Source organism: Pomacea canaliculata, linkage group LG13 (assembly GCF_003073045.1).
Source record: "Pomacea canaliculata isolate SZHN2017 linkage group LG13, ASM307304v1, whole genome shotgun sequence".
NCBI classification, from domain to species: Eukaryota; Metazoa; Mollusca; class Gastropoda; order Architaenioglossa; family Ampullariidae; genus Pomacea; species Pomacea canaliculata.
The window spans coordinates 14,184,919-14,311,817 of NC_037602.1; the positions used below are offsets into that span (position 1 = coordinate 14,184,919).

The 126,899-nt window shown below is 44.1% G+C and overlaps 2 protein-coding genes across 4 annotated transcripts in view; one reads left to right on the top strand and one right to left on the bottom strand.

Moving 5' to 3' along the window:
* LOC112554073 (lachesin-like) overlaps positions 1–2,086 on the bottom strand; it is a 105,735-nt gene extending 103,649 nt beyond the window's left edge. Inside the window, exon 1 of the mRNA XM_025221664.1 lies at positions 523–2,086. Within this exon, the coding sequence (XP_025077449.1) occupies positions 523–613 (91 nt within the window). The 5' untranslated portion in view covers positions 614–2,086. The remainder of the gene's footprint in view (positions 1–522) is intronic.
* A 15,418-nt stretch (positions 2,087–17,504) lies between these two features.
* LOC112554071 (thrombospondin type-1 domain-containing protein 4-like) lies at positions 17,505–120,168 on the top strand. 3 transcript variants are annotated; one of them, XM_025221661.1, is made up of 17 exons: positions 17,505–18,516; positions 68,326–68,410; positions 80,775–80,878; positions 81,419–81,482; positions 82,046–82,148; positions 82,628–82,758; positions 111,701–111,908; positions 112,110–112,279; positions 112,429–112,980; positions 113,118–113,412; positions 114,336–114,465; positions 115,264–115,465; positions 115,643–115,813; positions 116,012–116,185; positions 116,524–116,709; positions 116,905–117,241; positions 117,603–120,168. In XM_025221661.1, exons 2-17 carry the CDS (start codon positions 68,333–68,335, stop codon positions 117,944–117,946), a joined length of 3,249 nt encoding a protein of 1,082 aa, XP_025077446.1. In that variant the 5' UTR covers positions 17,505–18,516; positions 68,326–68,332; the 3' UTR covers positions 117,947–120,168. The 3 variants fall into 3 exon arrangements, with proteins under 3 accessions (XP_025077446.1, XP_025077445.1, XP_025077447.1); XM_025221660.1 differs by having other exon boundaries at positions 17,506–18,508; XM_025221662.1 differs by lacking the exons at positions 17,505–18,516; positions 68,326–68,410; positions 80,775–80,878; ... (1 more) ...; positions 82,046–82,148; positions 82,628–82,758 and adding an exon at positions 95,917–97,056.
* Positions 120,169–126,899: the final 6,731 nt, after the last annotated feature.

The window sequence follows — 126,899 nt, forward strand, 5'->3', positions numbered from 1 at the left end:
AAGATGTCGAATTTTCTACCCGTGCGTGTGATGTTTTGATACTTTAGAAACAGCGGAGACACAAAAACTTCATCATGGGACTGCAGACTAAGCAAATGACAGCGGTAACCTACTCACCCACTTTTTTCGTTCTTTTTCCCCTCTGAACACTGACCATCAGCAACTTAGTCCCCAAAGAGTCAATTCAATTTCAAGTTTAAATTTTTTTTTTTTTTACTCTTTTTCCCTTCGATAGTGATTTCTATTAATTAAAAACATTTTATCGTTTGTCTCTTCTAGTTTTTCCGGAATCGCTTTTTAAACTTTGTCTAGACATGCATGAACACACGCATATACACATATAGACATTGATGCTCACACACACACACATAAAATTATGGCTGTGTGTGTATATATATATAGTGGGACTAATAATTAAACACCATAACAAAGACAGACAACAGAAGACTAACCTACAAAAGTCAACCACGGAAAAGTCAGACTGACAAAAGGGAGGACCACACGCGCCTGTTGCCCACTGACCTGTTACCATGGAGACCAGAATGACGTGTGTGAAGAGGAAGACCTCGCGGCGCAGGTGCTGCAACGTGTTCCCAAGGGACGCCACTCTCATTCTCGCAACTGCCCTCGTAGGGGCTGTTGGGATACGTATCCGCCTGGCTCTGTCACATGCTGCAACCGGAGAAAGATGTCTTGCTGTACCATCCAAGCAGTCAGCCACCCCGAGTCCTCACAGTCCCAAGACGATGATCCTCCCTGACTCAAGCCTCTCCTTCAACAGCCATTGTGAGGAAGCGATCGTCCCTCCTGGTTCCACACCTCAGCTTGGTCGTTACTCAGGTGATGCCAAGGTTCTCCTGCAAATCTCATACCATGTCTGATGGCCACACCATGATGAAGCTTCGCACACCTTTGCTATAACTTTATCCAAAAAGTCTTAGTTTCACAGACTCTCCATCGTCTCGCCCCTCGCAGTGGGGGACCAGGAAACCGTTTTGGTGATCCGCAGCAAACGATGTTTTCACCCAGAATCTCGTCAGTTGCGTAAACAAAGCCGTGTTTTCTTCACATGCGGTTCAAAAGATTCCACTTCTAACTTAACCAGCCCTCGCCTGCACGAGAATCCTCTTATCCTGTCGCAAAATGTCCAAACCAAAAAACAAAAAAGCACGCATTGTCCAAAAAACATTTCGCGATGGAACCGCACTAAAAGTCTGCTTCTCTACTGCACGTGCTTTGCTCATAAACACGTGAATTCCCTTTCACAAGCTGCGGTAAATATCTGTGTTTATGTACTGCCTCGGCAATAAAAGTATTGCGGTTGCCAGCGTTGCCGGCAATGGTTGCTTGAAGTAGGTACGCCAGGCCCGAGCGCTGTACAAATTGCCAATAATATTTTGCCAGCTATTTTGCCAAATAGTTTGCAGCTCCAGGTTGTGAAGGATGTTGGCTCTAGCGACGATTCCAGTGCCACATGTTGGTGAGAAGTGTACAAAGTCAGTCAGCAGACTCTCCTTCCTTTGTGATGGCGGCTCGGCAACTAAATTGACTGTCAATCAATCAGCCGCAACTTTCTTTTTTATTCCTCTCTCGCGGTATGTCTGGCGCAAGAAAAAAAATCCACTCTGGTAAATAATGAATAAATCGAATGCCAAGCCGATCCTAAATGTTTGAATGAAAACAAAAGTTTGAAAAAAAAAGAGTTTAATCATGCGATTCGTTGTTGAAGAATTAACACCTCTGCACGTGGCAATCGGCGATGAAAGTAAAATCCGTTGTATAACTAAACCGACATCTGTGAAGGTGTCGCTATTCAGGAGTACTTAAATGTTTAGGTTTCTGCGCCAGACAAGAGAGAAAAAAAGAGTTCTGTGTTATCAGGAGCATAGCTGGCAGCACCTGCAAGGCGGGACACCAACCTCGTCAGTCTGCTGGATGTTTGTGAAAGGCGAGTATTGCGAGACCTCGTGTCGAAAAACTAGATTATCTCGGGTGTGGAGGTGTGTTTACTGTCCAAGCAGCCCTGCTGTCTGTCAAAGCGCCTGCGAGCGGTGCCGGAGTCTGCTGTACACTGTGTGAGCTGTGGCTGTGGGAGCTGTGGCTGTGGGGCTGTGGCTGTGGGCTGTGAGCTTGGGCTGTGGGCTGTGTTCTTGAGCGATCGCTCACCCACAACAGCAGTCAGTCAGGAGATGATGTCGAGGCTTTCGTTCCGCTTCCAGTCCAGTTGTATTCAGGCTGTCAATGAAGGATCCTGAACTCTTTCTTAATTTCTCTCTCGTTGTTGTCTTTCTTACCAGGGAACACCAGTGAGATATGTCGATGGAAGGTAAATCGTTCAAGGCGCCGGGGTAAGATTTGAAAATGATCCTGGCTGTCCTTTCTTCAGAACTATTTGCTAGAGCAAGTCACGGGTCGCAACACAGTGTTGTAAAGTTCAAGTAGCCATGCACACAATCTTAGTGACATGCACACTCCTGTAACAAAGTGATTACATCACAGACAACTCCACAAGTGTCTTCCCTAACAAACCAGTCACCATCGTGGATTTAAATCCGATGAGCTACTTCAAACTGTAATTAACCTCAGGACATTCCTCTCGCCATCAGAGGCAAGTCACATCATTGAACTTCATTGATTTGTTGCTAAATTGATATAATTAAATCGTTATACTCACTTTTTAAGTCATATACCGAAGGTTATAAAAAAACAACTTTAAATGACAGAAAAGTGCGTGGCTGCAGTCTGGAGTTGTCTCCCCACAGTGCGGAAGGCTGAAGACGCTGGAGTTGCCTCCTCTATCTGCTAGACAAGGTTATGGATCAAGACAGCAGCAGCCAGTACTTTCCCTGATTGTGAGTGACTTTCCGGGGGCCGTTAGGCGACGTGTCTGCGGCGAGCAGCGGTGTCCAGCGGGTGGCCACTTCTCCATCAATAGCCACACAGAGCTACACCATCGCACACTCAGCCAACGACACCCGCTTCTTCATCTGCAAGGTGCTTCCTTTCTCATTAAGGATTGTCTGGCCTCACAAAAAGCTTTCTTTAATTTCTCTGAGTCACGTAGAATCTCAAGAGGCTTGGGACGAGATCAGAACGGGAGCGCGACTATTGTTGTGTCTCTTTCTCTGCCTTAGTCTTTCTCTCTCTCTCTCACTCTTTCACATGCACACACGGAGAGAGAGCTGGAAGATATACACTACCTTGGAAGATACCCGATAAGAAAAAATATTAAAAAGCTGAAGGAGGCATAACTCCAAGATGGCAACGATGTCTTCACCACAAATGTCAAAGCGCAAAGGGAGAGCAGCCAACTACAGCACAACTTAGAGTGAGACAGAAAACTTGCTGAAAGCACTTGCTTATCTCACTTCCGGGTATAGAAGTTTTCCTAAAAGTTATTTTTAAACTTTTTTAGCGACTGGCCACCCCGCTCAATCTTCTCAACATCTTTACATTCATCTATTATCACAAGATGTTCTGGATTCATTTGTATTCACACTGTCATTGAACTGAAGATTCATTTCCCGAATCAGTTTTGTGCAGGTATATTTCTCAGCTTCAGAACTTTTTCTTTCCTTTCTTCACTTAAATCCTCTTTTCACCGAGTCGTCTCTTCTACATTTGAAGAAGAGGGAGGGCAAAGCTCAGTCACAGAAAGTCCTTTGAGAAGGTGGCACCGCGGCGGACAAGGTTCAACTCTCTCCTCCGCCTGAACTTGTTTTCACAGAATCGTTTAGCAAGTCTCCTCAACTAACTCCCAGTGAAGTCAGGGGGTGCTCTCCAGATTACAACATCAGATGCCGGAGGGCACAGGAGACGAGCAGGAGACACAGGCAAAGTGCACACGGAGGAAAAGCTGTGTGACCCCAACTGGCCAAACAAACGCTGTGTTTCCAGCAGTAACCGACTGGCGGCCAATTAACGACGACCACGCAGCTGCCAGCGCCGACCGTGGTGATGCTGGAGTGACGGCGGAGGAGAGGACTCGGCCCGTCCCTGACTAACTTTCTCGCCACCGGGTGGGCAGCGGGCTGGGGCGGGGAGGAGAGAGGAGGAGGTAGGTCCATGTCCGTGAGATGATAGTTTGTGGCGAGGGAAGGAAGTTTTCTTGAAAGTTGTAGCGTCGGCGGTGGTCTGGGGGCCACTCGGCGGCTCCCCGTCGAGTTCGCTGCGTGAGCCTTGTGATCACAAAAAGAATATGAGTTTTTCGGGGCAATCGATGGTTGCGGCCCCCTGCCACACTCATTGATTATTTTCTACTTTTCTCTGTGGCTCTCTCTCCATCCTCTGTCCCCCTCCGTCCCTCTCGTCTCACTCACGATGCGGAGTATGAATATACTATAGAGTATACCAGAGGATGCAAAACACACACACACTAACACATGAACATAAACACATACAAAAACACAGACACCCAGATAAACAACACACACACAAACAAGCACATATGCACACACCCACAAACGAACACACAGACAAACATACACACAAAGACAAAACAGCCACATACACACAGCCATTCAACCATACCTACAGACGACAAGCACACACGCACGCACACACACACTTTTTTTTTGGACTTCGTTTACTATGAAATATCACCACTGGAGGTGGTACACTGAGCCTAATCTCTGAGAACACGAGGCATCAACCAACTGACAAATAGTGACATTAAAAATTAGCGGCGTGTCGTGCATACCAACGAATGCAAATGCACAATCCCAGCGGGAGGCCGACAGAAACAAAAGACAGAGAGAAAGAGAGAAAACACTGACAGAAGGGAGGACATGAATTATTTACATTATTTATTACTACATTTTTTACTTTTAGTGGGGAGGATGTTTCGTTCTTCTGATTGACATCTCTTTCTCGAGGTCAGTTTGCTCTCGACAAAATTCTCGACGATAGTCTCGTGACGAATAGAAAAACTTGTTTACTTTGATGTAGTCAGTAAATAAGCCGAAGTAAAAATAAATGGTTTTGGTAGAAGCTGTCACAATCTGCCCTCTTGTCGTCGTGAAAGTTATTACCGATCTGTATGTGAGTGAATGCACATGCACGTAGCGGATGGTAACAGTGTTTTGATGCGATGATGGCGAGAAGCTGAACTTGTGTCCATTGATGATGCTGCTCTTCCTATGGTTATGATTGATCAGATGATTCGATGATGATGATATTATTTGTTAAACCCGTGAGACTATGTCATGATGTGATGATTGTTGTTTATTCTTGATGATGATGATGATGATGATGATGATGATGATGATGTAATCCTAAAAGTTCGCAAAAAATATTAAAAAATCATTCAGGTCATCGATTGTTCTGTTCCGGCCTTCACATCCAGTCATTGCCCGTAAGCAACGAAACAAAAAGCTGTCAGACAGAAATATTTACGACCTCATTATAGAAATTATCTCACTGGCAACGTCCAGCTCTACAGATGTCCAGCGTTCACAACTGACAGCCTTTCATGGAAAAAAGAAAAATTCAGGAACCCAAATTGTGGGCCTGTACACATATAATGTCATGCAACAGAAGATAACTCGCAATCATGTGTTTTAGCCAAATCCGCGATATGTCAGTGCAGCGGAAGTTCTCCGCTTGTTGAGGCCTCAACAGCCGCTTGTTTACTCTTGAGTTTCTACAGACACGCTGCGCTGCTTCCGTGTTTGCTCTCGTCTGAGGAAAGCAGAAGACGTGGGACAACAACGGAACTAGCGGAACTGTACCGGTGAATAAAGCTCACCCCTTGTTTTTATAGAGTAGGTGTCAGCGGATGCAGTTTGCAAAGTTCGTGAAGTCATCCGTCTCAATCATCGCAGCCTTGCTCAGCAAAATGTCTGATAAACAAACATCATTGAGAATGTTTACAACTCTGCTGTCTTGTTTACGCTAAATACTTCACTTTCTAAAATTATTAGAAATCAAGGTTAGTGAGTATTAGGACGAAAAATTATGAGAGAAGAGTTATCTCCTCAACTGGGAATCAGCTTCCAAGATGGCGTCTTGCTGTCTCGGCTACAGTGTATCCGTAGTCTCGGTAATCACACACTCTAGGAACTAAGCTCCTCTGTAATCGTGAAAGACCGTCGATAGAAGAAAGGTGGTCGAGGTGAAGTGAGCGACAGATAGTGTGGGAACAGACATGTCCCGAGACACAATAAAGACTTTACAACATCACGTGGTGGTCCTGGCCGTCTCAAACCCTGTTCAAACTTCTGTTTATCGCAGTGTTGCGTCTCGTTTGGAAATCATCTACAGCTCGTAAAATCGAGAGGTTGGGGCCAATGACGAGGCGATTACAGCGAGGAAGCTGGCCGGTCGGCTGGGCGGCTCATTCCGGTTGCTAGACTCCCTCGTGTGCCAATGTTCGTCTGTCCTGACCAAGGGACGAATCTGACCGCCATCCTCCGAGAGGGGCATGGTACGGTCTGCAGAGAGAGAAAAGAGAGATCGGTTTAAGACTGGAGTGTGGATCGATGGAGGAGAACAAATGCAGGTCGGGACATGATACAAAGAGTTCTTGTACACTATGAGACGTAATTGCATCTAGACAAGAAATTGAAACCAACCCACGAAAGGTTTTGTGTGTGGAGGAGGGAGGCGAGTGCACACTCTCTTTCCTCCCCCTCTCCTCTCCTCTTTGTCAGTTTCCTCTTTCTCTCCCTCCTTTGTCAGTAACATTTTACGAGAATGGTTCTTGAGGAAATGTGTGTCAGCATCATCTGCACTTTATTCAGGCCCAGGACTAAGTGGGAGGGATTTAAAAATGTACGAAGGTGACTCCCTGGTACATGCGGTATTTTTTTTTCTTTTGAACCCCAAGGCACAGATTAGTGAAAAAGCCTCTTCTGAGATTTTGCACATTATTTCTTTAACAGATAGAGATAGTAGATAGATGTTTCAGATTATTTCACACTTAAGAAGCAAATTTCTAACATTTCTCAGTCTGCTAAATATCGCCCTCGGTTTTACCCTCCCCAGTTGCTATGAAGATTGACAAGGTTTCTTAAATCTGTCTGAATTATGCCCCTTGCCAGATCAACTCGATCAATCATGATTTATCTGTCCACTCCGCTAAAACTGCTTGTCTCGACTAAACTTGACTATTGCCATTGTCTACTTTGTACCTGTATACTAATTTCACAACACTCACACCCTGCAGCACGCCTTGTCCTCAGAACACGTGAACATTATTCTGTGAGGTCACGTGTTCCTGCCCTCAACTGGCTCGTCAGTCAGGCACATGTTGAATATTAACTTCCTTTCTTCCATCATTTTATATTAAACTTGCGGTTACCAGAATTAGCTCGGGGTGATTTCTGCTGCTTACACTTTCAGCTGGACTGTTATCTTCACTTTTCGCTCTATCGTTTGATGTCAGAGCAAGATAATATTGGTGATGATCGGACAAACGTGTGGGTTATGTTAGCTTTCATCCGCTGCTTTCTACAAACATCTCCAAGCTCTAAGATGACCAATGGTAAAGACTTAAGATCATTGGTCGGTTAGGTCACGTGATCCGACAGTCGACTTAGCAACCTCTGGTCAGTCCATGTACTGCAATGGTGGACTATTTCGTGATCTGTATTTAGGTGCAGGATGTAAGTAAAAACACGATGTGTAGAGCTACCAGTGGGGGGTCTTCAGTCTGTTGGATTCTAACTTACGTGAATCCTCAAGACATACCACGTGACCAGCCCAAAAAAAACAGACGTTACCCATCAATCTTCCTGAAGAAACGACCCGCGCGCCTGGGGTACAGTGACAGGGTTAAATGGTGGGGTGGGAGGCGGTGGGGAGGAGAGCTTACCTGACAGGAAGCTTCTCTCGCGTCTGAGGCTCGCGCCATATCGCGGTAACATGGAAGTGCGAGCCGCCATTAATTTTACATCGCCAGCCGACAAAGAGAAAGGCCACGGCAACAGTTATCGGGATGAATCTTAAGGAGAAAGGTGCTTGTATGTGGAACCAATTTCCTTGCACGGACGATGCCAGGTGATAACCATCTGGTTAACCCGAGTTTCAAGCTTCTTGCTGTTGTTTTTTTCGCCGAGGTCTGTAGCGTGCCTCGTGACTCCTGTCTCACAGTCGGATGCCTGAGCTGTTATTTCTCCTTGTTTCTTCCGTTTTCTTCTAAAATTTTTTTCTCTAGTTATTTCACGAATCATTAAAAGGTCTATATCATCCACCTATCTCTCCGTCCTTTCGTGAATTTGTCTATGCCTCCTTCCAGTAATATATACATTCATTTGTCCATACATATATTAATTCATCCATACTAACATTTATAAATCTATCTAAACATTCATTTGTAAATTATATATATAATTCATACAGACAGTTAAACAAGGGAAATTAAACAACAAAATTCAAAAGTGAGATAAGATTCTACAAACAATGAAGATTTCTAATTGATGCTCACTTGTAAATGCACCCAGCATTCCATCGCGCTAATCAAACATACTTTCACACGCAAACACTTGTAGACACATGTGTAGACAAGGACCAACAAAGAACAATAATCAGAACAATTCAAGAGAACTAGTTATTCAGAACAAAGAATAATTCAAAACAACTCATGTCAGAAAACTAAACGTCTTACTACACTGTTTATTCTCCTAGTAAGCACCACTTACACACACACACACACTCGCACGCGCACACACACACACGCAAAATCTCGCACGCACGCACACACACATACACACACGCACACATAAGCCGCTAGAAACTCCCCGAGTTCGTGTACAAGATTGTGGATTACAATTCCTTCTACATTCCCAAAAACCTCATCAGGTAAGCTAGTGGGCACAAATCATCGACCAGATCCTCATCCGGAACTGCGTCTGACAATGGCAATCAGTCCATGCAAGTTTAATGAAGTCCAGATGCTGAAACAAATGGAGGACAGAGCAGAGACTGACCAGAGAGTGATCCCAGTCCTTGCGACAACCGCCGCATCCATGCAACACCCTGAAGTTTAAACTTTAAAAGCCTCTCGTGAGTCTGGAAACTAACCAGGCGCCTAATTAATGGTTATCAAGTCTGTGAATGTTTGGAGCAATACCGACTGTGTACTGACAATATTCTGCCATTATACATTGCTAACATTGTACAGACAGTGAGACGATGGCAACAAGTGCTTTCATGTGCTGAAAATTTGACTTTAAGACCGAGTCGATTAGAACTTTGAGTGTCAATCGTTGATAAAGGCTAGATAGAGAGAATAAGAACATTTTCTGTGCCAGTGTTGACCTGTGACCTTACAGCCGTTGATGCTGGTTGACCTAACGACCTTTCTCGAGTATCGTACCCACTGAGAGAGCTCGCTTTTGGTTTGATGGAGAATTGTGAAGGGGAATTAGAACTTTTACACTTGTAACGATCTCAGTGCCGTCTCAAAGCTGATTTGGATGGATGGAGAAAGTTAGAAATCGAATGATAAAAGGCGAAAGAGGCCCCAGGGGCAAGATACGCTTTTATTTTCTAGAAATCTTCAATTTATTGCTGCATCCAGAATTTTAAACTAACTCTCTATTACCCTTACTTCAAGCATTATAACCTCTGTGGTCTCACAATCTAATTTTTAAATTAATTCAGTTTCTGCGAATTTCTACTTTGTGATTATATACTGTGCTGCGAGCGTTTTAGTGATTTCTAGTCACTCTCTGTCAGCTTCGCTGCACTTTCAATTAGATTATCGATAAACACGCAAATTTTCCTTTTTTCAATCAAATTAATGTAATATGTTTAACCCACACACACACACAGCTACTTAATTTATTGTCTTTATTCGGTCTTTGCCAAGTAATGGTATATAACAAATCAAACATCAGTGCAGTGAGCAGATGCTACATTACGGCCCTAGAAAAGAATTAACTAGTAAAGACACCAGTTAATTGGTATTTGTCACCTACAACAGATACACCAGATGCTCCCACATAAATCAGAAAAATGAACTATCAGGGAATTTAAATGTCGCCTCAAAGGTCGAGTTTTATTAAACATCAGGGTGTTATTCTTTGTCTCTGTGAAATAAAAGTTACGGAGCGATGAGAGCCCAGATATTTATTATTATTGGTGGTGAAGGTGGAGGTGGTTGGGCTGGGATGCTGCTGTTCATGGCGACATTGTCACGGTGACATGACATCTTCGAGGGAGCCTTTAAGCAACAAAAAGCACGCCAGGTGTGGTTGCCATGAAGAGTGAGCCGGCACTACTCACTCCTACATCACAGGCTTTATATAAAGTGTAGATATATGAAGATATATATATACATGAAGATACCTGTAAATATCACACAGTTGGCCCTGAGCAACGTCTTTCTGATTTCATTAACGTCAGAACAGAAATTCAATTAGGGGAGAAGTTAATTCATGTGCTTTCCAAATAAAATTATTTTTAAAATTCGCTACCCATTTTCTAGCAAGTTATATATTTTTTAACTTTAACTTTTACGTGTACTCGATATGATGCCATCAGGGTGCCGACAAGCAGATCCAGCGATTCGGATCCACAGGCTCACTTCGTTAAAAGATATTTTAAATCCATTCAAAAGTTTGAAGTGAAAATCATAATGGTGTGTGCATACTGAAAGCCAACTTCCTGAGACTCAAATGAATTAATGTACAACCCTGACGTCAGTACTGCTGATCTCTTCCTGTGCATGGTGATGCTTGTAGGGGTATATCTTGAAATATACCGAATTTGGGGAAATAGTATCTTACATTGAGCTTTACCCAATCGTTTTTCAAAAATGTACCCCACTAATTCCTTTAAGCGAGATCGAAAGCACAACAAAGGCACCATGGTGTAGAATCGGCTGACGAATGTAGAAGTTTGTAAATTTTACATTATAAGAAAAGTAAGGTTGTTGCCTGGTTTGCTATGTTTCCATAGAAACCAACATTACTGAAGCAGAAGTACGGACGATCTCGCTAAATATTAGATGCTCCTGACACAGCCACTCAGCAATAAAGAGCAGAGAGGTGTGGCCCTCAGGTGTTGAACTAGTGTTTAACAAGATCAAAAGGTAACTTCTTCCTGCAAAAAGAAAAAAAAACATCTAAGACACATGAAAAGATGGTCCACAGCTTGACAGATTGGGCTGCCTTCGCAAAGTCTTCCCCGCCCACAAAAAGCACCAGTGTGCAGCAAAAAGAGTAAATTTCAGGAACTGCGAAATGTGAAGACCAGTTAGCTGTGCACCTCCCTGTAGTAGCCTTGTATGAGGCATTTCAATAGTCTGAGTTGAGAACAGCCAACCATCATGTCAAGTTTATAACAACAAAATAATGTCAGTCAATGAAGAGAGGAAGAATAATGACAATGCTCCGACAATAGCTCTTCTGAAACTAAAAATGTCAGAGTTCTAAACTCTTGAAATGTTGCCCACAATTCGTCTTTGGCTGATTTATGGAATCGTTATTTCCTGTTCTCCAGACGGCGGCACGATGAGAACTGAGCACTTAAACTTGGAGAGCGGTGCCACACAGTAACAGGAAGAGAAGAAAAAAAAACACACATTGGCGGTGTTAATATGAGGAGAACTCGAAATAATTGTTGTAATGGTGCTCAACGGGTTAAATGTTGAAGGCTAAAAGGATCTTAATATTGAAAGAAAAACAAAATGTATGTAGAAAGGAGCAACAAAGAGGGTTAATGCATCCCCAGTCAGTAAGTCAGATAAACCGCGGAATAAAATAAAAGAAAGATATATATCTTAATAGTGGGGATGAGGGACAGCGCTGCTCTGTGAATACACGTGCGTGTGTGACAGAGAGTCTGTGTGTGTGTGATGACAAGAACAGTATTTTCATGTACACATTTTGTTAAAATGAATATTTTCAAGTAATTTAACTCTAAGGAAACAAAAACACCCCGATGACTGGAAAACCTGTACTAGAATGAAAAAGATGGCACACAATCTAAAGTGTAAAAGCTGGCAGTTGGAACTGTTGATTACAGGCACAAAACGAAGAGTATACTATAGCTGAAGTTAGAGCAATGTAAGGGAAGTAACAAGCACTTCCTCACAACCATAAGGTAACAATTGTTATCTCCCTTGTTCCGACCCGACTTCAGGTATTGATGTCATTGGTACTGGGGTACGGGGTGGAAATAGGTGTTTTGCAACGATCCAGCCACTAAAGCTCTATCACGACAAGGCAGCCAGTGCTACATGCAAAGAAAGAGCAGCGTGCCCTAGACGAGAGCTGAACCCAGAACAGCCAACCGCAGACATCAAGCACGTTTATTCCCATGAACGAACAAATTAATACGCTGACACGTGCAGCAACCACCCAGCCCTCACACACACACGTTTCCATAAAAGTACTGTTCAATCTTCTGCTGTTGCATCCGTGACTACTTGAATCCCCAGAATGGCAACAGATGCACCTTTGAAGAAGTCACTTTTTTTCCTATCATTCATTTCGCCTCCTGCTCTCACGATGTGTGTGTGGTACGGACTGAGCACGTACAATCCACGTAATCATTGTTTTGTCATTCTGTTTCAGAAACAGTAGCAAACTTTTTTTAATTTTAGCTTCAAGAAAATACAGAAACAAACACCCTGGAATCTCCTCCACCACTACTCCCTACCCCAGCGCTTGTCATGACAGTCATTACATGAGTTTGTCAGTTTGACTTTACTTCTCTTACCCGGATGAAGAATTTTCGGAGACGGGATTGAGGCAAGGCTAATTTGTGTAATCTTAGTTCTAATATATTAACTCTCTACGCTCAAGGTGTCCACTAACTAGAACACAGGACAAGCGATAGCATCCTTCGTCATTCTTTGGTAGTGACCTTTCAGCGAGTTCATTTCCGTCAATCTCTTCACGCATTCATTGTAAATTGTGTGAGAGAGAGATGTGGGGTAGAGAGAGAATATGATGGTGTTGTTATTTCACAATGATTAGTGGTCTTGGCTGCATGTCACGTGGGCGGTTGTGTGCCTGTGTACATGCTTAGATGCATGATATTTATGTCTGCTGACATGTGCATGAATGCCAAGAGCAGGAACCCTGAAACCAGAGAAAGTTCCTGTTGCTCAATTTAGGAAGCAGCGTTTCCTTAGCCAAGGTCTGTGTGTGGAAGTAGGGCGACCTGTGGGGTCAGACGCACGCGCGTGTGTGTGTGGAGGGATTAGTGTTTGTTTGGTCACTGTTTTGTTTGTTTGTTGTAACATTGGCTTTGTTGGTTTATATTGAGTTTCTTTGATTACTAGATTGTTATCTTTCCTTTGTTTGTTTGCTTGCTATATCACTAGTTTGTTTATTTGTTTAAACACTCGTTTATTTATTTTTTAACAGTCGTTTGTTTCGCACTGGTTTATTGGTTTGGTGTTTGTTTTTGATCCTACGTTTATTATGTTGGTCATTCATATGTTCATTTGCTTGTTTTGTTTATTTACAAGAGAATGTGATCGACCTGCTTATCAGTGTGCAGGAAATAGCACAGGTGACGAGACATGTCAAGAAAAATTAAGTGCATGGGAAGATGAAGTTGTCACTGCACCAATCTACTTAATTATTTCTTTATTTGTACTCAGTGCCTTTCGGGATGTCAGTTCGGAAGCTAGATGCACGTGTTTAGAGGCGTTTATAGGGAGGTGATGCTGAAGAGCTCCTAGATGATGTTCATACAGACAATGGAAAAGAACAGCAAGAGTGTCTACTTTCTATCTCTCCCTCTTCTTTTCTTCTTCCCTTCACCGTACCCCCAGCCCCTAAAAAGACAGCATCGCACACTGAAACACACTGACTGACTAACACACTCACATACCAATATACACTGTCCTCAAAGTTTTACATCAGATTACCAGAGTCTTTATGTGACTGCAGCTCAGGGTGAGGGGAAAGGATGGGTGAGAAAAAAAGAGAAAATATGAGAGAGGCAGTCTATTTATTCTAAGGACGAGCAACACAGCCAGCCGTCAGTGACTTTACTCATCCTACACGTGTCTCTCTCTCTCACAGACATGCACACACCCTGCACACATCAAAATGAAAGGAGAGGAGAGGTTCGCTCTCGCCAGCGAGGAAACTTTATCATGCGAGGCGGTGGTAGCCGAGGTCAGTGTCGGTGTGAGGTGTGCTGAAGTCTCTCATATTATGTTCCTTTTATCGCGTGAAGATGGTGCGGGAAGGGGCTGTAAAGTGACTGCTTTATGAGCATCCGCTTTCACCAGCTCCCTTATCATATCCTCCACTTACCTACTCACGTTTCGCCTGTTTATTTTGTTGCGGCTAAATTATTCCTCTTAGACCCTCCATCGATGCCAAAAGGAAGAAAATTTATATACATTTGCAACGCTGTATTTTTTTCTTTCTCTTTTGCTCGCCTTCCGCCCTGATAAACTTTTAACATGTCTTTTCAGTTATCTCAGGAGATCCTATTTTTTCTCCTTCGAAAGTTTCTTTAGTTCGCTGTAAACAGTTTGGGTGTTGTGGGGGACACTGTACTCTTTAGATAAAAGAACCAGTCTTCTATACTGACAATTTCTAAACACATTTTCTTGTAAAGCGCTGAAGAATGACAGACAACTCCTTTACCCGAGCCACCATGAACAGCCTTTCCTCGCCTTCATCGTTCATTTACTTTGCCATGACCTCTACGTCGACACCTGAGGAATCTCGAGCCGCCACAGGAAACGACCTTCGCACCTGGAAGGTGAAGAGAGTCGTTGTAACCTTTGCAAGTCGCCCGTCATTGTTCACGTGACCAAGTTTTGTCACATTAGCACGCCACACTGGTGCTGGAAAGTTAATCACACCGGGGTCTCTGCTCCTCGCTTTATCATCTACCTTTACGAGTTGAACAAACAGGATTGAGTTTGGTTTTGCTGGAAAACGTCTGTCTGCTTGACTGGTCGGGGGTAGGTGCATGGAGACAGAGATTCCTTGTCTACAAAGTGGGGCGACCTGTGGGTGTCATGGCGCCTACACCACCTGCTGCAACTATTGATGTCCACCCAACTACAGTGAAGGGACAGAGAGAGATGATGATGATGATGATGATGATGATGATGATGATTTACTCAATCACACACGTACATATTCGCGGGTGATTTGCAGATTTGATTTTTTTCTCAATTATGAACATCACTTCATATCATGGCGATCAAGTACAGTCTTTTCAGACCACTTACATCCTGTCTCGGCGTGGTGGCTTCTCATCTGTCTCATCGCGACTAAAGCACTAAACAGTGTCTTGTTAAAGGGCTATTTTGTATGTACGAGCTAACTTATGTATAGGTTTGCTCCACATCATAACAACAGTATCGTTACATCTGTTTATCTCTCGTTTGTTGCCTTTGAATTGTAAGGTGCAGCGAACACAGCCTCACTGTTATTAAGACAGTCTAACCCTGATACTGTTGACGGCAACTTTGTATGGACACGTGACTCAGCCCGGGTATCTCTGGCTTTACAGGCTTACAATATATTCATATTTTACACATTACGTGAGACGTAACGTCTGACGGAGATAACAGCCTCGGTTAACGCCCTCGCTCCTTCTCCTGTCGGACAATTATCATGTTAAATCACAGGATGTGAGTAGGTGCTCTTCTTAATTCCTGCCCGCGTGACTGACTTCACAGACCTCAAAAGGATATGTGTAAGCTTTTTGCTACAGGGATCCACTGGTTTTATTATGATTTCACTTGAGTTTGACAAAACGTTTTCTCTGAAAACTGACAGCAAGCAAATGAGCCAAAGAAAGAAAAAGAAGGAGGTATACTGTGCTTCGGTTACTGGCAGTTTCTGTGTTACTGAGAACGCCATATGTCACTCATCCATCTTGCTTCTGCGTCAGATAAGAAAAGTTTAAAGAAGCGAACAAAACGAAGTTAGAGCTGCTGGTATGAGCTCAGCATCTCTTAACTGCAGGTAATCGCAATGTTTACCTTGTGTCTGAAATTATCACATCGACGATCAACTTTCTTCCGATGTTGACTTCTCAAACAAACCACTATAGATGTATGTAGTACAGTTTGTCTAGTTTACAGCTGCTGGAAGTTGCAACTTTAGCGAACATTGCCTCCCTACCAACTGCGGCCGTGCTGCTGATGCTTCGTAGTCCTAGTGCTTAGTCCCGCCTGCGCCCTTGTTTAAGACTCGATGACATGTTCAAATAAAATGGACAGACTTGTGTCAACAAGTTTTTTGATAACTCAAGAAAAAGGTCACCCCGAAAAATAAAGGACCGAGAAGTGAGCTGGTACATCATTGAGGAACAGATTTAGTTGTGATGGGGGCCTGCTGTTTCAGCAACAAATAATTTGTGTGTGTGTGTGTAAAACTAAGGAGCTTACACAAGCTTTCAGATTTTTAAAACTGTTACAGAATTACACCAGACACTTTCAGATTCTTGGACAATATGCTTACAGAGTCCCACCAGACTCTTTCTTATTGGATGCGGCTGCTAGCATGTAACCCTCGGGTGAATCTCTCTCTCTATGAAGAATGGCTCAGATAAAAAAATATATATATATTCTTCTCGATTCAAAATGAACTTTACATGGAACTTGACTTGTAGCGTGGAACCATACGGCAGGGGTGCACCTTGTAACGGATCGCCAGGTGTACATCTGTACATGGAGGCTCACCGCTTTAATAATGACTAACATGACTTTAGTCTTTCACCATTTCATTAATATTCAAACAGGCGCTTTCTCACAGTCAATAAAATGTGTATGCATATGTAACAAAAATGTAAATATATATATAACAATTATTTACACCACCAAATACACTTTGTACACACTTGCTCCATGTCGCCTCAGTTGCTGACCAGACATCAACAGAAGCCAAAAAGGCAGAGAACAAGACAAAGACTCGAACAGCAAGTCACAGACACCACTGCAGCCCCTGCCCAGCCCCGCACATCACGACACGAGGACTGGCGAGACGACAGAGTCCCCCTCCCTCCGTGTTTCCTGACCCACACACTCACCCCCACTCTTCACCCACCACCTCCCCCGCCTCAACGGTTTCCATGCCTGACGTAATGGCTGCTGGCGAGCAGTACACTCGGGGCTCAAAGCAAATTGAGCTCCGCCACCGACTGTTTTTGTGGGGCTGTGCTGCTGATCACACACTTGGAGAGAGAAAGAAGGGGAGGGAGAGGAATAAAATATAGAGAACACTACCCTTCACTCAGCCTTTCCCCTCTCTTGTGTGTGCTTTAAGTACCTACACATGTAGACGTGTGAAGGAGTGAGTGTAAGAGCGAATGACGAAAAAACAAGGATCTAGTTCCAACGAGCAGACTGAGGAAAAAAGGGGAAAACAAATTGTGGCCCCATACCGCCCCCTACACAAATGCACATCTCAGCAGTCGACCGTCCCTCCCAGCCTCCTCCCCCTCCCCACTTGCGGTAAGTGAGAGAAGCAGACGACAGTCAAATGCGAGTAGTGTGTCAAAAGGGGGCCGACAGCCCCCAGGTTGGGGGGGGGGGGAGAGAGCGAGGGCGCACCACTCTAACGGCCCAAATCGAAACCGTAACTCAAGGTCTGGGAGGAGCTGCGCGCGCACACATCCCAAATGAAATTCGTCACCTGCTCTCGCGCCCTGTGTCGTCGTCGCTGTTTGTGGTGGCACACGTTCAACTTTTCCGCCTTCCAAGATTTACCTACCCCCCTTTCATTCAAAATAACAGGGATTCAGTTTCATATTGAAGTTAGGGGGCAGCAAGCAAAACCAGACAGAGAGAGAAAAAGAAAGGAAAAAAATAGTGTTAAGGGGTGCAGATATGTCGCTGCAATTATAAACTTGGTTGACAGGACGAGATTTGATCCCGGCTGTGTCGAGTGAGCATCAGACAGCAAATCCACCCACGTGAAGGCACACACGGCGAGTGGTTGGGGTGTGTGACTACAGTTGTTTTCATGTTGGCGTTTCTCATATCCGATCAAGAGGATTTTCTGTTCTACACACCTTTATCCGTCGCTACCCGTTAATGAGGAGCGGGTAAATGTTTGGCCAGACGGGTGGTTTGCCCGCTGCACACTCCATGGCAGCACCGTGTCTGCGGTCGTTTCGTCGGCTCTTTATGGACCAGAGACCTGCTCACCGCCTCGTTTAAACCACGAGACCTCCTCCAGCATCTCCTCTCCCATCTCTACATCCCCCTACCCCTGCCTTCTCCTCCAGCCTGGGGGGACACGAACTTCAGGAGGCGGAGGAGAATTTGCCAGTCGTTCGCCACCAAACTATTCCGCAGGTGTGATTCTCAACCCTCCACGATGTCCGCACCGAGGGATTAAATGGCGTAAATCTGTTTTCACCCGGCATTGGCGGATATGTCTGTTGATCAGTTGAGTGGTGTGTCCGTTGGTTATTTCGTCGAGACACGGCAACCCTTAGGGATCAACTTCTTGTCAGTTTAAGGAAAGGTGGGAGAAGAAGACGACGGAGGATTTGTAACAAAAAATCGACTTTCTGAACTCGCCAGGAATCCTGTCGTGATGTTTACCCATTCTGCCACCATGGACAGGTAAGAAGGTATTCTTCCTTTTCTAATTTATCTACCTGGATGAGCCGAGGAAGAAAAGTATGCGGTGGTGGTTAGGGTGGGTTGGTGGGGAGGTTGTAGGGCGGTGAATGGTGGTTGTGAGAGAGATAATAAGGGTGGCAGTGGGCTGGTTAGCCTTGTGATCAGTTTGTCTCGGGACGACACGGCAGCAGTGAAGGTTCATGGCTGCAGCCACACCGCCATCATCAGCTGCTGATTCAGCGTAAAACATCGACCACCCGACCTGCATCGCTAATGAGTGTCGTCTGCTCCTGCCCTCTCGGACATGCGCTCTGAGACTGGTGTCTGTCCACCCCTCCCCTAACTCCCCCAAACACACATACACATCTCTCTCTCGTCTGCTCCACCCTGTCTCTACCTTCATCTTGATGCATCGGAGGAGGAAAGTACAGGTTCTCTCCCTTTTTAATCCTTAATTATTCTTTATCTGTCCCCCGCTCGCACTCTCTCCATCATCACATGCTCGCAGTTCCTCCACAACTCAAGTGGGGTTTTCAGCTAGCGTTGGGAAATAATGTATTATTCTAACATTTACCTAGTCATTTAAAAAAAATATGACACCCCACTACACTTGTAAACCATCACTAGTCCCACCACTACACTTTAAGTCAAGAGCGGTCCGGTGGCGCAACGGTTAGCGCTGTTAGCGCCTGTCACCAATACATTGAAGGTTGGCTGCCCTGAGTTCATTTCTCGTCTCGGGCACGCTCTTCTTTCTCTGCACGTGGCATCTGTTTACAGGGCTGGCTGCTTGCCGTAATATAGCCTTAGTTGCTGACACGGCGTAAAACACCAATTCCCCCCCCCCCACACTTTAAGTGAACGAATCTTAGAAAGGAAACTCCGAGACTCACTTCAGAATGTCCCATAATTAGACGTTTCACAAACCTAATTATACATACATCATATTTATACACCACATGCTCTAAGAGAGCATATTATCCCCACCCACTCCACCCGCCCGTCGCTGGAGCGTGAAGCTGGCTGCCTGGCGCGTGATGTCAGCGCCACACCTGTACAGGTGAGAGAGACGTCGGCAGGTAATAGGCTCGCACTCTCTAATGAAAAGGTAAGCTGCTCCACCCGCTGCCACCCCGCCCCAACCCATCCATTTGGCTGGAAGAGGACTTTTTATATCTGTCGTGCCAAACTGTCGTTGCCTTTGTGATCGGTAATGTTTATGTTATTATTTGTTTCTCCTGTTTTATCCGCGCTTGTTCATTTTCTTCTTTACTTCCCTAGCTCTGTCTCTCTCGCCTTAGACACAGACAGCATGCTGGGTTTTTTTTCTATGTCTATTTTGCACTCATATAAATGAAACAGAAACTGCATGGCTATTAGTTCCATGTCCGCTGATCTTTAGGAAAATAAATATTTTGAAATATTTATAGTTGTATCTATGCTCGAATTAACTTTGCTACTCAGCAGCAACAGGAGGACGAGATGTTGTATATGTTGGCGGCAAGAGTACAACACAATAATCTTCTGTACAAAAGGACACGACTGTATGTGGATACATTATGTCTACATTATAGTTTATTTAAAACAAGTTGGGATCGACTACATGGATGTTGGGACCGGAACTTGTGTATTGGTGGAGAGTGGATCACATCACACACCTGTGTCTTGTGACATGGCCGATGTTCGAAGCATTTAATTCGTTCATTGTTTGTTGTTTGTCTGTCTCTACCCCTCCACAGTTCAACTCTTCTCTCTGCCTCTGTCAGTGTTTATGTGTTTATGAATTCGTGGATTCATTCAATTAAATGTTCGCCCCTGTACTTGTTTGTTGTATATACATACCCCTCTATGTCCTAGCTAAGGTGCTAGGCGTACAATCGGAGTGTGGATAGTTCGAGACTCGCCATGATTTACGACTTTCTTTATTTACTTGGCTGAGTTACAACTTCAATGATTTATTCTGGAAGTCGTCGTCCATTGACAGAGGACACTCCAAGAAGCGACTTACAGGCTGAAGACTTCACGGCTTGCTTTTGTTACAACGTGTTGGCGGGCAAATTACCGACATCATGCCGGCCATAACGGTTTTACTGAGCGATAAATACATCTGTAACACAAGCACCCCAACATCCACCACCTCGGGTATCAAGAGCTCAGCAAACAAACAAGCGATGATTGCTGAGTTGTCCAACATCATTCCACTGGAGCAACATTACAGGCTGTTGTTTATTTTGTCATCAACTCATCAGTTTGCAGTAATTATATCCACCCTTCCCACCCGGCATCTCACTCTCCTACCTTCCTCTCTCCCTCCCACACAAACACATACACAGGCAAACAAATCATGAACGAGGTGATTAATAAAAGGGGAAAAAAACATTTCGAGAGAAATAAACACTAGAAAAAAAACGAAAACAGAAAGATAAAACATAATTTGTTGCCAGGTTGAGGTGGGAAACAAATAGACAAAAATAAAACAATTGTAAACGTCGCATAACCGAGGTTGTACACACACCCTGAATAAACAGCGATGTATATTTGCTGGCACAACAGTTCCCGAGGTAAGGGTTAAACCCTTTACAAAGACTGTTTGCTGTCTTGCCCTACACCTTCCAAGGAATGGCAGAGGGAGAGAGAGGGAGAGAAGGTATAAAAGACTTAGGATTATTGTAAAATAAAAAAACTCCAGGGATTATGTGCGGTGCCCCGACTCGAGCCTGTCGGTGTTCAAAGTAAGAAGTGACGGCAGATCAAAGCCGGTCTCTCGCCACCCGACATAAAAGATTGGCTGGCGGCACTTACAGTCTGTCGGGTGGCATTACAGTTACACGTCCTGGCGACAGCTTTCTCGCGCGGCCCCGCGTGCTTGTGTCGGGTGGGTGAGAGCTGGGGTGGGTGGGACCTTCAGATAAAACAAAAAAAACTGTTAAAGCGGATTTCAAAGAGTCTGGTCCCACGTCCTGCCAGGTCTCGTGAGTTTTATAGCAAACATCACAGGCTTGAACTTTCAACTCTCTGTATCTTGATTTTTATTTCTTTTTTTAATTATCTGTTTCTGTAGTGGCGGTTATTTACTCCATGATATTGGGTCTCTTTTGTGCATCCTGGGAGCTACTTGTTTACTATTGTGCTAAACAATGTTTTCGACAATTCGTGAGCTCCATTCAGTTGACCCCAACTCTTGCCCTGCCCCCGAGTTAGTGGTCCTAGGTTTTACCGAGACTACACTCCAAAAACAATTTCAGGGTGAGAGGGAAACAACAAGAGCATGAAGAGTGCTGCAAATATAATTGACGAGGCATGTTTGTTCATGGTATTAGCAGCGTGGCAGTTTCATTTTCCTCACAAACTGCTTTGACATCGGATGATGATACCTAGAGGATAACCGTTGACATGGACCATTGACATTTTTGACCTTCTAGAAGTCTCCAACATTCCGCCATTGTTGCTGGTAATGGGGGCAAGCAGATAACCCAGGGTTAGAGCCTCCAACCTAGAGGGCGCTGTCTCGATACCCGTGTGGCGGAGCAAACTTTCCTCAGAAGTCAGAAATGGTTACCTATGGTTACCAATGAGGCTTTGGTGAATTAAAGCTGGTCCTTAGAAAAGTGAGGTTCATACCATCTCACTCCTGCAACAACCTAAAACAAACAACAACAAACTGTAGTCGTGTAGATATATGTATACATGATGCTGGACTAGGTGTGTGGTAAGTAATAAATCAGTGAAGGGACTGTGTCGCTAAATCAAGAGAAAATTGAAAATGAGTTGCAGTGTCCGGATTGAGTTCTGCATATTGGAATGGAGGAATGTATTGAAATGCAACTTCCTAGCATTTATTTAGCAGGTGTGACGTCAAGCCGCGTGCTGCTTTCGTTTGAAGATGCCGCGTGCACCAGGTGCCCATGATGCAGTCAGTTACTGTGACAGGCGACAGAGGGGCAAGTGACAGGAAGACAAGGACCTGGCGGCACACCTTTGTTCGTTCCATTGTTTGCTTCTTTCGCTTCTAGTGACCTCCTGACCTTTCCCCAGCCTATGGGATTATGTGTACTAACCACGTAACCCAGGGGCCGATTGCGCCGAGCTCGCCAAGGGTTGGAGGAGGGGGAGAGAGACTGGGATGCAGCCAGAGAGGTTGGGGAGTATTGATGGTTCAGTGTCATGTCGGATGGTCCAATACATCTGAAAAGCAGGGTTAGACATGTGATGACTTCATCCCTCCAGTCAGTGGTGAGCAGCGCTCACCCTCCAGCCTGTGAGGTTGTGGCTGTGGAATAATGGTGAGACTTCAGGCCGGCTTCTCGCACTTTGGACTTGTGACGGTGTTACCATCGTTACATCTGGCGCCACTGTCACGTTGTTGTGCTGCAAATTGTTCTGTCAACTACACCATGGTGTGCACCGATACAGGTGAACTAGGACACGGCTTTCTTTGTACAGTTGACTGTTCACTGCTTCTGATAGCTCTTCCGACTTTGCTGTAAACTGAAGAGATTTTGACTTGTCCGTCAGTATAATGACAGGATGATGTACGGAGGGGAAGCAGTGACTGTGCACCACAAGACTTGGCCAAGAGCCGCTTTGTTGCCTGAAAAATGGATGGCTTCAACTTCAGATGTCATGACACTGAACGAGACATACATGAATGTTTGTTGGACTATGGATACCTACATTAGGAAATACTTACATATGTTAGGCTATGGATATAAGGCTGATACCAGTCCTCTTAGAAGGTGGTCAGTCAGACGCCTATAGGCACCAGTCCCTCCAACCGCCATTATATGGTAGTGGAATGTCAGTGTGCGATAAAGGAATGCCAGTGACAGCGTAATACCAGTGAATGACAGAGGAATGCCAGTGACAGATAGTGGATGGCCAATGAGAGACAATAGACAGCTAGTGACAGTGGAATGGCAGTGTGAGATAGTGGAATGCCAGTGAGTGACAGTGGAATGTAAGTATGAGATAGTGGAATGTCAGTGACAGTGGAATGTCAGTGACAGTGGAATGTAAATATGAGATAGTGGAATGTCAGTGACTGGAATGCCAGTGACAGTGGAATGTCAGTGGGCGAGGTGTTTAGTGTCACCAGTAAGCCACACAACACTATCGAGTGCAAAGTGAGGAGGACGTCGATGGCGGAGGTGCGATGTGATATGCAGTCGCCAGACACCTGTCACTCACATTCTTGTACCCGATATGTAACACCTACCCGTCTGACATATTTGAAACCTTAACCTCCACCCTACCTACCCTCCTCTCCTCCTGTGTGTGTGAGACAGAGACAGAGGGATTGCGTGCGTGTGTCTGTAAGTGTGTTTTAAAAACACAAATACAAACACTTTGTCGTGTGTGTGTGTGTCATTACTGTCAGTTGTGTTTCTGTCGCCTGACCCTTGGCCCCAGACAGTCTGGGTCGCTGACGTCGCAACACCGGCAACTGGCTATCGTTGCTTGGTTGTGAGTGAGGCGTCTGTGTGTGTGTGTCTGTGTGTGTGTCTGTGTGTTTGTGTGTATGTCAGTGTGTAAAGTGTTTCTAGTATCTGGCATCTCACTGGCTAACCTGCAGCCTCCCTGCATGGCCTCTACAGCTACTGGTTGCCAGTGGGGAGGGGGAGTCTCGCTGTTTTCATGTTTTACGGATATTTTTTCCCTACTTCTGAACAAGGAGCTTTCTGTCCTCACTCACATAGTCTCTCCATCTACATCACGCTAAGGTTTCTGCTTAGGGCGGAAAACAAATGGGAGATATTTCATTCCTTTCTTTCACCATCCAAACTTTTTGTATATTTTTTTCCTTCCTTCCTTCTTTCTTTTATTTATTCTTTTTTTTTTTATTTCGTGGTCTTTATTGAAGTTGTGATCGTGCCTTCAGTCACTTTGTCTCGGCACTCAAAGCCCTCTTGTCTCACTGTGGTGAAGCTAACCCTCGGACACAATAAAAGGTGGGATGGGGAATCAGAGGATTATGTTTGTAAAACACTTTTTACCGGAGCTGGGACACACGTCCCGCCTGTCCTGTCTTCTCCGTCTTCGCCTGAGATCCCCGATTTTCGTTTATTGTCTATTTTATTTCATATTTTCTGAAACTGATTTATTGCAAGCTTAGGTGTAGTAAAAGTTTCACAGTCACAAACAATCGACATCCTTGACGAGCGAACACGCACACATACGCACATGCGTTAGTTTAAATGACCAGAATTGCATTAGTTTTACTGCAGATTAACTTTCTGAAACTTGAAATTCTGAAATCAGCTTTGAGCTTTGATTGGCTGTCGAGTTTCCCTAGAGTTAAACAGCTCTCATGTGTGCGACACACCTGTTAATTACAATAATTATACCGGTTACAACAAACTATTGAATCAGGTCATCAGTAGACGTTGGGGTCAGGAGGTCGTGGGCGGCTAGATGTCAACTAAACTGTAAATATTTCTAACAACTTGACCTCACAGTTGTGATTAGCACCCTGGGGCCAGCGGCACAACACATTTCTACTTGTAAACGTTTTTGGCCCTTAAATGTTTTAGATAATTAGTTTTATTGAAACACAGTGTGCAAAACTGTTTTTGTTCTGTAAGAATACTTTTCGTTTGCGCTGGTACTAAGCACAGGAGTCCAGAGAAGCGATTTTTTTAAAAATCTTTCTAAATCTCTTTCTTTAGAACAGTCTACGTTTCAGAAATATCGCCTCTCGGATGAACACTTTGATGAATTTGTTTATTCGGTCGTGGACATCCAAACACTGTATTTCCTATTCACTAGATCCACCTCAACTTAATTTCTCAAAGCCAAAGAAGGGATTTCTCGAACCGATGGAACTAATGAGAGAAGGTTTTGGGCAACACTTAGTTCTTTCATATTTTGCACCGAGCCTTTAAGAACATACTTCACAGACACGCTATGGCACCGGCTTTTTACACCTGTAAACCTGCCACACTGAACACCTGTTCATAAAATAAAACAAGACAAATCACCTGCTGATATTCAGACTGAGAACTGTTTCATATGTGACTGTCTGACCATTATTATTTATTAAATAATTATGTTTATTTTTATTAGATTTTTATTAATATATCCTATATATATTATTATATCCTGAGTCAAATGTTTTGCTGACTGTACATAAACAAGCGGCGTGGAGGGCTGAAGACTTCATGTCGGTTGTCCACAAGCCAAGCGTGCTCGTACCCCAGTGCTACCCTCCAGTGCCACCCTCCAGTGCCACCCTCCTGTGCTCATGATCTGGCTTTATAGACCTGCTCACTTGCTGGGTTATCGGAGTCGGCAATCTGAGGGCCGAGGGTGTGGGGCGACAGTAAAACAAAAGACAGCGGGAGGCAGGTCCAGGGAGGGCTCACGAGATACGAGAAGCCAGTGTGGGAGCCAGGAGGACTTGACTTGCACGCAGGGTCTCGCCAGGGAACTGCCAGTGTGTGGGGTGGATAAGCCAGAGCCCGGGAACCCTGTTTATTATGCTCATGAAGAAAGACATGTTTAACACTCGGCATTGCCAAACTCAGTTTTCTCGTGACCAATGGATTTATTCCGGTTGTGAACATGTAGTCCTGTGAGGTCTGGGTTACAGCAACGTGTGAGAGAGAGAGAGAAAAGAGAGATTATGTGTGTATGTGAATTATGTATGTGCCCGCCACACACTTACAGTGGTGTACACAATAAATTACTGCCTCCTGGGTCAACTTGTTTCTCTTTGCCATTCTTTGAGACTAACTACCACCACAGTAAGGTGACCACCTCGTAGACATGGTGCTCCAGGCCCCAAGAGGTCTGTAAACTAGCCTGGAGGTCCAACAGCTTCAAGTCCGGCTAAACTGCAGCTGTCAGGATCCATCAGGCTATAGCTACACAGCCATCATGAGGCAGCTGCACATATCCGGTCTATTGTCAACGGTCGTATATGGGGCGACCTCATTCCTTCTCCATACATATTTGTGTTCATAAGTTTAATGAATATACAGAACCTACAAATTCTCGATGTTTGTCAGACACCAGGTAAGCACTCAGACCATCAAAGACATGAACAAAAGCTTATACAAGCTCTAAATTCAAAAAAAAAAATTAACAAACATTTGTGGAATGTGTCCGGGCGGAGGTTTGACCTACACCCCTAGAGGCCAGGACTGGAGCTGTTGAAGTACCGTTATAACCTTTAGCACATTGACGTTACGGCCAGTCGAGAGTCGACAGCTTTCCGGTAAACACGGTGTCAAGGCTGTCAACGTGCTGTAAAGTATCGCGTCGTCGCGACTCTCTCGAGACTTGGACGTGAATTATGGCCGCCATTGTGCAGACCTTCTGCTGACGAATACTTGACCTGTGGCGGAGCCGTCCAAGACTTGTTGGGACTCATTTCACTGATTTGACTGATGTTAGTCGCTACCTGCATCAGTTCGTCCGTCCTCGTGTTCGTCTGGTGAATGTGTGTGTAAGTCCACGTGCTCTTTAGGTCCAAGGGTATGCACAGTAATTAATTCAACAAGGGGGGGACAAGGTTAAAATCTCATCTTGGACATGGTGATTTTTTCTCATTGCTTCGCCATTATATAGCCTAGTACGGTACCAATTCTCAAAGAGAGGAAAGAAAGATAAGAAGACATATAAGTCAAAATTATTCCTGTTCTTTCTCTTTCAAAAACAACCAGAGATGTGTATTACAGGGGAAAACAAATTTTTGTTCCACAAGACCTACACTTCCAATGTAGACTCTCATGTATTTGTAATTCACAGTTTTCTGGTCGCTCTGTGACCTCTGACATCATTCGGATGTAAGGACATGGTTCGCTTCCAATTAGCGGCTGATGCTACTCTCTTGCTGTTGTTGTGTTGACCTTCTTGTCTGTGTCATAAGCAGATAAGACGAACTTCGCTCACAGGGTGTGACTGGTTGGCTATATGGCCGTATGCTTACCCATCATGTGGGTATATATATACACAATGTGCAGCTAATCTCCACTGCCTTTCGCTATTTATTTGTGTATGTCTTTTTGTCTATATCATGTTTTGTCTCGATATGCAAGGATGTGCGTGTTTGTTGTTGTATGTTCGTCTTTGTTAACAGAGAGAAAAAATAAAAGCGTGCGAGCGTCTATGTTTCCCAAACAATTCATGGATGTCTGTTTGTGTGTGTTTCTGTCTATATTGTGTGCCTGGGGTTTTTCCTCAATAAATATTGAATAAAAATAATATATGTGTGTCTGTTGCAGCGTGTTCGTTTGTTTTCATATTTGTTGGTATGTCTTTATCGTTATTAACGGAAGACCATTATTTTGCCATGTGAAGGTGTTACACGCCATAGAACCGACCCTGAAGATGCGCGTTCTTAGAGATGAACACGCGCACACCCATCCCATGGCTCTTGAACTGGTGCCTACCTGCCAGTTCCTGTACGGGTGGCTAGTACACACAATATATATATATCCTTCCTGTTCCTTTATCATACAATCCTTTTCTCTCTCTACCTCGTCTTTTTTCAAGGTAACAGGTGAAGACTTTAGATAGCTACTTAAGAGGCAAAATGATTAATCTCTTGGTTAAATCCGCTTAAACCCTAACCACCTGCGATGCCGGGTGAAGTCCTTTTTTTGCCGCCCACGCATGCGCCGCTATTGTGCGTTTCCGCAAGGGGACGCAATTATGGTGTTGAGACAAGCTTCCACAGTAATCCACCTTAAAATCATGGGAGGGAACTCCCTAGCTTAAGCGACATTCAGTCTTTTCAAGCAGGGACCCTGCCCACCCGACCTATCCACCCTGATGTGACGTGTTAAGAGGGGCTGCGGCTCTAAGTACAGTCGATTACCTGTTGTAGGCAGACGACAGGCTGTATCTGCACCGGAAGTTCTCCTGTCTCCTAAAGACTTCCTCTTGAAGGGGTAGTAGGGTGTTGGCCTTAAGTCAGATTTTATAATGAATGTGTCATTATCTGAGGATCCTTAAACGTGGATCAGGTTTCTCGTGGATGTTAGATACACGTTACTCGGATATCCTCAAACATTTCAGAGTTCCTCTAGGATCCTAGAATGTACTAGGCGACTCTGAAAAAAAAAACACATTTCCTGGCTTATTTATAAACCTGTACATATTTACTCTGGAATCCTAAATGCACTTAAGAGTTTGTCGGGTTTTTAGAAAGGAAAGAGTTACTGATGATTTGACAGCACCTGGAGGGTTAGCAACAAACTAACAGACTCACTCAAGTATTCTAAGACATGTGTCGATACTCAAGGATCAGAAGAAACATGCGCAGAACTACTTCAGGATGCTTACAACACCTACTTATCGTTCATACTCTCACAGCGCTCTTAGTTCCGTAGTCAGGGGAGTGAAGTGTCGCAGTGGGTTACGCCCCTTGCCGTGGAGGACAACATCATGGAGGATGGAGCGGCGACAAGGGGGCGACAGTCAGTGTGGGGGAGGACAGACCCTGGTGACCGACATCGGTCAGACGACATTCCCACTTAGGCCGCACAACCACGTGTTTACAGACAAGTTTAGACAACAACCACGTGACAGTGTAGCCGTTAGCTGGACACGCCCCCTGACTTCAGCTGCAGCTAATCAAAGTACACTTGTTAGAAAGTTTAATAAATGAAGGTATGCATTGAGTATTGTAGCCAATAAAGAGATACATGCGTTGAAACTTTAGCAAATAAGTGAGAACACGTGGCTTAGTTTGAACTATTTTAACCATCTGGTATATTGAAAGCGTTTCCAAGATCTACAGCAGGCGCGTGCTAGTGTGTGCGTGTGCGTGCGCGCGAGCTGAAGAACGAGGGCGGGGTTGTGTGTGACACCGCGGCCTGTACTTTAAAGGTGTTTGTAGAAAAACACATCTAACAAGCAGCCACCCAGACAAGTCATTAATTCAAGGGATCATGTCTTGTCTGCCTAAGTTATGTACACAGTTCTGTCTTTCACAAACCACACACTGAGCGGTGGACGAGCTTTAAAACAGTTTCAGATACACTCTTTCTTTCTTTCATTAAACATTCCGCTTTTTGTGATTTCACTGCGCGTGCACACTCAGTAGCCCACTTTTCAAAATAAAAATAATTCGTAAAGGTCAGAGGTGGTATGTTAATGTGGGTTTGCCGTGGGCTGCAATCTCGACAAGCGCCTCCCGCCACAAACAAGATTAAAGATTGGTGAAGATGAGTATCAACTCAATGAGGCCGTCACTTGAGATTTGCAGAAAGAAAATACTTGGGTGGCTTTGGTGGGAATCCAGTGGGTTTCCAGACTGTACAGGTTGTGAACGCAAACATATGCGAGTGGTAGTCGGTGTGTATGTGTGCGCGCGCGGCCAGTCTAGCCAACAGGTGACGTACACAGTGTCCCGAGACGGGATCTGAACCGAGAGCCTGTCACTGCGTGGTGACAATGCGAGTGTTTCAAACACTAACACTATCGTGCGTGTGTGTGGCGCATACTCGTGCCTGTTTATGTATGTGCGTGCGTGTTTGTGTGTAAGAGAGATTTTGTACAGCCTGTCACTGTAGACTGACGATGTTTGTCGTATCTCTGACTGTATTGTGCCAAAACGGTTCAAAGCCATTAACGACTATAGCCGCACATACAGGACCTATTGTGTGAATGCACAAAGTCAAAGAAGGAGCACAGTCGGTGTATACAGCGATCCCCCGTATAGATAAACAGGCCTGGATACATCCAGTCTTACAGGTGGCGCTGGTGACCCAATTATTTCTTGTCATTTAAGCAAAACTGTGTGTGTTTCGCATTGTGATTGTCGCGTACCACCCCCCAGCGTCCACGGAGCACGCTCAAGGCCACTCACACAGCAGGCCACACACACTCAGTCACTCAGCCGGAGGCAGGATGCGACTTACTTCTCGATCCCGTGCCCAAGCGAAGACCAAGACAAAGACGGAAAGAACGACACAAATACGAAGTTTAATCGAGAGAAAAAAAAAAATATTTATATACCCAAACACCCAAATACCTAATACAACCAAGGAAAAGAAAATACCGATGCGAGTACTCACAAAAAAAAAAAAAAACCAAAACGAACAAAACAAACCAACAACCAGGTACTGCACCACCGCAAAGAAAATAAAAACAAAGCGCAAACGCGCACAAATTATAACACAGCAGTAAATAATAATAATAAAAAAAAAACCGCGCACCGCAGCCCAGTACAGTCAGTTAAACGTAGTTTCCCCCTGAGTCTTTAATTCTTAACACAGAACAGGGGCTTGAGGCGCTTAGTACACAGTCTCAGGAGCTGTTCACAGTACAGTTCCCTTTCTGAATGCAGGTGTAGAACCCGTAGACGTAGACGTCACAAATGAAGAAGTGCAGAATGGTTGATTATATCTCAGACGAATGCTCGTCGAACAAAGTGCGTGGAGCCAGGACATAAGACACGTACACGTAGCACGTATACACAGGAAGTACACAGTAAATACACACCAAGGGCGTGCACCCCGGACATACACAAAAAGCCTGAATAAATAAAGAACCACGGTCACTAAAAGGCTACCCGAGAAAATAACAAAACATCCCCTCCAAGACCCCTTAAACCAAGACACGAAAGTCGACGTAGCCCTTACACACATACAAAAATAAACTCATAGGAGTAACACATACTCGCGTATCCGCAACGCTCATTCCAAAAAAAACATAACAATGGGGAAAATCTGCACTCACCCACACGGCTTATGCTAATGACCGACGGTCACCCGAGAAGAATACGGAAGCACATCCCGTTAGACTCTGGATGTCACAGCACAGACTCCAGCGTCTTCTCAAAAAAAAAAAAAAACTCTCCGGCTCTACTCAGCGCCTTGGTAACAAATCTCTCACCAGCTTCCACCAGCCCTCGAGCAGACCTCACGTGACGTAGCAAGACTGTGACGTCAGGTGTGCTACAGACAACGAGCGAAGGCCTTGACCTTTCCCGGCGAACCGGACAAAAATAGCCTGAAAACACACGTTAACTGTCGTCTGCTGTCAGCTACCTCTCCAATACAGGAGCGTCCCCGCGCGCTGAGAGAGATGCAGATGTAGACGAAATCATGACACGTGACAGTGATCCTCGTTCATTTGGTTGCTAAAAAGAGTTGTTCCTGGCACTTGTGACACACCTATCATTTGTCGCTATAAATATTTACCTTAGCAGCAACTCTTCTCACCTGAAACGTCGCCACATTCCTGTGATTAGTCATTCATGTCATTACAGTGTCGTGTTACAAAACAAGTGTCCTTTATATCCTGTATTACTAGGTCTTCGCTAATGGCCGTCCTTGTCTTTTGCTGCTTCTTGTGTCTGAGGAGTAAAACACAACCTGTGATGCTCCCAGGTGAGAGTTTCTGGTGAGCCGGTGAGTGTGTAAACAAACCTGTGCTTCCTCCCAGGTTCAGTCACCTGCTTTCATTGAGCACTCGGCCTGTCAAGCTTTGCAATAATCACCACGCCATTCACTTGTATTCACTTACGGTGGTACACTTCTCTTGGATAATATTGAAATGACTGTGGGGTTTACCACGTTAAAGTAAGAACACGTACTATTTCTGGTCCGAGGGTGGGGGGGCTGGTGTGGGGAAGGTGGATGCTGCTGAGACGTAAGGTGATGAAGTGGTTTTCGGCAACTAGCGAGGAAAAAGAAAAGGAGAAAAGGGAGGTTTTATCTCTTTCCGAAAGATTCTGTTTGGAATGTAGCAGCATGATTAAAGAACCAGGGGCGGGAGCAGGTGGCTGTAAAGTACACGTGTTTCTCGTGTCCCGCCATCCTCGTGACATTCAGCAGGCTTGCTGTAGGCGCACCCGGAATGTCAGTCCACTGCACGCTGTACCCAACATCCACTTCGCTCTGTTTGCTGACTTCGCAGCAGATTTACTTCTCTCAGGGCACCTCACCCCACACTCCCTCCCCTCTCCTCCACAAATCGCGACCAACTAAGTTGCTGGGTATGGAGGTAACTACCCCGGGTGTACAGCCCTATATGCGGCCCGTCAGTTTGCTGCAAGTGTTTCACGAACCGTGCACAGACTGGCATCACAGTCACACTCTACAGCTAGCATCAGTTGATGCATCCCGTAAAGAGGATCGCATGTACCCGGACATCAGCGATAGACGAGGGCTTAGAACTACTTTTGGCTCCACGATATGTTAGTGAACAAGTCCACCCCAGTTAGCTGACTCGAGAGTTATGTGGAGCGAGGTATCCAGGTGGGGACAGACGCTTCCTGTTGAAGTTGACTATTTTACAATATCTCATTGTCCGCCCACCCATAATGCTGACCCACTTTAGCGGCGGAACTATTTACCTGCCACCTTCTTACGCCAGGTAAGTGTTGGAAGATGGAGCGGGAACTTGGGGCCAAATTTATTTTTTCCTCAGTCCTTTCCCCACCCATGTTTCCTCTCTGCTATCAAGGAGTGTACTACAGGGACTGTTTTGCCCGCCCGTGAAAGAATTTAGGAAAGAAAAGAGAAAGTTTCTCACGCATACAGGCTGGACGTCCTGTTCCCTCTCAAGTCTTTACTCGCCGCTGCTACAGAAATCAAAAGAAAAGAGAAAGAAACAGAAAAATATGTTACTGTCAGACCCTAACCACGTGTTCTTGTTTTTTGTCTGGCATTATACATCTGTTTCGCCCATAGGTATATCCATGCTGCATCCCATTAACAAGATAAACATGAATCAGTCTGAAAGCAGACTTCGCAAGGTGAGCAGCTCAGTGCACCTATTGGACAGCTAGACTGTGGGCAACAACAAAACCTGGAGGTTTGCAAACATTGTACAATTATATATTAATTACTAAATTTCCAGTTTGGCGAGTTAACTTGCAGGTGGCGCCTGATATCAAAGTCTGTCAGTCAGCTGGAAAGGAGAGTTGGTTTATTTTACTAAGCTAAGTTCATCTTGGTCTTCAGTGTCCCTGGTCCATCACATGCACGCTTTTCTCTTTTTTTCATCAGGCACTTCTTTTAAGCTGCTTGTTTTTGCAAGTTTCTAAGGTACTTTTTTTAAATAAGGCAACTGTGTTAATCTCAACCTTTCCCTACTAACCCTTCACCCAGCTTTTCAAGAGACTATATACAGTCACATTTAGGGGGAGACGCATTAGACAAGCATTGCACACGCATATTGCGAAGTCGCACACTTCTACAGTCAGTATATATAGTATATAGTATACAGTTTATATTGTATTCTTTGTCTGAGGTATGCTTTACATGACATTCCGATCTGTTTTTTTTCTTGTGACCTCATTGCTTTTCTCTCCACATCGTCACCTTTTCGTGAAATATTTACGGTATTTATGAGGCTTTGTGTGGACATCATATTGTCACTAATACAGCGATAATCGACTGCCCTGAGTTCAAATTCGAGCACGTTGGTATTTTTTTCTTTGCATGTTTAAGTTTTTACAGGGGTGGACTGCTTGGCCGCGGTTTTCATCGAGTACGGACGAACCGACGCAACTGAGTGATGGCGAGCGATGGCGATGAAGACAATCACATCTGTGGATGTGGAGTGTATGGGAAGAACTTCAGCCTCAGTTGCTGGGAGGCTTCAAACACTATTTCTGTAGCTTCCCGACATCACATTGAATCATATGCTTCAGTAGGAGCTCGGTTTGGGGTCGTAGTTACGGAGGACAGGTACATCCGTAACCTCGGGGTTAGCACTACTGTGAATATCTACCACCCAGCAAACACTCTGTGGCCATAACTGTGGACAGATCGCATGTGTTTTCATTTACACGGTCCCACAGAAGTAACCATAAGATAAAGTTACCTCGGCTTCATCTTGATCATCCTGCCTCACAGGGCAGGAAACAGCGCAAAGCATGCTTTCAAAATGAAATAGTCTCGTTAAAAGCAGTGCGCGTGCTTTACAACAATTGAAAGGAATTCTTCTGGACAGAAAAAAGAAGAAATAAATCGAGACAAGTAATTTACTTTTTTCATTATTTCTTAATGTACTGATAAGATTGCTAAACTCAAAAGTTAAAAGCAGACTTCCATGTATGTGTGAAATAGCTTCTCAGACGTAAAGGTTAAAGGTTAAAACCGTGTTCTGATACCAATGCAAGAAAGCAATGATAGGACGAAGAGCGAATGTGGATGAGGCACACGGCAACAGACGGTGTAATACACTGCAGATTATTACTGGGTTGCTTCACAAATAAGCAAAGAAAAAAACCTGAAAATGAAAGAATGAAAGCTAAAAAGCTGGAGGGAAAAGTAAACAAATGCGGGCGGGTTTCCTGCAGCACTCAGGGCACCCAGCCTCGTGGCTAGTACACTGCAATGTGGGGCACAAGGTCGCACATGGAGGTTAGTGCGGGCCATTGACTGCAAACCTCCCTTTCTCCACCCAGCAATGAATGGGTACCTGATTTATCAGTGAAAGTAAACTGGCGGAAGGAGACGGGTGAGCCCCGCCTTCCATATGTTGCGCCGTCGACTGGCGAGGCTAAAGCTTGACGATTATAACAACTTCATTCTCAACTTCCTGCAGAAGTAGATGATTACTTGTATAAATTAGTTCTGTCATGTTTTAAAAAAATCAAGAGCTATTTTTTTCACTGGTAGATTAAAATGTAACAGTACTTGTGAAGGAGCTCACCAGTAGTTAAAGTTCAAAAGAAGCATCAGAATAAACTATTAATTAAAGTCCTTTAACCGTTTGTTTGATTACTGGATTTAGCTCTTGAGACAAATGCTAATAGTTAACCGGCCATGGAGAATATTAATGAGTGTTGGCTGGTCTGCGTCATGTTTCTATAAATAGAACTACAGGGTTAACGGTATTCGCACCCTCGCCTGTCCGTCTGCATAGAACTGTGAGGACAGCGGTCGCCATAGCAACGCTGAGCATCGTGCAAATCGTGGATACAACAGTCAATGGATTTTGAAGAAGGATGTGAATGGGGCACAAATCACACTGACACACACATGCACACACACAAGCACGCGCACACACATGCACATGCGTGCTCTCTCTCTCACACACACACATACACACACACATGCACGCGCTCTCTCTCACACACACACGTGCTCACACACACACATACAGGGATTGGCTGTCTCGCCATCTGGTAAACAAAAGCCTTGTCTGGTTTAGTTTTGTCCCCATCTGGTCTTTTCACGTTTCTTTTGTCTTCCTCTGATCTTGCTTTACGACCCGCTGTTGCTGGCCGCGGACATTCAAGCTCGGCGGTTACCAGAGTGTCCGGAAAGGCAGGCACGACACCCACTCTGTCTCAGAAAGGAAAAAAAACATTCAATGTTGTTTTAAGTGTGGCGAGATTTCTGCCATGGACGGCGCCTGCCTGACACCAGAGCCAAGATCCATTTTGTCTGGATTATATCCGAAACAGATCTTACAGTTTCTCTTTGTTGGTTTTTATTTTTCTCTTCTTTCTCTGTTGGCTGTTCAAACAGAATTCTACTGGATTTCTTATACAAATCCGTTGTGCATTATCTGCCACTCCTTCATTCTTTGAAGTATAGCCACGTTCTTTCCAACCACGTTTTTTCTCGGGAGGTAGTTGGGGGGTTCCTGCTTTGTAAGAGCTTCTACACATATGGACTCAGTGTAACAACAACATGATCTCTTTATTTTTAGAAATTTGAGTAGTTTCAGAGGCTTCCAGCTTTTTTGCTGGTTTAAATGACCGCATCAAGAAATGAACCAAGAAGATCTTCTGGCTTCGTAAATTGATGTCGGAGCAAATTTTTCACAAAATGTCTACTGTCGATATTTCCTGAAACTTATTTTCGAGAAGCAAGTGTCTTATGCCAATGGCGGGTGTAAGATGTATTCCTCCACTCCACCCCATCACCTTTATGGAAAACTAATGTTTGGTAACGAGTGTATATATATATTGGAATCTGATGACCTTTTGAACTCTGTATTCATTCTCTTCTGGTGGTGGACTACTGCCTTTATTCCCATCTGTCATGCTTTTGACTTTCCTGACATCCAGCAAGACAGTGGGACGTTTCCTAACTCGAAAGGAACAAACACAAATGCTCATTTTTCTCTCCCTTCGGCTGGTTTATCAACGATCTTCGGTTCAGAACCGTTGAGCCACTCCAACCTGCCCTATAGTGTGTCCTGCCTGTTTCATGTGTTTCAGTTACGGTTTCTGGCCCAGTTATTCTGGAATAAAGCAGGTTAATGCCGCACGAGGCAAGTGGAGGAAGGTTCTGAGACTGTTGCGGCGGACAGATGATGGCGGGATCGTAAACTGCAATCCTAGACACTCCTGTGCAATCATTCACAAGTCAGCGGTCTGTCTGCATTGCTTAGCAACCACCGTGAGCTACCTTGAGTGGCTTAAAGGTATTTGCTTTGCTCTCCGCCGTCTCGAGACTGCAATCCCGCGCATGATCAATGATCTCTTCACCTTCCAGAAGTGAAAGGTCAAGGCGGGATCGGGGTCACGACGACCGCTGTCATGTCGGGTATCTGGGAGAAGAACGGAGGGAGAAGGTGTCAAAGAAAATGGAAACAAAAGACAGATAATCATCTGAACAAAAAGTTCGCTACTTAATTGCCGTGGGTGATGGGAAGGTAGGAAGGACAAACACCATCAGTGTAACCTCGATGTCTGATGTCAGCGGCAACAACTACGTCGACACTTAGTGTGGAGAGGGCGTGGGTGGGGAATCCTCTGCAATAAAGTATTGTTCTCGTCTAGACTGTTGCAGCCATGACCTGAGTTTTTAATAACGATGTTTATTGTGTTCAGAAACTATACTTTGCAATTTCTGATTGGATGTTAAGCTTTATTTCAAATCCATTCATTACAGCATTTAGAACTTTTATTGTGAGTAAAACGATTCTTCTTAATATTGTTGGGTATCTGAAGAGGCATTTCTTGCTTTGCTATAATTTTTAGTGAGAGATATTCGCGACATGTACAGCTTAATTCAGGGCTTCTGCTTAAACAAAAAATTGTGTACAGTACACATTGAAAGTTCGGAGGACCCCTTCAGTTGTCGTCAATGGGGTCCCCTTCAAATTTGGGCGAAGGACAGGGACCCTTAAAAATCTGAAGAAGGGGTCCCTGGGACCCCAAAGAATTTAGCATTAGCAGAAGCCCTGGGCTTCATTCTTGCTGACACCTCACCCTCCCCAGCTACTCCTAAGAAAGAAGTAAAGAGAGACTGAGTGTAGAGTGGATGTTACAGCACTATTGTAGTTTAGCTACACTGCAAACCGCGAATAGGCCCTAGCCCTATAACTGGCTTCTTTACCGCTTGATGATGATTGATGGCTGGTCAAGATTGCATGTCCCTTACAAGTTGAACCGGATACTGGCTCTTGACAACATGCAGGTCTTGTACACCTGCACTCGGGGCACTCGGGACAAAGACACAAACAACCCATAGTCTAGTAAACACCTGTAGACTTCACGTGCCGCGGTGAGAACTAGTTCTTTGTGATAGTAGCTGACAGATTTGTGCTTTCTTCAAGATATCAGCAAACTTCAGTCTTGCAATTTGTTTTTTTACTTTAGAAAGTTTGAGTGTAATTGTAAGTACCTTGTTCACTGCTTGCTGCCTACATACACCTGAGGACAGGAGACAAAGTTAGTCTGTCTTGTAATGTATTCCGAATATTCATTGATACAAATTTCACCGTTTGAACATATGACTTATTTAAGGGATAAACCGCAGAATGATGCCTTTCAGCGAGCAGGGAATGTTTTCTCCAGCAGCAGCAGCAGTAGTAGTACAAGATGGTGTCTCAATATGAGGTGGCAGGAAATAATGTTTTGTGCTGAAAGATGTCAATGAACTGTTGTTTACAAGCACAAAATGTTGTTTTCCTCAACCAGTCAAGCTGCTCTCGTTCTCAACACTTTGAATCACTTATAGAGGAAGGAAAAACTGAATACACAAAAATCTTGAAGAACAGATTAAAGTTATGTGCTCGGGACTACTGTAGCGCATTCACAAGGTGAGAGGTGAGCTCGGCGCTTGTTTCCCTACAGAGGGTCAAAAGTCTCCAGGTCCTGTGACAGGTGAAATTCTTGCCTGCATTCAAACTGTCAACTTGTGAAAGAGAGATGTAGCAGCTACAAATTTCTCACACAGATAAACACAAACACGCACACACGTTCACACATACGAACACACACACATACACCTCGAGCTCACAGGAGGGTATGGGGTACGTGTGTTTCTTGTGTGTGTTGGCTGTGTGTAGTGAATTTAGTCAGTGCATGTGTGTGTGTTTGCCTTCGTGCAAAATAACTGTAATGTCTTTGTCCTCATCTACGTACATAAAGTGTCTCTTTATCCAGTTGTCTCCCCTCCCAGCGTGTGTGTGCACGTGCACACAGTGTCATCATCGCACGCTAACAACACGGTCGATGACAATGTTCGTGTCCTTGTTTCTCCAGGATGTGTCACACTCGGGTCACGATGTGATAAATTATCAAACAATGTTTTTGCGAAAGTCACAACATCCTAGACCTCGTCTCTCGCGCTGCTTGGCTTTGATCTCGTCTTCTGCGGCACGTGCACACGGGTACGCACACCCGAGTAAATACAGACGACAAGTTATTTCTATAAAGGCGTGGATGGACTGATGGTTGCAAGTCCTTTGCCATTTTACAACATGCATCCATCGACTACCGAACATGTTTTTTTTTTTCTTGTGTCTGCATTGGAATGTGTGTCAGAACGCATGTTTGCACGCGCTCGCTTTCGTGTATATGCGTTTGTATGTGTGTTATGTATGATATGCATGAGTATTTGTGTGAGACAGAGAGAGAAGAGCAGACAATAGGGAGGAGTTTTATGAGCACACAGGAATTGATATACTTATAGACACAAGTTCGTGTGTTTCAATCGCACTTCACCTGTTTATTATCTCCAATGGTTTAGTTTTGATTGTTTTTCTAGGCAATTCTCTGGTTTATCTGTTCTTGATCAGTCATCTATATCGTATATTTTCCATCATCTGCCTCAAACACGTTTTGCCAAACAATGATGTGTATTGCAGACCACCACGACAGCTTCTACAGTTAGTGTGATGTAGATGCAATAAATCATAAAAGCCAGTAAACACTTATACCACGTGGGATTCCTTTGCTTAAACACGATTTTCCACAAAATGTACTACCAGTAGCCCGGATGGACGTAGTTTGGTGTATTCCAGTCCCGGAAGGCCGGTGGAGGAAGGAGTTCGCAGGCTCCGCATTGAAGACTGGTAAACAAATGTCCCGATGTCTAAATAGCCCTGCACTTTCCCAGGTCAAAGGTCGACTGCTGCTTTGCCGAAATTTTAACCCTGGAAGATCTGTTATCTCCACCCGTAAATGTCGACCCGCCCACAGCAACCTTTGATTGTTTTTCTGATTGCGAAAGATGGAAAAAAAAAGTGGTTGACAAAGAGGACAGCTCTTCTACAAAATGGTGCACGCATTCAAAAGTCCTTCTTTCCATTGTGTTCTGCTAGAGTTTATAACTAAAGAAGCTCTAGAAAATGTCGGAATCGCCTGTTCAAGGCTAAAACTTGTGAAAATGTTTGTTTCCGAGTTTTCATTTCATCTTTTCCATGCCTTTTCAGTGAAAAAAAAAATGTGTACCTCAGCTTTAGAGGAAACTCATCAACTAAGTAATGATACTATCATGACAAGTGATATAGATGTATACTTTAGTCTGGGGAGAATAGCAGATAAATATCAAATCCTTGCTTAATAAATTACATACACTTCCAGAATCCACTGTTACTAAACTCTCTTATTATTGTTGCATTGCTTCAGATTTTTTTTTTTGCAGCTTTGTTTGGAGCTTAAACACTATTGACTATATTCCAAAGGATTTTTTTTAAATCATGCTAATGTTAACACTACATTTTTTCTGCACATCGTTTTCCAAAGTAAAGCTGCATCCCTATTGGACTAAAGTTTGAAAGTATAGAATGTGTTGGATACAGGCCCACACGAAGACTTATAAGAAGAGCAAAGAACCTTCGTGTCCTGTGGATGATCTGTTAATGCCGACATCTTATAGTCGCTTTATAGCAGTTTGTAGACTGGGTTAACAAACTTTTTTCAAAGGATGCCATGTTGAGGAAATTAAGTTTTATGTGTATTTTTCACTTTAATTTCATCCCTAATGGACAGTTCATAATTTCTGGTGTGCAAACTGATGTAGCCTTGTCTTCTGTCTCCCTCCCTGTATCTTAGCGACTGTTCAAAGGTAATTACTTTTACTTTTTGGGATCTTCCTTAAAACGAGTTTTATCTTCCTGATTTAAATGTGATCCACAGTAAAACGCATAGCATCCACCTTGTCATACAGTGACAAAAGTTGGTTTGTATTTTTAAAATAGCCTAACAGCTATAAAAGTAACTGTGAATGTTTTCTGAATCCTCGCTGTGTGGCTTAAAAAGGAAACAAAACCAAAGTTTAATAGGCAGCATGTGTTAATTTAAATATGTATATATTTGCGGCTTGATTAAGCAGTTTATTTTTTTCTACTTGACGACTATGTGCGTCTCTCATTTGCACGTGCAGAGTCAACACATACAAACTCCACGCTGCACGTGCACTTGCATCCATTCCGTGAAGCGCGTGGTAGGAGGAATAAATAAGCTTTGCAAGAGATTTACACACAATGGTTACATCACAGAGCACGATGAGCTGATGATAGAGTAGGTTGTGTAGGTTGAATGGTTTGCTGGGGATACTGGCTTTGATGCGCGTGTGAACACACACACACGTGTACTCACCTTGGCTGCTTCAATGTATATATATGTATGTTTGTTTACATTTTTAAAATAGTCTGTTTGCAATTGTCGCCGGCGATAACCTCTCACTTCTTCGGTTTTTATTTAACAACACAAAAATGTAGGTGAGTGAGTGAGGGGACCGTTTTTCCCCACCACAGACGCTGGCTTTTCACTGGACAGGCTTCATGACAAGCTGAGGTCTGGAGGCGAGGGCTGACTGATCAACAAGTTCAATGAACCGTCATAGTGAATGTGGATCTTGGAGAAGGAAGGACTGCTGTGAGCCTGTCAGGCCATTGACAAATGTCTATTGAGAGGCCCCGGCTCAATATCTGTTCACATCTGTCAAGACCTCTGAAAGGTCCTTTTCTCTAGGAGGTGTGAAGAGGTTCTTGGCTCTCTCCGACTCTCGTACTCGCCGCTTTAGTCGTTAAAAACGGAAATTTGGTTTTCACTTGTAAAGAGAGTCATGCAAGCATTTTTTCCTAGCGGATGATGGACCTTTTACATAAACAAATAAATACTCAATGCAGCCGATTGATTTCCTTACAATACAATATGTGGTCTGTCACTAGCATGGCGGGACTGTCACATCAAGGTGTCTGAGTGCACTACACACTTCACAACTTATAGAGTGGACAGTTTGCCCCCAGAAACACATCCTTTTCAAGACCTTCAGTTCTTTGTGTAGCAAATGTTCAAGAAAGTCTGGCAGGGGTCTGATGGGGTCACTTTAGGCAGTGTGGAAGGTCACGATTCGTCTGTGAGTCTGGGACTTTGCATACCACCTTCGCGTTTCCTTTGCTCAGTCAGGAATGTGTGACATTGAGTATATGTTACATACTGGATTGAGCAACATTTGATATCATACGAACATAGAGGAAAATAGACAACGTGTTACAAACTACAGCACTAGGACTTCATGGCTACAGTCCTACGATGCTGTCAGCCATGTTTGTGACCTACTCTAGGTAGTTCTACCAGTATAGGTCTATTTATAGATTGTACAAGACTGTTTTGTATCCAGTCCCTACCATAAGTCAAAAGACTAATGAGTTTTTAAAATGATGATGATTGGGAAAATTTCAGTTCAATATATTATTAAAATTGGGGTGAGTATCCATTTTGTTTTCGAAACACACGGACACAACCATCGCCATGAACCGCAAGAGGTCAAAATTGCGATGTCGGCTTGTACGCAGATACACCTAATTAACCCATGACCCCAACTGTCCTTGTTGATGACCTTTATGTGCAGGTAGAGTCTTTTCTCTTCTTTCTTCGTTAGGAATCTTTATTCTATAACATTGATCACTTGTTCCTTTAAAGACGGTTTTATCTCCTGTCGTTATTTTGTGGCCACCTTCGGGTTTTTTTCGTGTCACACTTCCACAGTATGAAAACATCATCATTGCAGTGGCCGCAGTGCCATTATCCTCGTGTTCTGAAGATAATTTAGTTTGCCAAGCACTTCAGTTGTATTGGACAATGGATTAAAAACGACAAGCTTGAAGAATGTTCTTGCCTTGATGAAAAGGAAGTAAGCGAAAATGGAATATCTACCATAAAGTATTGATGATGTGTTTTTTTTTACCTTGCACGATGTTGAGAACAACTGAGTCATCTAGAAGGTTCCTTGTTTTACTGCGAACAGTTGACCTTTTGAACGTGCAGCATGCATTTACACTAACCTTCGTGACAACACTGAGTGTCTGTCGTCCTTCCTGTCGTTGTGGGCGGGGCTTACTATTACCTGTGGTAGGGTGGGTTAGCCAGGTAATTACATACAAACTGCCCATGCTGCGCGGTATTATCTGTTAAAGCAGGTTTATGACTGCCAGGTGAACACAGGTGAGTGCAGGTGGGTTGTTAGGTGACTGACTCGTCTGCCAGTTCCTCCTTCTCCTCCCATATCACCCTCCCACATCAGTTCCGGGATCGCATGCTAACTCAGGCAGGTGTACATGTGATCGCATGTCCTAACAAAAGAAAGTTGATTTCCGGACAAGATAGTGATGACCCGCAAACACCTTTACAAGGACCTGGCGGGGATTGCAGGAAGCTGGAGCAGGGCATTGCAGATGACTTCTTGCACGTGAGGCCCTCAGTCAGTTTTGTCTGTTCACTTCAGTGTGAACATGTGTGTCATACATGATAATTTTATTTTTCTGGCGGATGCTTTTAAGTGAACAGGTCGTGGAATATGTGTGTGTATGCATGTGTGTTCGTGCGCCTGTATGTATGCTATGTGTGTGTATGTGGGGTGTGTCCCCTCAGTAGGGGGCCGGGGTATAATTAAGCGTGTCTGTGTGTGTGGGTAGCGCGTGTTTATGATTATGCATATATACATGTTTTATGTGTGTTTACATGTATGTATAATGTATATGGATGTGAATATGAGAGAGGGAGAAACTCGGCAAATATGATGGAACATGTGTATGCATTCTATCCTCTAAGATAGACCACACATCGCTCACCACAGGGACACAGACAAGACAAGAAAGACTAACATGTCAGGCGGCTGTGCGGAATCATTTTATTCGTTCTCTGTTCTATCTCCGTCATCGCTGTTACCCTCGGCAATGCGAAAATGACCGTGCTAAGCGCTCTAGAGCATCTCCCTCTCCATCAGATTGGTGCTTGCACCTCGTATCACCCAAGACCACCCGGCAGAGACCTCCAACTTGTCCGAGCAGAACTACTCCTACCCCCCACAAAAAAGTAATCCCCATTTTTGCAAGTGTTGATCTTGTTTCTGACCTTTCGTGACCCCTGGCCAAATTGTTGACACTAGCGAGACCACACGTGCAAACTCACTGCCTGCTTCTCAACACTGTGTCACTGGCACCAACAACAGTGCCCACTCGATAAGGCGATTTCTTTAATTTTTTTCTCCCCCCGTCGTTTTTTCAAGAGAACCCAAGAAGTATGAGGTAAGAAGCGGATCACTTTCCTGATTAAAGACAGTTTTCACAAGTGTGTTTTCACTTAGTGTTGCTTTAAAGATCCACTACAGCGCGAAATGTTTTCTCCTCACTGATTGTTTCTTGCTACAACATATTGTTTCCCAAAGAATGAGATCATAGACTCCACCTGTGCAAATTATCATAACATCATGGAATATACATTATTTTGTTTACGTTGTCATGGCTACAACCTAAACGATTTCTTTACCTGACTGTTAATGAGACAGTTTGGAAGGGCAGTTAAAACATAGAAAGTTGAATGCAAAGACGGTTGTTTGAAAAATTTATTTTTGAAGCTGCATCAATCATTTGTTTTGCTTATAAGATGTATATATTTGTTTGCCTTGTATACATTCTCTGGAGCTTGTAATTACAGGTCTTATGTTCTTCAACTCTGTCAACAGGTCCATTCAACACTTTTTTCCACATGCTGATTTTAAGTGCGAATATTTTGCTAATATAAATATTAATAAATATTATTACTGTCACTTCCCAATATAGTGTGACTGGAGGACACCGGGAAGGGACTTTGTTCAGTTAACAACAGCCTTAAAAGCGATTTTTCTTGGCAGCGCAGCAGTGAACTTGCATAAATGATTGCTTGGAAGTTAGTAGCTGCGGCCACATTTTTTCATACACTCACACACTCTCTCTCTCTCACACACTTTCTGTCTCTTGAAGCTACTGATCACCGCAATGTGCTGGCCTGACCTTTGGCACACTTCTGAGACCCGTTATCCAAACATCTCACGCGAGATCTCGTCTTGGGCGGTTAAAAAAAGCAGCCCAGACACACATCCCCGTGCAGTACTTCTACCTTCACATTTCTGCACTTTAAAAAAAGAAAAATACTGGCATCATATTGTAAGTGCCGAGAATCCCCTGGTGGCACAACCCATCTGATCTTGACCGCAGAGTAACCGCCCTTCAGTCAGGTTTACACTAGAAGTTGTGGGTGGTCTGCTCTGTTTCTCTGTCATAATAGAGAAGTCCTTCTGTCTTCTCAGCTTTAATCGTCCTTTGACCGGAGCAGCAGCTGTGTTAGTGTTGGAACATCTTTCTGAAGGCATCTGATGTGGGAGTTGTTATAATTTCACGGTTTACGATGTGAAGATGAAAGATGAAAGAGTTATGCACGAACAAGCATCAGGACAGTCTTTCCTACTCTCTTACACTTCATGTCAGTCTTTCTAAGCAGTGACAGCTACAAATGAGAGGTCAGGTGTCATCAAAGAAAATTTCAAAAAGACCGCTTTCTTTGCCGGTGATTTATGCAACCAATTTTATTCATTCTCAGATACGATTTACTGTAAATTATTGAAATATGGGGAGCTCAGGCATGCTTCTAAATCATGTCTGGATTAAAAGCAATCATGGCTTACTACCTCCTGTCAGCAAATCAGTAAGATCAGGGCTCAGACACAAGTCTCCTGTTTGAGGGCAATGAAGCATCTTGGAATAGTTATCGGCGGTATCATCGAAACTGCTTTTTTCTGCTTATCTGCTATTATCTCTCATATTATAGACTGGATTTAATAATGGAATATAAACTTTCGGTTACTGCATTGACCAGACTGTACATGGGTGTCACATCAGGAAGGAAGGACGAGTGGAAGGGTCAGATGAGAAAGGAGCGCGCTACATTCACGACGAATCATGAACAAAGACTTATTTTGCGAATGATGTGACGAATGTTTGAGAGTGATGTGACTCAAATGAGTGGATCAGTAACATTGCTACGTCTTCCCCACGTAGTTGGGCCGTGCTTACGACCGACGTAACGTTGCCAGCGGAAGGTTCTACACCGGCAGCGAGCAGCGGGCCCCATGAACACACAAAGCCCGCCTCCCACCGACTGTGGCCGCATGGTCTTGCCCCGATAACCTGGTGATGACAGATGAAAGATGATAGACGATCTCCTTGTTTGTAAAGTAGTTACCGAGACAAAAGTCCTCTGTTGTGTCTTAACGGTGTCGTAATTAACAGAAGCAGAGAATGACAAACCAGACCAAGAAAAGAAACCTCTGGAATTTTTTCCCAGCGATTTCTTACTCGTTGAAAATAGCAACACGAGGACGAAACGTGTGTCCTCAATAGTGACAAGCTGACAAGTCGGAAATGAGAAATAATCAGCTTGTCACCAGGTTCCCACCAGCCTCCACAAGGTGCTGGAGACAAGATGTCGGGCAGTGTTCCAGTCGTCACCAAGTCCAACAGATGTATGTCAGGATGTAGACTAACCACATTTGTCGGTGCCGGAGTGCAAAGTTCCTCGGTGTGTCACAAGCATTTTCACAAGGAAGGACCAAAGAAGTTCAGAGGTCAGATACATGGCCCCACTGAAGGAGGGACACAGGAGGAGGTCGGGTATGAAGGTGGAGGGACAAACTGTCAAATCAGTTTACTTTGCTGCCGCGTTCGTTTGCATGAACTTTGCCGAGATCATAATTCCACGGACTTTTGACGCCTCAAATTCGAAACTACTGCTTGCTTTAGCTGCAAAGGTCACAGTGTCACGTGATAAATGTCACGTGCGCACTCAGCCCCTCGCCGTGCACCATCCTCTGATTTCTTCCTTTTTTTGTTCCTGTTCGGAAGTCTTCCTGTTTGAACACTGTCGATGTTATGTAATCAGCACATTAGCTTTCAGTCTGTTCGCGCACTTGTCTCGCCGCGTGTGTGGCTGCAGGAGCTGATGGCAATTAGCGGGATGCGGTGTGCAGGAGGCGGGGGAGATAACCTGCGTATCTATCATAACACAGGCGCAGTCACTCCTGTCAACACCTGCGCAGTGGGCGAGTTATTGTCGACCCTAGTGCCCCTTCTCACCGCACGGTGGCGCCACACAGCGCGTTTTCATCGCTGAGCTGTTTGCCTTTGGTCCTTTCTGATATTTAAAAAAAAAACAACAGGCTAATTTTTTAAAAAAAAATCCCAGAGCAGTAAGTGATGTAGCACGTTAAATCAAAACAGGTGAGAGATGGAGCTCAGCCTTCCTGTAATTTACCTGTAAGTAAAGTCGCCATTTCTACTCCACATGAGGGTAAGGATAAGGTTTCATGGCAACAGATCTTCATTGGCCTCGAACAAGAAACCTCCTCCACAATACTGGCCATCAGACATCCATGCTCTCATTTAGCACCGAAACTACCCGCTGCTAGTTCCCTCGACTTCAAGGAGGACGTGGTCGTATCCGGGTGCAGTATGTTAGAGACCACAAAGAAAAAAAAAGACATTTTTTTTCGGTAAGCGAACATGTCGACTGTTTATATCTGTTAGCTACACAGGATGTTTACTTAGAAGTGATATTATGGAGGCCCTTAACCCACCCCTATTCCCCAAGGAACTCGTGCCCCGCTCCCCTCACAACTTTCTCCTTTTCTTCTTTTTTTTTTTTTTGTAAAGAATGCGTTGGCAAGATATTGCAACCCTGACCGTGCGGGTAAAAGGACAGACGAAAAAAAGGGAAAAAGCGTGTAGTTCGGTAATTACTGCCATAACTGCATATCTCCTAAAATAATCCTTGAAACATAAACATCATTCTTCAAATCTTCTCCGGCCTCTTGACGGGCTTTAAGCATCTCTCTGGACTGGCGCCTTGTCACGTGACTTGTCGTGCCTGGCTTCTTCATCCGCTCATTGAAAATTTTTTATCTTTGCATCGAAGATTTACTTGTTATCATAATCGTCGTCGTCGTCATCATCATCATTTTGAGACCTGAAGTTTTGTTTATCGACGGTCTGCAGCCTCAGGGGCTGCTTGTCGGGAGGCGGGTGGCAGCTTGGGTGCATTTGCTGACTGAAGCACAGTTGTGATGCTAACGGATGCTGGCCCCGCTAACTGTGTCAGTGTGTCTCACATTCTTCAGTCACAAATGATTAGCCGTTGGTCTGTCGCGGGAAAGTAGGTTCACAGTGCATGTCACGACAAACTAGGTTCTCCGTGCACTGGGCCCAGTGTACCACTCACCCCGCCCAACGGCCCACTGTGACGTCACGCCTGACTTGTCCACTCGGTCCACTGTGCTTGTCACTTATCGTTTCAAAGGCAGAAACTATTAACCTGGGGTCAGATTTAAAGACATTTTGATCAATCTGCTTAATAAACATGGCGATGGACCCTGTCTTGAAGAAATTCTAAGAGACGGAGAGGCCACGGTTTAAAACTTTTATTCATTTCCCACTCCTTCCCTTGAATTTTTTTTTCTTTTCTTTATGTGACCTTTTCTTCTTTAACGATTATTTTGCAGCATATGACTCCAGAAATTAATTTCAGCCTGACCTTTCAAATAGCACCGCTAGTCTTAGAACAGCAGGCCTTTATTTTATTTTATTTCCTTTTCAGTTTTTGTTGTTTTCTTACCGACATTTTGCTGCCCGACATAAGTGTATGACAAGCAATATGTCACTAGCCGCTGTAGGAATACCAAATGCCACGTCTGCTAGCGGCAGGCGACGTAGCCGAGCCCGTGGGAGGGCGCTGGTGTGGTTGTGAGCTGTATTCACATCTACAGAAGATGATATTTCATTATCGCCGGCCCGCTCTTCACTTGCCGCCAGATACACGGCGATAACAGCTTGATGTGTTGAAAGAGGCCTCAACTAAAACCAACAAAAACAAGTGGGTAGGGTAGGAGATGGGCTGATGGGAGGAGTGAGGGGGTTGAAGAACGTGGGTTAAAGCCTTCATGTCCGGCGCATGCGTGTTCTCCACATAACGGTCACGTGAGAGCCAAGCATAATATTTGCTGTGCTGGCGGTAAGTGTCGTGGTGGCTGCTGCAGCTGAGGCAGACGAGTGCTGTCGGCTGTGCTACAGCAACATCAACACAGGGGTATCTCTACAAATAACCCTCACAGTAAATAACAAATATTTTATTGTTTATTTATACCTTTCACTTGGCATAAACACACTGTTCGTGCACATGGCGTGCAATGTTTAAAGTTCTTATGTTAATAATTAGCAAGAGTAGGCGATATTAATCGGGAAAAGTCGTTTTCTGGACAGGCTGTCAGTCCCCAATCAGTCATTCGTCCCTTGACTAGCACCTGTCGTTGGGGGGAGGACATGGGTAGAAGCGGCATTTGACAGGGTTGGCCACTCTACGCTGTTTTGGGCGATAGTCAGCAGGTCCTGTAAAGGGAAACTACTCCAGTCTTTGACACTGGTAAGCCAGGTCCTCCTCTGGCCACCACGGCGTCGACTAACCTGCAAGATGACTTGAAGGACAGTCTTCCACAGGGTCACATGACCAAAAATGACCAGCTTACGTCACTGGACTGTTGAAAGAAGAGGTTCTTGATGTCCTACGAGTGTGGCAGTCTGCTTGGTATAAAGTCATCGGTTCTGTTCTCTGTATGTCATCAGAAGAAGCCTCTTCAGGCCCGGGTTCTAGAAATCCTGGATTCTCCTTTCATTTTCGGCGAGCAGAGTGCACGTGTGATATCCGTGGAACAGGATGACACAACCAGGGATTTGTACAGATTGAAAGGGTAGCGAACCTTGTCTGATGGCTATGCCAGATCCTATCACGAATTAAACATGGTGTAAGAGCTTTCAGTAGACAAATAGAAGTCATGCAAAATTTAGTAAAGTTTTAACCAATGGCCTGTACCTGGTTACTCCTTGAACACACATACACACACGCACTTGTTCCACAAAAGGCGGTTAATGATAAGGTGCATCTAATGAGCACTAATAAAGTTCATAAAATGTGAACGAATTTGTGTTATTCTTTTTATATATTAAATTCGTGTGGCAGTAAATACTTCTCCGGTCTATTTGACTAGTCGTCATTTTCGACTGTTATTTGTCAGAATATTTGACACTTTTCCAGTGCACATCTCTTGATGTTCTGCAGTCAACAAGGCCTGGGGCGGGGGGGAGGTAACTCAGTGTCGGTACTGTTACAAAGAAAGGAGAGGGGCATCCAAACATCACACCTCTCCTCCTCTGTAAACAACCAGACGTGTGCAGCTGCATGGCCGGCCGCAGTGTGTGAAGTGGTCTGACGGGCAAGTGTATGGGTGGGGAGGTTTCCACAGCAAAGCGGCGCAACTCCCTAAACGCTCAGGTACTAATCGTAGGGGGAGATAAATCCCGACAGTGTGGTCTTGGACACGTTCAGTCCCTTTTAGTTTCTTTATAGAGAATATTTATTTTACCTGACAACAGTTTAACGAGAGACGTTAGAGCAGGTGAACCCTTCACATGAAATCCATTTTACTCACTGAATCTCTCTCTTTATGGATCTCTCCTTCTCTCTCTCTGTCTAGACTATGTCTCTCCTTTTCTCTTCCTGTCTCTACTCCTACCTGAGCTATCGAGATACAGCTCCACCTTTCCTTGCTTCAGCCCTCACCCTGCTAAAAGTTAGTGGGGTAGAAAGGAAGGACATCCCTTACCACGTGACAGAAACTGGACAATATGTTTGTCTAATGGCTACACAACACCCTCGTTGTTAACTTTAAAGGAGTTAATGTCTGCAAATATGACATGGAGATAGGGGTTAATCTACACTTCGTGCTCCCTTCAAAGTCTTTTTCTCCTGCCCTGTGCTTGCCGGAGATCGGGTGTCCGTGGTCGACTTAACACTGGAAACGAGGGTCAACTGACGACGTGGAGGATAGACAAGCAGAAAGATAACGAGAAAAGAAACAGACATTATTCAGAAAACTGGTTTTGTCACGAACTTCCTTACATACCGTCAAAAGAATTCAGCTTTGGAGTATTCTTGGTTGGCAAGAAAATGGCCTTTGTAGTGGTTTCTTCTGAACTACTCTTGGTCTACATTCCAGCCAGACTATTCTTTGTTCTTTTTATGACCTACACTATTTCTGTCACCATGACAACCACCTATGCTCCCTCGTGAGTGTGGTTATGTGCTGTATAATCACACGTTTATTATTGTTATTGCTAGTGTTATTATTAATGTTTGTTTAATCATAGGCCACGTCCAGCACCTGTGACCAGTATCTCAAGCAAAGTTGTTTGTGGGGGGTGGGGGTGCCAGTCCACATTTTACAGTAGAGCTCATTAACAGTTTTAAACTTTGAACAACGTTCACACGTCTTTTGTCTTCAATCGTCAGCAGTTTTTATTCAAGTCACTTTCCATTTATTTATTTCATTTTTTTTATATCCATAACTGTATACACTGGCTGTCTAGTTCACGAAAAGAGCATTTAGATGGTTTCTGGCCAGAGTCGCAATACTTCACGGTCTGTCTGTCTTATCTTCGTATTCAAACGCTAACCAGACAATCATTGAAAACTACTCAGTGACCTTTGAAAGTGCAAGGCGTTGAAAAAATTTATGATATCGCAATCTGTCCCGTTTTTATAATTGCTCTGCCAGTAAAACTAGAAAGCCTCACTGTAAAAAAAATGACGGTGTAACGTAAGTTACAATTGAACGGACAGCATCATGGTGCCTAAATCTCTCATAAACAAATAGCATGTCACCGTGTCGTAGAATGATTACAGACTTGTAACACGTCGACTAAGGTAAGAAAGGTAACACTCGTGTCCCGGATGTAAACTTATGGAAGGGAAACAACTCGGCATGTAAAGCCATCACTTCCGGCTGTCTGGTCTCATCTGCTTGTAACATGAGCGACAATGCTCTTTGTTTTCAACCACTTAATGGCGACGATGCACTTTATCCACGTATTAGTGGCAACAACGCAGCTTTTCTGTGACACTTTAATGTCAACAAGGAACCTAATCTCCGACACTTTATTGTCAACAATATGGCCGATACAAAGAGAGCATGAGAAGGGCATTGTGGGTGAACAGTGTGATGGCGCTGTAAGTGAACACTGTAATGGTACTGTGAGTGAACACTGTAATGGCGCTGTGAGTGAACACTGTAATGCTCCACGTCCGAGTCACTTCACTTTATTATGTGACGTGTGGAAGCAAATGAGAAGAACTGTGTGAGCTCTTGCTGTTCCATTAAGCGCACTCTCTGCTCTTTTCACTTTGTGACGTGTGTCAAAGGTCAAGTGCAGTGCAGTTTTCTTTTAAGTCTTTGGCTTGAGCTCAGTATAAAGTATTACATCCCCAGATATGGGCGAATATCTCTTTTACGTTCTCGAGACACGCGTCTAACCCTCCACAAAAGCGACTTAAAATTTGTGACGGATTTTCCATGATTGCTCTCCCATTGGCTAAAAAATTTAACAACGTAAACGTATCTCTCTACAATCCTATTGTGTGTTTTTTGTTTGCTTGGTTGCTAGTTTGTTCATCAGCAGTTTTTTTTTTCGCTAAAAGAAGTGTGACACGAAGGAAAAAAAAGTAAAACAAAACATCAAACAAGAATCCCTAACATTGCCCAGTTCCAAGTTATGGAACATATCAGATGATGACCTCCTCCTTCCCTTTTCCGTCTATGTTACCTCCCAGGTAAAATGTGACTACTCAGCAAAACTTGGTGACAGTTTTATGCCCCCAAAATCTTATCAAAGCAGGGTCAGACAAGAAACAATTGCATGCTTCTGTATTGGCATTACTTTCCCTCAACTCGACCCCGTAAATGACTTCGTTGGTGGCCTCGTCACAACAACGCCGCCTTTTGATCTTGCCGACACACCTGGCCTCTGATGAAATACAGGTAGTCGACAGGAGTTTGTAAAACTGTGACAAGCCCGTGTCCGCCCTCCACTATGGAGTTCACATGAACGACAGAATAAAGTAACTCGTCGGCACGCGCTTGTCATCGCGTGCTTGCTGGATGCTCCCCTTTGTTTGTCTTGTATTTATTTGGTTACCTCTCTGTTTGCTTGTTTGCTGACATGTTTTGATTTTTCTAGGTAAGATTTGCACATTTTATGTCTGAATTTATTTCTTTGGGGTTTTTTTTTTTGTTTGTTTGTTTGGTTGTTTGGTTGTTTTTTGTTGTTGTTTGTTTTTGCTTTGGTTTTTGTTGTTGTTTGGTTTTTTTGTAGTTTTGTTGTTGTTGTTTTGTTGTTTGTTTGTTTTTTTTTGTAAAGCGCACTGAGCTTACTGTAAATTGAGAAAATTCGCTATGAAAGTAGAAGTTATTATTAAGGTCAGCTAAGTGTGGTGGTTTCTATGTTCCATTTGTTTCTAACCTTTACTTAGCCCTCCTGTTACCAGGGTTAACGGTTGTGTCAAGCATTGTCTCCATAGAAACGGTTGTGACGGCTGCTCAGCCTGCCCCTGTACTCGCTATCACGTGTTGAGAGACTGGATACACGCCCTTGTGCAAGAATATTCGTTATCTAACCCATTTCTCAGCCACATATTCCTGTGCACATACCTCTCGCTGTACAGTGTTTCCAGGAGGAGGGGAATGGAGGAACAACTCAGGTTCACTGGTCCTGGCCCTTGCCTTGAGGTTTGAGCCTTTTGGTAAGGAGAGAGAGAATGACAAGTCTAACTTTGGACAGAGATCTCTTTACACATTTTTGCTTTGGATAACATCACGAATCCATTTTACAGACCAAGGTTTCCATTTAAAAATGAAAGAAGTGTTTGCGTGTGCGCAGGCTGTGTGTGTGTGTTTGTTTTTGTTTTCGTTCCATTTATTCTTCTTATCATGACCTCATAGCAGCCAAGAGCGAGAAGCTTTTTCTAAGGAGAAGAACGCACCGATACTTTTAGAGAATGACAGGTCGATTCAAAATTAATGGAGAATTGCAGAGTATAAAAAGATATAAAATGCAGGAAGGACGCGGTGTTTAAATGTGTGTGCACCTGTCTAAGTTGAACTATCCATGCTGCTTTCTGCCCCCTTCTCTCTCTCTCACATGTGCTTAGCACTCTCAAGCAATTGTACTCATTCAATTTGTAATTCTTTTTAATTCGTTTTAATTGTCAAGCTTCTTATAACGGTATGTTTGTTATATTTGCAAGTTCTTTCTCGAAATTACAATTGTCCATCCAATAAAGTTCAAAGCTTAGGTTCTCTGTCTCCTCTCTCTCTCTGATTTTCTCGGCTTCCTTCTTCCTTCTTACACTTTTCTCGACATTTTCCCAGCTGAAAAAGATATATGTGTTGATATAGTTTTCATTGCAAGTACAGACTCTCTGTAAACTCACAAATAACATACTTGACACACAGTCTGTGTGCGCTGTCTCAGCAATACAGAAACTCTGCTTTCTTCTTCATCCCTCTGCCCCGCTGAGCAACTCATTCTCCGTGCAACACGTTGAAGGAAACGGTAGTCATGATGGATGGTAAGAAAGGGCAAAGGAAGAAAAACTAGGGGTACAAAATGTGTGTTGAAGCTCGGGCTGTTTGTTTCAAGTTACTTCATTCCGCTGTCGAGGTCCTAGCATCCAGTTCCCTGCCACAGCCTCCCGGTAACCTGCCCTCCACAGCAACGCCGCTATCTGTGTCATCACACAACAGTAAAGCGTGAACGAGGAGACAGAATGCTTGCCTTTTATTCTTCTACTTCCTTCAGTCCCTTCTGGACGGTTTTGAAATTGTTTGTTCAAAAAGGTCTTGAAGGTAATGTTCAACGTGTTGGCTTCATCACTAGGTCTCTAGTTGTGTCATCTTCATCACTAGATCACTCAGCTGTGTCATCTACATCACTAGGTCACTCAGCTGTGTCATCTACATCACTAGGTCACTCAGTTGTGTCATCTTCATCCCTAAAGGGCGCCGGTAGCACAACGATTAGCGCCTGTCACCAACACAGTGAGGGTTGGCTGTCCTGGGTTCAACTCTCGTCTCGGGCACGCTGCTCTTTCTCTACATGTGACATCTGTTTACAGGGCTGGCTGCTTTGCCATGTAGTCTTAGTTGCTGGTTCGGCATAAAACACCAATTTCCCCTTTCCCGTTCATTTTTATCATTAGAGTTATTAGTTATATCGCTTACATCACTGCTTTTTTTCAGCTATTTTTTTCTTCAATGTATGTTCGTTCCTTTGCGTACTTTTGTATCTTCTAAATGTGTCTTGCTCGCTGTTACCTCTTTCCCACTCAGTGTCGTGGTTGTCTCTCTGTGTCTCTAGTTCGCTTGTTCTCTCGGTCTGCTGTGTGTGGAGGACTCGATGCAATAAAAATAATACAAGTGAACTTTCATAGCGCCATATCCCAACTCTGTCAAACCACAGACACACACACACACAGACAGACACACAGACATACACACAGACATACACAGACACACCCAACATAACAGACAAACATTGTTGTGTATAGAATGCCACATCAAATGAAAGTTGTGGAGCCAGAAATTGCTACCAGCGAGCACAACTCGTTTGAAAAAGTGTAATCCAGGCTGCAAATGTTCCGTTCCACATCACTGGTCCCATCATAGAACAGATGTAACAGGTAGAAGTCTTTTTTTCCTTTTTTCTCTTTTCCACTTTTTCCGTTTCCACAGTACATGTACCTTTCTTTTTGTATCCTGTCTGCCTGCATCTGTATTTCTCCACTCCCACCACTCTTTCATCTTTCTCTCTGCTCGGTCACTCTGTTCCTCGACCTGCTGTCTTGAACTTCATCCTTCATTCCAGACACCGACACCTTGGTGCACTTGGTGCGCGTGTCTTCCTCCAGTAGCTTCAGGTCCTCGGGTGGATGTTGATCTCCACACAACACACAAGACTTCAACACTTCATGTACTTCTCAATGTTGTCGTTTGTTCTTTCACTCGCCACTGACATCCCTGTTTTATAGACCACAATTAGAAGTTTATCCGACCTTTATCTACAAGACGCTCTCCCCTTTCTGCTTTCCTTCAAAAGATTGCTGCACTTTGTTCATTTTGCTCATACAAGTGCCCGTCTGTCTTCACGCCTCCCACTGCATTAATGAGGAATGTTTTTAACAAAAATACTTGCTGGAAACATTGCTTCATAATGCTTGCCTGCTTTGATGCTTTTTCCCGAGTATTTTGTATCTCCGGTGAGCATTGCCAGAGGTCGAACTGCGGACACCCGCTGACTGACCGTTGCCGCCATTACAACGTCACGCACCCTCCCTGCTTTGTGCGCATGCGCAGGCTATCATCACCCGACGAACAGCGTGGAAGTGCACAGAAGTAAGAGAAGCCTAGAGAAGCAAGCACTTTATCATTCAGTTTTGTTCTTAAATTTATTTTTTACCCTGAGGAACAGCCAGTGGTTTGTGTCCTGGGTGGGACTGAGTCTTGTGATTGTGATACACTTGTCTGCGGTGTACATGATAAATGATAGCTTGAAATGTAATTGTAAATACAGTATAAATACAACAAAAATACAGTCCTCTGGTAGGTTCTAGCATTGTGTACGAATCCCCTGTAGGTACGCGGTAGGCTGTGATGATGAATAAATAAATATGCGTGCGTTCGTCCGTCTGTCCGTTTGTTTATGCAAACTTCGTTTTCATCACTTCACTCATTTTTTTTTCTGTCTGCCCGAGTGTGAAGAAGTTGAAAATGGATGATAAGTAATGATGGTTGTCACTGGAACCCAGATATATGTAATATGTAATGTTCCAGCTTATACATCTCGACATTGTGCCTTAGTCCAAACTGAAGATTGTGAGGAATGCCACTTTTTAAACAACGGCTTTTTTTTAAAAGTATGGAATTCTTTCTCATATCGGCTTACAGCCTCGATCTGAACTTCGTCTGAACTCTAATGCTAATAAGCATCCTGTAAAAATCTGGAAAGAAAAACATTTTTCTTGAACTCCTTGGCTTTCTGACCTCAACCCAGATCTCTTGGAGCTTCGCCATGTGGACTGGCGGCCAATTATTTGGCTTCTGTGTCGAGGGCTGATTGTTACCGAGTGGTTTTAAACGAAAATGTTTGAATAGCCTGGAAGTAACTGAGGAGGCCAGGCTCCCCACTCTCTGTTTTCAGGAAAGTCGTCCATCTCAGGTGTGGACCGCTGACGAAAGTGTAAAATTCCAACGACGATGTTCTTTGGCCCTAGAATCACAAAGAATGAGAGAACTGTACAGGTGTATGTTGTCTTAATATACAGGTTAGTGTTGCAGTAAATGTGCCCGGAGGTCGGTGAACTGTGGAAAGAGAGCGGTGATTAGAGAAACAGGAACTTGGCGGCCATGTGTGGATGTGCCGACATCGTCTGTCGTCCCCTTCAACTGTCACAGTTGAATCATGGGAAACGCCAGGTGAATAGGGACGCCGACGAAAGAACAGATTAATAATGTAAGAATGTTGCTGATTAAATCTTCTGTACAAGTAAAAAGATAAAGCCTTGAGATTAAGAACCGTAAGACCTTAAGAGTTTAATAAATTTCGTGGCGACAGGGAGGTGGTGTGGACTGGAGGCGAGTTTTTACCTGAGAGGCGACAGGCCGCAAGAAAAGACAACGCGTGAAATCTGTGGTGGCAGACGACAACAAATTGCCAGAGTTATACCGGAAACCACAAGAACTGTGGGTGAAAGTCGGGGTGGGATAGATGGAGGGGAGGAAAAGACGGAGGGACAATTGCCCACCTGCACCTGTGTTTGCTTGAAAGTTAGCCGCCCCACCTGTGACAGACACGTGTTGGCTTTCTCAGTTGGAAAGATGGAGAAGTTGAGGTCTGCAGTGAGTGTTAGCCAGTAAGTGTTGACGCATTCTTTCACACAATAATGTATGCACACATATATTCATAGGTAGGTGTGTATTATATTTCTAAATATATATACATACAGACATGCAAACATACACAATGCATAAAAGTATATACACATACTTTCGTGCACAAGTATGTACATAAGTTCTAATTGGAAATCTGTCGTGTGTGGTGGTGAGTTCAACTCACTCTTCATCCTCCCTCCACCAGAAGAAGCCAAAGATGGAGGCTGGAGGTGAAGCTCAGACGTTAGCGAGGGTCGGAATAATGGAATATCACACGGGACAGAGCAAGATCCCACACGGTATGAACCGGAGTCTTGGAAATTATCTCCAAACATCGCTGTCGGCGTGTTTCTCATTAATGCGAGGCTTGACGAGAGCTCGAGACATGCTGGAATGCAGCGTGAAGTCATCAGCCAGAGCGAATGGCCGTTCTACACTTTCATTTATTTATTAACACCTCAGCGTCGTGGGCTGCGACATGCTCTTGTTTTTGAGTTCCTTCTTCGTGTCTTCCATCTCACCCTTCTCCCTACCCCTTACCCCGCCTTCTAGTTTTCCTTACGTCAGCTGGGGCTAGTTGCACAACATGTTTCTAAAAATAAAGAAGCAAATTTTAAAACGTTTTTAAAGATGGCTCCTACGCCCTTTGCACGCGATACACAAGCGCATACGAATAATTGTTTTGATGGAAGAAATTCTGGTTGAAATGGTTTTAAAAGGTCTAGAATTTTGTTGTACACTAAGTTTCTATAAAAATGATGATCTAAATAAATTAGGCCTTGGCGTGTATAAATTAAAATTGTGTTATGCAACTGGCCCCAGAGGTGTGCTAAAAATGTTTGCAACAGTTGACAACATTCTCTAAGGACCTTGACCCATCCCATTGTTGTGTTAACCCTTGTCATTGTGACCGTCTTTTTGTGGGCGCCGACTTGATTAACCTGTCGACACCTAATTACCATTTCTCTCCTGTTATCACCACCTTTATCCTCCCGTTGTGCATTGTGATAAAATTAAATGTAAACAATATCTGTGGCAAACGTGATGACAATGGCAGTTAGTGAGTTAAAACATTGTTAAGGACAGATGGCGCGGACAGGATTGCAGAGTGGACACAATAAAAACCGTCGGCAACACTGGGAGGATTGTGCAGATTGTGTGTTTACGTAATACTCTTACCTTTCATCTGGTTCTCGTCTTACAGATTTACAATGTGACTCATTGTGACTCGAAAGCCGTTTGTTAGAAGTATAATGAGAGTGGTCAATCAAGAGCCGTAAAGGAGTCAAAACAGACTTTTGTAATCCTTTCTGGTAAACAAATGGCAGGCAGATGGTCTGGAACCTTAGAAAACCAGCGGACAGAGGACAGTCTCTGAGAGGAAATGTGTTTTAAAAAGACATGAAAAATATTAGACTTCCCTCCCAGATGGTGTGTCCTAGATACATCGACTCACTTATGTCACGAACTTGTATTACTAGACTGCTGGCAGGCGATTTTTTTTTCCAGTTAACTACTAAAACGAGGCAGGTGTGTACAAAGCTTCCGGTTTAGTCACATTCTTTGTTTAGGCTCGCCGAGACACCGGAGAACTTCGCAAGGGGCAAAGCGTTGGTCTCGGCAGACAGACAGCAGTCCACCTATACACATCAATGCTTGTGTTTACTGCCTCTGTGGCTGTAGGATATTTTAAATATTATTTTGCGTTTGAATACGACGGATATGGGTGACTAATGTGTGTGAAAAGTAAACAGTGTAAGGAAATAGCAGTCAAAACAAAAGGTACCTGCATCAAGCAGTAGACCAGTGGGTGTGTTTATTAGACCCGAGGACAGACGTGCGTGGACAACCATCACAACACAGGGGACCTGTGTATCCAGGCATCTGTGCTCGCATCCACTTAGAGATCGACAGGGTTCGGGTTGGTTTTTAGCCGAGACTCAATTGCCACTTACACAACCGCTTGGCGGCAACAACAACCACAATGCACTTCGCAGCCTCGAGTGACATCACCTCACAACCTCGGTCACTGTGATCTACATCGGCTTTCTCCCTACTTTCTCCTCCAAGGTTGACATTTTCAGACTAATTTTCTACATTTTAGCTGGACATAAATATCATACAGAAGCCCTTAGTGTAACATAGAGAACGCGTAAAGACGTTATGAGGTAGGTGTGTTTGAAAGTGTGTACTCTTCTGCTTGTGTGTATTAACTGTACATGTCGGATTATTCCCCTACTCTATAACCTGCTGGTTTCGGCGAGCCCAGATTGTGCCTTAAAAAAATTTTTAAGTGTTTCAGATTCTTAAAATGCTTCGTGAAGCATTTTACAACCCTTGCCACTTAGCCAGCGCGGGATAAGAAATTTAATGATGACAGACTGTAAGTTGTGTTTCAACATTATTTATATTGCTCTTCTCTCCAAGGACCTGGCAGCAGCAGGTTGGCTCCTAGCTACAGCCAACAGCCATCATGCAGTGGGTTTGTCTAGACATGTGGAGAATATTAACCCATGCAGTGAGGACTGTAAATAACCAGACATTAACTGACTGTAATGTCCCGCGCCCCGTTACCAGGGAACTCACCCGAGACAAGTGGAGGGACTGATCCCTTCACAGCCCGACACACGGTCTTGAGGAGAGGACCATCGCCACCCACACTCGTCTGTCGGGACACCTTCGTCAACACCATTCAAGTTGATAAAGCAACAGTTTATTTGTTTACAGTCATAGTGTGCATGGCTAGACTTGTCCGGATAGACAGATAGGTGTTGGGTAGACAGATAAAACCTTTGGTCAAGTAAAATATCCAAGATTGGACTGTTGACGGTCACGTGACCCAGTCCCTAACCTGGTTCTTGTAACATATACACAACTCTTGCCCTCATTTATGTAGCTCTATGCTGTTGTAATGATTTATGTTTATGTAGTTATGTATGGTCAGGATTTATGTATAGTTAGCAACTTCTGGACAATCCTACAGATACCAGCCTACATTTACAAACCATGTTATCAAATGCCTGTTGTCCTTATTTGTGGAGGAGGAGAGAAATACCTGTCCACCTGTGTCATACCTTTGTCGAGATCGACACAAACAAGTTATCACAGATTTTTTTCGTCCCCACCTGCAACAGCATGCTCTTTGTTCAAGAGTGCAGCTGGGGTTCGTCAGTTCCAGCTGCCATGGTGTCCTGTGCAATTATTTAGAGTGATGGAAATTACCTGCCACAGGTAAGAATCCCACAAAAGATATCATTACTGCACAGGTATACTCTGCATTCAGAAGATATCACAAAGGTAGCAGAAGCAATCTTATTCTAAGTTTTTTCCTTTAGTGTGAAGTGTGAGTATCCAATCTTTTAGAAATATATTCTGGACTTGCGGTGCTTTCGCATCAGTGAATGTCGCAGTTAAGCCTCTCGAAAAATTGTTTCCATTACACAGTAAGAAAAAAAAAAGGCTCTAAAAAGAAAGATTCGGAAGAAGGAATACGATAATGGAGTTACAAAACAGATAATTGGGAGAATCAAGCACTTGTCTCGGTAATTAAACCTCAGCACCAAAATAAAGTGTAGCCAGGTGCAAAGTCAGGTGCAAATGTACCTGGAAGTTGGGTTCAAAGTATTAAAAAACCGCGAGACATCCGTTTCTTTGGCTTCCCTCTTCCCGAGGACTCTTCTGTTGCCTGAAGTCTGTGGTCTGTGTCCATGACCAGAATTTAATTCTCGGGACCAGCTTCGGACTGGAACTAATACGCAGTTGCCAAACACCAATCATCGCCATCAGAAGAAGAAGAAACTTCTCCCTGTAGAGATGCAGTTAAATACAATGAAGAAAATTAGTTAAGCAACAGACTGTAGCCTCCTGAATATTTACCAAAAGAATGAGCAGCCATGAGTTCCACAAGGCTTCTCGCGATCCTCCCATGAGCCCCATAGCATGTCCATGCGGAATGATGCTTGGTGGGGCGATCAAACAGATTTACTCAGGGCTGTGCGAACATCTCTGCTCTCCACACGTTGCTTCTGCGCGGGTCGACCCAGGGAGGTCAAAGTTCAGATTAACTTGTGGAAAAAGCAAACAGAGCGGACAAATTTCTTTCTCAACCCTCGTGAGACTTGCGAGGTTCAAGACCCCTCCGACCGTGCAGGAGGACCGCCATGTTCTCGACGATTCTTTGTGTTATTAAGGCGCCTGCCTTGGAGTATTTACTCTGAGGGTCAGGAAAGAGAGAAAGAGAAACCGAGTGATCAAACTGCTGCACAGTCTGTCTCTTACTTTTTTTGGAGTTTGCTACAATGTGAGGTTTTTTAATCAAGATTACTGTGATCACAATTACCTCGACATCTCAGCGCTCAAACTCATATAAATCAATGTGATCACACATCGAAAACACTGGGATCAGACTATCGAGATCACTGTGACCAAATGCATATCAATATTACTGTGGTCAATTTACAACTTTTAAAAAAATATGGTTCAACATCTCGGCTCCGCTCTCAAAATTTTCTCTGTTTTTTTTTTTTCTTTATCCCATTTTTTTTCGCTTTCCTCTTCCAGTTCTCCCAACTGTGTTTGTATTAGTGTGCATTTGTTGAGTGCTCGTAGTCGTGTAATGAGCAGAATAATCGCTGCTGCATTTCTCCTCCCCATCCTTTCCACAGACCCACCCTGACCACGAATGTCTACTGTTTCACAGGCCCACTCCTTGTTCCAACAGTCGGTGGAGGTGGAGACCTGCTCGCTGCCTCCTGTCGCCTCATCATTCTACACGAAGCTGTCAGGTCTCAGGCCATCTTTGGGTTATTCTCAACGTTTATCGAGAAAAACTACTTTTTGCCGATCACCGGGTGGGTCTTAGAAATGGCGGCCAGAGCCACGTGCACCCTCTCGCCGTGTGTCAACATCAGGTCCTCGAGTCTCGGTGTTGCATACTCACAAAATATCTACCCGGCAACATTTCTGGCATTCCAATCATTCACCGGCTTTAATAACCAGGTCTTATCGTTCATCGGGTGCAAGTCTGTCACTGCCCGCAGCTATGAACCGAGGTTTATACAAGCGAGTCTGCTGGCGAGGGTTCTCTTGCAGGGAGGACAGGTGGCGCTGTTGTACGTCCTTATCGTTGTCCACGCAGCAAAAGAAAAAAGTAAACATTTTACAAACCTGTGAAAGTGAGGGTGTATGGGGCTGTGTGGAAGCTATGCATAACGAGCAACAAGAGGAAATACACCTAAGGTCATTTCGGGACTCAGATGAAAGGAATTATCACATACCGCCATCTTGACCTCGTACAGGGTCATGTGAAAGTCTCAGCTCGTAGTTTTATACTGGAGATATTTCTGAAAGCGGTATTTCTAAGCCTTGTCCTGGAAGTGAAATAAATGAACATTTGTAATCTGATAGCTTCACATTGAAAGCATAATCAAATCAGGTAATTTGAGAATCTAATCAGCATAAGCCACAGTTGGAGGAGATAGATGAAGATAATATAGTTTTTAATTAAAGGAAAATGGTCAATCTTGAGAGTGATGCCTCTTTGAAGATTTCTTATTTTTATCTAGAGCAGAACCAAACTGAAATGATTAACGCGCGAGGGCAAGAAAGGAAGGGCTTAATTGACTGTTTCACATTAACCAACCATCTGAAATTATGCGGCGCATTGTGAATTCAGAATTTTGTATAACTTCTAGAGACATATTGTGTATCTAGGCACATCTATAGTCGCCTCGCGACACGTCATGCATCTGGGCCCTGACTGTTGTTCGCGGCAGTGCAGGCATCCTCCTCCTCCTCCTCCTCCTCCTCCTCCTCCTCTTCCTCGTCTTTCTTTCACAAGCTCAGGCAGCAGGCTCCTACAAACACAGACACCAGCCCCCAGCCCCTCCTTGCAGTTCCTCCTCTGCACACCTTTCCGATTCACCGACGCCGGCAATCCGCCTTGATCATCAGGCCGATCCTCTGACTGTGTACACTTCTGTGAAGATGGCGGCAGCAGGTCAAAGGCGTCTGTGCCTCCTGCGCCTCCAGAGACACGCGTGTCCATGGCGACTGATGGCGGCAAAGGTGTAGATGCAGGTGAGATAAGACACGCTGCGCCGCCGACAGGTAGCGACACCGGTTCCTCCTTTGTCTGATGTCTGACAGGCGGAGGCACACCTGGGCCCAGCTTCTTTTTCTGCTTCTTATCCCCGCCATCCCCCGCTTTGATTCCTCCTGACATTCTTTTATTGTGAAGTAAGAATATTTTCATCGCAGTTGCAGCCCTCGAGTCCAGCCCCCGTTCTCTCTTTCTCTCTCCACCTCCAATTTTTCTTTGCCTCTCTCCCTCCTGTCTGTGTGTGTGGTGGGATGTTGTTGTTTACAGGGCTGGCTTCCAATATATAGCCTCATCTGCTGAATCGTCGAAAAACGATTATCGCCTCAGTTTTGATTCTCATTCCCGCTATCTGGATAGGTCAGGGTGGGTGTAGCATTTATGCGTTAACTGGGCGAGGGGAGTGCAATAACTCAGCAGTCTCCACGATTTCACTGCGATTAAAATGTTGTTGTAAGGGGCAATGAAAGAAGTGTGGGTGTGTACCTGCTTGAAGTTATTTTTGTCTTTGTGAGTGTGTGTGTTTGTGTGTGGAGGGGGAGGTGGCTCTAAACTATGCCAGTTTTTATGGTGACTATATTTATCTACAAGCTTTGAAAAGTGTGAAGTTTCATGTACATCGACATTTTAAGAAGTCCTGTCTATTTTTTCCCAGATTTTATTTGTAAAGCTGTCGAGCCGCAGCGAGCGAACTCTCACACCCTTGTTGTAGCCGATGTATTTGAAGTGATAAAAGATGTCATGTCATATCTCTCTTTCTCTCATCTCCTCTCCTCTGTACTGTAAAAGGTGAGTGTAGGTGTATTTATGTAGCAGTCTACACAGACAGTATGTCGCCATTCGCCAGGTCGGTCCGGTGGCGCAGCGGTTAGCGCCTGTCACCAATACAGTGAGGGTTGGCTGTTGGAGTTCATTTCTCGTCTCGGGCACACTGCTCTTTTTATCCATGTGGCATCTGTTTACAGGGCTGGCTGCCTTGCCGTGATATAGTCTTAGTTGCTGGCTCGGTGTAAAACACGAACCTTCCCCTCCCTCGCTCTTTACCATCACAACTTACCTTTCTTCTCTTGGTCATCAGCGGATAACAAACCTTCGTGACTTGCTCTCCTTAAGTAGTTTTACAAATATGTTTTGAGAATTTCCTTAACAATCAGCTTTCAGTCGTAATCCTGCAATAAGATTGGACTGAGTGACCGATGGACATAGCAAAACTTTTTTCTCTCTCTCGTTTGATATACTCATAAGACATTGTACACTTTGTTTAAACTTAATACTAGAAACATCAAGAAACAAAGGGTCATAAAGAACGTGCGATTATATTATTTTATACATTTAAGGATCGAAACGGTCTTGATGGTATAAACTGATTTAAATGTTTAGTTAAATAGTTCTATCTGCACTGTGACCTCCCCTGGCCGGTTGTCGTGTTTGTCGTTATTTTTGACTGTAATATTATCTCCCCTTGTGGAGGGCAACGACCCTGGAATAGATTGATCAGTAAATCCTGTCTTCTCTCTCACAAAGCACTAAACATGTTGATGTGTAGACAGTTGTGTGTAGTGTCGAGTGTTGTGTCATCAGACGCACGTTGCCATGTGAAATATCTTGCCAGACGTGCGGATGGTCTGAGGTTTATGAACGAGGTCAGAGAGCAGGAGGTCAGAGAGCAGGAGGTCAGGTGTAGCAGGTGAGGGCATCTGGCAATACATTATGTCAGTCACTATGTTCCAGATCCCGGCTCCAAACCGCAGGTGAGAAAGTTTGAGACAGAGTGTCTCAGTGAACTCTGGTGACGACATACATTTAGTTGACCTGTCTCGCCACCCAGGGTATCACCGCCTTCCTAGTTGAATTCGTGAAGCTTGATACCCGTCTTTTTTTTTTAACTGGGAATGGCGAACACCTGTACCGACAATACATTCTTCTCTATTTAACGGGGCCTCACGCCAGGCAGACGAGGTGAACACAGTTCAATACTCGATATTAGATTGACAGAAAGTCTTTGTGCTTACCTCACACCCAACTTTTCTTGGCTTACTGACCGCGTTCTACCTACCCCGGGTATCGATCGTCTCAAGTGAATGTCCCCGGAACGTCGACCTTTATAAACTACAAATGTGAATTATCTACCCGTATATGATTGTAACATTTTCTATGAGAACATTGTATGGACTGGTCTATTTGGTTATCTACCCGATTTAATGAAAAGTTGTTTCCACTGATGTTGGTAATAAATAGTTTGTAGAGAGGAAACTTTACACCGGCTTTCACAAGGTAATCTATCCACTTTAAACTAAAACGTGTAAAAACAAAAATTCTTATGGTTTTTTTTAAATTTATTTAGTACCACTGTAGTTGTTTTTTTCTTCAGTCGCATGCTTTTCTTCAACGCTCTTTGTGTCATTAATAACATTCCTCAAATGAAGACATGAGTTTGTGTAAATAACATAAATATAATAAAGGGACTAGTACTATGTTAGTGCTTTTTGTCCATCTAAAGATAATATTCAGAATGACCCTTACTGTCAGTGTTGTATACACCCATGCCTCTCTAAAACATTCCACACATTTATTTCTGTTCCTAAGAAAATACTTTCCCAAACAAGAGGCTGAGCCTTACTCACTGGGTAAAGATATTCGTTAAAGTTAGAAGTGTCAGTAACTAAAAACTGGTCTGTGATTGTATGCCAAAGAAACAAGCTCAAGCTCTCTAGATAATAGACGATGATTGGTGCGTAATGACATGAGAGGACAGCCTACAAAGAAATGTTGACGAGGCCGCTGGTAAAGTTAATAGTTCAGCCTCTGCTTTCTTCTAGTGTTCTATTCTGGCGAAGTGGTCCTCATCATCCCTCCCCTCAATTCCTTCTTCTACCGCGGACTAATAGCATACCTCCTTCACATGTTCACGCCATCATTGCTGTTGTAAGTGATGACAGACTGGGTGTTGCTGTGGGTTGAAGGTCTGTAATGAGTGCAGTTCCTTCTCTTGTCTGTTATTTGAACGACTGTAACCCAGGCAACGGCTGCTCCGATCCGCACATCAGTTCCACTCATAGAACGGATTCAGTAGGTAGAAAGTCTTTCTTATTGTTTGATTTGCTGCATACACTCGTTCATAACATGCTCACATACGTAAGAATACACACATACCTCCACATAGACACACATAATGCATAGTCATGGGGGCTCATGAGGAAAGTTAGGGTGGAGGCATGTGCGATCGCGAGCGTGTTTCTTTGTGTAGGTGTGTATGTGAATGAGTGCGAGTGTTGTTTTGTCGCCATCCACAGTCATACAGTTGTCTCCCATCATCCCCACCACTCTCCCTCCTCCTTCCTCCCCTCCCGGAGTCCGGCTGTGGGCTGAGTGCAAGTGGGGATCACGTGATCACGATGAGTGCAGTCGCCAACTGCCAGCATCCTGTGTGCCTAAAAATAAACACTGTTACAGCTGGCCCGGGTCATGACCACGGAACAGTTCAAACTGGGGGACCACCATTTCCTCCAGCACCAACCAACATGTAGGGTCCCACCCCACTCCCACACACACACACTTCAGGTCACGACCCCAGACCTGCTTCTGCCTCGCGTGTAGGACAGGAAGTGATCTTCATTAAACATGAAGACAATCATCTTGCACGAAGACGGCGCCACCAGTGCTCATTTCTGGTGATTGTTTGGAAAACAAAAATCATTGGGTGTACGGCGTGTAAATGAGCTAATCAACAACAAGTAATTGGCTTAAGTACTTGTTTACACTCACCATTTCAATCGCCGCCCCTACTCACTGCTTCACGTGATACACTAGTGACGTCACCATCACATCAAAACACACTGAGCGAATGTGTTGTATCGAGATTATACACGCGTATAAATATATGTGTGTTTGACGGGGATGAAGACAGACAGGACAGACAACTAAACACTAGAAATACGCCATGACATGTATGCCATGAAACGTTTGACCAACGGAAATACATTGAAATGTTGCGAGCATACAAACAAGCTGCTAGTCTAGTCTGGAACATTCTGAACATCCCTGAATGTGAACAGTTCCGTTGCTATGGTATTTGAGTTCCAAGTTATACCTACTCAAAATGTGTATGTGTTGTGTTAGTAGCTGTACTGTGTGCACTGCCGATGGAGGTGACCAACCTCACGATACTATACAGACTATACTATACTGTTATGTACTGTAGAGCCTAAGTACTATAGTGTTATCTATGTATTGTAGAGCTGTTTACTATAGTGTTTTGTACTATAAAGACGTGTACATAGTGTTATGTACTGTAGAGCCTGAGTACTCTAGTGTTGTGTACTTTGAAGACTTGTACTATATTCACAGTCCTATGACTAGTGCTGTGATCAGTGTTGTGTGTAATTATTACTATCACCAGGTGTTACTGATTTCCTAACTGTGTTTGTGTGTTGTCTCCACAGGTCAGCGATGCTCCACAGGTCTCCACACTGGGTCCTGCTGCTGCTGTTGTCGTCGTCACTGACCGTCCACATCCAAGCACAACACGTAAGTGGGTAAATCAGTGTGTATGTGTGTATGTGTGTGTGTGCGCGTGACGAGGTTGTTTGTCTCTGTGTCTCTGTGTGTGTGCGCACGCGTCACGAGGTTGTGTGTGTACGTGTACGCGAGAACAAGTTTTGAGTGTGGGGTATGTGGACTTCTGCGTTAAAGGACCTCTCTCTCAAACTTTCTGACCTGCAGGTCATGTAACAGAGCCTCGGTCGTCTATAATTGGTCTTGTCGTTGATGAAAACAACTCGACATAAAGCCAGAAAACAAACCACCTTGATAATGACCGCCACCCACACCGACAACGAGAACTCTCGAAAGTCGGGTACATTCTCTCAGGTGTGATCTTGGATCGCCAGTGTTGCCGTGCGGTGCCGTGCAGTCTGGGTGCACGTGTTCTGACGATGTAAATGACTGTTTAACCGCGGTTTGTGCCCCTCAGTGCCCTGTAACCGCGGTTTGGACTGTGACAGAGGACGGTTACTTGACTTTTTTCACAACCTGTCTTAATCATACTTGCAGCCGGTCCTGGCCGACAAAGGAAAGAGCTTAGTTTTCAATTTACTTTTCGCTTTTCTCTCTCTCTCTCTGAGTGATTTAAACTCACGTGGCTGGTTGACTACGACCTCTCCCACCCACCCATCCACACAGCCACCCAACCTCAGCCAGATTGTCTACGTTTTGACAGCAGTTGTTTACAATCTGTCTGGACCTTTCACACCTAGAAACCCTGTGTGACTCTTTTATCCATGACGAGGGATAGGTTACAGGCAATTAACTGCGGGAGTATTATTTATTTTATTGTTTAGTTCTTCTGATGTCGGCCATGTTTGCTGATCGCACTTCTAACGGCAGACATGAAAAAGATCCATGTACCTGATATATTCAGGTCAATGGAAAGAATTTAGGGACATCTAGTGGGAGGAAATGGTAATTATCAAGACAGTGTCCATTGCAGGCTGGTTCGGTCTGATGATCTCGCTGCCAGAACTGATGATCGACTGACCGTAGAATGGAGGTAGAAAACCAAGAGAACGGTTGCATGAGTGATTTATCGAGAGCAAAAGGGGATCGGTCGTCTGTCTTTTTTCTAGAACTTCTGATGTTAACCAAACAAAAACTTTAGTCCGCTGATAACGAGATGCTGATTAAAATAAATAAAGTGTCAGCTCCCTCCCGCAGTGGAGGGCATAAAACATGGAGGACTTCTTGCTCTTCACTCGCAACAGGTTTTTCTCAAGGAGGCTTCACTCTTCTCCAAAAGGTGAGAGTTATTTGCAGAACGATCCTCTCTTCTCCGCGAACCATGGGCCGCAACACTTTGCACTGCTGCAGGGATGCTCTCCCCTCCCTCGCTCACGGTGTGCTGTACGGTTACCTCCCTTGTGTGTCCGACCTCTTCAGCGCGCGAGATCGAAATGCCGCTGCACTTTATAACGACGGTGCACTTGAGCGCTGATTGCAACCCTGCGGTTGGTTTACTTTTAAAATTGCAGGTGGAAACAATAAAGACCAGTGAGCAGAAACGGATGCTATTAAGGTTTCTCTCGGTTAACAGTCCCCGGATGTTAAGACACGTCACCAGCTGAGAACAGAAACATTAAAATTCAGTCTTTCCATAATGGACAACAATTCTCGCTGAATAAATTTCACAAAATGCATTATCTGCTCCACGTGATTTCAAGTGTTTGAAGATGTGCACGTCACATTAGACCGGTTGACATCACTAACGCTGGATGAGATGGTCGTTGTGTCGGAATGAAATTGTCTTACAGACTGTTGTCGTGTAACAGCCATTTTGAAATCCATTGACGTTTGAGACAAAATGCTTACGTGGTCTTTCTCTCTGGGTTCCTGGACCTGTGGGGTCGTCTAGCTGCAGTTTACATTCTTGTTTCAAAGCAGACATTCCTCATATGCACGTCACGGCTTTCATGTATTTATACAAGGGAAAATTATGTAAGTATTTGCCTAAAAATCGCCAAAGAAATAATTATCATATTATACCAGATATATCTAGTCTCAGTTTCCCACCGTCTACTCATTCAACTTCCCTCCCAGGCTCCCCAACTCCCCTCAACGGTTCCACACGCACCACACGTCACACACACACTGGTGTGAAAGGAAGGAGCGTGGAGTGATAAGACATCGCGAGTTCTCTTCCGCGCCAGTCGTGTCTCGAAGTCGTATTCTGTTAATGCCGTTGTTTTAATGCCCGGTCTCATGTTCCATTCCCCTATCATTCCCTTGTGACGTTTCAGTGTTTTGTCAGTGACGTTTCAATATATTGTCAATGACGTTTCAGTATTTTTGTCTGTGACGTTCAGGAGATGTCCCGTTCCCTTATTTGTGACTTTCCTTCCGTTTCGTGCAGTACAATTCATTGTTTGTCTGTGACGCTCCTTCTCTTGTCGGTGACGTTCCTGTGACGCTCTCCTCCTTTTGTCTGTGACGATCCTGTCTTTCCTGTGACGTCGTGAGCCTCGTTACGGTCATGGCTGGCCCTGCGTTGTCAGCCGCACGATCTGACTTGTCTTGCGGTGTTCTGTTCTGGTTGAAACCCAGCCACATCACTGGCGTCGCCGGCGGTATCTTATCCACCCGTCACTTGCCTCTCCGGCACACCCTACACAGGCGCAAGTCGCGTACGTAAGAGATAAGGCGAGAAGATTTACATTTCTTTGTTCCTTTTTCCTTTTTCTTAAGTTCCTCTCTCTCTCTCAGCCTTACTCTGTTTCCTCAATCAAATCTCGCTTTCGATGCAAGAAATGCGAAAAGCAAATGTTTCTGTTATTTCATTCTGAGACTACAAGAATAGTTCAGGTAAAATGAAAAATTAGTGTTTCTTTGGAGAAATTATTCTCATTCACCTTTTAAAAGAAACTTGCTATAAAAGATACATTAGGCTGCACAGCTTGCATTTGCTGCTGGAGTCTAACTACACCGCTCCCGCCATCACCTCTAATAGGATGCTAGTGCATCAGTCACCATCAAGATGGTGCGGAAGTTCAAAAGGTACTTCCTTTTTTCGAGGTCAGCTATTTTTCCTCCCTCATGGCTATCGTTGCTAGGGGTCTTTTAGGTTTGCATCACCCATCGCATCGTCGCAACAAGGCTTGACGAAGGATATTGTGCAGGAAGACGATAAGATAAGGTCTGGCGATAGATAACAGACGACAGCCACGATGCACCGTGTACCTGGGCGGCCGTGAGAGGGAGAGAAGAGCGGAGGGAATGCCTTCTACCCGCCGCCACCTGACATCTTCACCTCCTCCCGCTCTTGGATCTGGCGACTCGATGGTGGTGAAGAGGTGCGAGTAATCGGCCTCTCGTGTTTTCTCGCGCGCGCGCCGTTAATGTGGCGCAGGTGGGAAAGTGCGTTTTTATGTCTGGGATATTTTTGTATGGCCTCCACCTGATCTACCTGTGCCACTGGGACAGATTCCAGGAGCATTCTAGAACACCGCTGGTAGAGTTGATAAGGGGAGAGAGGGATGATGCCAGAACTACCCCCAGGATAGATAGAACCACTTTCACAAGCTAAATGTAGACTCGTGACATTTCGATTATGGAATATGGAGGAAACCAAGCACACGTGACACACTCAAGCACATTTCCACATAAACATATATACATACACAAACATCTTAATATGTTGATATACACAAAAATATGTCACCAAACATTCACAACGGGACATGCGAAGTTTCATTGCCCACAGACAAAATCGAGGTTTAAAAATAAAAACGAACATGTAAATTTGGCGAGAAAATGAATTAATGGAGAAAACTGAACGGGTGGGTGAAGAACGTGAACGAGCGTAGAGTGAGAGAGAAGAAAGATGAAAAAAGGAAGAAAGGGGGTTTTTCATATGAGACACTAGACCAGAAAGGGGATGACAGTCTGGTCGCTCGGAGGATTGGATTGCCGCGGCTGACAAGTCTGTAGTTGCCTCCCGGGAAGCTGAGTGTCAAAGAACGAATGTCGGACTGCAAGTGTTCTGGTTCTCACCACCACCAGTGCACGAGCACCACGATCATCAGGGTCTGCCTTCAGCAAGCGTGTTCACCCATGTACGCCACGCGCGACAGGCGGGGTCTGTGCTGCATCTGCTGCACGTCAAGCGCCCCCAGGCCAGGGCTTGGTGCATCTTACCAGCCTCCCGTTACTCCCCCGACTGTGAGCCGCACATGAACCACATTCTGTTCTTGCCTTCCGGTCGTAGTGGAGTGAGAGACGTCTGACTTACAGTGTCACCCCACCACCACCACCACCACCCGTCCTTCCTGTCACCCCGGGAGCTATTTATGCCTCCTCCCCACTACTACCATCCAACCTTCCTCCCAGACAATTCTGGGTCTCGCTGGCACATGAGACGTGAAACGAAGCTTCTCCACCCCATCCCCCATCCTACTCCGCTACCCTACCTCCTCTCCGGGACCCACGTGGGGTGGCTGAGGTGCGTTTGTCTGGCAATGGCCCCCACCGCCTACCCCCGGGGTGTAGGTTTCAGTGAAGCGACAATCTGTCCGGCAATGAAACTCGCCCGACCATCAAAATGTGAGGGTGTCACCGGGGCTGCCGTGCACGACGGTGTCGTGTGGACGGTGCACCCGCCTTTTGTGTGCGGGGAGGAACAAAGCCTTGAATGGAATCACGAGCAGAACGGAGCAGGTACCGACACCGCCACCTCTCGCTCCCCGCTCGCGTGCGCACAAGGGGAGGCGACCGCAGGGTAAGGGGGAGATAAAAAAAAAAAACTTTCAGCGCATTTTTGCTTCGTTGCCGTATTCTTTGGCGTTGATTGGTCATAGAATCTTTTCTATAGGACAGCAGGGTGAATAAAATGCAAGAAGCCAACGGGGTAATGATGACACTGCAGTGTGAAGAAGGATTCTTCTCAAGCAGTTCTGTCCCCTCAGAAAAAGTAGCAAGACTGTTAAAGATCTGGTGGGGTGCAATTTGTTTCGACTGAGTTAAGCTCAGTGCAAGATGTTGAACCTTATCATATCCTCTCCTCCCCAACACACACACTCTTTCTGTTTTCAAGATGATGTCTATAAACATTCCCAGGCATAGAACAAAGTCAAACCTGTGACATCTTGTTTATTTATTGATATGTCTTATTTATATATAGTCCCAGCGGTCCTATTGACTGTAGCATCGATAATATAAACGAATCCATCTACAATCCGTTGACATATTTTTTATCCATGGGGATGTTAGAAGATGCGAATCTCGAGAACGGAAATTTGGGGAAACAGTCTCTCATCACTAATCTTTACAAACCTTTTTTTTTTTTGCCATTAGGAAAAAGCATCCCACTAGGCCTTTAACAACGGCAAAAAAAAAAAAGAAAGGAAAATGTTACCTTGTTAAATGAACCCCTGAAGCAATGAATGAATAAAGGACACTAGACGGGGATAGAAGAAATGATTAAAAGTATATCTGTTATGAAAGGTCTTCACGGTGTGAGTGCTACTTCTGCTTACGAACCTGCGACGATGGGATATATAGAGTAGGGAGCAGAGCAAAGAATTTCTCGGCAGGAATCCGCACAGTGCCATACAGAGAAACTGTGAGATCACAGAAATCGCCATTCAGACTTTATACTTGCACTTAGGACAACATTGCACATATCTGGAACGAAAGAAAAGAGAGCAAGAGAGAGAGAGAAAAAAATAGAAACATCATTGCAATTGCAAGATGGGTGGAGCAGCAGGTTAAGAAGCTTGTTAGCTCAGACAACAGTTTACACATCTGTTATCGTCTGTCTGTCGTCGTCGACACACATCATAACATCACCTCACAGACCTCCACTCAAGTCCATACTTGATGATGAGTGAACAACATCTGTTCACATGGAATTCCACAAGCGCTCAGAGTGCTCACCTCAGTCTGGGATGCATCCTTCAAGTGCTGCCCCTCCCTTCATTCGTGTTCAGATCAGAGTTAGTGAACGTGAACACGAATGATGTAAGTTTGTAGGTGTTGAGCTCAGCAGCTTTACTTCATGTTTATTGTTGTAGAGGGCAAAAGAATTTTATTTTTGACAACGACCTCCGTGGTACTCAGTGTCCTGTTGACGTAACCGCCGTGCTCGAGTTCTTGTTCCCTCCTTGCTTCCCAAACAATGGACTAGAATTTCCGCGGCAAATCTGTCAAGAAATTCGACCTGCAGTGTCGTCTACTGTTAGCGGCAGGTCAAAGGGGCCGAGAGTGTCACGTGTGCCTTCCAGGGGCCCGTAATAACGAAGCAGGGGTAGAGATCCTTAGGTGGACTGGACGGTCGCGAGGTCCTGTGGCTGGAAACAGATGCAGATCGTGGGGATGGGTTGATAATTCCTGGGTTTTGAGCACGCTCCACAAGCTATATATGGCTGAAGACGACTTGTTGGTGTTACAAGTATAAAACAGAGGTAATGCGAACCCCAGGGATACATATGTACCCCTGCGTCATTACCACGGCCCCAGAACAGCGCCTTGTTCAGCCCCACCTCTCTCATTACTCCTCCTTCCTTAACAACACAACACCGATGCCGTGAGAAAAAACTCAAGGATATTTTTATATCTCTTTCTCCTTCTCTAGTCCCATTCCTCTTCTCTCTGTCCCTATCCACGGTCTTGTATTTTGGTTACGTCGGCTGTACGTTGGCTGTACGTTGGCTGTACGTCGGCTGGCTACGTCAGTTGTTGACAGGATTTGGACGTGAAATGGCGACTGGCTGGTGACTGAATGGATAAACCTAAAATCCACCAAACCGATAACATCCACGCCAAAGACCATAAAAATTAAGAAACCCTGCGGGGGAAGAAAACATCTGAAATCTTGTTTCCTTTGCTGTTTCCATGACCTTTTGTTTGTCTGTGTGTTCAGGTGCGCGTGTGCTTGTGTGCGCCGTGAATACCTGTCTAACTACTGTGTATCAACAGGTCACCCAGCGCTAGACAAACAGCTCCTCACTCAATATCACTGTTTATTTGTTGAGTGCTTGACCTTCGACCTTCATAGGTGCATGCTATGTGAGAACATCTCCCTTCTCTTGACTGCCAAAGTCTTTGACTGGAATCTCAGGCTCCGACAGACTGGACTGACCTGTACACAGCCACCAGGGCGACTTTAGTAGATTCTCGGGTATCTGCAGTCAGTACCTGTGCGAGAACCACGTTAGCTCTGCTTATAAATCGGTTTTATTGAAACACCTGTACAGGTAGAATACAGTAGAGTACAGGTAGAGTAGGTGTAACTCATTGCGCCGCACGTGTGCGTTCTTATGTGTGTGTGTTTTCTTTTGAAGGTGAGTGTGTGTAGTGTGTATGTAAAAAACCTGTTCATGTTTATCTGTCGACCTGTACGTGTGTGTGTGTCTGTAGCGACAGGCGTGCGAGGTGGAATCAGTTCACTGAGTTTGAATGCTGTCCTTGGCTGGAGGCGCATGCGTGCAAGCGGCTTTACTTGTCACATTAAGGTTGCGATGCGTCAGACAAATCATAACTGCCTCTCCACTTACAATGGTGGCTCTGCTTGGCGGGGTCATGTCACGACCTCTGGCGTCAGGAATTTCCTGTCATTACTCCAGTACCCTCCTGGAATGCGTTAGGTCCACTTTACCTAATGAGCTTCTTTGTAACCCTCCCCTCCCTCACCCCACCCCTTAGAAAATATACTCGGAGAATGATAGTTATGGCGTGAAGGGGAAGAGGTGGCGGAAGGATATGAAGAGAATTAGTGCACTGCGAAGCTAGGTTGACAGATGGATTAATGTGTGAATAGGTGTAAAAGTCATTCTGGCCCCTTGCACGCGCGGACACACACACAAACACACAAAATCTTTTCAATTAACATCATCATTAGTATTATTACGCAGAACCTTTTCTTTCAGTAAATAATCGCAGTAATAGTTGTTTTGAACCACGCCTGTCGTTGACAAAGAAGCTTAATGTTAATAAGTAGACATTTTTTAATAAAGTAGTCCTTGCAGCTGTAATCATAAATCCACACACGATACCACGAGAATATAAACAGATATAGAAATATCAGAAGGACGAACACGGACTCGCAGACCACAAAAGGCGGGATGCACAATTAAGAAAGTCGATGTCACGAGGCTGTGAAAACATCAAATAGAGAAAAAAAAAACGGACTAGAAACGGATTAGGCTTAGAGTTTGGGTAAGGATTGGGTTAATCTATGGATATTTTTTTTCTGGTGTTATTGTGTATGTCATGGCATTCATCTTAGTTGATGTCAGTGTGTAGGAGTGCTACTCACAATATTTCAAGTACTGGCGCACGCCAGAAAAAGGAATGAACTTAACCGAACTCACCTGTACCAACCGAACTGAACACTGAATGTGAGGCCGGCGACCTTTGCACGTGAGGTCAGCTGGCGGCAGAACATTAACTAAACAGAAAATGTTATTTGAATGCTGTGTATGTGTTGTAATTTCCTGGCGAGAGAGGCAGGAGCCATAAGAAAAGGAAAGAGAAAGAAAAGCATAAAATGGCAGGCAGTGTCTGAGGACCGGTGTTTTCTCTCTCAATCAACGTCAACATCGTTTCCTCAGGGCGACTGTTGGAGGTTTTCCGTTGGGCCCCGACACCTGGTGGCGCTTCCGTCTGCAAATGGTCCACCCGGGGTTGCGCGCAGGCTGGAGGCGCCAAGTGTAACGGGACTTGACAAGGACAAGGTGTGAAAGCCAAACGGATCCCGTTTGCTGCAGCTGATGTTTGTTTGTTGTGGCGTGCCGAGACATTGCACACGAGTTTATGTCTCCCTTCCTTCTCTCTCTCCCTCACACCTCCCCTGTTTATCGGCCAGGTCGCACAGGTTAGATTGATCCTGAACCCGTTTGCTGTTCGGTTAAGAGTTTTCAATTAACTTTCACTCGATCTTTGTGTGTGTGTACGCGCGCCGCAGACGTTCTTCTTTCGTTCCTTTCTTTACTTGCTTTTGTTCGACTGTTGTGTTTGTGCTGCACCCTGTGACTGGCGGTGATTCACCACATGAAGAGCTCTTCCATTCATGAAGATACGGAATGTCGTCAAGTGGAGATGTTCACCACTTTATTTTTTCTTCTTCTCATTCACACTTTCTTCCTTTTATACTTATGTTTATGTTTTCTTCTTTTCTTTTTTTTTTCGTCTTTTTTCCTCGCTAATTTCTTCTTTCTTTCAACACGTAGATATTAAAAAAAATTGACGTCATTGAGGTGCCTAAAGCCAGTGTGTGACGTGTGTAAGTAGTTTTTACTGTTAAAACCTCTTTTGCTTTTCGCACATCGAATTTTCTTTTTCTATAAAATGTTTTGCCTTTTCATGCAAGAGGGCTAAACACACCCACAGGGCTTAGAAAGTTAACTGTTTTTATTTTCACTGAGAGAGGAGCGAGTGATGAAGAGTAAATAAGCATGGAGATGAAATCATGAATCAAATTACCTGTTGCCGAATCCCTGCTGCTAACCCGCCAGGCTGCGTGAATCTCGCTCGACCTCAGCAACGCTTGTGACGCAAACATGCAGGTGGACTTCCTTCTTTATTTTTATTTATTTTTTGTCTTACTCTCACTGCTGTCCTCACCTGTGTAGATGATTATCGACACTCTAAAAATAAGCAGGAAATGGAGCATCAGGACAAATAGCGCAGTTCAGATATTTTTTGAAAGTTCTGGGGAGGAAGTGGAGGAGGATGCTCGGCGGTTCATCGAGAAAATGAAACAGTTGCGTGTCGGGGGTCAAAGGGCACCATCTATCACGATTACGTTGCGGCTGCGATGGTAGCGTTCAGCTGTGAGTTTAAACAGACCGAGCAGACACGAGAGGTGACACTGATGCAACGCAGCCACCAGAGGGAATGTCGGGAACTTCACGACGTCAGTCTCTGGTGTAGTATGAGAAAAAAAACGGTTTTTCCCCAAAGTAAGGCTGATTAACTGTACACACCACGTGATCCGTTTGTTACAACCAAATGTTAGTTCTTTTGTCGATATTTATAAAAAACTTTACTGATTCACATCTAGCATTATTTTTCGAATATAGTTAAATTTTTTATTGAAAGAAACTGAATGTAGTCTTAACTTCTTTTTTAACAGAACAAATGTTGACAAACATTAGAACCAAGTGTAAAAAATTTCGCAGGCTTAATCAAGCTTGTCTACATTTGTCTACATTTGTCCATTTAAGAATGGCTTCTACCTGGAGTAGATGAATGTTAATGACACATTGGTACCTTTGTAGAAACTAGCAATAAACAAACATGTTTCAAAAGTACCCGCCCTCCATTTTTTTCTCACCCTGATTTATTCTTCCCTTGAAGTGTGTCTGTCAGCCTAGCATGCATCAACAAAAGCGGCCCGTGGCGACAAAAATAATTTACTGTCGCATAAAAGTTATCAATAATAGCGTGAAAGTAAGGTCTGGGGTTTCATCCACACCCGTCGGGTACTAACGTTCCCCTGCGAGCTCACGACGCACGCCGGCGCGTGATGAATTACGTCACAGCAGGCACAGGCGCCACCTCAGTTGTTTGTCAAGTCCCTCGTCTTCCCCTCCCGTAACTTACGCACTGACCTCACCGCCCTCCACAGCGCCAGCTCGGGGCGTTAGATACTGTGAACCACTCTCGCTGTACGTCACCACCGAGACAGAGCGTCACCTGCAGTCATCGCCATTTTCCCGCCATCTTTCTTTGAATGGAGCTGCATCGTTTACGTTGGGTCTCTTGTGGAGTTGTTACTTTTACATCTCTCTTCTATCTTTCTCTCTCAATTTTTCTTTCTTCCGCTTTCTCTCCCCTGCCCACTCCCTCCAGTCCTTTATCATCCCGCCGCTTCATTTTCTCAAAGTTAAAAATTTTAGTGACATAAGTAATTATTATAGACATTAATACCTGTAAAAAGTAGTATCATCTGCAGTCTTGACGGTTTCAATATGTGTTCGGAGCCCGTTGCTGTAACATTAAGTCGGTTTGACAAGAAGGCTGTCATTATGACTTTTTCCTTCATTGACATCTAAAATGAACTCCAAAAACACTGTTATCTGGCACAAACAATTGTTGAAAGAGTGAAATAAAAAAGGAGTCCCGATGAAAGCCGAAGTCTCACCCTCATCTTCCTGGAGCCAGGATACAGATATTACAGATGACTAGAAGAACGATGATCCACAAAAATACATTAGCAATAAACTTATGTTTTAAAATACTGCTTGCCTTGATATATTAACTTTCATTTTCTTTCTCTTCTTTGTTTTCTCTATCTCTTGCTTGTTTGTTCGTTTGCTCGCTCCACCAGATTCCAGAATAGCAAAGTCACTTAGAAATTCACTTCACACACGCCCCGAAAAGTACTGAAGTCACCATTAACAAGCAAAGTGCTTTCTTCTCGGCCAAGTCTGGGTGAGTGAGCTGTGTTTAGACTACACCAACATCGCCGCTGACCTCCACTTATCGGGGTCAGCACTTTGCCACGCAAGGCCACGTCTCCGGCACCACGCCTCGGTCACGTGACTCGTTGGTTGAGAAAACATTTGCTGGCTGGCATTTTCTGTGGAAGGTACTGTGAAATAACAGAAGGTCTTTCTGCCGCCAGAGTGATCTTTTGTTTGAAGCCCCATGTACCAGCCCCACGAATACTTAGTGTCTTCGTTTCCGGTGCCAGACTTACAGGCGCCAGTGATATCCATGGCCGTTCATCGTTGTTGACAACGTCTTTTGTCGTCACGAGTTTCATCGTCCATATTTTGTCTCTGATGAGGCTCTTCATTTCTTTTTGCTGCCTAAAGGATTCCTCTGACTCGTCTTTCTTCAGACTTTGCAAAGGACTGTCGTGTTTTTGCTTTTGAATTTTTGGCTTTGTTTGTTCGTTTTTGTTTTGTTTTTGTTGTTTTGTTGGGGTTTTTTTGTTTGTTTGGTTTTTTTCTTTTTGTTTGATTTATTAATGCTGTTGTTATGTATTTATGCTTTAGTCTTTTGTTGTTTGATTTAGTTGAATTAGTTTTCTCTGTCAAACGAATAACCAGACTCTTGTAACATTAATTGTGCAGGTTAATAAGATGTTCACTCGGTAGTTTCCTAAAGGATGTTTAACAGACTGAGTACTGTTCACTCTGGTAGTCTTACGCCGAATGTACATACCAAAGGGTCGCCAAAAATTATATATATATATCAAGGTATGGTGAAATCAAGGAGTCAAGGACCATGCGTTCAAAAGTATTTCTCCCTCCCGTTACTATGGTTGCACCTCTTCATGGCTCCGCATCTGTGTGTATTCACTTAAGGGTGGTGATGGAGTGAGAGAAGTTAGTGAAATGAAAGATACAATATAAACATAATTATTAAAATGATTCCATTCAATGTCTGTTGACAGCAAGACGGCGGTCGGTGGGGTCCGTGGACGACGTGGTCTACCTGCAGTCGCACGTGTGGCGCCGGCCTGGCCTACAGGATACGACACTGTCATGCACTCGGCAAGTAGGTGCAAGCTATCTCCTACCTCGTCGCTGTCCTCCATTCCTTGTGAGGACGGAGGGCATTGTCTAGAATCTGTGGCTCTGTATGAACTCTAGAAGCCGTAGGCCTCTATGGTTTGTTTATTTATAGGCTGAAATTGTCTGTCATTATGTTTTGTATGTATCTTGGCCGACCTGAGGGTTCCAGGCGCCCAGCACGACGGGGACACCCTAGTTTGGTAGGGTTGTGTACCAATTGTGAACCAATTCACTTCCCAATTGGCATGTAACAGCCCCTCAATATATACAAAACAATAAAATAACAATATAAAAAGGTGTCCGATTCAGGTCATTGCCAGAATTCGTTACCTTAGATAGGTACACAAAGGTCAAGTAGGTGTGTCGCTGTAACATTTTGCCTCAGTGAAGATCATCATGGAGGAGGTGACATGTACACCTGTGCTCATTTCGTCCACGTTAAAGGATTTCATCTCCTTCTGTCGCCTACCTTGTAGTCCACTTGAGCTGATCAATCGTCTTTGTTTGCCTTCTGTCTATCTAGCTTCTCCAGTGCAATGCCAGCATGCCAAGGACAAGACAGACAGTACCAGATCTGTAGGCAGCAGGTGAGTGGTTACCTGTGCAAACTGTTGCAAGGCTTTGTGCAAGGAATCAGACATGTGTGAGCAATGTATTCTAGTACTGACAAACAGCAATTTTTAGCTTTTTTTTCCATCCACAAGACACACTGTTTTAAATGACAAGACGAGAAATAATCAGAGGTCCACAACTTTTTGCCTTTACCTCCTTACCTCCCTTGACAAAGTCAAGTAGTTGTTAATCCCATTTACCTCCCTTGATAGACTTTACTATACTGGGTGAACAAGGGGAGTTTAATAGTCACATCCCAGGCAAGGCTTCGAACCAGGACTTTCTGGCTCAGATATGAGGCCACCAACCACTAGGTTCTCAAGTTATTCAGATATCTGACATAGTCTTACGAGAAGTAAATAGATATGACAACCTAGGTTAAGGTAAACAGTTGAATAGTTTCACGTCTAGTCCTCTGACTGTTTGCTACACAATCCTTCATTAATTTGTGCTTTCATATAAATGATTGTGTGCGTGCGCATGCATATGTATGTGATGTGCTTGTTTGTGCGCGTGTGTGTGTGTGCTGGTCGCTCAGGAATGCCCAGGTGGTGAGCAGGATTACAGATCCGTGGAATGCCAGAAACACAATGACCGGTACTACGGTGGACATCGCTACGAGTGGGAAGCCTTTATCAACCGTGAGTTATCTGTCCTTGTGTCTAACGATGATATGTGCTCCTCAAAACTCATTACCTTTGACTCCCCGCTGCCGGCACACTTTTTACAACCTCACCTATTATTAGAATTCGTTACAGAAAAACAAGAAAACAAGAGTTATTACAGTTTATCTCAAAGTCATCGTCAGTTATCAGGCTGAGTGAGGAACAATCTCGATGTCGCTGAGAGAAAAAACAGTAAAGGGAGACCACATACATCAAGTCCATAGCGAAGCAGGCTCCATTGCCTGGGAACGTGGAACTTGTTGTTTAGTCCGCGATAAGCATCAACAGTTAAAGGGAAGCAACTCCTCTTGTGGGTCGGTACCAGGCGCGCAGCTGGACTGTTGGCGCGTCGGGTGGTTTGAACATGATTTGGATAGTTCTTTGTTTTTGTTTGTTTATTTGCTTTGTTATATTTTGTCTGACACCGCCATACACCTGAGTGGTTTGTGTGGCAGCCTACGCCCGGTGTGAGCTGGCCTGCAAGGCGCGCCACCACCGCTACTACGCCCGCTTCCAGAAGGAGGTGCAGGACGGCACCAGGTGCAAAGTGGACGCAGAGGCCTACTGCATCGATGGCGAGTGTCTGGTAAGTGCTCCTTCATAGCCTACATCCGTCTCCTACATCATCATCATCGTCAAGAGTGAGCTTGGCCGACACCACGTGACCAGTGTGCTTAGGTAGCAGCAGCTTTCTTTCTGTCGTTGAACGTCACCAACCGCGCGACTTGCAGTTCAATCACCATCGACCTTTAGTGTCGTCTAGTGCTGTCTACTACTGTCTCTCCGTTGTCGTCTAGTGCTGTCATTCCCCTGCTCGCCTTATCTATCTTCCTTCCGTCCCCTTCCCCCTCGTCCGACCCACCTCACTCTCAAAACCTAATTTTCAAATTGACCGCAGCAAAGTCAGCGACAGCGACAACTATCGCCTGGCTCCGGACATCGGCACGCACCTGTCGACCTGACCTCAGGTCTAATCCAGCGACATGGAAACACAACAGGGGCTGCGAGCAACAACATCAATTAATCACCGACAAAGAGCGGACATCAGCAGGCCGCCGCTCTCCAGACGACAAGCGCCAGCAGCGCCACAGTGCGGCGAGATAAGTCAATCTTTGACAGGTGCGCTGATTGACTCCCTACCTGAGCCGCCAGTCTATAGGCCAAGTGGCGGTGGTGGAGATCTGTTTTTTTCCTCACCGACCTGAACGATGATGTGCATATCGTCGTTGATATCGTCATTGCCTGCTGCTTTCGTCGATTCCTAACCCAGCCCTTACTCAAAGCTTCTCGATGTCGTGGCGGTGGTATAGTTTCAGAGGTCACCAGATCTGAATGAAGTCGCCCAGCTCGGTAGAATTTATTTTTAAGTCGCGAGCCGTCTGCCGTAGTAATTAAAAAAAAATATGGTGATCGTGGTGTAAGGAAGGTGTTGGCATGCCGTCGGACAAGGCCTGACACCTGTGATTATTTTTTATTTGTCACAGAAACCTCTTTACCTCCGAGACAAGGAAGGGTGTAGTATGAAGTTCATAAAAGTGCCAGATACCTAGCGCTGGCTCTAGTGACACCTCAATGACCGCCTCGTGTTCCCTCTCCCATCTCAACAGCACATACCACCACCACCACCACCACCACCACTATTTCGGATATTGAAACCCAACGCGACTTTTACAGAAACTATTTTACAGAAATGTCATCTCCACCTTTTGTTTAGAGATGTGGTTACTTAGTACTTTGTACGGTGGACAGCTTTCTAGAGGAGTTGTTGACGAGCTTCTTAAAGGTTACATCGAACGAAAAGTTATTTTCGAATCACTTAATTTAGTTGGGTTACGAAATACTGATTTCAAAATTCTGAGTGAATAACACTGGTATCTGTAGAATATTTTTGGACGCCGTCAAAGCTTCTTTGCTAGTGTCATAAAAGTAAGTTAAGTTTGTTCTTATGACAAACACTTTATTTCACTTTTTTTTTTTTTAAGTTTTAGTAACGCTCGGTTTTACATTGATATAATAATTTCGAATTTAAGTTAATCAACGTGTATCTTTGCCTTAAAGAATGAAAAAAGTACAACTTGTTCTTTATGAGACACCAAGGACAGTGATTTGCGTTTGATTTGGGTTAATGTGGAAGGTTCGAGAACCCAGGTCTGTACAGAAATATCTTGTAGATTTTTTTAAAAGTTATCTCTGTTTTATTTATACTGTGTTAAACAAATTATTATTATATTTTCTTTTAATCTAGTATTTAAATTTTTCCGCGTGTTATGCCACGTGTCCCTGTCATGTCACGTGACGCTTGAAGTCGTCAGACAGGGGTTAGGGGGTTGACGTTGAAGGCATTTGATAACAGACCCTCATGTTTCTTTCCTAACAACGTTGTCCGGACCTCTCAACCCTAGGGAGCTTTGAAAAGATCCGTTTTGTACACCAGCGAAGTTGGAATCATTTCAAAAGGGGAATTCAATGAGCAAAGTCAGATCCAGATAACTGCCACATTAATCTTCTGAGGACGGGGACAGAGATGTGAGCAAACAAAGTGTGACTAAAAACGATCTTATCACACCGGGCAGAGAGCGGAGGGCAGGGAGACTGTAATAACTAAATATTTGACTTGGTGTTTGTGGTAAGCCGCGGCCAGATATGGACACATCTTACTCCACTTACTCCTGCCGGTCGGAGTGCGAGGTCTTTACAGCCGCCATTGCTTTCTCGTTAGCAATGTTTGGAGTACTTAAAGTTTATCTTCATTGTGCCTTGTCCACTTGCTGACTCGGCACAACACCTTCAACATTGTCTGTGACAGTTTGGCTTCGTCAAAGAGGATTGTCTCTTTGGTTTTTTCGTGTTTAAATGCATTTTTTTTCTAGACTTGTAGACAAGTGATGTTGTGAGTTCCGAGATATATTTACATTATTTCTGTGCCATTGCAGGTTTCATTAATTTGTCAAGTCAGTGCTTGCTCCGTGCTTGGGGCCTCACTTGTACCATCGACTTTAATATAGAAGGTCAAGACCTTTTTTTTTTCAAAGTGTTTCATTTACGTGTCTTGATTTCTGAGGTGCGAGCCCGAGTCAAATTAGTGTCAGGGTTAGTGCATCCGGAATATTATATGGCACTGAGGCCATTCTGCTCTTTGTGTGTTTTACTCTATATGTCTTCGGGTCATGTATGTCATCCATTATGGTTTTCTTGATCATGGTTTGTGCTTCGAAAATAAGAATGAATAGACAGGTTCTCCGCTGTAAGCAACTCACAGACCATATTTTATTCTAACAGTCCTATATTTTTTGTTTACTTCTCAAGAGGTTATAAAGGCTAACACTATTTCACTTATCATCTCAAAGAACTTTATTGTCTGATCCTGTTGGATATTTTTTCTGTTTTGACAATGAGTATTTGCTTACATACCAGCATGTTGTTGCTAGACGGGTGAGTTATTTCAAAGATGGAGGCTGACCTAGGCTCCAGATGAAGGATTTTAGTTGCCGCCGTGTAAATCCACATCAAGGATGTACACGACTGCCCCTTGTATTTGTTCCTTTAATGTGACTTTTCTCCTAACGAAGAATTGTGGCATGTCTTTACTGACGGATCCAGCACACCAAAGTTGAAGACAAAGGGTAAATAATGTCACTAACAACACAGCCGGACCTCCAGAACCTTCTCGGCTGTATGAAGAATGGCTGTGTAGGTAGGGGATAAATAAATTCATAAACACATACCTCCGCTGGGAACGCCAGGACAGGAATGCAGACACAAGACAGCAGACGTTTATCGAGCAGACAGAATGTTTAACTCAAACATTTTTGTTTTGTAATCAATTGCAGTGACAAACATTCATGTTCGTGGATGGATGTGAATAAAGTTATCTGGAAATTTGCGTCTAGGTCTTCGCTGCTAATTACTTACTAAACTAAATCTGAATGTGTTCGTCATGGGACAGAAGTGTGTTCACACTCGTACAACTTCCTTGGTACAAACATTATATTCTCCACTACCTCCCTACTACCTCTGTAACACTCCACATCAATAAATGATGTTCTCGCTTTGTTGTCTTCAGAATAATAGTCTAAAAAAGTATTTAATTAATTTCTCTACAAATGAGCTGACCTGCATTCTTTCCTCAGATTATTATTTTCAAGTTGTTTTTTTTTGTAGTTTGGGTGGAAACAAGTAAGCAGGAAGGAAGTCTAAGCCCTCAATTTTATTTATTTATGTTTTGTTTTGTTTTGTGGGTTTTTGTGCTTTTTTTAAAGAGGAGGGGGTGAGACGGCGGTTGAATGCCGCAGCGGCTGCTCGTGTCACGTGATCTCAAAGAACAGCTGTAAACGGCTCGTCATGCAGCCGCTTGCACCACTCCTGTCACGTGTCGTGGTGACATCAGCATGACGTCCCTGACGTCCTCACTGCCACCTGACGGCCCGTTAGTAAACGCTGTGTCCGATGCAGAATGTGGTCGTGCCAGATTTTTCAACGAAAACTAAGAAGCTAAACGTGTTCGCTCTACTTCTTGCACTCGTGCACCAGACATGCGCACTTCGCTAGCATCAAGGGCGTGAAGCTGTTCCCACATTCCGAGCAAGGTGGTGGACGACTTGTTCCCTCCTGCTCTGGAGGTGGAGGGTGGGGGAGTGCGAATTCAGCAAGAAAATTGGCCTCACCGTCAAACTTCTTAGCAGCAACTGCAACAACAACATCATCGTGACTTGCACACTGGCTGCACGTAGGCTCCGAGACCTGCTCCGAAAACACAGAAATTTGCGAGCTCTGTTTTTGCTCATTATCTCCTCTCCTACATGAACTTCTTTTATGGTCTGCTGTACTGAAGGGCAAGACAAACTCGCACTCTAACCGAGATGCATTCTAGAAAGCCTTCTGTTGCCTGCAAAACATGTCCGCATAATAGTGCGTTCGAAAAATAAATTTCAGGAATCATCTGTCGTGCTTTTTTTAATGGATTATTTATTCAGGGCTTCATCGCAAAACTTGCTGCGAACTCATTTAGAATGTTGACGTCAGTCGCTGCGAGAAGTAAATAAATATCAAAAGTAATCTGAATACCAGCAGCAGCTGTGAGATGCGAACTGTTGCATAAGGAATCGTTGTGGTGTCGGATAAAGGCGTCGTCTTTCTGTGGTCGGTGTTGTTGGCTGGCACACGTCCACCTGCAATGTTTACTCTGTGGATGTTTGATATAGGCTCTGTATTGCCATAATACGGGTAGATGTCTGTAACTGCGCAATATCAATGCTAAATATGCAGAGAGCGAGGGAAATGTTGGTGTACAAATCCAGGTAATTAAATAATTATATATCTTGTTTGGTAAACAAGTCTCCAACAGCCGGAATCAAAGAAGGAAAAACAAACTTGTGCGAGTGTATCGTACAGAGTGCGATTCTGTCAAGAGAATCTGTTTGGAGAAATAGAATACACGGAGTGTCTCGAGAATTGCAGAGAGTTGATAGACGGTAGTAGAGCTTGAAAGGTGTTGGGTGCCTGTGTTTACCTGTATTCTTCCACAGACAAGAAGTTTGATGCGTTTTATCTTTATGTGTTCAATGTCACATAGAGTAGCATTTTTGAAAACTACAAAAAGAATAAATAACAACAACAAAACTAAGGGAGGAAGAAAGGGAAGTGTAGTTAGTGGGGGGAAATGGAGACAATCCGTTACTGGCGAGATGACTTTTCTAAGGTTTGTCTTGAAAAATGGTGAAGTACAACTGTACTATGACCAGCTTCTAGACATGTCTCTCTGGTAAAGATAAATTTTGGTGCAGTTTAGTGTGGGCGAAATTTACAGACACAAACCTAATTTTAAACGACAAAACAACTTATTTGCCTATGGGGGGTGGGGGGGTGGGAGTGTTTTTATCGCCCCGCCTGTTATTTTTTCCCCTTCTGGGTAAAGTCTACGATTTCACGAAGTTTCGTCAGCTCGTCGCACGGAGTACCCGCCACCTGCTTCCTTCAGTCTTCAGGCCAACAAGGAGATGTGGAAGTAGGTTCTTGACATGATAACAGTTTATTTATCGAGAGGGAGCTTTTTTTGTGGCAGGGGGAACAGTTTTGAAATTTCTCCCAGCAATATTTATATAGTGTGCCCTTGTTCTCCCTAATTACTGTTGAGGAAAGGAGACACATTCCTGCCCCCCATTGTAGCTGAGAGGGTGATGGTAGCGGCGATGGTGACATTAATGAGAGGAGAGAATGAAAGGTCCACTTCTGTAGCTAGCCAGGCATTTGTTGGTTGTTTTGTTTTGTTTTATTTTTGGTTGGGGGTGTGGATGGGGAGCTGTGGGGATTAAGAGAAGGGAAGATTGGTGAGGAATTTCCGTTCATGTGTGAATCTTGGTGAACAATATGCGTTTTTAAAATTTATTTCTTGTCTTTTGTGATTGTGGTTCGCTAGCAATGTGTCTAAAACTAAAGATATTTAAAGGTATGAGCTAAAAGGTTTATTGTTCTTGTATGTATATTTTGATATGTCTATTTATTCACAAATAAATCAAGTGGGAGCATCGGAGATAAAACGTAAATATATTGCTGTAAATGAGACATTCCTGGAAAATGCGAATACTTGAGACCATCATAAATTTGATAAAACATGTTGCATAAATGTCCGCACTTTCTTTGTTACATCAAAGGAAGTGTTAAGATTTCCTTTTTATAACTCTGAGTGTGTGTGTATATCTAAAGTGAATATTTTCCACTTACTGCAAACTCCGGAAAATAAATGGTCTGTGGTTTAGTTATAAAAGTTTTTTTAATTATCGTGCATGGTTATAAAGCTTTCTTGTTATGGTTTAGCAGGAACGTAAACATGTTTGACAAAGCATCACGGGACTTGTTTGTGGCAGGTGTAAGTGATTTGTGGGACAGTATACAAAACACGATCTGTGTAAGTCCTGTTACTAATATGTGTGTGTCCTCCCCCTACACAGACACACCACCAAACAAAGGTGTACTAACCTCATGACACTGCAAAACTTAGTACACACGTTTTCCAATTTTCTTTCATTGAATACTCGAGAAAAACATTTTTCTGGTCACTCACAAATATTTGTGCCACCTTTAAAAATTTCACTCTTTTTCGTCGGATATAACGAGTGTTTAGTATCGCGATCTTCGTGTACTTTCGCCATGTGGACACTATAAAAGTATTTGTATATTTTTGTAACAATTCAAGTGCGCTTTTCAAACCGGTTCGTCAACCGCCAGTTTTACTGGAAAAAGCTGTACAGGTAGCTAGGTAGCAGAACTTGTTTACTTCCAGTTACTTTTTAAAGTACACTTGTTGATAGGCTTCTCCCTTCGAACCCTGATGGTATATGGCAAAATGATAGACAACCTCTGGCCTGCACTATAAGTTGTTTGTTTAAATAAACAGAAAAACTTTAGCAGTGACAACCTCAAACGCCGGTCTGTCCGCAGGTCACTTCTTTGTCTTGACAAATGTTTCGCGATGGACATCTTTCTCCTCTGATGAATGTTCTGAGGTAGGACTGTCACGTGGTGAGCCTCGGAGACATTCCCTTTGGCGGCAATGACTTATCGACTGACACAACTGCTTCATGACTTCAAGTAGACATCGGTGTAACCGTCTCGTCCTAAACGGGTTTAGCTATGTGACATCAGGTGGACCGGCAACCAGCTTGCACTGGAGATGTCACACCTGCAGTCACCACCAGGGCGGTTTGTTAAACAAAAGTCCTCCTCTGATTTCCCTTTTAATGGGTGCTCTTCAGAATAGACATTACCAAGGACAGAGAAAGGAGAAAAAATCCTAGAATTTAAAATAAATGCAAACATGATATTAAAGAGAATGACTTTAATATCAGGTATAAATGTTTCACTTTGTTGTTTAAGACGAGAGGTCAGTTATAAACTATACAACTTTCATGTTGAAAAGACAGTTACTTGCAGTGACGATCAGAAGATGAGGTTTCCTCCCCATGACATCCATTGCCACCAGTTTCATATCTCTCCTGTAACAAGTCAGACGATGAATGTTTCGCTCTTGAGCCTTTATCATTCCTGTAAGCCTCTACACCTGTTTCTGTAATACTTGTCAGCTTTGTGGTGGGCAGAGGATGACAAATTTGGACAAGAATTGTGCTCCTGTCTTGTCGAGAAAAGCCTTGGAATTCGAGAAATACACATTCTTTTATCTGGAGGTTGCAAAGGCAACAGTTGTAGTCGGCTTTGTAAAGAATAAAATATTCTGGCTTGGTATATGGTTGGTGGGTTTAGTCGTGTATTGGGATATTCTACAGTTTAGTTTTAATGTAGTTTTAGTGAAATGGAATTTAGTGAAAAAAGTACTGGTCAATGTTACCAAAGAAGCATTGTATTGAAGTATGTCGAAAACCCACGAGCAAGTCAGTGGAATAAAGTGGAATGTGGGAAAACAAAATGGAATTTCGTGAAATAAAGTACAGACACACTTCAAAGAAACTAAAGTTGTAGCGGTATAGATAGGAAGATAGATACAAGCATTTTTGCTATTTCACTGACAGGATTTTGCGATACAGGAAGGAGTTTTCGGGAGAAAGGTAACAAGAAGCGTGTGTGTGACTGCCGAAGAAGAAACAAAGTTTCATAGAATAAATTACTCTTTCATTCCACGAAGCACCAAAAATAATTCAAGTGTCTGTTCGTCTAACAAAGCCGGCCGTTCTGCGTCAACTGACGATAAAACGATGTCACTTTTTTTCTATTCTCACAATCCGGTGGTTTTATCTGGAAGGTAAACTCTCTTCCTTTCACCCAGACCCTCCTCGTGTCTGTTCTTACAAGTACTATTTTTAGAAACACCGTGCTTGCTTGTACACCGTTTGCGTGGTGCCAGACCTCAGAGATGATACTCCACATGAAGATGGTGGCTACACAAAAAGTGGGTTCACTCCCAAATAGTTCAGAGTCCCTTATCACTGAAATGCGAAGTGTGCAGATGTCTCGTGATTGGTCCAAGCACGTGCCACGTCTTCGCTTCCCAAGCAAAAACACGAACTGGGGAAAAGGGTGAAGTTTGTTTAGTTGTATTTCCTTCAGCAACAATGAGATGCAAACACGACCACGGAGAACTTTTCTCCGGTCCACATTTCTTTTTAAAGTGTTACCGGAGTGAGTATTGCCCTTCCTCCCTCAATTCCAAGTGATGTTGATTCTAAAATGTTGACAAATGAACTGCTTCTTTTTGCAGCATACAAGCTTTCAAATATTGCCTTGTTCACCTGTGAACAGACTTTGGTCGAATCTTCCACAACATGAAAGAACAATGATATACTTAGTATAAGTTCACAGGTCACAGTCTCTCATTCACTAAAGTCTTGAAGACTTCAAAATGTATCTAAGGATTTGTCCTCATCAAGTTCTGAAGTCTGATCTCATCTCGACCGGAATTTTATATATTTTCTTGGAAAATAGCTAAACCTGCTTGTTCCAAAAACATTAGTACTCAAGCAGGTCTTTAAGAAAAGGAATACTAAATAGAACTGAGGGAAATTGGAAGTTTAGTAAGGAAAGGAACTTTTTTCGGGGCTGTTACTGCTCGTCATATCAGAGGAATCTGTGCCACAGCACAGAAGGAAGGAGAGGGTTAAATGGCGGCAGTTTTTTCAGTTAAAGCAGTCAAGGAAATGATTGTAGTAAGCCAGGTGGACACAGACTGTCAAAGCCACCTAACGCAGGTCACGTGACTCGCCACACGTTCACCAGACGCTTGTCGGCAACAATTCGTGATTGCATTCCTGGGCAAAAAAACGAAAGATTTTCTTAAATTTTATTTTAAACGGGAGTTTTGAGCCCAACATTTATACTTTTCATTTCATCACCTCACACAGAATGCCATTTGCAACAGATTTTTCAAGTAGTTTGTGAAATTAGTCTTATTTCAAAATCTCCAGGACAAATTAAAAGATCCTATCATTAAGGAGGAACGAGAGGAATGGTGTTCTAGAATGATTAATCTCTAGTAAAAATTTATCTGTGCGGGTTAAAGGTCAAAGCCGCCCGCAAGTAACTTTTTTATCTCTCAGAAGACTCAAGTTGTAGACACATTTTTTAAGTGTACAGAGGTCATGCTTCGTCGTGGTGAACGAGTTTCTCTTCAAGCGACTCGCGAGATTATGCACGGTAAGATATGTTGGTGCCCTGGCTGCCCCATTGTCTACCCGGAGTCATCAGGCTCTGTTGCTCCATCACTCCTCAGTCACACAGGAGAACACTTGATTGTGACTGCTAGCAGATAGACAGGTCCGTGTACACGACTCCTCCCGCAATAAGCAAGCAGCTTTCTATCAGATACCCACTCAACATTGGTAAATGTGCAGACAAAGTGAAAAACAAAAGAGATTTCTCATGATTCCTGAGATGAAAGGCGGGCGGCCAGCGCTTGGGGTGTAGGAAGATAGCCGGCATGGCGGCCTCTCCACCTTCAAAGGACTGAGAGACATTAGAAGCGTATAGTCCTGTTGGTTATTCCTTCCATGTCCATTTTAGAAAAAAACTGTGTAAACACACTCAAAACCTCGCGGGATGTCTTCTCGCGCACGTCATATCACGGCAGCTTCAGTGGCAGAACCGAGGCTGTCCGACGAGGGTGTTGACGCCATTTTGACGTAATGTACGTGATCATGGGAGACGTAAAGCCACAAATCTGATATGGTTTCGACTTAAAAGACCATCGTTTTCGTCTGAGGTTTTTTTTTCCCCGCAAAAGAATTATGGTTCACGTTATAAGAAACACAGCAACAGGCAAACTAACTTCAAGAGAACCTCAAGTGCTGAAGACTTCTAATGGGAGGTTATCGAATTTATCACGTTGTGCACGTCTCTGTCACCATTGTAGATGATGTCTTTCTTCCCAGATATAAAAAAGGTGAACCACTGTAATATGTCGAGAAGATTTTTTTAATTTTCCCTAGACTGACACAACAGATAGGTCGTATGCCTTTCTTTTGATGTCTTAAAATTGTCTCGAAAGGTCAAAAGGTCTTGTTAGACTGGTGCATGAACTGTTTGAAAGGTTAGATTAACTGCTCGACGCCTGAGCTATCTGCTAAATGCACTTTTTACTTTCCATTTTTCATCCTCTCTCAATCCTTCTTTGCCATATCCATTCAAGTGTCAGTGAGCACAGTGTGAACACACGCCCACACAACACTGTGTCCTTTCATTCTGCCTTAGCTCAAGTCATCCTTTTTTTTTTCTTTTACTTTGACACTCACTCACTCTCTCTCAGGCACATAATACACAAACCTCCTTTATTCCTTCTCACACTTTTATATAGAGATCACGACGATGTGTCCTTGAACGTCTGTATTCTCAAATCAAGTTTCCCTTTACGGTCAGCAGTTTTTCTGTTGCTCTATCTTATTGAAACGTAAAATTGTGCAAAAAAAAAAATAAAAACTGCTGACTGGGAACCACGAAGGACAAGACCTCTGAAGAAAATCGCTGTTGAAGTATCCCTCTGTCTACATTAAACATTAAAGAAACGACATCCTGATCCCTTATAACCAAGTGTCATCGGTTCGTATCTCGGTTCCGACATGCTTCTTTTCTTTGTTTCCTTTCAAACTGAATCACCGTGATGCACACTCGCTGACGCTCGCTGGAGGCAGGTTCTGCTCGTCTTTACCTCTTCATCGTCATCAGGGCATGGAGCCCTCCCGCGCGCATGACCTTTGTCCTCGCAGAGTCTCTGAGTGCGTTGTTTCCATGAGGCCGCATTGTCTTCATTGTAAGAGAGAAAAATTCGTGTTATTTCTCCCTTTCACCCTTAACACCCTAGAACTGAGATAATAATGGGTTTTTGAAAAAATGACTGAATTATCACTTAGTTCGAAATTTTAACAGAAGTCACGTGTGCAGTCGGCTGTCGGGCGTATCAGGTCATGCAGGGTTAGACATCATTTCTCTCTGCTGTACATCTCTACTTCCTTCTCTCTTTTCTTTCTTAGTCCACTTACATTCCCCGCAGTTGTTTATTTATTTAATTATTCCTTGCATGATACTGGCCTTACGTTTTGATTGACTGTACTATATCAGCGGTTTCAGATTAATATGTTAAAACCAAGTTAATTGCCTTAATTTCATTTGTGAATTTTTGACTTGGGGAAGTGCAGCGATTGTTAACATTAATGATAGCGTTTGCATGCCTGATTGTATCCAGCCACCTTTCGTCATAAAAAGACAACATTGAAAGCAGTCAAGTTAAGAGACAGCAGTAGGGTAGAAATAAATGTCAGAGCCGCTACCACAGGAGAATTACACACTCACACCGCCACCTGTAACTTTTTCACCTGGCGCAGCTGCATCCGCCGGTTTTTGTTAACGCCGCAACAGCTGAAGTTTCAACTTGCCTCTAATTATGTATGATTTACCCCGCACGGCACCCAGCCAAACAACCAGCAGCTATATTTATTTTCATATCTCCCTGCCATGGCCATGTGATTTATTTTGGCAAAAAAATCTATTCATTCCTTAAATACTTTCGCTATTTGAATGCAACTTTAATCGGAGTGGGTTAGACGAGAGATGAAATCAGGTTTCCTTCTTAACAATTCACAATTCAGACACAAGTCTCCGGGTTTTTCCATATTCCTTGTTGGCTTAGTGCATCTCTCTCTCTCTCACACACACCCTTCTTTGCTTTGCTTGTTCACTTACAGCCCCGCAGGTGTTCAAGGCTAATGTAAATTCCGCTTGAGCCTTTAATGAAGGGCGAACACCTTAGAAAACAAAGCTGGTTGTGCGTGTTTATGAATTTGTCCGCTTATCTCGAGTAAGTTTAATGCAATGTTTACTCTCTTTAATCTCGGTAAATTTATAATGGAAGTTTTCGATTATTCGCATATTAGCATTAAGACTGGGGTTGCCCCTCGCGCTACCCGTGATTGCGAGGCCGCTGAGCCACTTCACCGCCTCGGAAGATAACGAGACAGAGTATAGTTCACTGAGATCAATCCGCGAGGAAAGATAACCGCGATGTCGATACGTTATCGTCATCGCAACATCTCGATGATGTCCCCTTACGTACTTCTCCGTTCTTCTCCTTCTAACCCCTGCTGCTGTCTCTCGCTTCTTGTCAGTCGTCCCCTGCTTCCTTTCCTTGACTCCGAAGCTATGCGCTGGATGGCTCATGCCTCCAATGCGCGGCCTGCCATCGGGAGGGTTACGAAAAAAAAAAGGTGAAACGAATGTAGGGCGTTTGAAAAGTAAGTAAATTATGTTGGTGTCTTCAGGGCCTGGCCTAACTGATCCTGTGAATTGATCTCTTTCTCTCTCACACTATATATATATAAAGAGAAAGCAAACAAACATATGAACATATTTATTCTTTCTATATATATACTCTTTTGGTGTGTATCCTTTATACTTATCTTCGGGTCTATTTTTGTGTGCGTTGTATGTCTGTGCGTGTGGTTTGCAAAGAAAATTTTGCCCAATACAAACTCACGTTCTCTCTCTCTCCCTCGCACGAACGAGCGTGCAATTTATGTTCGTGCCCGCGTGATTGCGCAGTGATGGACATCGCACTTGCGGAACACTCCGCGCTCGACATAGTTCGCGTCGCCGCAGACACCAGCTCTTGGTTTTTCTCTCAGTCGAGATTACCTCCCCCTTACCCTCCTCCCGCTCCGCCCCTCTCCTCCCCATTCCTTCCTCTCACGTCCGGTCCCCTCCCCTCCACTTTTTGTATCCTGCCGCCGCCTGCTTCACTCACTCGCTCCACGCCGAGAACGCGAGCTGTCAGGACGAGAGACTTATGTCCGCGGTGTAGCCACGGTCAAGCGCGTGGCCTCCCAGTCTGTCACTCTTACCTCCTAACCCGTGGAGTAATGAGATTGCCTCGGAGGTCTACGCCTGCTGGCGTGCCGCTCCACCCTGAGGGAGGAACAGGGCTCCCCCTCCACCACACCACCACCACCGCCACCGCTAGCAACAGTCGGCGTGGATGGGATGTCGTGCGATGAGCCCTCCTCGCCATCACATTAGAAATTCATGCGACGCCAGATGACCAGTTGTAGAGGTCGTGTGGTGGTGCGAGCGTCAGATCAGTGGAGACAAACACACGAGTGCATGGAGGGGGACTGACTGGGACATCGGCGGCTCCTTTGAAGTCAGGAGGATCTCGTTCACGCTGACGAGTGTTGTGCAGTGAGTGGTGCATCGTTGAGAGGAAGATCATCAGCAAGAAGTGTCTTGTCATCACCATGTGACTTTGATAATGAAAGGAACTTGATCTCGGATGTTTCATAACTTTCCTCTTGAAATATTAATGCTGATATCACAAAAGAAACCCCCGTCAACATCAACTCACTTGTTTTAAAAAACATGAAAAAATTACAAACAAGGGAAACAAAAATGTATTGTCATCATAAACTTCTTCCAGAACGTTAGATGTATGATCCGTGAGGAACTTGGTTACTCAGAAACTAGAGTTACTGGCAAAGCAACCGGATTTTCACTCGTCAGAGCAAGTGCCACAGTCGGGGGAACCGAACCAGCGCCCTCCCCCCCCCCCCTTACTGACGTCACAAAGCCGCGGTTGTGTGTGTCGACGCCGCCTCAGCAGTTCGAAGCAGTTGTGAGACGAGCAGGATAGAGCAAAGTACCAAGGACAGGATACAGCAGCCATGTTGTACTGAGGTACAGGATATTGCGTCATGTCAGGATACTGAGGGAAGTGTAACCGCGTTTAAACTTTTGACGGAGGATGCCGTTAGCGGTGCCTCCAGTCCCCAGTGCGGCTTTCGAGGGAGGATTTTAAAAGGAGAACGGTTTGACATCCCGACGTCAGCAGGCGACAGTTGCTGTGCAGGGAGGAGTCATGGCGTGGTGGGTTGGCGCCGTCATCGCAGTGTTCCTCATGGTCAGTCTGTTTGTTTGTTTTCTGTGGACTAAGACAGTCCGCCTTCATGTCCGTCTTGTCTGTGTGCGTGTCCTCCTGTCATCGTTTGGTTCTTTTGCATCATTCTTTCTCACTCACTGATCAGTTGATAATTGTTGTAATGTTTCAAATAGCTGTACTCACCTACAGTGGAGTGAATGTGTGTGTGTCCGCGCGTGCGTTCTTTCTGTGTGCGCGTGAGAATATGCGAGAACATGTTTGTCGGTGTGTCTCTCTATGTTTATGCGTGCACACGTGTCGACGTTTAAGCTGCTTCCGACTAGTTCATGATTCATTCCTCTCTATACCATATCTTCATTTTATTATTTATTTTTCTGCTAAATCTGTCATCAGACCTGTGTGCGTCTGTCGTAGGTACAGGTGTACCTGCTGTTAACGACGCCGCTGATAACAACCGTATTTACACTAAAATTCATCCTCACTCCCCAACCCATGTTGACTAAAGTGTCTCACCTTGATATTCACAGTGGCACTGAAAGTTAGTTTTTAGTTGTAGCAACTGTAGATCGTGATCTGAGTGCAACTCAGCACTTTTTCAGTAACACACGATTCTCACTGTGGTGCTTATTACACGGGTAAAAAAATACTGTTGATGTCATTTTGGTCGTTTTTGTCTTTTTCTCTTTTTTCTTTTTTTTTTGTTGGTGTCAGTGTAGTATTTTGTAATCACTGTATTTGCCATTTTGTGTGCATGTCACCTGTCAGCGGATGTTTGCATCTTTATGCATTCTGCATTGGGACTAGTCTTTTAGAGAGGTATATTTTTGTCAATGGAGTTGTAAGAAGATCATCAAGTGAGACGAGAGTGTTCTATCGCCAAACAACACTACAAACAACAACAGATCACTCCCGCCCTCGCAAAGTCAGGTCCTGAACAACGTCAGCGACACCCGGGACAAGGCCGCCATTGTACTCAGATTCCACGAGAGCTGCTCCACAGAATTCTCTAAGGAAGCTGTATGTGTGCTCGTGTGAGGGGGCAGAGGGCAAGGGGCAGAGACCTTGCGTTAAGGTCAAGGACTGAGCGGGGGGTGATTTTATGTTGATTGTCGGGTGGTACAGTGGGGCCGTACAAGACCAAACAGGATGGGGGGTGGTGAAATTTGAACGTGGCGAATAAACCGAGTGAAGAAAGTTGAACGAGGACTCGTTTCGCGTGACGTCGACCCCCGCCTCTTGATTACCTGTCGTCTGTCGGTAACCCCGCAGTGCCCCCCTTTTAAATTATAAGAGATGGCTGGCAGAGGTCGCGTGGGTTATCGTTGCTATCTGTAAGCGGGGGCTAAGATTTATTTCACTTTTTTGTGAGGTATATGAATTAAGTGAAATCTCGCCATTGTAGATGTTCGCGCAGGACAACAGACGGCGCTCGCTCGATCCATCTGAAGGTCATCAGTCTTTCTCGTGGGATTTCGTCGTCTTTGTCGTCAGTGTAGCTGCCCCGTATTTGTTCTCTGCTGCTCCGATCATCACAGTAGTTGTCCTGTTCGTGTTCACTACAACCTAAGAATCTTTCTGCGTTGAGCCACCCAGTGGCGTAGGAAGATGTTCGGCGTTGGGGGGGCAAACTCCCTGCTGACAGTGAACGGCGTTCGCACTCGCACATTACGTAAAAAAGGATGGATGGGGGGGGTACTGCACGCACGCACGTACACAGTGTAGCATCACAACACGTTGCTTTATTGTTAAAAGGCAAGCAGCATTAATAAGAAAAAACAAATTAAAGAATGACTCCCGGCTAACGCATTCACAAGAAATGTGATAAACGTTATAATCATATAAATCATATTAATCAAGGCTGGCAAGTCAGTGTGCCAAAAAAAAAAACTGCGTCTTCGGTGATTTCTATTAATGAACTCCATTGCAATCTCGTCCAGATTAAGCAGATCAACCCTCTCTTTAAATACACGCATAATGAGACAGTTATTCAAGCGCGTTTGTGTCATGGAACTTCTCAGGTATGTTTTTGTTTATTTTAAGGAAGAAAAACTGCGTGGAAAAACAAAGGTAAAGATTAATTAAGCCTACTCACCCAACGGCTCGTGACACGCTTTGTTCTATCTCACAACAAACGCGGGGAAAATACGCTGGTTGCTGGAACCCTCTTCTAGACACCACGCCAGTTCCAGCGACAGTACACACAGCACGTGGCAAAACCCCGACTACTCCCAGAGACGGGCACAGGTCTCTCCTCCAGCGCAAAAACTCCTCTTCCGTCCCGCCGTCCTCCCAGTATTGTGTGGCAGGTTTCTATAGGCTTCGAGAAACCTCCAGAACCTTTCCCTACCCACAGGGACCAGCGTCCGCGAGATAATCCACGTTACAAAGAGACACAGCCCTATACCTGAACTTGGTGTCCGCACACCCCGGGGAAAATAGCCCCATCCACCCCAAAGAGAATCAACAGGGTTGTCCATGGGACATATTTTTCTATCCCGTCCCATCCGTCCCATGGCAATTTATGCCTGTCCATCCCGTCCCATCCACGGATGTTTCCCATGGGATTCCCATGGTATTAACAATCCTATGGACAACACTGAAAACCACTTTTCGGCTTTTGTTCTATAATTCCTGCTACTTCACATACTATAGATGATTCAGAGGAAAGATTTAAATCCTTGATGAATGAAATAACAGTAAATTTATTTTGCAATATCAAGTATCGACTACCATGGGAAATACAAGTGTGTGCTGTCCCATCCCATCCCATCCCATGGGACGTTTCCCATGGGATTCCCATGGGATTCCCATTCCTATGGACAACACTGAGAATCAAAGAGACCAGAGAGGAAGGGACGCAAGGCTACCCTATAATTAAGGGCCATAAACTGGCCAGACCACCGTGGCCAGGGGACGAAACTAGGGTGGGAATGGCCGCAGGGCCACCCCTTCCTCGCTCCGCTACCCGACGGTGCTGAGCCAGCGATGCGACACGTTCTATGGCCATCTACCAAAACATGGACACACATATACAAACCAAACAGTATAACACAGATAACTTATGTTGAGTACCAGCCACAGTCGTTGATGATAAAAGAGTGAGTGCCCTTGTGTAGTATTAGAAATGTTACTTATGCACTTCCCCCTGAGTCGTAGATTGCAATAATACCAGTCTCTCTGTCTCTAAAGAAAACTACCAATATAGGGACTCGGAGTCTTTGCCTTACTTAGGTGAAGTCAAAGCCATCAATTCGCACCAAACCGTTGGTGTCTAGTAAGATGGAAGTCCTCGTGCTTCGCTAGCTTTTCACAAAGTGTAAGGGTTCCTGTCTGATCTGCAAGACTGGGGTATTGGTATGCAACTAATTCGTTACTGGCTTTCTGTGTTCCCGATGGCCAGTGCGGCCCCTTTGGTTGTAAGCGATAGCAGATAATTTTAGGGTGACAGCGAGTGGGTGGGGGATGTTTTATGTTGGTCAAACGAAAACCGCCAAAGAAAAGGCGTCGCATTATGGGGGAGCGGGGAGGGAGACCACACTCGATGTACCGATGTACTGTCCGGCTGCTTTCTTCGCTCAGGCTTCAACACAGCCTGCAATTAGCATGGCAAACAATACCAACGGACTGTCCCCGATCTGATCGTCAGAGGTGTTAGAGCCTCCACTTGCCTCAGGGCTCGCTTTTGTGACGGTGATGACCGTCTCCTGTCTACGTTCCCCTACCTTTCTTCAGTTCTTTGCTCTTTGTGAGGAATTACGTCTCAAATATTGGGGGGGCAAAAGGATATTCCTGCCCCCCCTGTATTTTCCTTGGGGGGGCGGCTGCCCCCGCTGCCCCCCTGGTTCCTACGCCACTGGAGCCACCTGTCTGGACGGTCTTGAGAACGTTGACAAAAGCTGCTGAGTAGGCAGATCATTGAGCGTTGTTCGACTCAGGATGGTTACTAAGACACCACGAGCTGCAAATAATGAGAGTCCGAGGTGCTTGCTTTCTGACGAGAGCGTTGGGAAGAAAGGAGGTATAAAATTCTGCAACGTAGTTTGGCCATTGCCGTCTAGTTTCTACACAGCTGGGTCTGGACGATGAAATTGGAATATTGGGGCCTGGATAACGGTAGCATACTGTTTCACCCTTTCCCCTGCTCATTTTTTTTTTAACTTTGTGAATGTAAATTTTCGTTAAATATATGACAAGAGCGATTACTTGGGGTTTCCTGACGTTTTCTATGGCAACGGAAGAAAGTAAAATGATTTCCCACGCCTGAAAGTGTTGAGTAAAATAGAGCGAGGACAAAACCTAATCGATCAATCTTTATCATTAATAAAATAAATGTTATATAGTCAGTTGTACTGGCGAATAAACCAAGTAATATCAAATACAACATGCTCCATTTTCGTCAGCCTGCTGCAGTTAGATAATTAGAACATGCCAATGGTGACCGGTCATTACATTTATTTGTACTATTAAATGCTATGCCAGTTTTCCCCTAAGCTGCCATGCTTTCCCCAACCGTCTCTGGAGTCAGGGACCCATTCCCGAGAGCTGGTAGAGTGGGGAAAGTTTGCCACCCGGGTATCGAGCAGCAAGTAAGGGAGAGAGATGAGATGGGCACCATCAAAACCCAAGAAAAATATTTTCTCACACACACACTTCCCAGCAAACTGAAAAAGGTTAGAGGGACCATCTTCACCAACCCCTCGTTCTGAGGCAGCGAAGCACTTATCTCGATTACGAACACAAAGTCCGTCTCCGGCTCGTGGCCGATGCAATGAGAGATGCAATGTTCTTCACGTTGATTGACAGAGCCACAAACGTTGCTTTAAAAAAAGAAGAAGCAATGAGAGAAAACAATTCTGTGTATTTTATGGGTTCTTGTGTGATCTTGCACAACTTATTGCGTTAAGACAATGATGCGCGACTCTAATATATAGCACTTCCGGTGTAACCGTGACGTCACAGTCGTCTTACGGGTATCGAATGCTTGCAGCGATACTGATGTTGTTTTACGGGTGCACCCAAACGAACAGACACAGTTCACAGCAAGACACTTCTACCCAGTGGCCTCCGACGAAGTGAAACGAGTGCGGATAAGAAATAATCCTCCGCCATCTTGCCCCTTGAACGGATGATAGCTTCGGTTTTCTCCCCTTGCTCTACCGCGTACTGAGATTGAATGAGTGAAGTAATCAGATAGCTTCCCGTCTTTTACTTCTTTCTCTTTGTCTTTCTGTTCGCTTTGGGCTGGTTTGTGGCAGAACCAATATTTTCTTTACAGTGACGACGGCAGATGGCGGAGTTAAGGACTGAGATAATTGAGGATAATGTGAGAACTGCGGCCAACGAAACAGGTGCACAGAATATAGATATACGGGTTGTATTTCTGAGGGAGTGAGTCTACACGCTGGAACAGCCTTTCATATATATATATGTTTAACTTTTATTGTACACACGGCGCACCACAGATCGAGTTTCTTTCCTTCCTTCATTTGAGCAAAGATTTTGAAAGAATTAAAACGTGTAAAAAGTAATGTTAACTTTTTAAATTTGCATAACTGGCAGGTGATCTTCATACAGGTGATCTTCATACAGCATATTACACATAAAATATATTGCTCAAGTTTTAAAGTTTGTTTGCAGGTCTTAACTTAATTCTCGATGCTTCAGTTCTACAAATCTTGATATTTTGTGAAATAAATTATTTGTTTCATTTCTGAGAGTTTGACAGTGCGACTAACGAAGATACGTGTGTGAAGGAGAACTGTCAGGTGAAGTTTTTCTTTGTCCCTGGCGAGGAGACATGGCAGATACACCACGAAGACAGGGCTCCTCACGCAGACCGGGAGGGTGAGGGAGAGGGAGGCAGATGGTGGAAGGGAGGAGGATGCAGTCTGGCAATGCGCATGCCTTTGTCTGCCTCACTGGCCGGTGTATGTTGTGGGCAAACATGGCGGCATGTAGGGAGCAGGGAGTGGGAAAAGTGTGTCCCTAACTTGCCCTACTTTCCTTGATGGCCGAACTGGAAATGCGGGCTTTTTTTTTTTTTTACCTCTGACCCGCTAGGATCATTCTGCTGACCTCCGCATACTACCTTCCCCTCGTCAAACGTTGACAACCCCCACACACACACACTTTCACCTGACGCACTCCCTCCCCTCACCTGTCCGGGCTCCGTTGCCAGGGCCGAGAAAATGCAGTGGCAGCAAAAACAAAACCGAATAAAATGGACTTGGGCTGAGTGGAGGCCACACTGACAGCCACCGACACTGTCCGACCTCCTGTTCCCTTACTTTTGGTTGTTTGACTCGGATAACGAGCGATTTGAAAAGTAACAAACTAGCAATTATCTATCGATCTATAGCAACCAAGTATCTTCGATTTTTTTTTTTTCTCTCTCTCTCTTGCCAAAAAGTAACGAAGGCTAAGAATTATCACTGACAATGACTATGGTAAAGACTAATTCTGTCACTGAGCGCCTATACTTAAAGTTCTAGTGGGGTACCCAATGCTTTTAAATTAAGGATTGGGTTAGTATAGCTTAGTGGACGATTCTATCTCCCCACTAGTTCTTTAAAGGTTTACCAAGCTTTTTTTTTAATGATGGATCTCAGTGGAAGATTGTGTTTTCTACCCCAATTCATTCTTGCCTACAAATGCCATGCACTGAACTAGACCTCATCCCCTAACGTACGAATACGCTAATGCTTTCGTCAAGTATGCGGGCAATGAGATACAAATATGTTAATTAGAGATGCTCTCAAGTTTGTGGCCAATGGGATTGCAAGACATATGTTAATTTGAGATTAAATTAATTCTTAAAGTGAGATGCAAGTTTGGCGCCACTGAGATAGCAATGTTGAGATTTGTAACATCCCGGTTGCGACCTCTCCTAGTGTATTGTGACATTTGTCACCTTGCATTTACCGAACGAAAAAATTCAGATCGGTAATCAACAGTATAATAATAAATTATTACAATATTATAAACATGGATAGCATGTAACTTGAAAAAAAAAACAGCTTAGCGCTCATGGATAGTTGAAACCGAGACTTCAATAATTGTGGTGTGTGCCTGCCATTTACAGCATCCCCCCCTTTCTCTCTTTCCTCCAGTCAGCTATTGTTTGATCGTCCGTGATGGCTTCTCACTATCACCGCCTTGCATTCCCCCAAGTGCTGCCACCAGCCCCTTCTACAGGTGTGCAACCTCAACCCCAACCCTCGGTTTATTGTCTGTACCTCCTGCCCACTCCTCCTCTCTCATTGTGAGCAGTCTTCGTGCCCCTAGCTCATCATTGCACACATGCCATCAGCCTCAAGCATCCACCCACCCATCCCTTCCTCCGCCAATGATCGTGCTTGACTTTCGGGAAAGAGGTTTGTTAGAGGTAATAGACTTAATCGTGTTTATCCACAGTCTGCATAGTTGTAGAAGTTAAATCCATTGGTATCAGTTGACAATGGGCAGGTCAACATAGGCTTCCAGCTTCTTTGTCTCCGTGTTCACTACTGGTTCTGTCGACGATGTCATCAACGCACAAAACATCGTCATGGTTAGTATCGCCGCGATCACACACTAGTTCTCTACCCTGTAGAACAATCCCTGTCCATACTACCTGTTGTGTGTCCCCCTCTCCCTCCCTCTTCACCCTCCCCTAACGTGGAGTGTATGCTCACCTCCGCTCCCACCAGTACTCGTCCCTCCAGGCTGAAGGTCCCAGCCCACGGCGCCGACTGACACCAACGAGGGTTTCTCTTGTGAACAGGACAGCAGTCAGCAGGCCTCACCATGGCCATCACAACCACTGCTGGTCCTGTGGACTGCTTCTTACCTACACTTGTCGTGACCTTTCAAGTCATTACCTTGAGATAACTTCGCTTCCTGCTAAGTTTCTCGAGATAAGTCACGCCAAAATAAATCCACAAACCAGTAAAGATACGCTTAGTGAGATTAAGAATGTTTACAAACCTTTGCCTAAGCTTAAGATATGTTTGTATATAAGGATCGAGTCTCAGGTGCTTGTCCACGAGTGATCTTTCAAACCCATCCAGCCTAGTTATTATAATATTGCTTAACTGTCGATTTCACTGCGCTGTTGTTGTTCTGGACATTTTAAAATATATCATACCATATTCTCTTGTCATTAGAATTATTATTGTTGTTGACAGAATCACTTTTTGGAACATTGAAGAGTTGAATCAGCGAACAAGTATTTAAGAACTTTGCGATCCAATTTACTTAAAATTGTCTACAGCAGCAGCTGATAAAAATGCACACGTGCTCGTGACTGCGTACTTTGCAGAAATATCCATTAACGCTGTATACATATAGTTTGAATATAAACTGTTTCGATGTGCCCAGTCAACCCTTTTTTTAAAAAGTTTATGGGACTTAATTAAACTAGAGAAAGGATTTACGTTGATATTAAGTAAGCCTTTGACGTTTCCTTTTTGTTAAACGCATAGGGGATAAGCGCATGGCTTACCTGTTTGTACATTAAGTCTACATGCTTTAAGTAAAAAGATTGTCAGTACGATGTATCAAGCGTTATCTACGAAATTTCCGATAAGTCACGCGCAATATTTTGCGTAAGGAAAAAAGGAAACAGATTGGCTCTCTCATTTTTTTTTTTTTTTTAAATGATTGTCTATGTCCCGTCACCTAGAAGCGAGGAATCCTTTTGAAACTATTCGTGACCTGGCTTGTGCTTTATTTGTAGCCTTCTAATCACTAAAACACTCATATGCTCCGTTAATCCACTAAAATCTGTGACCACTTGTAAGTAGTGGAAGCATACATTCCGGCGCTGGTTTGTACAAGCGTTTCTGAAAAGATATACGAAAACATTTCTAACGACGTAGATAATTATTTTTAATTGTGTCTTGCCTGTCAACATCGGTTTGGCACAGCGAACTTTCCAAAGTCGACCCAGCTGTCAGGAATGGGTACTTGACTGTAAAAAGTTGGGAAAAAGTAAAGCAGCAAGGAGAGAGCATTTATTATTTTATTCTATTAGTTACACTGTCTTTGCTAGATGACAGAAGATGCCCAACTTTCCTGTTGTTTTCGTTAAACAAATCTGTTTCATCTTAATATGTGGAAATACGTGACTACTCCAGACACTATGGACTGTGTGATTTACAATAGACTTTGACGTAGACATCACGTCCCCGTTGTCAACGTTGCGGACGTTCTCATCATCCATGTCCCTGCTGTCTGATGCTTCGACTTTGAAACTTTCAAAAACAGTTTGTCTCGACCGACATTGAACTATCTACAAACCACATTATGTGTATGCAAAGTTCACCTTAGACAGGTAATTATTATGGAGATCGCATGTTGTTCATTTTATACGTTCATTGTCAACGGCGACCTTTCATTCAATGGAGGCCAGATGGTCGAGGTCACTCACTCTCTGCGTCTGAAATTGTTTGATTAACAGCTCGTCTTTGACATTCGAGAATGCGCTGGTGGAAAGAAAACCATGGCAAGCTTTCGTGACCACTAGCTATGAATATTCTAACTCAAAATCGTGTCTATTCACATGGAACTAGACGGCTTAACTCCAAAGATTGCAATCTTTGTACTGCCACTGGGAGGTCCCGAGTCCTCGCTCTCTCCTACCTGTCTCCAGGAGAACAAAGACCTCTTTCTTTCAAACCTTCACTATTTTAGAAACGCTCGTAAGAAACTTGTCTGTTGAGAAACTCCTAAAAGATTGGCAGAGCAGTTCTCTCCTGGCGGGATCCTCCCTAGACCCTGGCACGGCATCCGTTGTCAAGGGTTACAGAAAAACACGATACGTTCGCAGCTGTGCTTTTCTTCATGTTGATATGTGCCAGGAAATACTTAATTTGCTTCAAATTATGAAGTGAAGAGTTAAGCCTGAATTATTTCTGCTCAAGATGATAATCATGTGGCGAAGAACCTCATCTGTGTTTGGCGAACACGCCAACCTCTCGAGCTGGACTCGCTCTTCCTCTCCTGCTCCCTTCTCGGCCAAAGAAAGTTAAAGTAGATGGCGGTATGTCTGCAATTTATGAAATAGTTTACTCAGTAATCTGACTGCTGTCTGATGTGTAGAAATATGGCTGAGGCGCTGAAAGCTGATCTCGACTGCCGAAGGTGTGCGCCATAAATTTTACTCAACTCAGGTGAGAAGCGGCTCAGCACAGGTAGGCAGCGTGGAGGTGCATAGGTGGGCTTGTCGAGTGATCGTTACCTCCCTCCTTCTCCCATCGTGCTTGACAACACCTCATAAAACAAAGTATCCACCCCCTTTTAAAAATATTAATTTGTTTAAAGATTCCAAACTTGGAGTTTTTGTTGGTGACATCTTTCATTTCTGTCAATGTTATTTGACAGTTACTCTGAATTAAACAGCACCGTTAGTTGCGTCTTTAAGGATGGTTTCCAGAAATCTTAGTGTATGATCAGAAGTAAACAATTTCTCCACGTTTTCTGCCATTGGGGTTTCTCAGTGGTAGAAGAAAGGTTGCGGTCGTTGTGTGAAGAACAACAGTTGTTGATCCGCGTTATTCTTGTAAACCAAAATTCCTTTTAATTTTTTTTCCCCGGATAAAAATCTAGACACCTTGCAAACTGCCGGCAAAGATTTATATACTGAGTGGTATTCAGGGAGCTCGTGAAATAAAGAGTATTTTTGCCTTCACCTAAAAAAATTTCTTTGCCCTTAGGTGGCCGCCATGCGCCATCCCAGGACAGTGGCATGACAGTTTAGTGAAATTCCTGGAGATGGCACACGGCACTTACATCGCCATTTTTGTCCCAGGGCCCATGAAGCGAGGCATTGTTCAGTCTAACATACTCCTCGTGCACTCTGGAAAGTTGCGGCGGTGGGGCAAAGGTCAGCTGCTCGCGGCAGCACATCGCGATGATGCAGGAGATGGAGGTGTCGGCAGAGGAGAGAGAGAAGGTCGCCGCCATTCTAGTGCGCGGCCCTCCACCACGTGACCAGTGAGAAAACTGCTTTTCCACCCGGCTTCTTCTCCTCACCCTGAAAAGCGGCTTGTATTCAGCCACACCTGTTTGTACATATGTTCTGAGCGAGTGTGTGGGAGAGAGGCTTCCTTTATTAACATCTGCTCACTGACCGTTATCACGATAATAAGCAAGAAGAATGACCCCAATGACCCCAATCGTATTTTCAAACCAGCAGCTCTCGTTGCCCTTTGGTAAGGTCATGGTTCCATAGTCAAGTGGCTACAGGACCGTGGTTATGAAGTATAGGTAATGTTACCCCAGAGTTAGATGTGGGGTCGTAATCATGAAGCGGAGGTAACGCTACTCCTCGAGGTACTGATTGACCTTTAATTCAGGAGCTAGACGCACATCATGTTAAAACTATTCTAAAAATGCAAATTTTAAGTTTTCTTTAATGACTCCTATGCCATTACGATTCACCAACACATACAAAGAAATATGATGGCGTAAAAAGTTATTTAAAACAATTTTAGTTTAAAATTCTTCTAAAATTGTGGTGTGCACTAAGTTACTGATTATGTAAATAGATTTAAGATACAAACGAGTTTAAAATTAAAAATGTGTTTTGCAATTGGTTCCTGACAACCAACTCCCCCTCAGCTCATCACCCTAACGACAACCAGATGAGTCGACTAAGGTTTGGGAGATCGACAGAGGGAGTTGAGGCGACGGCGGGAGGAAGATGGAGGAAGACAAACACCGACATACCAGAATTAATGAGATGGGACATTCACAAAGAGTTATCTCCACCAGCTGGGAATCCCTGTAAATTGTGCGCATGTGACGGGTGCTTGTGGTATGGTTACAAGTTTCCGAGTGGAACGTCAGTCCAGCTGACGCTTTTGCGCCATAGCACACGGACGTTGGGTCACGTGGTCATCCAAAAAAAAAAAAAACCGTTAATGACCTTTAACTGAAAGGCGGCGCGGAGGTGACAAAACCCTAGAGGAGGATGTGGAGTCAGAGTCGCACAGGAGGACATTGCGTCTTGCGTCTACAGAAAAGTGTAATTGGAAGAAGTAGGGGAAGGGAGAATCAACTTTTCAAAAAAATTGTTTGGTTTTTTTTTTGTTTTTTTTTGTTTTTTTTTTTTTTTTTTTGTTTTTTGTTTTTTTTTTTGCCAACAAAACTCAGAAGGATGTTGTCCAGAACCACCACAACTGTAAACAGCGAAGTCGATCACAAAAATCAGTTTTGCGCTGTGTCATGAGCTTTACACAGCCCGAGCAACACGATCCACTTCACACAACAATACAACACGATCTGATTGACATCAATACAACACGATCTGATTGACATCAATACAACACGATCTGATTGACATCAATACAACACGATCTGATTGACATCAATACAGCACGATCCGTGTTGATGTGGTCACGCCTCGTTGTGGGAAAAGGGGGCGGGGCTTGCGAGAGATGCAAAGATAAAAGCCGGCTGAAGCAGGGATCGCATCTCGACAGAACCAGCAACACAGGAACGCGTCACTGAGTCAAAGTTTTTACACGGTGTTGAATCTGCCTGCATTTCTCTCCAAGTCGTTGCCTTTCTGTGGAAATGTCAAGCATTTTTTTTTTTTTTTGTGCTGTGTTTTAAACTATTTACAGCTTGGGTTTTTTAAAAAAAATAAAACTATGTTCATGCTTTTTCGTGTTCCCCGAACTAGAATCCGGAAATGTCAGTGAGATTTACGATAGTTGATGTCAATTTTTTAAACCTTGACTGGCGCAGAACACTGAGCTGTTGTTCTCTCTCTCTGTTTGTGACTAAGTATGAATATGAACTAGTTTACGTGCGTTTGTCTACCTGTCTCCTCTGCCTGTCTGTCCTGTCACAATCGTTGGCAGAAAAGAAATTGCAAGCTATCGGTTTTCTCGTTCATGTCAAGATGGTGTGAAAGTTAAACAAACGGTTGATAAGCACCAAGTCTCCACACACATCTCTCTCTCCACCGTCAGTCGTACAACCCTACCCAGCCGTTATTCATCCACCCTCTCCCTCTCTCCACCCAGGCGTGATTGACAATACCGCGATAACGGAGCTGTGTGCCAGTCGCTACAGTTGTATCAGTTGCTACAGCCAGAGCTGGACAATGCCAGTGTCATGTACGATTAATGGCAGCCAGTGCCACTGACACTGACTTGGCAACAAAAGTGACTGACATGCAACTTCTTGTCGCCCAGTGATCACCGGCCTTTAGTGTCACTCCCGCTGATATTCTTATTGTCACAAGCTGCGCGAGAATACGCGAGAATAGTGTGGTTGATCATGTGATTACCTGCCCCGCGCTCGCCATTGTGGGAAGGGTGGAATGGATTGAAAGGTTGGGGAAGATTGGAAGAAGGGAGGCAGGTGACGATTCCTTAGTACAATTCTTTTATGCATCCACTAGAACCAAGGTACCGGACACAAGATGTCTACATTCCTGATATAAAAAAATGAAAGCTTTTGAGTCTCGCAACTGAAACCACTAGATATCTCTGTAAGAAGTGAAGATCCAAAATTAAGTTCTGTAAAAATAGAATTATAAATAACAATGCATGTGCAAACACTACAAGGTACAGCATTTGCGCGAAAAAGCTACATCACGTGACTAAACAAAGGCATAACATTTTTCTGAATAACCTAAACTTGTGATGACCTACTTGATAGATATGTAGATGCTGTAAAGTAAGGTCATTTTCAATAATTTCAATAAACTATGTTATCATCCACCTGCTATTGAGGTTTCGTTTAATTCTTTTAGAGTGTATAGCTAGTAATGCTTGATATACAGAAATATGTTCTAATCTTTTCACACACGCTCTCTAAGTCTTTTTCGTTCCAGATAATTGTTTTTCATTGGTCTGTTAAACTCTGATATAATATGCGCGCGCTATCGGGCTTGTGACAGAAAAAGAAGAGTGAAAAAAAGGTAGTAAACTTTTTACAGTCACGCTTGGTGTTTGATGTCCCTCCTCTACCCCAGAGGTAATCTGATTGTGCTGCTTACTCTCTGCTTTGCGTCCCAAAACCAGATCATCACAATTTTTTTTTCACTCTTTGTAAGCTGGCTGGATGCCCAAATCCTTTTCATTTTTTTCCCCCCGTGGTTGTTCATGTCGTGATGTTCACACACCGGCAAAGGGTGGGGCGCTTGTTGGGCTCCTGGACAGGAGAACAAATAATGATTGTAAGACATATCTGCTCCCAACAAACAGCTTTGCTGTTACGGTGCTCACAAGAACCTCGTTGTCAAAACATAAACGTGTTTAGTTGGCCGAGAAGGAGGCTGACCTGAAGGCGAGACTGGCCTCTGGGTCAGACAGTTGTTCGCAACTATGTTTAAAGAAGTATTTTTGTTTTCTTTTTGATGTTCTTGCTATTTAGACTGATATCCTAATGCTCGTCCCTGTGGGATGTGCTATGGGAAGTGACACCCGGACTCCGCGGAGGTGGTGTTATCCCTGGGACCGGAGTTATCAGTCAGTGGCAAAGATTCCCCGTGGTAATGTCACAGACAGCAATGTCCTCAGTGTCTGGACATTGCGCCGTAACTGCGGACACAAGAATGCTTTGATTTCCCCATTTTGCTCAACGACTTACCCTCGCTTTATAAAATACGGCACCCGAGGTGTTATTTATCCGATCACGTGGTTAATTTTACCGAACTTTGTGCTTGCAGGATGTGGGGTGCGATGGAGTGCTGGGCTCGGGCACCGTCGTAGACCAGTGCGGCGTGTGCGGTGGCGAGGGCGCCTCCTGTCGCGTCATTTCCGGCATCTTCACTCGTGTGCTGCTCGCGCAGCGCGACTATCACCACGTGATCACCATCCCACTCGGCGCATGTAAAATCAACATCACGGAACTGGCACCAAGCCGAAACTATTTTGGTAAGTTATGTTTGTGTTGTACCATGTGTATGTATGTACCTGAGACGATAACTCCTTCACGATCTAGATCCCTTTGTCTCCTGTACTGAGAGAAAATATTCACCTTTTAGTATTTCTTTAAAAAAAAAAGTAATCTTGACGTGGGATCTTTTATTCATCAACCTCGACCTTACTAAAGGTAAAAATATTTCTGTCACCCAGCACTGACCACTGCGAGGGGCAACATTCTCAACGGCGACCAGCAGTTACGTCACACGGGGCAGTATGCTGGGGCAGGCACCGTCTTCGACTACCGCCGTCGATCGGGGCATGACTGCCCCGGGGCATGCATCTTTGCTGAAGGCCCAACTACAGAAGTGGTTGAGGTGAAGGTAAGTTTCGGCAAACCGCAAGCTTTAATGGACTCGCATAATGAGCGGTATATTACACAAACAAGTAATTTTAAAGCAGTTTTGTTGCTGGTGTGGCTAACCCAGCACTATTCCCTTTTTGTTACATCCTGCTTTTGTCTGTGTTGCAGCTGCTGGTCTATGACCGCAACCCGGGCATCGCGTACCACTTCACCGTGACACATGACAATGCCGCGAAAGTCATGGGTAGCACCGCCACCAACCCTCACTACGATAACCCCAACGGCCACAACCGCGACCACCACCGTCTTCAGCTTCGCCGGCAACCCCATCAGCAACTCAGCAGCGACGGCGAAGAAACCAGAGAGGCGAGGGGCGATGTGGCGACACGTCATAACCCACAGGACCGGAAACGCGACATGACCAACAGCCAGCCGACGACGAAAATGCACGATGCTGATGCGGGTGGAATGACCTTAGGTGACTCACCGTCACACACCAGAGAAAAGTATGCGGGGGATCGGCGCTCGGACACCGGTTCCCTCCCATCCACCGCCAGAGAGTTCCAGAAGGGTGAGGAAGTGTTAGATCAAAGGGACGTCGGCGTTCGTCGCGCCCAGGTCGCCAGTTCGCCGTACTTCGTGCCAGAGGAAGAAGACGACACACCTGTGGACTACAGACATTACTATCACACCGATTCTGAAGACTACCGCAAATTGCAGGTGGCTATTTTACATTTTAAGTAATTGTAGGTTATGTTTGAGTTGTCAGGAGTGACTCTTAATTCCTTACCAGCTGCGATAAAAATATGTAATCAAAGAACGAACGTGCAATGAAAATAATTCTTCTCTCGTTGTAGCAAAGGGCGTACTACTCTGCGTTGAGCACCGATGCCAGAGCTCGTGACGACCTGCTGACGTCTGCTGCGAAAGGTGTCCCGGGAGCGGAAGTACTGCAGCGCCCCAACATCATCCCAGCCACGCGCAATGGCGCGCACGTGCTGTGGCGGACGAAGAGCGGGTCACGTGGACACGGCAACGCGCTCAGCAATGACGTGGGGGATGGAGGGGACATACCGCTGACCATTCCGGCCTCGGGACATTTCGTGTGGACCATATCTGGGTTTAGCGAATGTTCAGAACCTTGTGGAGGAGGTAGGAACATTTGTTTTAAATAAATCGGGTTTTTTAAAACAAAAATATTTATATAGACCAAAAGGGTTTGGCACGATGAATCTGTAGAACGTAGCCTTAAACCATCTGCCGACTTTATTCTCATTTCTGAATTCAATCGTAATTTAATTTCTGCGTTTAATAGGAAATAATCCAATAAATGTAATCCCTCTTAATAAAATATCGGGTTCCTTCATTTCTGTTGAAAAAACTTTTTTTTCCCTGTATATTGTTGAATACCGCAGCATCGTGTTATTTATTGTTTCCAGAATGAATCTCGTGTCTTCTTGCCTTAGGTCGTTAATGATTCACATCTCTTCTCCAACATACTATTCCTTAGCTGCATGTGGGACCTGACGTGTAGTTGCATTCCCATGGCTTAGCCTTTGCTGCTGGTGGCGTAAAACACCTCAGCAATCATCACCTTTCATTTTCTTCCCCAATCCTCGATATCCGTAATGCACTGTCATCGACAGAGGAGTCCCTTTGCCTTCAACTAGGTTCCAAACCTTTCTCTACAAGTGAAGAGCGCAAGACATCCGGGTCTTCTCGCGCATTTGTCACCCCTCCCTGTATCCCTTCAAACAATTAGAGTATTTTTTCTTTCACGATTTGACTTTTCTTGGAGAATGTTCTCATTATTACCTAATCTCCTAACAGAAGCGTGTGCCACACGTGCAATAAGTGTCTGCATGACATTTCACTTTTCTGTACCCCTCCAATTCACCACCTCCTTTGCTTCGCGCCATTTAATGTGCAATAAATGGCGTATAAGTTGGTCTCCTCAAACACTCGGCATTTGTTGGCTGTAGTTTGTAAGCACGAGTACATCAGCAGGCAGAGCGGTGGCCAGCGCGCCTGACCTTTCGTATGTCTGCACGCGTTTCATGTGTTTGCACGTGCAGGCTTCCAGCAGACGGCGGTGGTGTGCATGAAGCGGGACACACGTGTGATTGTCATTGAGGAAAACTGCAATGCTAACACCAGGCCCGCCTCCACGTCCGTTGAATGCAACACTCATCCGTGCGAAGCCAGGTACGTGCGCACTTACCCCCCAACACCCACACACCACCCACACACACACTCCCACACACACCACCCACATACACCACCATCTCATTCATTATTTCTCTCCAACCGCACTTGCCCCTCCCCTACACAAAAAGGGCTTACTCCTGATTCTGACGGTGGTGAGCTTCGTTTGCGGGTGGTAAAGGGGAAAAGTGCATGAGTATTTCTGTACTAACCATTCGTTGTGAAGCATAAAGGGAGACAAACGTTTAACTGCTGGGGTAAAGGTTTGAAGAGTGCTCTCCCTACCCACCCACACCACTGAGCGCTCACTTGTGAGGTATATGGGTGCGAAGCTAATTGCTTTATTTTTTTCTTTAGAAGTTAGGGAGAGGACAAAAATGTTTCCTATTAATACAAATTGAAAAAAGAAACAAAGAAAGAATAGACGAAATTACAAGTTCCTCTGTGACTATCTTGTACTGTTGTCAATATAGGTTGATTTAAAACAGTGCTCACTATGGCTTGAAGTGTAGTTAAAAAAATGCACTCGTCCTGAAATAGCGCTGCCTCATACTCTCACACACTCACACACACACTAGCAAAGCGCTGCACAAACATCTAGTTCTCATGATATCTCAAAAACTTACCCTGACTTCATTCCAAGATCAGAATTCCGCTGTTCAAAAAACCTTGTTTCTCTTGAGCGGAACAAAGGTATTAGCTTGGGAAGCTACTAACACGTGATGAACTTAACATATTCATTTGATGATTGTGCACTCTGGTAGGCCTTTGTGTGACCGCCATTCTGGGTTTCTGCAGGTGGACAGTCTCGGACTGGGGCGCGTGCACCGTGACGTGCGGTCACGGGCAGCAGACCCGCACGGTGGAGTGCAAGCAGCGGATCTCGCCCAAGCTGCAGCTGAGCGTGTCGGCGGACAGGTGTTCAGATGCCAAGCCAGCCGTGTCCCAGTTCTGCCGGCAGCCCGACTGCTTCCAGTGGCGGGCCTCCAACTGGACGAAGGTGAGGACAAGACCTACACCCCTAACCATTTCTTGTAAAGTCGTTACTCAGAGCCAATACTAAATGCGAATAATTCGACCAAAAAATGGTTTTGAGAAGTTTCGGTTTTAAAAAAAGTGTGTATTTTCTCCTTGGACCAGTCAACACTTGAACTTTATTTATTTATTTGGTGTGCAGTGCTCCGCTGACTGCGGTCTCGGGGAGCGCACGCGCTCCGTACTGTGTGTGAATGGAGATGGCAAGAGTGTGCCACTGTACCACTGCCGCCAGCAGCGCCCCACCGCGACCGAACTGTGCGACATGGGGTCTTGTGCGAAAGGCTGGTACCACACCAAGTGGTCCAAGAAGGTCTGTAGCATTTAAATCCGCCTTCAGCTCGATCACATTCCAGTCGATCATCGTGATGAAGCATCATTAAAGCTCGTGAGAGAGAGACAAAGACAAAGAGTTGCTTATTCTCCGCAACGTACGTCCTCTGTGTGTAGGTTTCTGCTTGAGTTGGGGCGTTTTCATAAATACATTTGTTTTTATATATCCTGTTGCCAGTGTATACCAGAATGCGGCAAGGGGTACAAGACCCGCCTGGTGTATTGTGCTGCTGACGACGGCTCCTCACTGCCCTCCGACCGCTGCTCGATGGACCGGAAGCCACCGACGCGCAAAGCCTGCACCCACATCAAACCTTGCGGAGGCAAGTGGTTCGCCGGACCCTGGTCGACGGTAAGCACACCATGCAATGGTACCACGTGACAAGCAGAACAAAACAGCATGGGGAGGTTTGTAAGCATGTATCTCGAGAGGACAGCAGACAATGGTGTGATGTCACAGACAGAACAATACGGCATTAAGGGGGACACCCATTCCCAACTTCGGGGAGGTGATGACGAAAAGTAACGATATGGGGGTTAATCACTAGACAGAATGCTGGATAGAAAAGCCAGGAAGTGACGTCAGCGTTCCTACAGCTAAGACTAGTCTCTGACGTAATGACCTAACCTTGCTCACGAGACTATGACGCTCTCCTTCTAACACGCTTTTGTCTGTTGGTGACGTTTCAGTGTAACGCCACTTGTGGCGAGGCGTGGCGCACGCGTGACGTCGTGTGCGTCAAGCGACATGATCATCAACTCCTGAGCGTCGTCAGCAAGGAAAACTGCGCGCGCAAAGAGAGGCCACTCTCTCGAGAACAGTGCTCCGAGTTACCTCCCTGCCCGTCCGAATGGTACATGACTGCCTGGACGCAAGTGAGTCAGATCTTCTGGTTCCTGAAACCTTTGCATGACTGATTGCATCAGATGTTGTCTGACATGTCTCAGTCTTTATATTGAAGCACTTCTGTTATTTTTACAGTGAAATGAAATGACTGAGTGGCATGTAATGAATCCTACGATTGCCAGCACCCTCATAGCTGATCGCTGTGTGTACCTGTTTCTTGCCAGTGCTCGAAGAGCTGCGGGACTGGCACCAAGACGCGCGAGGTGAAGTGCCTGAACGCCACTCACCTGTCCAGCCACACGTGCAGCACCGAGCGTCGCCCCGCGGAGCGCCGTCCATGTAACCGACACGCCTGCAGCGACCTCCTTCCCAACAGCAACGACTACGACGTCACGCCGCACTATGCGTACCACCACCAGCATCGACCTCTGCCACGACCGCACCTGGGTGACGCATACCCTAACGTCACCAGCGACCGGTTCTACGAGAGTCGTGAGCGACCGCTCCTGGCTCTGCATGCTGCCGCGCCGGCAGAGATCACGCTGGGAACGGACTTGAGAAGTAAGATGGCCTCACCTCGCTCAGGTGTCTCCACTTGCATTTTCTAGTATTAAAAGTCTAGAAGGTGTATTTTTCCTAATGGCAAGGCAAAGTTTAGCACAAGATAATTATAGTTTCCCCAAATCGGAGGGTGACACCCCCAACTCCTCCCTAAATTCCATTCTTAGGGTAGACGTCTATAAATATCATTATGTATAAACACAGGTGAATAACACAAGCTTCGGGGTTAGACATGAATACTTTTTCTGGGACCATTTATTATTTGTTCATCTTTAGTAGTATTGTATACACAACGTTTACTGCTGCTTCTACATACAACATCGGCAGGCAACCAATCGACTTTTTCATTTTCCCTTTGCAGGCGCCATTGGAGATGCGGAACCACACCACAGCCACGGAGTACAAAGCCACCCCGACCCCCCGGAAGAAAGTCATCGTCACTACCACCAACACCAACAACAACAACAGCGGCCTTACCACCCCTCACAGGTCGTTGATAACGAAGACGAGGGAGAGTCGGAGGAGCGGAGAGAACCAACAGGTGACGACAATGAGGGCGATGAAGTGCCGGAGGAAGACGGGGATGACTCGTGCGTGGACAGCCCCAGCTCGCGGTGGTGTCACGTGGTCAGCCAGGCGAGGCTCTGTCGATATCCGCATTACAAAAGCCAGTGCTGTAAGACTTGCAAGAAACATCACCTATAACCTTCTCTCGTTTGCGGTCGACGAGCGAGTGTGGAGGATAATCTGCCAGTAGCGTTGTGTTTCCTGCGATATGATTGGACAGTCGCGTGAGCAGCGCATGTTTTCTGCGAGACTATTGGCCAGACGGTCGCATGCTACGTGGGAGAATATTTCCGCCCAGCACATCACTAAGAGTTTTCTGGCGATTATGTCGCTAGCATAGACATCATTGAACAGAATCAGATCACGCATTCCGCCCACAGTAACCCGTGACTCCTTCGCTCAGCCTCCATCTCTCTCCAGTCATCAAATTCCTATCTCGATATCGCCATGCAAAGATACCATCCGGGTACTTCGATATCTCCATTTAAGGAGCATGCAGCTGACTTGCACACGTGAATGTTATCAACACTATGTCCACCAGCTGGCTGCTTTTTTTTTTTTATCTCAAGAGAAACGATTCTTCTGGAAAGATCTCCGCTGTCCCATTCGAGGCGTTTATCTCAAGAGTGATACGTGTTCAGTGACACGTCAGCAGTCGGTCGACTGTTAGCGGTTACATTGATGTTCATGTCATCCTTAGATACTCGGCCATCCGAAGTAGCGCCCTCTCCTTCCTGACGCGCAGGTCAAACCACGATTGGTCTGAATGAACCTGGGTGCTCTAGTGTCACATGCTGCTTGTGTCGTCACTAACACCGTCCAGGAATGGAACTTTCTGCGCAGTAACTTCCTCCATTTAAGAAATGAGAAGCTAGGTGTTTTGTCTTATCTGATCTGCATAACACAAAGACGAGAATCTCTATTCGGATTCACCTTCATTGTGAACAAAGACAGTGAGCAGTTACCTGTCGAACACACCTTGTCCTTATAAAAATATTTAAAATACCAAAATCCTTTTGTCTTAACTGTGGCAAGGAAGACGTTCGACTCCTGGACGACCAATCTTGCCTCACCTTTTCGTTTGTGACTTTTCTAGTTTTCATATTGTCACTTGTGTTCGTTGGGTCTGTGTGTGGGGATCCTCAACACACACACACCTTTTTTTTTTATTATTATTTTTGGTTCCAGATTCACACAGTTCATAATTGCTTGAAGACCCTGTTGTGCAAACCCAAGTTTCACCTCAATAACTTGCTTAGGTAGCAACACTTTATTTTCAATCTTAGGTTGTATTAGTGTGACACAAAAGACCTGATCCTTGTGATAACTGCCTTGTGTTGAAGCACTGCAGGGACATTTTAGCCACTCGACAATTCTACGAACGATTCCTGAATACGTTTGTGAGCAGACTGCACCATTGTAAGTCGGGCAAAGTTCAAGTTTCACGCTAATGTGGACTGGGTATCAGGCTACGGACCATGGCCCAGATGGCGAATGCATCTATGACTTCCCATTCCACTGTGACAGAAGAGACAACAGGTAACAAAGGATGTTGCAGTACAGAGAGAAGTACACAAAACTGCGGAGTTCATCGCCACAATACAGGGCACCTTGTGTACATGTGTTTGCTGACATCATGACCTATCACTACATGTTGTGTCTTTACTGTCGCGCAGAAACTGTTGATTACGGGTGGGTGGGTAACAGGAAATTATGCAAACGGTGTTCGTGACAGATGTACTGTGCGGCAGTAGTTCTTAGGTAGCTTTTAGGCATGCTTTGTCATAGAAGTCTTTGCATGTAGCATCGATAGTTCGATGGAGTTGTGCCCCCGCAAAATACCCGATTTTTAGAGTGGATATATATATAATCATGTGTCTAGTTCGCCATCAAGTGGTTATAGGTCAGCTCGTGATGTCAAGGACCAAAGAACATAGAGATAGACTAGCTCTGGTTCCCAACCTAAGAACCTCAACTTCTATCGCATTTGCGGTAAGTATGAGTGAATGAATTGCTGGGTCGGCATATATATGTAATGCACGTAAAACTGTAACACACGCCTTTGTACAATATATACGCACACGAAGGCAAGGAATCTGGAACAAGGAACATCTCTCGGAACCACCCAGCGCGATGTATGTGCTGATACACAGCTGCTTTTTTCGGTCAATGCTTTAAGTCATTCCTGTTAGTTTCGGAACTTTAAAGTTGGATGCACGTTATACACCAGACAAAGACTAGCTTACCTGTCGATCTGGTATTAAAAGTCATCAGGAATGAACTGCAAATGGCAGCTTGATACTCCTAAACGTTGTCTTCTTTATACCCTATATAATTTCGTTTCCATGAGGGAGTAGGAAAAATAATGTAATCTTGGTCGTTATAAGAAAACAGTTTAGTAGGTAAAACTAAGTAATGCAATACGACAGTATCGTCAAGATGTGATTTGTAATGTCCAATAAATTTTCTTCTAAAACTAATGTTCTGAAATGTTGATATTGATTTCTGATGTAAAAGTTGATCATTTTATTTAAGCTAATGAATTTTATAAGAGAGTAAGATAGGGCTACTGTCACAGCTATTTTTATGATGAAAATATTAATTAATGTTGCAGCAATATGAACTGTCCAAGGTTGTAATTTGATGTAAAGCATTGCTATGACCTTCTCAATCAGTTTGCTTACTGACGAGTATCTGTGGACTGCTGGCTGCCTGCCGTCAACTGCTCTTGGCTTCTCGCAAAGCTGTAGTCTGTTAGTCGAATGTGCGGACCCACGATAACAATTGTTGTCAATAGATTTGCAATGTAAGTCTTTTTGTTTTTACAAAAAATGCCCCCCTCTCCCGCGACTTGGGAGCTAATAAACTGTAAACACACGAGTATGAGGCTTGAGCTTCTGTATCTCCGTCAACACGAGAGTTCTCATCGTCTGCTCTTCTAGAATCTAGATGTTGAATCTAGTTTTGACCTCATTCTAGAAGTCAACGCGGAAAATTTGTCAGTAAGTTGTCCAGAGATGTAGATCCGTGGCTTCAGGAACTGCCAAAGCAATGAAACGCAATCATGTCCTTTATTGGGGTTAATAAATCTTTTGTGATTAGAAACGAAGGCGCCGTACAAGTTGTTGTAAAAACATGTAGATAAAAATTAGTCCTGTCTTTGATGAGATGATTTATCCAACCATGCGTTACATTAAGCCGTGTGCAGTTGTGTGACATTCAAGCACATGCAGTAATAACAGCGCTGTGTGAGCTCCATGTACGTCACGTGTAACAAGTGTTACGAACTATAGGAGATAGCAACAGTTCCTGTTAGCTTTTGACACCATCAAGACTGGGGACGAGTCAAACAGGTACGTTTATTGTTTAATCCTGCAGAACTGCGGTGTGCGTGTAACTAGTTAATTTAAAGTTTGCTGTTGTTCTCGGCGAGCTTTCTTGTCCGTGATGCGTAAAACAGGGAGTGGTTCCAGCATCTCACGAGCTTGCTCTTTTTATTATATTGTGTGTGCGTGCGCGCGCGTGACCTACCTTCCATAGCCGCAGCCGTTTTAAAACAAATATTATAAATATCCTCGGTCACCACAGCATTTCACTTCCTTGACATTGTTTTTCGCTGAAGGTATCATGTAGAGCTGCCTACATAAGAAGCTGGAGACTTTCTATGCTAGGCTCATCCAGTTCTTTGAGATAAGCTAAATTTCTTTCAAACCTTACCCTCTGCTGTGGCTCTCTGCTTCCTAACTCTACAACTCGTTTCTGCCCATTTCTTTAATGCTGCATTTTCATGCCTGTGCATTTTAGCCAGTTCTCTTGGGTACAAGTGAGTGTGTATCATGACATAATAGTGAACGTACATAGTTGTATGCAGAGCTTTGTGTAAGGTTTCAAATGTCAGTAATATATTTGGATCAATGAATGGCCAATCTATGCACATTTTACCGGTGCTACTATCATTATATGACTCGATAAAAGTAACAATTTGAATATGTAATAAAATAAAAGATTCCCACACCTGTCTTTAATTTCTGTGGTGAACAGGGGAGGTTGGAAAACAGCAAGTCACAGCATCAGTTGTAATCTCAGTAACAGGACATAAAAAAATACACCAGACAAGGATCAACTAGTTCAATAAAGCCACAACAACAAAATTGCTAAGACTGAACAGACAAACAACCATACATAAACTGATTTATAAAGCGCTTATGACCACTTGAAGAATCAAAAAAATCAAAGAACTATCATGAGAAGTAATATATGATACTTCATTATTCTTTGCCCACACTAATTAATGCTCTCGACATGCCTTTATAAACAAATGGATTTTCACATTTTGCAAATGCATAAAATAAGAAGGAAAAGGAAAACAAATGAAAATTTTCTGAAACTCATGTCCAATGGTATTGTCTTAAAACTTGTATATATTCAGAACAGGATAAAAAGCATGTGGCAGTCATACTAATGTACACGACTAGGTGTATCTTCAGTTTCAGCCAGTACAGAATGCTAAAAATTGTTCTGAGACCCAGTACTTTGTCTATAAATGCAACACAGCAGGATCATAGAAGCACTGTACTATAATAAATTAACAGACATGACTCTAGGAGTATCTAATTCTTCTAGCTGTATAGAATGCTCTAGGGTCTAAAAACACCCAGGCAACTGCTCAGTGCTGTAGATATAATGAAGTGGGGAAACCATAGTAAAAGTGTTAGTCTTATGTTCATAATAATCCCGCATTTGTCCTGAGCTGAAAGCTATCAGTAGCGAGATGCAACAAAGACATCCTTCTCACAATATGCAAAGAGACTCTATCTTGGATATGTTGTTAAAATACAGGGTACTACATATTATTGAGAAAAATAAGTTACATATTTATTTCTGAAATGCCTCCCAAAAATATGAGTATATGGTAAAATAGACTTGCAATACGTCGAAGAAGCATATTGGAATCAAATTTCTATCTAGGAATCCCTCAGAGATTGCTCTAGAGTCTAAAAATAAGTCAGACGTTATATACTAGAATAGGTCAGATGTTTTGTTGCATACCACGCTTCCTGTAGAATGTAAAAATGGATGCATATTAGTAGCTTAAGTGAAGGGTCTTTGAATGTAATATGATCTTCCCTTGACAATATTTTGATTCTCTAACAAGTGCTCCAATGCTTTCTAGCACAAATGATTCAAGACAAGAACTGGGCATGGGTTACGAGACACAGGTCACTATGAAACCAAAAAGATAATTAATCACACTTATGGCTTTCCAATCAACGCAGAAATGATTTTTAATCGAGAGCAATTGAAACTTATGTAATATCTTTATTAACAAACTTATGCAAATAGGATGTAAATTGTTATTCAAAACAAAATTTTATCAAAATAAACAATATGATAAGTAAGAACTCTGTAAAATGTGCATAAGCAGTTGCACATTGAAACAAAATATAGGTTGTAAACAAGATAGAAAACCTTAAACAAGCTCACATACCAACATGTACGTGTCACTAGTTAGTCATGTACACACTCACTTGTACCAAGATAGAGAAAAGTAATCAACAGCATGAACTAGAAATAATGCTATAGTCTAACTAAAAAAAATGAGAGCGAACAGACTAAGCAGAACCTGTTCCATTCGAACTACAAATAGCATATTATAGATAACCATGCTAGCATGACAAGCACAGATCACGAGTGTGCTAATCAAGTATAAAAAACAGAACATATATTTAATATATATGTACTATCATTGATTAATAGAACCCAGAGCAGATGAGCTACTAGCCGACAGCAATATATCCTCCATTAGCGTCCTCAATTAAGTACAAGCAGAGCACTGACCATTGCACAATGGTCCAGTAAGAGAGAAGAAATAAACAAATGATCCAAGGGAAAGTAACAATCGCTCATGCGTAACGAGATATACACCGCAGCGATAAACTCTTTGAATAAATAATTATAAGTGTAAGTTATGACAACCATGCCTTCTGAGCCTGTTATCGCGAAAAGGAATCACGCACGACGCGCTCCTAGTCAGCCGACACACAACATATTAATTCACCTTCTTAATCAGAAGAAAAAGGAAAGGATCGTGTATGACAAGCTCGGCTCAAACCAAGTCCTCTCTCCAAGATTGTACCTATACAGGATAATATAAATACACCGCTTCAGTGTGATGACAAAAGGGCAAAGTACACTCAACAATACACTATTATATCACTATATGATCTCAGTTAAACACGCACACTCAAGAGGAGTATACTCCGCATGGAGGAATAGAATCAATAACAGAACAAGTAAAAACCCATGACTACTTCTTGTATTCGCGCACGCTAGATACGCACAGTTCTTGAGTGTCTGTCAAAACACGTTCTATAAGTCATCGTAGATCTAATAAATTGTCCATTGATATTATATCAATATTTTGTAGATCTATCACACTAGTCTTATATCATATGGATACGAGGTCGAAGTTCAGACAACAATGCGAACAAAGCGCTTGTTGCCTGACTTGAGCGAGATAACTTAATTTCTTAATTGACATATTTGTCATACACTACATCGCACAAAAGGCGTAGCTTAATGCCTAAAGACCACATGTCACGAGTAGTAATTGCAGTTTCAATAATATTTATTGACTTATATATTCATATTATACAGTAACGAAGCTGTCTACATAGAAAAGACATCAAAGCGCCATCTATACGATGGCAAAAACAATAATAAGATACTGTAGAGCACCATTACAGTACATGATTTCGGCGGGGTGCATATAGTCCTATTTGTCACGTTATGACTATGGAGCACATACGATCTCCCCTAATCTATAACCGACAACGACTGAGACCAGAGTGTTGCACGCGTGAGCAGCTAAGAGAAGTCTTATAACACATCGACACATCATAGAGACACGCCACACAGAAATCCACGCAGAGTAGACGCGAGAAACAGTACATCAAGGCATACATACTGCGTGAGCCGATTTTAGAGCACAGGTTTATGAGTGCCAATTCGCTGAGACAGGGAGGTATATTTGTAAAACGAAAAACTTTACATTGCAAATATATTGGCTTATCACACTATATACGGGTCACTGCAGCATCTCAGATCTAACAGAGCTACAGCTGCAAGAATATTGCCTAAAATCATTAGTATCTCCACGCTATGCTCAGCAAATCACTATGGAATACAAACGATTGTGAGTAACTTATGACGCTATTATTTCTCTTTTTCCTTCTTTTTTTTAGCTTAATCAACATCAGTCCTCTGAAATTTGTACTGTGATAGTGATGTAAGAAGTAATTTTACTGATTTCCCTTTTTAAATATTGATACATACTGTGTTACCTACTAACCTATTATTTCTTTTTTCTATGTCATATATAAGTTCAGTAATTTTAGAGTGCAAGTTCATCCTGAAGATGAATGGTAGTGTCACTTCTTTGCCTTTTTGTGTGTGTGTGAGTAGGTGGCTCGATGAGGTGTAAATAAAAATGTAATGTGCAAATCATCTTCATAGTAAATGTCTTCTGATTAGTTGAGACTTCGAATTATAGTGCACAATTTTTATTCTCTATTTCTATATTATATTTTTTCACTCAATCGCAAATCTACAATAATACTATTATTTGTTTTTCATCCTGTTTTGCTCTAAATATAATATGTGATCAGTCTTAGTTCTCTGTCACATCTCCAATAATTGTTCGATGATATATTATGTGATTGTTCTATAAATCGGATGCTCAACGACGCTGGACATCAAAGAGTGACTGGTGCTGTGCTTAAATTGGGGTATGACTCCTCTCATTTTGACATTTTGGAGACTTACCCTCATTACGCGTTGATGGTTAGTATCAATTTAACTTGTAGTTTGTACTTTCAACCAAATGCGAACAACAAAACATTTCAATATTCAGTTGACCTATAGGGCATAATCAACATTTGATTCATTATCTTTGTTACTTAAACTTTGTTTTAAAATAATATTTCATCCTTAAATATTTAATCTTTTATTTTTCAGTTAACTGACGTTGGTATGCATATGCATGAACCCCAGTATGGTTTAATAAGCATCAACAACCTATGCTGAACATGAGGTATTGCAAATTATAGAGTGAATATACTAATGTAACCTGTAGAACATTTTCATTTGAGAAAGGGAAGATCAAATAGGATGGTGCTGTATGAAACATGTTCATTTACCCAAAAAGAAAAGATTTATCAATCACTGAATCATCTGAGAGTGAATGTAATGTCTAAATGTGTATCAATCTAGTGTTGGGTCTAATATACGTTCTCATACAGATGTTAATTAGAAACAAGTTTGCTGTGGCCTGTCTTTACATTAATAGTCAATCAGTGAATTTACTAGAACAAATTTATGTCAATCCAGTGAAATACTTCTTATAACAACACGTCTGAGGCAGTCTTATATTCCCTGAATTTCTGTTCAGATAACACCAGCATCCACACCTCTGTGTGGAACTCAGTAGGCAGTCAGAACCAAAAGGTGAAAAAATTTGCACAGAAGTAAATTGTGCTGTATTCTTAACAGCGTAAATTAAATACCAAAGCACATACAGTCGAATCTCCCTACTAGCCCACCCTCTACTTATGCCACTCTCGGTATTATGCCACTTTTGCCCGGTCCGCGACAAGTAATCAATGTAAAAAAAATTACTATGCCACCCAGAACCTCCTACTATGCCACTTTTTGTGGACCGTTAAAAGACACAAGTTTGAAATCGCGCAGTGCTCGATTCTTAAACGTATGTAGTGTGCGACATCGTCAGTTGGGTGGGGAGGTGATGGAACCTAGCACGCACACAGGAGGTGGAGCTGCCAATGTGGGGGGGGGGTGATCGCTGCCGGGTGACAGTCACGTGACAGAGGAAAGTGTGAGGAGTCGACTATCGACAGGATCAGTGCGCGGATGTGTTGGAGGGTGAGATGAAAAGGTGAGGAAATGAGGGAGACAGCTAGCGAAGCCGATGAATTCTGAAGCTTTGGAGCCAGACCTGCAAAGCCTCCTGTCTCTGACCGCCCGCCCGCCAGTATAGTAGTACATACCATACAGTATAGAAGATTGAGTTAAC

Excerpts from the sequence above, each read along its gene's own strand:
- LOC112554071 (XM_025221660.1), top strand. The coding sequence starts at position 18,480 with ATGTTTACCCATTCTGCCACCATGGACAG. Across the intron at positions 18,509-68,325 it reads CATTCTGCCACCATGGACAG|GTCAGCGATGCTCCACAGGT; the intron begins GTAAGAAGGTAT and ends TTGTCTCCACAG. Across the intron at positions 81,483-82,045 it reads ACCAGATCTGTAGGCAGCAG|GAATGCCCAGGTGGTGAGCA; the intron begins GTGAGTGGTTAC and ends CTGGTCGCTCAG.